Here is a 138346-nt window from a genome sequence, read left to right as displayed (position 1 = left end):
GAATAAGTTTACTTTAAGGATAAAATGTAAGCTTTTCAAAACCTAGTTTTTCGAAAGATATTAGAAGTTTTCAAAATCGCTTCAATTCTTTTAATAGAAATCGAATTGGAATTAAAACCAGCAAATATCTGATTAGACTCAAATATCAAGCAATACACTTTTCGATTAATAAAACTTTTATTCAAATATCTAATTAATATCGAAAAAGCTATTTTAGTATATCAATATACTAATCAAGAAGTAATTAATACTTTTCAAAGAAAGTTATACAAACTAATTCAACTTGATAGAATTAGGGAATCAATTGATAAAAAATTTGATTTATTCTCTTTCAAAAAGATTATTCATTTTCATTTCTCTTTATAGAAAAAGGAAATCCCTTTTAAAGTTAATATTAATTAGGCTTTAAAAGAAAATGTAGTAATACTCCATAATATTATTCTTAAATATAGAGATCAAAATATTATTTATATTTATATAGATACTTCTTTTATTAAAAAGGGAATAGATATTGATATAGGGATAGTATTAATATAATCGAATGATCAGATTTCATATTAAGAATAAGTCAATATTGGAAGTAATCAATTAGTTTATAATAAAGAGCTATATGGAATTACTTAAGCTATCAAATATATTAGCTCAATTGTTAGTAATAAAAAGAAGTTCAAGGTTTATTCAGATAATCAAGCAGGTCTTCTTCAATTGAAAATACTCTTAAATTACTTAGAGCAAGTATATCAAATTCGAGCAATCAAGGTAGTCGAAGTTATTATAATTAAAGGATCTGAAATATCCTTGAATTAAATATCAGGACACATATCAATTAAAAGGAACGAGCTAGCAGATAAACTAGCAAAAGAGGCTACTACAATACAATCCATCTCGAATAAAACCAGTTTTGGATTGCTAGGAATGATAATCAAAGAATTTTCTCTCGATCAATAAAGTTCAATTCTCAATCAATATAAACTCAGATCCAATCAATTAGTATTAACTTATTCAAAACTATTTCTATGGAAAATCAGATCGAAAATTAAGCTACCAATTGGAACCAGTCGAAATACTGCTAGTATACTCTTTCAATTGAAATTAGGTTATGGATATATCAAATTATATCTATATCAATTCAATCACTCCAATAATAAATGTATATACAATAATATTGAGATACTACAACACCTCCTGATTAGTTATTCTATATATAAAACAGAAAGAAAAGAAATATTCCAGAATATACCATTATCGAAAATCACTATACAATTCCTATTGTATACCAAAATAGATATCGAATTAGCTATCAAATTTATCAATATTACCAAAATCACTATAAAGGCATAGCATCTAGTAAGGACTTTTGAATAAGAAGTAATAGAGGAAGGAGTAGTAGTGGAAGAGAAGAGAGAAGAAAAAAATGAAAAAAAAGCAATTAAGGAAATAAGAGGAGAGCTTGACCTCCTTATAATTTCTTGATCATCAGAATTTTCTTATTATATGCAATACATATAATGAATGGGCATTGTTCCCTAGTATTTATTTTTATTTCCCTAATAAAATCATAACTAATATTATAAATCAAAAAGTTACCTATTGGGCCCATCGGGTCTAGCCGTCCTATATAGTCTTAGACTGAAGGTGGACGTAAATTCAATCAATCAATCAATCAATCAATGTATGCAGAGCTCGAATTCGCAGAACTCCAAAATACCAATTGCTCAAACACGCCGATATCAAGAATGCGCCTGACGCGTTCCGCGATGATATCTTCGCTTATGAGATGCTTCCCCTTTGTGGAATCGATTGCGAAAATGCTTTGATGATGATGATGATGATGATGATGATGGAAGAGTATTTCGGAAAGACACCTATAATTTCATCGGATAGGTTACTAATCCTTTTGCAGTCAATGTTGATAAATAGCCTTCTGTTGTGATGATGTAACTCTGGGTGAGGTGAAATGCCTGTGGCCTGTAGGGGGCAGGACATTACTGATCAACATGCAAGCCAATTGCTATCTTTTGTGCAGGGAAAATGAATCAGAGAAATAATACATAATCTCACCCACTTCACATACTCTTCAGAAAGTGAGCTGCAGCATTCATGATGGAGATGAAGATCCCGCTGGACCCAAAAATTCTACCTTTACAGCCTCTGAGAATCACATGAAATGGAGAGTTCATCATGGAAAATTATTAAACATTACAGTTGAATAACATATACAAAGACAAAGAATCTATTCAAAGCTTCTTCAACAATATAAAATAAATATTCTATAGTCGAGTTTTTGTAGTGTTTCAATCCCTGGAGTTGTGCGTAGATATTAGGTAGTAAAGACATCAGAAAGATTGTACAATTACATCGAAAGGAACTACTAGTGTTTATTTTAAAGCTACAGTAGTTCCTAGTAGGATCTTAGAGATTTCTTGGCAGAGATTAAACAATTTGTATATTCTACTAGTCTCTGCAAATAATGATGCCATAACATGGATATCATTATTCCTGTATCATCCAAGCTGTCTCTTGCATTCTCTTTCGATCTTCTATCTACATGGAAAGACTGAGCAAAAAAAGAAATCTCCACAAGACCATTCATCCCGCCAATATCAATTTCCTTTCTCCGAATTCTAATCCGAGTCGGTATCCCTTGTATAACAAACCTCCTCGTCGCTATCGCTACCAGTCGAGTTTTCGTCAGAACAATGGCTACCAATCAATTCCGCGTACCAATCCGAATCCATCTCCACTATACCTTGACGACATGCTCTCACATAGTACTCAAACATGGTCCACCCCCTAAGGAGACGAAATTCAAGAGCACAAGAAATCTGAGAAATATCATTGATTGATTGATTGATTTAATTAACGTCCTTTTCTCAGTCCAAGACTATTTAGGACGGCTAGGCTTTAAGAACCTAACAACTGCTAGTGGATATCTACAGTAGATATATTCAATTTGGGGGAATAAAAACGAATGCTAGAATACTATACCCGATCTCTATTCGGAGTGCAAATAGAGATTAAATAGTCTTCATCCTCTGAAACACTTCCTTCCTCACTCTTCCCCTACCCCTAATCCAATTAAAGCATCCCAATATCCAATTTCTCTTTTTAAAATCCTAAATCCAATTTGCTATCCCTCCCTTTCTATAAAAGGCAAGAGTTATCCCCTCCCGAGTTGCCTCCAATATAGCAAAGGGTCCTCTTGCTAGTGAGATAGCAGAAGAAGGCACCACTCTTCTCTGTCTTTATCTCTTTTAAACTAGCCCCTTGTATATCTTCATAAGCTTGATATCCTCCAGCTCTTATTAGATGTGTATAGTCGAAACTGTTGAAAATAGTGGGGCAGGGCCGAATCCTAAGCTCTATTGCCCACACACAAATCAATTCGGAAAATTCGAAAATTCGAAAATTAAAAGAAAAACGTTGTATTGTATCGATGCCCAGAGCATGGTATTAATTTGAAGGCGATGGCATTCTCTGTATTGTGTCGTCGTAGTATTCGAGTGGCTGAAAGCCAAAGGGTATAAAAAAGGGTTGTAGTACAAGTAAAGCGGTGGCAAGCTCTATATCGAAAAGACTCTTCTAAAAGAAGAGACCTACTACGTATCATATTTCTGTATTTGAAATAGTAATCGATAATAGATATTGAATCTAACCAGAGCTTCCATAACCTTCGTATCCGTGTCTAAAGCTGGTATTCAACTCTTCGTAGGTATTGCTGTCGTAAAATCGTAATATAATCCTTCGCTATATCTCTGAACCTCTCTCCTTCCAATTCTTCCAATTCCATCTGCGACTCAATCTTAGCTCTGCAGACTCTCAAGAGAGAGCTGGAGGTTCGTAGGATGCACCGCGTACAGGTGTTGAGTCTTCGCATCCCAGAGAAATATCATATTCGCGTAGCCAGAATACAACATCAGTTCTACATAAGTCGAATTCGTCGTTGAGAGTTTCGATTATTTCAGAGAGATCTCGCTCGACTCTTATGAGACCGGAATTGTCGTTATCTGGTTCGGGGAAGCAGATATTGAATACGATTCCTCGGGTAATAGGGGCGTACTGGGAAATATGGTATTTGACATCGGAATGCTCGTAGTCGTAGTTGATTATTAAAGTACCATGATGGTATGAAAGCTCAGAGTGCCAAGTAACACCTGAAGCCATTTGGGCGTTTTTGGATCGTTTCCTTGATGTTGAATTTTTTTGGTGTTATTGATATGAAGGTGCGCTTTTGCTGATGAGATGCAAGTTGATAATACGAGAATTTTATTGCGAATGACCTGAGGTTATATATCTTCCAAAAATGTGTGTCAAGCTATGGAAAGATTAAGACTATTAAAGATGCTAATGAGATGGTCGTAGAATGAGCCCTCGAAGGGTGTCTTTGTTCCCAAGAAACTCACTTACAGCTTGAATCATCGAAGAAACCAGTTCGTTGTTTTCTTGCGATACTACTTGACATAGATATGTCTAGACAAGTCTCAAAATTCGAGTCTCCACAATCGTATGAAACTTCACCTAACAATGACAATTATGACTTCGAAATATCTCACAGTTGACAACAAGACAAAGAAATGGTACGCTGAAAGTTTCGTGGCATCTAGATTTTATAGCTCGAAGGAAAATATGGGGCTGTTTGAGAAAGATTCGCAGAAATTAAGATCTGAAGGTATAGCTTTTGTAAACATGATTGAATTGACTATAACTAGCTGATATATTCCCCCATCATCCTCAAGAAGAACCTTCATCTACTTACCAGAAAAATAACTGTGAACAAATCCTATATCATTCAAACGTTCTAGCATCATTGAAGTTTTCGAGTCGAGTGTAAAGTGGTGAATCCGGGCCGATAGAAACATAACTTCCATGTCTACCACGTTTGTATCTCAAGCTCCACTGCTGGCAACGACTACGCAGATCCAAAAACGGAGAAACACAGGTAACTTGGCGGAAGTCATCGGTATCGAGGCTCAAACTAACTTCTAGGGACCTCAACCGACGGAAGTCTTTAAGAACTCGAACAATATCTGCAACACGTTGTAGATTCTCTTCCTGATTAATGGGGCCATAATCAACGGTATATCTGATTCCGAAAGTTGGAACGTTGCAGCGAAATCTGTTCTCTGCTTCGGGGAATTGGATTTTGACGATAACTTTTTCGGTGAAGGCGGCATATTGAGTTAATGTATACTCCAACGTCTCCCCTTCAATTTCTGTGTGACCGAGGCTATAATCGTAGTTGATTGTTAAAGATCTGTTATTGCGACTGTAACTGAGTTCGCGGTGGCGTGGAATGTCATTGAGTACAGTAGCCATTTTTGGCTGAACTCTTGTCAGATGATGGAAGATGGATATGTGTGCGTGAGGCGTGATAGTGATACTATGTTAGTGTACTCGGGGAAATTGTAGATCTTAAGTATTTTCCAACGTAGCAAGCTTTCTAGGCCCGGACATCATAAAGAAAATGTCAAAAGCGAACCACAAGAGCATGCTCTCGAATCATGAAACTGAATTCATTATTGATTCGAGACAGGTGTAGACTACGAGTCGAATGTGTAAAAACCTTTCGAGAACACCCTGCCAGAGAAGAGACTTGTTGTCGGAATGTCTTAGACCTCAACAAAGAACAGAAATCCAATATGAATTAAATGAGTGCTCCTCGAAAGGTTGCCATTGTCTTCCGCAAATTATAATTCATCAATCTGTTGAAAGGTAATGTTCTATACTCTGTTAGACAATGCGACAAACGTATACTTTACTTCCATACAAAATACTCGTGGCAGCTAATACATGTACAATGATGCCTTGTCACAGGTGAAGCCCTTTGTGAGCTCTGATAACCAAGTATTCAAAAATTTGATAAATGGCCACATGTCTCATCTTATCATTGAAACAACCTGTCTCATAAGATTTCAGACATACCAATCATTTCTCGATAACATCGAACCTCCCTAATCTCCATAGAATAGCGAAGTAATCTTCCTCCGTATCACGATGCCAAAACGCAAGAACAAACTCAATCGAGCCGATCGCTTAAGACGGGATACTGCATATATCGAACCACATAAGGGCTTGGAAATTGTAGAAGGATCTTTCCTAGTCATAACGATCAACAACGATTGGCAAGTGCATACTCAGCGCAGAGGTAATAAGCCCTTCTTAGTACGACTCCCCGAATATCTACGATATACCAGGAGAATCCGTATCGAGATTTTATGCCGGGATCCGGACGACAGACGAGCCCGTGATGATACCGCTCGAAAGACCGAATTATTGACCAATATAAGGGAATTATTGAATAGATCTAACAAGATCGATAAGTTAGTGATAATCTTTCACATGAGGAAGGAGGATAAATTTGACCAATACGTTCCTCAGCTCCAGGCTTTTTTTCCTCTCTACAATCTGAATTTTACGGAATGGACGCTCCACTCACTGCCAATGGAGAAGGGGACCAAACACAATCGAAGTGAAGCACAATTCCAAACTGGAAAGAGAGATTACCACTCATCCATGGTTGCGTTTCAAGGATGGAAGGCTTTTATCCATCAAAATCGACCACACCAAGAAGTGCAGACTACGCAAGGAAATCAAGTATGTGGATGAGCGCGAGGAATTGAAGGAATCATTTTTCAACATTCTCCCTCTCTTGTTGAGCCAAGCAGCCGAAATCCGTATCAAAATCACACCATTGAAGCGCAAATACTTGTTGGCACGCATGCTTAATGATCGCAAGAGGTTGATTGACAAAATGGTTCTACTCATCAATAGATATCGAAAATTCAAGAAGGTCGAGGTTTTCTTCCGGGCTGATGAACGTAGATCTGACTACCTAAATTTTGCAATTCGTTTCCTTGGCTTGAAGCCGGCTTGGGGACTGTTTGTCGGTCTTGATAAGGAGAATCTAGAAGAAATCCCATTTGGCTTGCTTGTTGAGCGCAGAATTCAGGACCTTCGTGAACACTCCAATTTCGGCACTTCACCAGAGCTTAACCGGCTCACAGATCTTTGCGGCGAGATGATCATGGCTGTCATCCACGAGCTATCTCCCGCCTCTGCTAATTCTCTGCGTGCTTGCAGTAGATTACTGGAAAGCATAATTGATCCACCAGAGCTTTGAGATTCCCTTCCTGTTATTGTGCAGGTGAATTCTAAGGGTATTCTTGCAGTTTCCAGCCGGGAAAAAAATCACTAATTACTCACATCTGCTTCCATTCTTTCGTTGGGCGTAGGATTTTAGTTAGTATATCTAGTTCCGAATGCAAATATGAATTAGATTTCTTCAATCGAGTGACATCAAAAGTTTGTCGCACTTGCAGTGATTCCTCCCTTTCAAAACAGACGCAAGACTGTGTACCCCTACATCGGGTGTTGCACATTGGGTTTCGAATGCAATTCCTAGTAGACCGAAGCCGTCAGATTACTATATCAGCTATTCAATTTATCCGGTGAGCTCCTGGCTGGTAAGCCTTAGTAGTTTATTCAACTGATATAAATAGGAACAAGGGGCACATACTAAATATTCCGGAAACATACCAGTAAATTTCGCTTAATCGATCAAATGGTAAATTCACAACAGCTGAAAAATAGATAAAAAATCGAAACTCTATATACACTAAGAACTATACGAAATAGAATATATATTGAAGAAAATGTAGATGTAAAATTTGGTTGAATAAACCAAGTCAGGAGTTTAAGTGTACCGCAAATGAATTTTAGGACAATCATATGACTTTCAAAAAAAACCCCCAGTTGGATGTTATGAAGTAGCACTAGCTATACTCAAACTTTGAGTTCACATCTTGACAGAGGGAAGTTCTTGACAGCTACTGTAATTTTTTCAATTTATACGAGAAACTGCGCTGTGTTATAGAGAATACATGTATTCAAGTACCCCTTCATACTCCCCTGTGACTGCTAGCTATACACCAAAAATGAGGCCAATAACAAAGTGATCTACACAGTATCAATCCCTATCTTCTAACACCTACTCCGAGTCCGAGGCCATCCATATTTCACCCTCATCGCTATCGCTGGGATAATAGTTACTGTAATTCGGCGCGCCATATATAGGTCCTAGCTCTTCAAGCCAGTCCGAATCTATATCAACTGTATCTGTCCACTCACCTTCGACAAAGTAAGTCAATTCGCATCCTCTGAGACCAAGTCTTCGAAAGGCAAGAGCACTCGAAAGTTGATTTACATCGAGTCTGTGTAAGAAGAACGTTACATCGAATTGAGACACGTTTGTGAATTCGTTGTTGATAACCTTGACAATATCCTCGATTTCTCCTGTGACCCTTGGAAGATCAGAGTCGTTGCAGTTCGGGGTTGGGAATTTGATTTTGAAGTGTATTGTTCGGACGCTCGAGGCATATTGTGAAAGGTTACACACAGCTGTGGAATTTCTATAGTCGAAGTTGATTGTAAGCTTTCCATTGTTATCGTATTGAAGTTCCGAACGACGCATTGTATTCTAGGTTCTCTTTCTTTGTTGGAAAGGGTACGATTCTAGTTCGAGGGTGAAGTTTATTGCTGTAAGAGTTCAAAGGGAGTTTGTAAAGTGCTATATATCTTTATTTGTTGAATCAATAGAAGCATCAAGACTACTGGAGTGCTATTCGGGAAGCATGAAGTTTCAGATTTTTGATGTTTTGAAACATTGCCTGAAAGTCTTTGTACCGCGACGAGCCATTGTGGGAATCTTACAAACATTTCTGGGTGATTGAAGAGTTTGAAAGATCAACTAAGAGAACTATGTCTTGGGCTTTGCTCAACTACCTATCTGCATATACTATGTTGAAAGATTTTGAATCTGATTCCATGATGGTGATTGTGCAACTATATTCCATTTCCATCCATCACTAAATGGAAAGACATTCAAGCAAGATACCACAACTTCTTGAATTCAAAAGCTAGAAATGATGGATAGAGTTGTATAGAAAGTTCTCCCAATCTGGAACTAGAAACCCATTACTGGGAAACTCAGCCGACTGGACTGGAACGATCTATTAGGTGGTAGTACTCTCGATATACCCGACACGTCTATTGTTGCTATAATGGTGCTATAATGCTTTATGAAATAATTTCTTACTTGGTGTTTTAAGAGATTCCGAAACACCACCTCCTTTTCTATATCGCCATTTACTCCGGAAAGAGACTCATCGATAGACTTGAGATATTTTTGATTTGGGAAATTTGCAAGTGAAAAAGCTCTCGCAATTGGGAAAATACCATAATGCCACAACGCAGAGACATTGCTCAAATACCAGAGCATGAGAATTTGGCAATTTCGGGCGGAGACACCCTCGTCATAACCATCGACTATGAAGAACGAGCTAGAGAGCAAACTGAAGGAACGGGTTTCACATCTCTGCTTGAGCACCGCCCCGGATTCTTGGGATGCGTGAGAAAAATACAGATCAAGATAAACTGCCGGCTTGCTTATACCCAGGAGTCCATGGGCGTACAAATCGCTCGAACGAAATAGACTATGGAGAGGACACTGAACACGCAACCCAGCTCTTGACAAAGATGAGAGGTATCTTCGATGGATTCAATATTGAAGAGCTAGACGTTGAGTTCCAATTGCCTTGGTATAATCATCGTTAACTTCATGCTGTGATTCCACTTTTTGACCTAAAATTCACGAAATGGACGCTACATTACATCTCGGGAGTGAATACCAATGGTCAATCTATAGAAGTAAAGCAAAACGGCAATAACGTCTTTGAACATGACTGGTTGTACCTTGACGAGGACAACACGTTTACTATTATACTCAACAGTCATCCGAGTCCTGGAGCCATCGAAAGAGAGAGAAGATTCATCAAATTGCTCCCACTGTATGTGAGATATGCAGAGCATATCGTCATACACATTCTACCAAACGCCGGGGAGCGAGCATTGAGAGATAGTGGGTACACAGATTTTAAACGGCTTGCTAGGAACGTGGTTAGGACAATCGATGAATTTTATGGTGTTGGTAGTGTCAAGATATGTGCCAGAAACCTTCAATCTACGTATCGTTACTTCAGTCGTGCGGCTTGCTTCTACGACTTCAAATCCACCGAATGGAAGTTTTCCGGAATTTCGAAATCTCTTGAGAGGCAAATCAAATACCTCTATGACAATGGGTTTTGCCACATGAATAAGTGGACTATTACTGAAGAGTGTGTGCTATGATTTATCGGGGCTTGGAAGTATTGCACTGGCAACTATGAGTGGTGCGGTGGGAATAAGCACTCGTAGGAAGGTCGAAGGAAGGTAGAGAGAGAGGTTATTATGAAGGTAGAATCAAAGGAGAGAAGTGGAACTTGTGTTTTCCGAAGAGGTGGTTTTAATGAATATTTTAAACACACGCCATTAAAAACTCGCTTGAGTCGGAAAATCACTAAAATCACACCACATGGATGATTAAAGAAACCTTGAACTTCACATGTCAAAACGCTGGATCAAAAACATGGCACGTGAGACAAAAGCAATTGCCATTCCAGTACGATAGAGCTTCTTCCCATCCCAGCACATGTGAGAGATTGCTTGCCTTTTCACTAATCAGTGCGTGACCTCCAGTTAACCTTACAATGTTTAAATGTATGTCAGACAATCTTCAGTTCTGGTTTCGGCTGAGAGTTCTGAGTTCTGAGACCAACCTTGTAAAAGCATGTGAGTGTGAAATCGCCGTTAACGTCCATGATTGGTTGAATTCCTACCGAGGTATCCTCAATATTACTATCCATCGACATCCAACCCCAATGTGCATTCTTCTTTCCTCCTTCTCATATAACATCTTTTCTATCCCAATACTTCTCATTGCATAGAACAAACTTTTGATCACATATTACATTAATATATTGCCAAAATGTCAGCTGGTAAGTATCCATCGCTAGTGAAGGACTGCAAACAAAGCTGACAGTGTACATAGCACAAAAACGTCTTGGGCAAGTTTCCGGCCATTTGGCTGGATCACAAAGCACTATTGCACCCACAGAGGGTGATAGTGGCCGCGCGAAGCTCTTGGAGAAGCATCCAGATGATGTAAGAATAACTAATGTTTCAAACGATGTCCCTCGACCAATTGCTAACATTTTCTATTCTAGATTGTCGTAACAGCTTGTCTGCGAACCGCATTTACAAAGGGTGGCAAAGGAGGCTTCAAAGATACAGCAGCAGCAGATTTACTTGTTGGCGCATTTAAATCTCTCATTGAACGTTCGAAAATCGACCCGGGGCTCGTTGAAGACATCGCTGTTGGATCGGTGCTTCCTCCTGGAGGTGGAGCTACTGAATTCCGAGCCGCCGCTTTGGCTGCAGGATTTCCTGTATCTGCAGCAGTCAAGAGTTTGAATAGACAATGTTCATCTGGTTTACAAGCATGTGTGGATATAGCAAATGCCATCAAGTCCGGCATGATTGATATTGGTGTTGGTGCAGGTGTCGAAAGCATGAGTTTGCAATATGGGTATGGGCCTCTTCTCTACTTCTGTGCAGATTTAAAAGCTAACGTTAAATTCGCAGACCTGGCGCAGTAACAGAATTCTCTGAACTCCTCGAGTCCCACCCAGAATCTGCGAACTGCAAAGTGCCTATGGGCGTTCTTTCCGAGAACATGGCCAAAGACAAGGGAATTCCACGTTCTCTACAAGACGCATTTGCAGCTTCATCATACCAAAAGGCACTCAAAGCTCAACAAGAGGGTCTCTTTGATGAGGAGATTGCTCCTCTGACTGTCAAATGGGAAGACCCAAAAACTGGCGAAACAAAGGACATCACTGTTTCCAAAGATGATGGTGTTCGACCAGGTATTACCGCTGAGAGCTTAGGCAAAATCAAGCCTGCTTTTGCCAAGGACGGTAGTATTCATGCCGGAAATGCTTCTCAAATTTCAGATGGAGCTGCCGCAGTTCTTTTGATGAAGCGTTCCACAGCCGAGAAACTCGGTCAAACTATTCTTGGTAAATACGTTGCCGCATCTGTTGCGGGTGTAGCTCCTTTACTTATGGGTATCGGTCCTTGGGCTGCTATTCCAAAGGTATTCGAAAAGACCGGCATCAATAAGGATGATGTGGATATTTTCGAGATCAATGAAGCATTCGCAAGTCAATGTCTTTGGTGCGCAAATGAGTTAGGACTCGACCAGAAGAAGATCAATCCAAAGGGTGGTGCAATTGCTTTCGGACATCCTCTCGGGTGTACCGGAGCTAGACAAGTCAGCACATTATTATACGAGTTGAGAAGAACGAATCAAAAAGTTGGCGTAACTAGTATGTGTGTGGGTACTGGTATGGGTATGGCTGCTGTTTGGGTCGCTGAGTAAAGGTTTGAGCGGTATATTTAGGATATTGGGATTTAGGGCAAGTAACAGTCTCGCGGAAAGATTACGGCGCATGGTTGTACGAATATAGCAGTGTGGCATTGGAAATCTAATGCATAGAATCGAATTTTTACAAAATTGAACTTCAATCCAGACTGGTTAGAGATCACACCTCGGTAATCAGTCTAGGGACTTGTTTTGCTGTATATCCCACAATTGTTGACCTTAAGCGATTTGAGAAAACGCCAAGTTGGCTATCACTATCGATCTCAGTAATTCCTTGCTTATTTGCTACTGTCTGACATTTTGCTTGATCTTTTGAACCGGAATGGCTGTATCTCGTATCCACAAAAATAGATGAAGACTTTTAGCCGGGTTGAGAGAAGAGACCTAAATTTTTACAGGTTAATAGATCGCTTAATGCCGTAATAAATTTCTGTCATTGGGTTGTATCAAGATAGTGTTTGGTTTGTTGTGTTAGCCGCTATATCGTTCTGGTGTGAGCGTGCATCAGGCACTGGAGTCTTTCATCTTCTCATGAGGATTCAGAGGCTCCAATTATCCACCGAGTGAATAATTTCCATCTCTACGTATTTCGACAGCCAAAAAATTCAGTTCATGTGTAGCCTCTATATCATCAAGCTCTGTTCTCAGGATGCAACTTTAAAGCACTTCATTCACAATGGATCCGAACTCATCATCATACTTCGAATCGATGTCCTCTTGTCGTGTGGTAATGTTTTACTTCAACTGATCTTCTGGGCTAGCGAGATACGGTAAATAAGATATCAGCGAACACACATTCACGCGCAAACCTCGTGTACGGTTACTATGGATCAATAGTCTTGAGGCAAGTCTACGGTGTTTGTTCTGTGTCTGTGGTATATTGGTCTTGATATAAGGAGCTCTCTGTTGAAGCTCGCTCCATTCATTTAGCATCTAATTTCTTGTACATTCTCATCTACATACTCATCTCAACAATCATCATCCAAGTCAATTTTCAAAGTAGTTATCATCAGAGAACCCAAAATACAAGAAGAAATACTATCCGTCGCCCATTTATAGAAGACGCCATGGACATCAAACCGTTAACTACTGGTATTGGATATCTAAGATCAATTTTCGGGACACCGACAAACAGTCAACTCAAAATAGAATTTCGAAACAGAAAAATTGAGAGAAATCCACTTGCGGCTTTCATCGCTATATTCATCTTCTCCCTCATCATGATCACAACACTCCTCTACCAACTACAGACCTATCTACTCAACCCCAAGCCCCTCCAACCAAAACCCACTCCACCCAACACCCAAAACTCCACTCCCAACGAGCTCATAAACCCAAACCTTCTCGCCCCCCACCAGCATCTTGAACCCGCTCAAGCAAACCAGCAAGAAGTTATAAATTACTTCAATCCCCGTTTCCAAGGCATCCCGGATCTCCAGCAACTGAGAGCACAAGTTCGGGAGAACATGGATGCGATTTTCGCGGGTGCGGTGGTGCCCTGGCCGGATATTATGGAGAGGGGGTTTGGGTATACGACGATGGCGGAGATTGATCGGGAGGTGGAGTTGCAGAGACGGGGAGGGGGAGGTGCGGCGCAGGATGGGATTGCGATTGTGAATGCGAATGCGAAGTTCCCTCGTGATAAAGGTGATAAAGGTGATACGCCGGAGTGGATGTTAGCGCTCTTTGAACATGGAAATGGAAATAGAAATAGAAATGCAGATGCAGATGCATCTACTCCCGGAAAGAAAGAAGAGCAATCCACATGTCCAATCTGTACAGACGAGCTACCTCCTAAAGTAGCGATTGCAAGACCGTGTAAACATCGCTTTTGCACCACGTGTTTAGAGGATTGGATGACGCATTTGAGGGGGACGGAGGGGGGAAAGGGAAAGGGAAAAGGAAAGGGGCAGAAGATTAGATGTCCGGTTTGTACAATGAAGATTAGGAGGGTAGGGAGGGGTGGGGGGTTGATGGATCGGGTTAACCAGGCTTTGAGGAGGGGTTAGGGAGAAAGTTGGGAGTTGGGAGTTGGGGGTTGGGGGTGAGTTTGGAGGGATAGTTGATTTTTGAGGGATAGTGGGGGATGGAGCAAGGACTGAAGGATAGAATGGAGGTTGACTCTCGAGGAAGACTGAGGATCTGTGTAGTCGAACATACATTTACAAGTAACTAAATTGAATAATAACATTTGTACTTCCAGACTGTCACATACATGCTACCTATTATTCCATAGGTATTATTCCATATCTTACCTACCTATAGAGATAATAATCATTCCTCTTCACTACAAACTATCGATGCTTGATTCGAGATACAAGCGACTTTCATTATATTCAGTACAGAATTGTATATATATATAATAACACCATCTGTCATCTCTGCGAATATTCACATTTTGACGAGAAAGTTATGCTATTGGTATGTAGGTATGTGTGTTCTTCGTGAAATGTTCTTTGTGAAAAGAAATGAAAGTACAATTATTCCATAATATTATGATTCGTTTCGTTTCGTTTCGTTTGATTCTATCCGGGAATCATGACTGTCAGTCAGTACTCAGTCTCGTTTTGAATGAATGCCGACCTCAATTTTAGACAAATTCTTTACTTGAATTTATAGTTATTCAGCATTTTTAAAATTGAATATTAAAAGAAATAATATGAGTTTTCTTTTTATTGTTTTTTTAATAGAATCAAAAGCTATTAATGTATTATATTTCAAGATTTCAGATCTTCAAATATAATATTAAAAAAATAATGATCAAAAAGAAATTAGATTTAAAAATAATATTTTAGGCCTTAATTTTAAAAAATTAAAACCTGAAAATTAACGAGTTTTGTTTTTATATTATTGATCTTTTGATTTCTTAAATAATTTGAAATTCAAATAAAATGATCTTATTTTTGAAAGGATATATATAAAATTTAATTAAATATCTAATTATCTGTCAAATTTTATATCTTCACTTTTTCTATTTAAATTAATATAGAATTTTGAAATAGGTGATTTTTAATAGTTTTTGGTGTAATATACATCAGCTAAATTGAGGTCGGCATTCATTCAAAACGAGACCGAGTACACTTCATTATATTTCGATTGAAGATTCCTATAGCCGTTTTCCTAGGTAACTTCTTTATTAGTAATTGATAACGTGGTTTATCAGCATGTGCACCATATCAGCATATACACCACTTTTACCTCAATTACCCACATTATATTAATATAAAATAACAATAACGCTATAAAATAGAATCAAATTATATACAATCTAAAGATCAATTAATGCTGGATCCAATTGACAAGTTCGTGTATTATGTGAAACACTACCGCATTTACTATATCGTTATATAATAGATTGCCTTCTTATTGAAGAACTATTATTTGTGTACTTATTGCATTGTATTTGATCATTTACATTCTCTTGCTTCAATATATTATATTCATTTCCTACTAAAAGGGCTTCTCCTTTTTGTATTAAAGCCTTTTGAGCTTTGTAATGTTTATTAAATACTTTATTCGCTTTATGAAGATTATAAATCTTAGTAGTTAAAAGTGTATTCGTGTGAGCTAGGAGCTCTATATCCTTAGCCAAAGCTGTAACCATTTCAAATATAGATGTAAGGGAACTGCTTAGATGTTTTGCAATACGACTTTTGACTAAAGTAGATTGAGAAAAAGCTTTAGTAGGATTATGAGGTATTTGAGATTGCCATATTCCAGGATCGATTGAGGTTGATCTATTTGATGGAATCCTTATTCGAATATCCAGTTTTGAAAGTATAGCTTCCGGATCAAATAGGATAAGCCCAGCTTTATAGAACCTAGCTTTCCTATTTGATATAGATATTGCTTCAGTATATATAATTTTGAAAGCTTGAAAGAACTCGATTTTAGTAATATGGGTGATATGTGTCTTGATAAAATTCTCGATCTATTAACTGTATAAACACTTTAAAGAATTAAAACAATCGATATCAAGTAGTTGAGTTAAATGCAAAGAATAAGATAATAAACCAAGTAGTATAATATTGTTTTCCTTATAGTATTTCTGAAAAGCTATAGATTAATGATTTTTATATCTATCAAGCACTAGTATACAATATCTACCTACTTTCTTATCTATAGTATGCTTATCAAAATACTTAATCCATTCAAGACTGGTTTCATTATCTATTCATTCATTGGAAATAGGTTTTATAACCCAATCGTATAGTAAACCGCTTTCAGTATATCAGTTTGAGAAGTGATATTCGCTTTTAACTAGTAGAAACGGAGGTATATTGTGACCCTCTCCATTTATATAAATAATCGCTATAGTTCATTCTCGATTATCAGATTGTATAGCTTTACTTCTACCATATCAATCAGCTCTAGTAATTACTATATGCAATGATATTTGTCCCATCATAAAGCCGGTTTCATTAAAGTTATAGAAATCGCAATCGAGAATGCCATATTTGGCTCGTATATTCGCTATTAACCGAAATCACTTTTTAATAAACTCTGAATCTTTACAGAGAGCTCTTTGGAAATCATAAACACAAATAAAACACATCTTTAAATCCAAATGTCGTTATACAAATCGATTCGCCCAAAGCTTTCCAACTTTCTTATTACCCCTCGATTCCAGAATACTATTTGCCATATCTTTCACATCACTTATTCTAGAACTAAATCCTCTATCATCCATATCAAATATATATTGAATAATAATCTCCTCTTCCAAAATAATCAAATTATAACTTTTTGATCGGAATTCTATACAAGGGGTCAAACTATTCATTCTACGAATGAGTATTGTATATGATATATTATATAGCTTAGCAGCCTTCCGAATACTCAGTTTTTTGTTTCTTTGAATAGCTTCAATAGCTAAAAGTATTTGTGCTTCTTTACTATTCGATTACATAATGAATTATTGATAAATCGCGTGTTGAAGTGGAAAGATAATAATTGAGGTAAAAGTAGTGCACATGCTGATATGGTGCACATGCTGATAAACCACGTTAAATGGAAATTGATTACATATCTATCTATCAAATCCATAAATACATCCATAAATACATACATATACACCCCATTTCTCGCCAACCATCTCCATTTCTACAACTAACCAACCATAATACCATCATCACAATCTCAAAAATTCCAGACCACCACAAACGACATCGCGAACTCTATATAGATACCTAAGTATTCACTCGAAAGCTTGCTTCATCGAATAATGGATATAGAGATGGAAAACTCATATTCTCTCATTGAGAATCCATGAGAGATCTCGGGAGGGAGGGGTATTCCTACTCATACCTATCTAGATACCTATCCTATACAATGAATACCCGGACATGAATAGAATATTTCTATTGAATGATATTTTGCAGAAAGAAAGAATACTAAGAATACTGATTGGTGAATCATTAACCTCAAGTGATATGGGAGAATCTTTGAAGTGAATCTATTTCAAGTTAGCTAGTTTAGATTGGGTATAACTGTGTAACTGTATGTATATCTATCTATCTTTTAAGCAAATCTTTTCGAGTTCTTCTTGGAGTTCGAAGTTGTAAGAAGATAGTGGATGCTGGTCGTATTCGTAGAGCACTTCAAAGGTAAGAGGAGCTCGATTCAGAGGTTTGTATTTATTGTTGCTGCAACGTCGATTATTCAGACGTTTTCATTATTCGACATCACGACTATTGATCTTGACAAAAGAGAACCATCAACTCAAGATGAATAATCAACGACAGGAAAACGATAGCACTCCACCCGCTGCCTCTCCCGAGAACCAGATCATCCGTCAACGCCGCGAGAATCGTCTAGCAGCCGGACGAGGAGATCCTCTCCCCTTCCCAAATATACCATACCCCCTCGAACAAGAAGAAGAAGAATACGAGAATCCCCCCAACAGCCCACCTCAACCAGCCAATCTCCTCCCCATCCCCATCGGACCCATCACCCGCCAAAATCTCCGTACCTTTCCCCACACCTTCGATCTCCTCATGCACTACGATCAAGCACCACATCTGCCCCTTCCCGCACTACAATTCCGGAATCGCATAGTATCCTTCTTCAACGGGGTTGAAGTTCCCTGGCCCATGCACAACGAACTCCCTCCAGGTCTCCTCCCTCATCTCTTCCCTGATTTGGAACTTTTCGCATTACGAGAAATACAAGCAACAATCCGCCATGCGATTCTCCAGCGTGGGATTCGTCAGCGATCGAGAGCTATTCCCCGGGCTAATGCTCCAAACACACCATCGTGGATTCTCGGGCTCTTTCCCGATGAGCCGCCGCTGGGACAGCGCGATGCGAATGGGGTGCCGGTTTGTCCTATTTGTATGCAGGAGTTACCGACGCGGGTTTTGATTGTGAGACCGTGTGGACATCGGTTCTGTCCGGAGTGTTTGGAGGAGTGGATTCCGTATGCGAATTCGATGAATCCGCCGGCGAAATGTCCAGTTTGTTTTGTGGAGATTGGAAGGATTGGGAATAATGGGGAGGTGGGACATAGGGTGGGAGAGTTTTTGGGGTGGAATTTTGAGGGGGAGGGGGCGTGATTTTTTTTGAGTGGGAGAATTGGATGTGTGATTGGGATTGAGGGAGCTGATCGAGTAGGATTGAGGATAACAGAGATTTGGATATCGATTTGGGAAGATGCTGGATAGGGTGAGGGTTTGAGAAGGAGATAGCACCCTAAGTACGTACTTTCGAATCAGAAGACCAAACTCGTGACATGCTATACCATTTAATCATTGAGTATCCGGCGGTAGTTCTTCCCTAACTCTCTTCACACCCCGTCTATTGGTCGTCGCAACCCCCACAAAACCCACCACCCAATCTCTCACCCGCTTAACCTTCGCCATCTGTACATCTATCTCCTTCCTCTCCAGATCTCTCTTTCCATAGCATCCTCCCACATCACTCCTATCAATTTTCTCCCTATACATCAACCAAGCCTTCGTCATATCCTTCCTCAAACTCTGACCATGAACTTTCCCTCTAAAGCTCCCCAACGCTACATTTTTCATCAACACGATATCCTGAACCCTCAGATTTTCTAATACTTCTTTGACTTCTTCTTTCCCCTTTCCTGACAACCAGAAGTTGATCGAAAATCCACTTTTCGTTTCATCACCAACTAATATCTCAACAAGCGATACATTGCCTCCTTGTCTCGTAGATATTGCTCTCGGTTCTGAAATTGAAATAATCCCTACGATCAGATTAACCGTCATAGTTTGCGGGACTATTGAAGATAGATGTTGTGCATGTGGCATATCCTTTAGATTTGTCAAGTAACCTGCCACCGGCACTTGTGGATTTTCCCCAGATTGTGGGAATAGAGATTGAGAATCATATCCGGATGTAGAATAAGCCGTAGAATCAAAATCCGAGGAGGTGATTTGAGACGAGGGGATATCGTGGATAGCATAGGAATGTTCGTAGAATTGAGAGAGTACCCCATCTACCTCTTGATCATCATAATTTTCATCATCAATAGAAATGTACGAATCCAAATTAGACAGTGATTGTGAATATCCCTGGGACTGCGAGAGAAAAGTTGTAGCGGAGAAGAAATCTAAAGCATGACCACCATACAACGGTTGGAAAGCATGATCTTGAGATGCTCCCGTGGTGAGATGTTTTCGTTCAAGAGGAAGTTCACGCCATTCTGGGTTTTGAGCAATGGAGAATTCCAAGACGCTCGTATTGTTATTCCGTGGTGCGGAGTTCGGGCATGAATGAGGGAGATGGAGGAATTGGATGAAGGGATCGGTGAAGTCACTCTGAAGTTTTGATTCGTCCCAGCTAAGTGAGTGATATGTAGGTGCTCCTGTGAGAAATATAATTTTGGGCGGCATGATTAGATTAGATGGTGGTGTGGCCAATCATGTGAAATGGATATTGCGGATTTATTCAATTGCGTCGGTGGAAGTTCGGGACCGAAGGAGTTTACGTTGAAGAATTGTGGTGCGCTTGCTGATTAGATACAGGTCCTCGAGACGGATATAAGCAAAACACCGACGGTGAATTGAAGCCTCAAATGGGTGGCATGTCAGACAATTTATATAAGAATGAGAAATAAACGTATTGAAACCTTTCTTTCTCTTCCTTCCATCTTCCATCTTCCGCAATCCTAATATCGAGTATTAGATCTCAAATCGATACAATTTCTACGGCCATAGTTCTTGTTCGGAGGCTCTTTCACGCATACATACCATAATCCATCAGATAAAAACCAAAGCGGATCTGATAAGAGATTCCATTCCACGTTGCTCGGGCACTACTAGGTATTCCGTACATTCATCGGAATATGACGATTAGCTGGCAACCAATTATCGTCCAGCATTGTTAGTATTGGACCCCACCAAAATGTCGAGCATTGGAAATAAAACCAGCCATGATGCCACGAGAGTTGCGACTAATCCCCCGCGCAAGAAGGTCAAAAATATGACTTCCACTTTCAAATCCCTCTTAAATTCTGCCAAGCAAACTATATCGGGTCAATCCACACCAATTCCTGGAACGCCCTCGGAAAATACTCCCATCGAGAAAATATTCCCAAAAGTTGACCCGGCTGTGGATGGAGATGACTGTGATCATGATTGCGAATCGTGTCATGTAAAATATCCAAAAGGCTTCAAGATAGATGAGGATGATGAGCTATATGGTCATGTCAAAGGATGGAGTACACATATTCTAGTTGCGACGGGAAAATCAGATTGGGTGAGAGATGTCGCAGATGAGAAGGGAAGTGTAATGCAAGCAATCGACCATGGTTCTGTTAAACCAAGCAATGGGGTTAGTTGTCTTCCTCCTACCAAAAGCCCTATATCGTTGTATTTTGAAACATGCTGACGATCCATCGTAGAAGCTTATGCTCTCCGCGTCCAACATACCCACACCATCACATTCGACAGATTATTCACAGCCTACAACTGTACTTCTATTGCCTGCATTCGTCGTAATTGACAACGTTACTCCACAATCGGTGCCAACTCTGATTACAGAGTTCATTGACAAAGCCCCTACCAATATGACACCTCTTGGGCCCATTTCGATACCCCAGTCCCTCCCCGATCCTCTTCCGTCCGCAGAACAACTCACATCACGTCCGTCACCCCATCGAGCACTTGTCCTTCTCTGTTCGCAGAAGACTCGAGATGCAAGATGTGGACAAAGTGCGCCATTACTGAAGAAGGAATTTGAGAGGCATTTGAGACCGCTGGGACTTTTTCGCGATTTAGGTGACGATAGACCAGGAGGAGTTGGTATATACTTTATATCTCACGTTGGAGGACACAAATATAGTGCAAACGTCATGATCTACCGGAGATCTGACGCGTTTGGGTTGGACGGTGTTGAAAGAGCCAACACGGATGGGGATGTAATGCCATCGAAAGTGGTACCTGGAGAAGATGAGGATAAGGGTGCTGCTCAATGTATGTGGCTAGCAAGAGTGAAACCTGAAGATTGTGAAGGGATTGTAAAATTTACCATTTTGCAAGGCAAACTAATCAAGCCGGAAAGTCAATTAAGAGGTGGGTTCGATCGGCAAAAGGGACTCTTCAGTTGGTAGGATTCGGTAGATGAATGCAGTATCTTAGAGGAGAGGTTTCATTTTGTTTGGGTAATGAAGCATTTATAGAGGTTGTTTTGGGGCATTTAGATGAGAAATAAGGATTTAAGCATATACCTAATCATCATAGAGTTAGTTAAATGATAGGAAAGCAGCAGCACCAGTGAGAGGTTTTATTAATCCTTCACACAAACGAAATAGATGGAAAATTGAGTTTTCTTTCGACAAAGTTCCGAGGGACCCATTGATTTATTGAAATTATTGACTATTTATCTCTTGAAATGATTGATTGTCAAATTCTTGGTACAGATTGAGTAAGGTAAGATAGATGCTAGGTATGGATGGTATGATAGACAGTCATGAGAAGCAAGGATGATGATTGGATGAGAAGAAGGGGAAGAAGGAGAAGAAAAGTAAGAAGAAGAAGAAATAGGTAGGGAGGGAGGGAGGTAATAATGTATGTAATATGATACTTAACTTATTCACGACTTCTTTTGATCATCGATGTAATTTGGTAATAACCTTGGAAATTATGAGCTTGGTAGCTTGGTATTATGTAGTACGGTGTAGATGTTTAGTTAGTAGGTACTAGGTAGGTAGTTGTAGTTGTACTTGTACTTGTACTTACTTGTACTTGTAGTCACAATACCGGTAGTAACTCCGTCGACCTATCTATTAGCTACCACCACCACACCTACCTACTAGGTCCTTAGCTACCCGTGGACCTACTCGTTATTTACTTTCCTTACCAATCTACCCACCTATCTAAGGTAAGCATGCATAATGCACAATGCATATATATAAAAATATATGCATGTAAATACATATAAATACACATAAATACTCCACCCAAGTAAGGTACATATACCATAAATACACTCAAATACACCCAAATTCCCCCAAATTCACACCACATGAATACGCGACTTCCTTTTTCATGTTGCCCATAGCAACTAATTAAACTAATTCCCCCCAAAACAGGTCTAAACAAATCAATTAGAATGATTTGACGGATGGGGTTTGATCACAAGAGCCATCTATCCATTCATTCATCCCAATTCCATTTCATTACATTAAATCCATTGATTTCATTTCATTCAAAATCCTCTCACACTTGTTAAAAACATTACCGCCGTACTCTTACCCGTCTACCCTTTACTTATTATCTGCACTTCACTTCACTTCACTCACACCTGACTTTACTTTTATTATTTGATTGAATTGCCATGACTTAGCTTGTGCTTGCAGTAAATCATAACATCCATACCATCCATACCAGAAGTTTCGTTTTCCATTGTCGCATACCTATGGTAGTAGATATCTTGAAAACAACCCGGTTTTAATTACACAGCTACTCGAGTATAATAATACCTACCTACCTCCTCCATAGCTACCTAGTAGCTTTCATCATGGCTACCAGTTTTCCTTACCCAGAATCAGTACATTCCAAACGCCCCAAGACTGCTTCGGTATTGAAAGCATTTATGCATAAGCGCACAACTTCTGACGGATCGACTCTTTCACCCGCGACTTCACCAAATGACGTTTTTGTAGCCTCTCCAGCCTTCGAAGATATGCCATCGCCGTCGGATTATACCCATCATCGCGCTCTCGCGGATATACAACGTAACCAGCAAACCTCTTCAATCATTTCGCCTTACACAACCTCGCAACAAGAGGGCCTTCGACCTAAAACGGGTTATGCGGGTAAAGGATTGCACAAGAAGACAATGAGTGTCTTGTCACTCAAGTCATTGGCAGGCCCGGCAAAGGAGCCTACCAAGGGAACATCAATTCGGGACAAGCCTTCTACGAAACCCAAAAAGACGAAATCCTCGACAAGTCTTGTTGGACTCCTCACTCGCCCAAGGTCCTCGAAGAACCTCAAGTTAGATGTAGAGCTGGCACAGCGCGATTCGAAGGATAAGGAGAACCAGACTCCGGTGGTCTCATCGCCTGTTCCAGAATCCGCGACTCGTGCTTCGCGACCCCCAATATATTCGCAATTCTCGAGTGACATGTTCACAAAACAACCCTTGGGAGGTAAATTCTTAGAGGATCAAATCGACCTTCATACCCCCGAGAAACATTCGCCAACTAAACAACGAAGCTTTTACAATGGACAAAGCTCACAGCCGAGTCTTGCAAGCCGGGAAGGTGTATCGATACGGCCGCATTCCACATATTTACCCAGCAGTTTCAGTATCCAAGACATTCATAGAAACATTAGTGGGGAAAGCAAAAACAGATGCAGTGTTGACATTCCAAGGCGACAAGTCTCGACGGAAAAGAAACCGAGTTTGGATTATCGAACTTCAATGGATTTGAGACCAAGACCAAGCTTCCAACGATCTAGCACCGAAACATCAGTTGCATCAATCAAAACATCAAGTAGTACTCGAGGCTCTCGAGTCATGGCAGCAGTTTCCAACTTTACAGCAAAGGCAAGAGGCGATAGTGGAGTATATGTTCCAGTACAGACACCGACCTCTGCGACATTTGGGCCCGACAGACCTCTCAATGATCGAGATATCGACACCGAATTCGAGGCTATGTTGGATAGGCGGAACATCCCAGAACATCAACGTGGAAAGATGAGGAATCTTGCCAAATCCATGAAGAAAGATTTTATAAAACAAGATTGGGCCGAAACCGCTGCCGCGAGAAATGTTAGGCCAGTCAGTCATGGGAGTGACACAAGTGGTGAAAATGCAAAGGTCGAGGAAGCACCAGAGGTGAAGAAGAAGAAGAGACCAAGAAGTCGGACCTTTACACTCTCGAGGTCCACCAGTAAGGAACGACCAGCCGAAAAAGATAAAAAGGCAGAGGGTGTTGTGGGAAACAGGAAATCTGCAGAGTCTCTGAATGGTGGAAGTAAATCACTTACTTCTGCTGGCGCACAAGTAGCACAGAATTTAATTGCCAAGGCCAAGGGTCAGACACCAGATGATTTCGTCTCATACTTGAGGAAGGTCCAGAAACCAGAATCGGTGGAAGTAGGAAGGTTACATAAGCTCAGGCTATTATTACGAAATGAAACAGTAGCCTGGACTGACAATTTCGTTCGTCAAGGCGGCATGGAAGAGATAGTGGGACTACTACATAGAACTATGGAAGTTGAGTGGAGGTTTGTTACACTAATTCAATTGTTGAGAGCATAGTGGCTGACATACACACAGGGAGGAGCATGAAGATGCTTTACTGCATGAAGTTTTGCTTTGCTTGAAAGCACTATCAACCACGGCTTTAGCACTTCAACATCTTAACATTATTCAGAAGACTCTTTTCCCCGCACTTCTTCATATGCTTTTTGACGAGGAGAAAAAGGGGCCAGCGGAATTCACCACTCGAAACATTGTCACTTCACTTTTATTTACTTACCTCAAATCCGCTACCCTTAGCGAACGCGCAACCAGAGCTCGATTCCTCCTCTCCTATCTCCGCGACCCTGAACCAAGTGAATCACAACGTCCTGTTGACTTCGTACTTGATATGCGTCGACAGCGCCCTTATCGCGTTTGGTGTAAAGAAGTTAGTAATGTTACTAAAGAGGTCTTTTGGATCTTCCTCCACAATCTCAATGTCATTCCTCGCCCAGATTCCCGCCATTCTCCAGAACGACACAATGATACCCCACCTGATCTACCATATATGATCAAGCACTTCCCACAAGAACTTCCTCCAGTTCCAGCCGCACCATATGTTGGAGGTGTTGAATGGGATGCAACAAATTATCTTGCTTCTCACCTCGACATTGTTAATGGCTGCATTGCATCTCTACCCACTCTCGAAGAACGTAATCAAGTTCGCGAAGAATTAAGAGTCTCCGGGTGGGAAAAGTGCATGGGCTCTACTTTACGTCTATGTAAAGAGAAATTCTATGGTGGCGTACATGCGGGCTTAAGATGTTGGGTCGCGGCTGCAATTGAAGATGGTTGGGAGACTAAGGATGTGAGATGTGGTCCCAGTCCTGATAACAAAAGTCCAGTGCGAAAAAATATCACCCCAAAGAAAGTGGCTGGTGCGGGTGTGGAAAACGCTCCTCCTAAGATTGATATGAAGTTGAGTTTCGCACAGAGCAGAGTTGATAATGGCGGAGATGCTTGGCTTTGAGTTTGATGATATATGGAGAAAGGGAAAAGGGAATGTAAGAAGTAAGACTCAGTGGTTCATATTTCTACGATAATGAGACCATCAGGAGAGCAAAGAAGAAGTAATTGTGAGGGATAGTGTTCACATTAGTCAGTCTATTTGATATGGTTGTATGGGCTTGGTTTAATTGGTCGGTAGGGGTTAGGATTTGCTGGATGAACAGGGTCGGTGTGATGGAGTAATTATTGATTGTTCTGGATATCTTGTGATTGAAGCATAACGTTTTGTGGGAGGCATCTGTAAAGTGCGTGGAGGATATGAGAGGAGGGAAGGAGAAGGGAAGGAGAAGGGAAGGAGAAGGGAAGGAGAAGGGAAGGAGAAGGGAAGGAGAAGGGAAGGAGAAGGGAAGGAGAAGGGAAGGAGAAGGGAAGGAGAAGGGAAGGAGAAGGGAAGGAGAAGGGAAGGAGAAGGGAAGGAGAAGGGAAGGAGAAGAAGAAAGAGAAACGAAAGAGAGAACAGAGAAGAAATCAAGAAAGGAAGAAGACAGGGACGTGATTGATGATGACTTTATGATAAATGATTCAATGGTAGTTTTTTTGTTATTGCGTTTTTTGTATTTTTCTTTCTGTAAACTCTTTTTTTTTTGGCTTAGTTAGCATACTTACTTACTACCGTTCTTGGACTCACTTTTCTGGTCTACTTACTTGTTGATTGCTGCTGCTGCTACTGCTAATAGACGGCTCTTATAAACAACCTCCTAGTTCCTCGTCGGGGAAAGCGGTTGTCCCTCTTCTAAAAAAATTTTCCATCATTTGAAAATAGATTCTATGGATTGTTGAATTCAATAAGATTATACGATAGCTACCTATTCAATAATATCAAAATTCATAATTGTATTTTCAGAATTGAATATAATAGGTATATATTAATAAAAAAAAATAAGGGGATAGAGAAAATTGTTTTTTTGATTTTTTTTTTTGATTAGAAATTAGGAGGCTGTTTGTAGGTAAGAAAGAGCCCTGGAGTTGAGTTTTACTGCTGCTGCTGCTGCTGCTGCTGCTACTGCGCGGATATGTTTTGGGTTTTGGGTTTTGGGTTTTGGGTTTTGGGTTTTAAACGCTTTGTTTGGATGATGATTTTGGATGATGATTTTGGATGATGATTTTGGATGATGATTTTGGATGATGATTTTGGATGATGATTTTGGATGATGATTTTGGTTGTAAGTGAGTGAGTGAGTGAGTGAGTGAGTAAGTGAGTAAGTGAGTGGGTGGGTAGGATTGAAAAGGATTGAAGAGGTAGGTGCGTACTTTTCTGTGTAGTGTAGATATTATTGATAATATGTATTTGTATTTATATCTTCTTCACTTTATCACTTCACCACTTCATCACTTCAATACTTCATCACTTCAATACTTCATCACTTCACCACTTCATTAATTATCAAATCTCCAACTCTCCAACTCTCCAACCTCTCCAACTCTCCAAATACTAGATCTATACATTACAATACATTACATACAATCTTAACATCATACAAGTAACCATAAAAAATCTCACCAAACTCAAGAAGATCCTCAACCTTAAGAAAGATTGGAGTTGGAGGGCGAGTAGGGAGGTAGATAGATCGGTTGTACTTATATCTGGTAGTAAGTTTGCTGATGGAATGGAATCGAATAGATCGGTGTGGGAAGAGACTAGATGGGATCATGTAGAGTCTATCTAATGGATGATGAAGCGAACATAGAGATAGTATTGTGAAATTCAATGTTTGAAAAGTATGGGATATGGGATAGAATAAGACAGGATGGGTGTTTGAATAATTATACACATTCGAATCAGTTCATCTCACTCAATATCAGTTGCGCATGTATCGTTCGCCTTAGATGAAATTTATTTATTCATCTAAATTCGCTCTGGGGGTCTCATCCCTTCGCTAAGTCACTCGATAAAATCGTGTGTTTTACGCTGCTCGACACAGCGGTGCGCTTTCATATCATATGAAAATGACGCTCGCATTCGTATTGTACAGTATGCTCATTGAGCCTGCGCCGGATCTATTACAACCTCTCTAGGATTCCGCTCTCCATAATCCGAAAGAACCAGGGCAATTCTTCCACATCTTAATCGTACCATCTTCACTACCTGTAGCATACAATTTTCCGTCGGGAGAAAAGCTGATACTCCAGATCGGTCCATGATGACCTTTGTGAACATCTAAAATTGTTAGTAAGATTGTGCTTGATTGGTAGAAACGAAACATACCAAGTTCTTGATCAGAATCGAAATCATAGACCTTCGCCCATGTATCCTTAATTCCACCAGTAATATATTTCCTCTGAAGTGGATGAATGGCTACACTAGCAACCTCATAATTCAAGACAACCTTCTTGATAAGAGTGTTTGCAGCTGGTCCACCATAGAAATATAAAGTTTTTCCTGCAGCAATTGACAGAATAGGTAATCCTTCACCAATATCTCCTGGTCCAGATGCAATGTTGCTAAATTCGCATGAACCAATATCGCCATCAACTTTTTGTTCTTGGACAACAGACTGCGAGCGTAAATCCCACCATCTTATCACTTTATCATCCGCTGCCGTCACTATGATATTTGGATCCCGAGTCCAAACAACGGCCTTGATTGTTCCTTTGTGAACACCCGGTCCAATCTCGAAGCCATCATCTTGGGAAATGTTTGTAGTGTCGCTTCCATTACCATTAGAGCTTGCACCATTTGCACCCGTAGAATTGAGTTTCGTGAGGTCAAAAATAAAAAGTTTCTTGTCAGTTCCTCCCGTCGCAAGAGTGGTACCGGAATCCGGAGGGAATGCGACAGCTCGAACGACATGCTGATGCTGGATAGTATAAAGGGTTTCTCCGGTATATGTATCCCAAACTTTTCTATGCAATTATTAGAGATGGTCACCCAATGGAGCGAGGGACGTACGCAGTGAAATCTGCGGAAGCAGTCGCAGCATATTTAGCATCCGGAGAAAGTTTAGCTTGATAAACTGCGCCTTTGTGTCCAAAGAAAGTACCAATCCTAAATTCATCAATCAACATCGTCCGGGAACAGAAGCTCGAGCGGTAACATACCAATCGCCGTTGATACCACTTCTTAACATAGGGTTGTTGTCTGGCAAATTGAATTAGACATTTCCATATTCGAAACAATTCGGACAATCCGATCTGCCATACCTTTACATGCTGATATCATGTAATACTCATCATCCTTTCCGTCCACAAATCCACAGAAGCTGATGTGCGTGACAGGTCTTGAGTGACCATGGCATGTCAAAGGAACGTATTGCTTAGTGTTCTCTGGCCCCGCCATCGTTGTATGTTTGAATTGAAGTATGAAATGTTTGATTTTGGATCAAAAATTGGAAGCTGTATTGTATGTTATGATCGTTTTGAAGGGAAAGAAGATCGATTCTTGTAGTCGCGGGTTGATGTATACTTTGCGGCGAAGGAGTGGGAGTGACCGCACTATGATGATGGTAGACTGCTCTAATATATGTAGAAGAGAGAGTGTGTGTTATTCAAGAAGATTCGTTAAACGTCGTTAAATTCGTAAGATATTGATTAAGAGGTAGAATGGATGGATGAAGCTGCCTTGAATGGAATTGAGATAGCTGGAGATGCTTGACAACTTCCTCAATGTGAAAAGGAAAGGGGAAAGAAGCAAAAAGAACTCCGTTCGGGGATATTATGATTTTGTTTCATTGAGGTCAAGAATTAAGCTACCAATGGATTACCTTGATTGCACTAATATCTTAGGCTCTATCTTGAAACAAGACGGAGGCAGTTAATCCGATTCCGAATGACTAATCAAGAGAGACAATCCGCTTTGGGGAAGGGGGAGTAGGAAATGCAGTTATTGGATATTGATGTGAGTATGAATAAGTGAAGTTATACGTTCACCAGTAGGTGATTATTGATATAATTGGCTGGTGTTGTATAGTGACTGACTTGAGTGATGAATGAACCAACTACTACTATGTATGTAGGCAAGTCTTACAGGGTTTATTAGTTGTTCATGCGCCATACAGTAATAGTAGCTCAGTAGCTCTCTACCAATGCTATTACCCGTGTGCCCATATAGCCCATACCCATATATTGCTTAGGTACCTACCTACTATAGAGGGGCAACTTTAAGGAAGCTTATAGTCAAACATGGAACTGTAACTATAATCTACTTCCATTATTCCCCAAAACATAACACCAACCTTTCATACTCTCTCACCCTCTCACCCTCTCACTCTCTCTCTTTATAATCCCGTCAATTTCTGGAAAACTAAATCCATAATTGCAATAAAGTCAACATGGCAGAATACAAATTATCTGCATCGTTGGCTGGTCACGAAGACGATGTAAGTTGATGATACCATACTCCACTCTCCAACAAGGTCAACCTGGATGTTGGTGACGACAACATATACTAATAACATGTTGTTCAAACATAGGTTCGAGCTGTAGCTTTCCCATCTGCGAAAGCTGTAGTTTCAGCTTCTAGAGATGGAACAGTCCGATTATGGAAACAACTCTCAGATAATCCGCCAATATTCGATGTCACCATTTCCTCTCATGCAACAGCTTTCGTAAATACAGTCGCATATTTACCGCCGAGCTCTCAATTTCCAGACGGTTTAGTTATCTCAGGTGGAAAGGATACAGTTATTGAAGTTCGACAACCTTCGAAAGGCCCAGAAGAAAATGCGGAAGCGCTACTTATAGGACACAGTCATAACATATGTGCTTTGGATGTCGATCCAGCGGGACGATTTATAATCAGTGGAAGTTGGGATGCGGAAGCAAGAATATGGCCATTAGGAAAATGGGAATGTGAATCGGTTCTCCGAGGACATGAGGGTAGCGTCTGGGCCGTTCTTGCCATAGATTCGGAAACTGTCATCACTGCTTGTGCGGATAAGCTCATTAGAGTATTTAACACCAGTGGCAAATTACTGCGGACTATTCGAGGTAGTGCAGATGTTGTTCGAGCTCTTTGCAGGTTACCCAAAGGTCATCCATCCGGGGCAGATTTTGCATCTGCAGGTAACGATGGCGTAATCAGATTATGGACTCTCTCTGGCAAGCAGGTGGCAGAACTACATGGGCATGAGAACTTCATTTATTCTATTGCCTCTACACCTTCCGGAGAAATTATCAGTTCTGGTGAAGATCGAACTTTGAGAATATGGAAAGACAGTCAATGTATTCAAACAATTACACATCCCGCGATTTCGGTCTGGGGTGTAGCGGTTTGTGGAGAAAATGGAGACATTGTTTCGGGTGCAAGTGATAGAGTGGTGCGAGTCTTCACGAAAAATTCGGAGCGTTTCGCAGATGCAGAGACAACAACATTATTTGAAGACTCAGTCAAGGAATCATCTATACCTCAACAATCGTTACCTGAAGTTAATAAAGAGAAGCTTCCTGGACCAGAATTCCTTACACAAAAGAGTGGCACTAAGGAAGGACAAGTTCAAATGATCCGTGAATTAAATGGAGCTGTTACTGCACATACTTGGTCCAGTGGTAAGTCATTTCTAATGGTTAATGTTGGGCATTGAGCTGATTATTATCTAGCACAGGGTCAGTGGATAAATGTAGGCACTGTTGTTGATGCTGTTGGAAGCAGTGGAAAGAAAGTCGAATACCTCGGAAAGGAGTATGATTTTGTCTTTGATGTTGATATTGAGGATGGCAAACCTCCCCTCAAACTTCCTTACAACTTATCTCAGAACCCATATGAAGCTGCTACAAAATTCATTGCAAATAATGAACTCCCAGTAACCTACTTGGAGCAAGTAGCCAATTTTATCACAACCAATACTCAAGGAGCTACGATTGGCCAAACTCAAGAAAGTTCTGGACCGGATGCATGGGGTAGCGATCAAAGATACCGACCAGGCGAGGGAGAGTCCTCGGCCCCTACAAATATTCCACCACCACCCAAGGTTCTCCCACAAAAAGAGTATCTCTCGATTATCGTGGCTTCAGTACCAAAGATGCAAAAGAAGATTGAAGAAGTCAACAAAGCATTAATTAATGATGGTCAAAAGGGTGTATCCCTCAATCCTGAAGAACTCGAAGTTCTTCAAACTCTCCGAAAACATCTCGAGTCTACCGGCGCCACAAATACTTCTCAATCTGTTAATGGAGGCCTTGATTTAGCAATTAAGCTCTCAACTCAATGGCCCTACAAAGACCGACTCGCTGGACTCGATCTTCTCCGTCTCCTAGCCATTGCACCTGAAACCGCAACTTTCCGTAGCAACGGTGGCTCGTCCATTATTGATGTCTTTTCACAAGCTGCTCTGGAATCTTCACCTCCTTCTGAAAATCACGTCATGATGGCCGTTCGTGGTTTTGCTAATCTTTTCGATTCCACCGAAGGTCGTCAATTAGCCACTGACAATTTTGACAAAGTCCATGTCTTGATCAAGACAGCTATTCAAACCTCTACCAATCGAAATTTATTGGTAGCTGCTACGACTGTTTATATCAACTACGCCGTTCTGTTTGCAGAAACAGACCCAGATTTCGAACAAGTTCTTGCAGTTTTAGATACAGTTACGAGTATCTTGAAGACACAAGTTGATAGCGAGGTGATTTATAGAGGATTAGTTGCCCTAGGTACGCTATTGACTGTGGGAGATGAGATTAGAGAGGCTGGGAAAGATGTTTATGGCGTTTTGACCGCGGTGGATGGCTGTGTTAAGAAGGCTGCTGATCCACGGGTGAAGAATGTTGGGAAGGAGATTAGAGAGTTACTTGCGTAGTGGATAGATGGGGATAGATTGGATGGGAGAAGGAGTAGAATTGTGCAGGAACGAAAGTAATGAATATATGAACGAAATGAAATACAGAATTTTAACGCATAGCTGGGGGACGATTTTTAGTTTCTTCTTTTAAGCTGAATAGCTTTTAGCATGTCGATTACACACAGCGCTTGCGCTTAGATTTTATGGTATGAATGCATATTCTTTAATGCGGAGTGAAGGACATGATTGTACTGTATTGATTGTAATTTTAATAATTGTGTTGAGATGAGAATTGAAACTCGAAACCTCGAAACTCGAAAAAAAACTCGAGAATTAAAATGAAAATTAAGGAAAAAATCATTCCTCCTTCCTTCCTCCTTCCTCCTTACTCCAGGAACATACATAATCTTCGCCATAAAAACGCCTGACTGATAGCCTCATCCATACATCGTAGCTCCGTATTGGGGTACTTGCGTACTATACTTCGATTCCCGGTTCCTATCCATGGATCCAATGGTTGAGATTTCGTTTTTTCCATCTCCGTTTCCGCTTTCTCGACTTGTGGGTGCGCGTGCTCGTTTGATTTGATGTGTTGCCTGCCTGCCCGTGGTATCATGTCCTATCCTATCCTATCCTGTCATATCTACAATCCTGCTTTTCTTTTCGTGGGGTTTCATCTGATTGATTATCTTTTTCTTTTTCTTTTCATCTCTTTCGTTTGGAATTCCATGGGAATTTCAAAATCTTCCTCTATCTCCCTTTTCCCATCTCCCATATCCCATTTCCCCTCTCCCATCTCACAAGAACCCCCACATCGCAACACCCAACACGCTCGCGAGACTGGCAGCCCAGAGCGAGCGGGAAGGAGAAGCAGCTGTGGAAGCGGATGTGGAAGCGGATGTGGAGGAGGTTCCTGGGGCCGAGGCATCGTTGATGGTGTAGACGTTTGCGAAGGAGATGTCGGAGGTGTTGAAACAGTTGGAGCTGTTTACTTCGGCGACGTCTTCGGGGAGCGCGAAGGTTATGTCGACGCACTGGGGTGGGGGTGTTAGGGGTATGTTTTTGGGGGGTTTGGGTTTGGGTTTGGGTTTGGGTTTGGGTTTGGGTTTGGGTTTGGGTTTGGGTTTGGGTTTGGGTTTGGGTTTGGGTTTGGGTTTGGGTTTGGGTTTGGGTTTGGGTTTGGGTTTGGGTTTGGGTTTGGGTTTGGGTTTGGGTTTGGGTTTGGGTTTGGGTTTGGGTTTTTGGGGAGGGGAGGGGTGGAGTGATGGGAAGTGGGGAGGGTGATGAGGGTGGTTATGAGGGAATGATACTTTGAAATTTGAGGTGTGAGAAAAAAAAATATCAAACATACAGAATACAAAGCAGCCCCATGAACCGCCGTCTCCACAACCTGAATCGTCGCATTATCTCCTACATTGACTGTTGTATTCGCGGGCAAGGGCACCTGTGGCAAACAAAAGGTTCCTGGATAGGGATTTTTGCTCGGGCCGATGATTTGCATGACGGAGGTCATGGGGAAAGACATGTTGGGGGGACCATTGTCGGGACCATCGGTGCCGAATCCGAGATTAAAGTAGAAGAAAGCGGTCGCGTGGCCTTGGAACCAGCCGGGTTGGACGGCGATGGCGCCGCCGTGGATGGGCCAGAGAGTGCGGTTGGTGGTGGTGCGCATGCCGCCGCCTGGAGAGTGTTAGGGGGTGAGCTTGATAGGGAGAGATGGGAGGGAGGGAGGATTGGGAGAGAGGATTTGGAGAGAGGATTTGGAGGGGATCGGAGGTAAGATGGAGATGGATATGGATATGCATATGGATATGCATATGTGAAAGCTTGGAAAGCTTGGAAAGTAAAGTAACCATTTCAAATCCAATTCTCCAGAGACACCTCCTCGCACCCCGGATTCCAAACTCATATCCCAAAAGTCCAATACATGAAGTAAAAGTCTACTCACAAGGATACATCCACTGCATTCCATAAGGAAACGTCTCATTCGTAATCAAATTATCACCTCTCCATCCCGGATATGTAATCACCGTGTGTGCCTGCACCAAAACACTCGTCGTGATCGCCAAAAGTGTTAATATACTCGTCGTAAACATTGTGATATTGGTGGTCTTTTAAAGAGAAAGGGTATATGTAAAACCGGCTCGAATGATAAAATTTGAAGATGTTATGAAGAAATCGAATGGGTTCGTGGTATATATGTTCTCCGGATATGATTTTGTGGTTGATATTTAAGCTTGGGAGGGAGGTATGCAGGTAGGTAGGTATTCAATTCAAGTATCAAACATCAAACTCGTTTTCCTTCTTCGATCTGTATGAATGCGATTCAAGTAATTATCAAAACATCACTAGATGGATGAGAGATATTTTTCCAAGGAATTTGAGAAATGTAAATCGTGCGTCAAGAGATTTCGAAGGTGTTAATATGAGGCAGAGCAAAAAAATAATCATCACCCGGACGGACCACACTTTGGACCCTCGAGGAGTATTTGAATAATCACAGTCCGCATTGTCTAATTCGCGCTGACAATGCTTGACGAGCAGATTCGATGCTAGGTGCATATGCCGAATTACCATGGGCGTTTATGGTGCATGGCCAATGAGATGGGAGAAGGAGGTGAGAGAAGAGGGAGGGTATGCATGGGAGACATGGGAGAGAAAAAGAGTTATACTTTGTTTGGGATAGTGAGGATGGAAGTCTTCAATATTGAGAGTGATGGGTGATATTGATTTGTCGATGGGATGTATGCAGATGTGGGAAGAATGGACCGTTGTGGTGTGGTGCATTGGCCATTGATTGGATGTGGGGTGATGAGATGGATGGGCGAAATGGGTTGTGTGAGTGAAAAACAGGGGGATTCCGGCTAATAGATGACTTGATGTAAGCGCCCGGATAGAATTGAGGGTTTGGGGAATGCAGATTGGTTGGAGGGTTTGTGGAACTACCGATGATCATTGATTATTAGATCGGGTATACAGAGTAGAGTGAGTAGCTTTTGGTATGGATGATTGAAAGACCGAATAGAAAGACTTCATTTGGAAGGCGAATGGATCTGGAATCTGGACTCTCGACTCCGGAAGGAATATCGTGCATATGGGAAGCAGGTACAAGACATGCTCGAGAGATGTTGATAAGAGAGGTTTGCCGGTACGGAGAATTTAACAGATATCAAAGAGACAACAGGAGATGATCGAATAATCGAATAATCAAACAATCGAGGATATGTATTCCAATGCTTGTCTGCTGTGCTGATAACCCACCCAATAACAAATTCTACCAAACTCAACCACCCCTCACTGTCCCGGAGTCCCCAGACCAAAAAACAGATCACACACTACTCTCGCAATCACAGTTACATCAAACGCATCGAACCTACAGTCACACAACAAATGGTAACTGACAGGAAGAACTGATCCGAATATAGAAATTGATGGTACGCAGGCAGTATAATAAACAATTCATTTGAAATAAATTATGAATCTCCCACAAAGATAATCATGATTAATCCCTCGTCTCTGTTTCTGCTCTTGCATTGCAGTACCTAGTTTCTCTTCCTCTTTTCCTCCCTTCAAATCATCTCCAAAATTTCAATGCACTTGCACTGCCATAGCCAAGAGAAGGCTGCATCACCATCTCTTATTTATGGAATCCTGTGTTGATCTACCGAGTCTACTCTCTCTCGATTCAAGATTTCGAAGATAGACACAGAATACGTATACCAATTCTGCAAGGGTCAAACATCTATTCCATCCACGTCTTGCAAATCAGCATCCAGCATCTTGTATCCCCTTTCGTTGCATGGAGCTCCGGTAAGGTGTGACATGCTAGTGAGATAGATGTAAACGTCGTGCTCCCATACCACGATGATGTCAAAATCCGGACTTACCCCATGAATATCGTGACTCTAGACGTTCTCATGTCTTATGGTATCACATCGGTGAGAGGAAGCGTGGAAAGAAGCTGAAGTTGGGAAAGATATACTTAGGTAGTCTCTAGTATGGACTGTCTATCATTGGATCATTGGAATGGAATGACGACTTTCATCCTCGGCTTCTCACGTTAATTACTACCTAGGGACCCCAAGAACAAACTCACTCAAATGTGAACGGACCCCAACAGATATGAAAAATCATGGGGGCAGCAGCGGCTTGATTGAGTCTGTGATATCGCTTTCAAAAAAGGCGGTGCAATTTATTAATCTAATCTGCCATATTTTTGATTGTACGATTACTTGCCTATGATCTGCCCCTCCATTTGATACCCGGTAGACTCATATCACATCGTAGATAATCCCATTATCTAAAAATAAACCCTGCAACACATTTTTCCCCTCCAAAATTATCTATCTTCAAAATTCCCCTCCCCAATCCACATTCCGTAATTATTTTGTAGCAGCTGAAGACGTACGCATACTCTCCGCAGTCATCCAGCCAAGATTTCCAATTCTCAAACACAGAGCCCAACCAGCGATTCAAACCCAAAAGTATTTCTTCCCGTGGCTGACTGTATTGTACCACGAGTCAACAGATAACCCCCGGCGTTTGCGTTTCTTCAAACTTGCACGTTTGCGCAGCGGGTTACACTTGGTAATACCCGACGGGCTGAAGCTTACCTACCTGATTGCTTGATACGGGGTTTCTGCGAGATTGCTTACGTTGGGTTTGCGGTTCTTGGGGCGAGAGAGACGGGTAGGATAGGATAGGATCGGAACAGACAAACCCGCGATGCCGCATACGAATCGCAAAAAGAAGAGTGGAGCGAGGGAAACCGGAGAAGAGACGGAGAAGACGAAGAAGATTGCGCAGTCGACTAAGAGGAAACAGATAGAGGATGGAGAGGGCTGGACCCATGTTGTGGGTGGAGGGAAGAAGACGGGAGCTGCAGAGACCTGGACGCATGCGGGCGATTTTGTGAAAGATGGGGTTGCGTATATTGAGCGCACGATGGAGGAGATGCAGGCAGATTTGGAAAGTTATAGGAAGCAGTGGGAGAGTAGTGAGGCAGCTGGTCAGTTGAAGAAGATTTTACATGGGCGGGGTAAGGTGAATAGTGTGGTTTGTTTGGGATTGGGAAGTTTGCAGAGTGCGAGGAGAGAGGGGAGGAGGAGTAGTCATACTCAATTGGCCGCTTTGATGATGATTATCGAGGAGTTTGGTGAGTTGTGTTGGGAGTCGCAGGTGGGAGATACTAGGACTAATAACATCTTAGGTGGTATGGTGAGGATAAGATACAATGTATATTTCAAGACCCTCAAAATACCGAAGGCGACAAGGAGTTCTTCACATCTTTGGGTGCAAAAGTAGTGGATGATCCTTTGGCATTTGATTATATCAAAGAGGATACTCTTGTGTATGCTATACATTGCTATGGACCAGTTTATAAAACTATCAGTCAAGGACCTCGGCCTGCAATTCTCATAGGAACAGATGTGGATAACTTTTCAAATCTGTGGTTGTAAGTTATATGGCATATATTTATTGGCAGATGTTGACATTTCGCAGATCCAAAACGGAAACCCTCGAACAACATCTAGATGATATGATCAAAGATTGCGAGATCATAAATTTCCCACAACTTCGACATGATTTCTCGGATACAAAGATATACTGGCGGAATAAACCAACTGTTTGAAAGGGGGTGTAACCGAAGTCGAACTCTCACTAGCAACATACTTCAGATATGCCAGATTGTTCAGAGTATACCATCAATTCAGATTAGACTCTACGATCTCAATTGATCTCACTAGACTTCACCACCGTACCAAACGCATCCGCCAACTCCGCCAAAACCGTCTTGACCAACTCCTCCGCCTTCACGCCCGGAATATCTCGATCTCCAATCGCATCCTCCACAAACAAAACCTCATATCCCTTCTCGGCCGCCTGTCTCGCCGTCGTACTCACACACACATGCGCCATGTATCCCGTCAACACCAGCTTCGATTTTCCCGTCTCCTGGATGTACGCGTCCAAATCCGTTCCGGTAAAGGATCCAGGATGTTGCTTCACAATCACTTTCTCATCCTTCTGCGGCGTTAGCTCCTCGAATTCCTGAGCAAGCTCAGTGTCGGGTGTGAAGACGGGAGCGCCCGCGGGTACTTGGTGGACGATGTGGACGAGGGAGCCATGGGCCGCGCGGTATTTTTCGAGGAGGGAGGAGATGACTTTGCGGGAAGAGGTTACTTGGGAGACTTTGAGATGGCCTTGGGCGTATCTGTGGGGGGAGTGGAGTGGAGTGGTTAGTAGATTTTTGTGGGTGGGGGAGAGGAAGATGGATGGATATTTCAAATATGAAAGAAGAGAAATGGAATAGATGAAAAATTGAAATTGAAATCAAATACATACTCATTCTGCGCATCAATAATGATTAATACACTATCCTGCACGGAAGCAGTAGATGGTGAAACTCCAATCAGTTCGCGGAATGCTTTGGCTTGGGTGGTCATGATGAATATTATGTATGTATGTATGTATTTATGTATGTAGATGTTTGCGGGGTGTATGATGTGATGTGATATGATGTGTGATGTTGAGGAATACCTAGGTAGATAGATATCGTAGATGTAGATTTTCTTCTTTGGATGCGGGGAGGAGGGGAGGAAAGGAGGGGTTCGTTCGATTGCTTGAATTGATTTTTATGGAGTGGAGTGGAGTGGGGTGGGGGTGAGAGGAACTTGGAAGAGATGGAGAGGATTATGAATGGAGAGATGGAATGGAAGAGATGGAATGGAGAGGGTTGGATTATGAATGGATGATTTGGGTTTGGGTGATTTCTATTGGGATTGGGATTGGGATTGGGATTGGGATTGGGATTGAGGTGAGGCAGGTATTTGAAATGGAATGGAATGATGGATTTGTAGATTGATGAGGTGATTACCTACCTACCTAGTGGGTATATATCACGTTCTGTCTTGTTATATCATATGAGGTACATAGGTATCAATCGGTAGGGAGGCGATGATGATTGATTGATATTACTAGGTATATAAGTAGTAAGGTATGGTACTAGATGGATGGATACCGGTAGATGGATAGCTGGGTATGTTATGTGAAATGTAAAATATAAAGTGTGTTTACATTATGGGATTGGTTCCCCTCATTTCTACGATATGATATTGGTATGTAGCGAGGTAGGGTAGGGGAGGTATCTGGTTTAGGTGGGTGTGGTGTTGTATTTGCGGGGTATGTGGATGGATGGATGGATGAATGGATGGTTAGTGGGTGGTAGTAAGTAATAGGTAGTAGATAGTAGATAATAGATAGTAAGTAGTAGGTAGTAAGTATATACTAAGTAGTAGGTAGTAGGTAATAGGTAATAGATAATAGGTAGTAGATAGTAAATGAATAAATGGTTTTTGTATATCTTTATTTATTTGGATGTATTGATATATGTGAATAGGTAGTGAGAGTATATACTGAGTATGGATAGTAGGGGGAGAAGGAGAAGGAGGAGAAGGAGGGAAAAATCTATAGTAGGTAATAGTAGTAGATAGTAGATAGTAAATAGGTAATAAGTAGTAGGTAATAAGTAATAGGTAATAAATAGTAGGTAATAAGTAGTAGATAATAAGTAATATTATTATAGTAGATAGTAGGTAGTAAATAGTAGATAATCGATTGAGTGATATCTATTAGATACCTATCGGATCTTCGCTTACTTTCATTACTTAGAAAGTAGAGTGACTGAGTGGGTATAAAGAACGGGAATAATAAGTACCTAGTACGTATGAAGAATGAGAGAAGGAAGTGAGTAAAGTAGAATACCTATCTCGAGTATTAATCCCACAGTTCTGAATACATATTTGGAGTCTGGATTAGAAAAGTTGAAGGGAAGAATAGATTGATGAATCGATGGGTGGCTTTTCTTTTTTTGTCTATAGGAGAGGAGATGTTAGCTAGGTAGGTAGATAGATATCTATCTCTCCAAGTTGTATCTATCTATCTACCACGTGCTACTTTGATATGGTATGGAGATCCATAAATATGTACCTATGCATTTGACATATGCATGTTTGACTTTGTACCAGCACCCAGATCGCGATTTCTCAAATGTCAATGTGTATATGTGTATTTATATGTTTAGATATAGAATGAAGATAGATTTACATATATATATATAATAATTATACTCACCATTATCTCACAATATAACAAAACACCGAATATAACTCACCTCTCTCACGCCTCTGAAACAAATGTCATCATTTTTAATTTATTTTCTTGCGAGGGATAAGGAAATACGGAGTAGGCGAAGTAGGTCAAACCAAGGTTTTTCTTCTTTTTCTTTCACCTGCTTGCTTGCTTGCTTTTGATGTCCATGGGGATTGGCTGGTTCTGTTCGGCGGGATCCACTACCTAGGTATGTATCTACGGAGTACAAAGTAGTAATTAGTGTGCAATGGGATTGTGAGACTGGACTGGGTACTCATATTGTAACTTGTGTATACTACGATGTATACCCCTGATGCTGAGAGTGGCTGGGTGACTTGCTTTCGAGCTTGTTTTTGTGGTGGGTATGGATTGTGTGGTTGGGGCGTGGTAGAGCTCTTTGGGGGAGATTGTGAAAGTATGTCGATTGATGAGTTTAGTTGTTTGGGGGTGTGAAGAGAGTGAGAAGGATGTGGATGTGGATGGTGAGAATCTTTTATTTTGTTGGATAGATGGATGGGTTTATATGTATCGTCTTTCGGTGGCTGTATTAAATCTGTGGATAGATTTGAATATGTATTCAGGAATACAGTACCTAGATATCCATCTACCTACATCCGGATTTGTTCCTCGCTAGTGTCTACATGGTAGTTGTAGTCTGGTATCTAAAAATGTAACTATTAGTGAGTACCTAGATAGTGTGCTTGGATAGTAATGGAATGGATCTCTCAGTCAACCAACCAAAGAAGGTTAATCCATCACCAGTAGATAGATAGACATACCATACAGGCTCAGCGTTGATGGGGGCGGAAGGATTGGAGGATGTGAACAAAGACTTGCAAGGCTAGTTGAAGAAGTTCCCTGTTATACTTTGCATTTAGCTATCTTTCAAAAGGTACCGAGTACTCAGATACTCCACTCTAGCTTCGTCTTTTTCTTCTTTTACTTTGCACTGCACTGTGCACTGTGCAGAGAAGTTGAGTTACTAGCCTCGTACAGTACACACACGCGGCTTCTAGCCAATTGTGGGAGAGATGTGAGAGGACGTGGAAAAGTTGGGTCTGGAGGTTGGAGGTTGGAGGTTGGAGGTTGGCAGGAACTTGGTGGGAAGGAAAGAGGGAGGGAAGCTCGGGAAGCTCGTGTTGGTGGGTGGTTTTATTTTTTTAAGTTGAAGGGGTGGAGACACGGATGTTATTGGAGGAGAGGAAGTATGATTATGATGCGGGAAAGATGGTTGGGGATGTGATGTGATATGATATACTCTGTATTGTGGTGAAAGTTATATAAAATACAGCCTCATGATTTTGGGGGCGTGGATTGTTTATTTTTGTTTTATTTTGTTTCTGTTCCTGTTCCTGTTCTGTTCCTGTTTTGGATTTTGTTCTTTTCGTAGTTGGCTTTTCTATTGGGAAGTGGGAAAGTAGGTATTATTATTGCACCGTCGAAGAAGGTATTGATTGATTTGACTGAGGATTGGAATTTTCAAACTTCACAATTCTTCCTCTCTCTCTCTCTCTCCCTCTCTCGCCCTCGCCATCCCTCTCAGAACAAACGGCAATTCATAACTTTCAAATTCTCGTATTATGATCATTATTATCCATCCCCATCCCATCCCATCCATCGTATCGCCCTCCATTCTCGACAAATAAGCTTTCCGCCATCCTTGCTTTGCGCTTTCACATTTGATCGATAAGAATCGAAGCAATACATCAAAACACCTCTTAGTACCATTATACCATTCTTAGTTCAATCCACCATCACCACCAGAAAACTCAAGTCGTCCCACATAATAAATCAAACCTCCCAAATACCATTGCCAGAATCCGACCCAGAGCCAGTGCAAAATCCTATTCGACCCGTCGACCACTGCCCCCCTCCCCTCCCTTTCCCCAAAAAAAACAAGTGGGATTCCTCTCAATCTACGAGTGCCTACTATTAGTTGGAATAGAGTAAAAGATCGTCCGAAACGAAAAACGAGCTACAATTCGGTTTCAAGATACTCTCATCTTCCCAGTCTCTCCTCTTCTCCTCTTCTTTCTTTCTTTCCTCATAATGTCACGATATTCTTTCGAAGATATTCATCTTAATCCTCAAGATTCCTCTTCACTCGTATCTCCACCAACATCTCCACCAAGATATCCTTTACCACCACCACCTCAATCGCAACCGCGTAATCCTTTCAACTTCGCCTCACCACCAAATTCATTGCAAGCTCAAGAATCACATAACCAACAGATTGGAATGTCAAATTCTGCTTCATTGTTACATTCACGAGAAAACTATGGGGAAGTGGAACCTGTGAGTCCGATAATAGATAGTCCACCAATTCCTCCACCACATCGGTCGTCACAATCGAGTCAGGAATCTAGAATACGCAATCAAAACAATAACACAAACGTTACGTCGGGTCCAGGTAATTTTAGTGATCAAGCTGCGGGTGGTAGAAACGGCGTTACTATGAGTGTCGCAAATTCAAATGCCAGGGAAGGTGGTGTGGAAGCCACAAGACATGCCCCGGGATATGATCCAACACAACCTTCATACCAAGAGTCTCCATTCCAACGCCCGTTTCCACGACAAGATGCATCAACATCATCTCTGACTCCTTTAAATGCGGCTGCGTTCCCAACCGGAATGTCAACTCCTTCTTCACGTTCGACTATTTCTGGTCGAAATCCTCCTTTAGATCCTTACACGGATTCTCCTTACCCATATAATCGATATTCAAGGGCAATTGACCCGGAACTGGTTGAATTTGACCCGAGTACAATTGCAGACGACGGAGACGACGGTTTGGGATATAGACGCGTTAATAGATCTTCTGTCTTGAGTTTGAATAAAATGTCAGATAGCGGATCACGAACACCTCCGGGTGGAAAAGCTATAGCGGCTGGCGGTGTTGTGGGAGCCTTGGGTGGTCTTGTTGGAAAGAAGAATACGAATGCGAATGGGGAAAATATACAATACAATGATGTTACAAATGCACAAAACGGATATACTGGGACGGATACTTATGATCTTAGTGTGGAAAAAAACGAATGGTTGAAGAAACCACCGGGGGGTAACAAAAAGATGAGACTATGGATTGCTTTACTGGTTGGATTTTTAATTTTAGCGGCAGTGATTGGAGGAGCTGTCGGTGGTACACTGGCGGGCAATGCGAAAGGGGGATCGGATTCAGGAGTCTCCCAAAATGGAGTCACCAACGGACAATCTGCATCGTCAGATACTTCCAAAAATGGCGATCTTAACAAGGATTCAGCAGAGATTAAGAAGTTGTTGAACAATCCTGACCTGCACAAGGTTTTCCCCGGAATCGATTACACACCAATGTATACACAATACCCAGCTTGCTTGACATACCCAGCAAGTCAGAACAACATTACAAGAGATGTGGCTGTGCTTTCGCAACTCAGCAACACCCTTCGTCTCTATGGTACTGATTGTAATCAAACGGAGATGGTGTTACATGCTATTGATCGATTAGGATTGAATGGTACCGTTAAAGTTTGGTTGGGTGTTTGGCAGGATTCAAATACTACTACTAATACTCGTCAGCTCGAGCAACTCTACAAGATCTTTGATGAACATGGATCAGCATCTTTTGTTGGTGTTATTGTTGGTAATGAGGTTCTCTATAGAAAAGATATGACTGCCTCCGAGCTCACATCTATCATCCAAGATGTCAAATCTAATATGACAACTCGTGGTATCGATCTCCCAATCGCCTCTTCGGATCTTGGAGACAACTGGACCGCAGAGCTCGCTAATGCAGTCGATTTTGTAATGGCTAATATTCATCCCTTCTTCGCTGGGGTTACGGCTGAGGAAAGTGCTGGTTGGACATGGGACTTTTGGCAAAACCATGATGTGGCCTTCAAGACTAATGCATCTCAAAATATTATCTCGGAAACTGGATGGCCTACACAAGGTGGTACTGATTGTGGTGCTGCTACTACTTGTGCTCAAGGTAGTGTGGCAGGAATCACGGAACTGAACACTTTTATGGAGAACTGGGTCTGCGATGCAATCACAAATGGAACGAATTACTTTTGGTTCGAAGCATTTGATGAACCTTGGAAGATTCAATACAATTCAGGAGATCAAAATTGGGAAGATCATTGGGGTATTATGGATGTTAACAGAGTGTTAAAGGATGGAGTGAAAATTCCTGATTGTGGAGGAAAGACAGTTTCGTGATGAATGTGTGCGTGTCTGCATGCGTAGATTGAATTTTCTTTGTGGTTAATGATGGGAATTCAGTGGAATTTGATGGGCTTATTGAAAAGAAAGCGAATTGCAGGAAGAATATCGTATGCAATGCTATTGAATGGCGAACATTTTGGTGGAGTAATCTCTTTTTTGAACCTTTTTGGCAAAGTGGAATTTCAATACTACAAGGCGTTTTCGGAAGGGGGAGAGGGATATTTTTTGGCATTTCAGATGGGATGAGTTGAATTGAAATGAACTTATCCGGATATTTTTTGCAATGAAATGGGATCGGTTGGAACGGAATGGAATAGGATCGTGGGGGATATTGTACATAGATAATGAACTTTTTCTACTTTATATGAGGGATGGATTGGCATTCATTGGGTTTGGGGATTGGATGGATGAGGGGGGATGAAGAGAGGTGGATACAGATATGGATATGATGTATGAAGAATATAATAAGATACGTCTTTATCTGTTTTATCTATATTGGATTTGAGGTGTGAGGTGTGAGGTGGTGAGTTGAGTTGAGTTGAGTTGAGCGGAGCTGTGATGATTGCTTCGTATGTGATTTCGAGTCTTGATTGATAATACTATTGTTCATTAGGGTATTTGTTCCTGCTTTTGATTCTGTAGCTTGATAGGCTAGTATATCTCGATGACGGGATAACCGGTGGGTGGTTCGAAGATGTAAGGAGAGACCTTTGAGAGAGAGAGAGAGAGAATCTGGGGGTTTGGGAAGAATGATTTGATGCTTGTGATGGTGTGGTGTTGAGATTTATGGGTGGGTAGTGGATGTTGTGTGTAGTGGATGGATGTTGTGTGGATGTAGTGGATGTTGTGTGGTCGGTAGAGTGGCTGGATGAAAGAAAGTACTTTGGGGATGAGGATTAGAGGGTTTGGAGAAGGGGGGAGGGAGAAGGGGGGAGGGAGAAGGGGGGAGGGAGAGGAGGGAGAGGAGGGGGAAGGGGGAAGAATAAAAGGTAGATGGTGGGGAGAGGAGGGAGAGGAGGGAGAGGAGGGAGAGGAGGGAGAGGAGGGAGAGGAGGGAGAGAGGGAGGAGGAGGGAGAGGAGAGCAGTGGAAATGGAGAGGTCAGAGGAGTGGAAATGGTGGTTTGAGGGAGTATGGGGAATAAGAAATTAGGGGTTGAAAAGGGAGGAGAGGAGATAGAATCTAAGGAAAGGATATGAGGAAGTAAACTATATATATGGATTATATCATCGTATTATATCATCTCAGCTTATTAATCTCAGCTTATTTATCTCGTTTTAACTTGTTTTACTGGGGTTGTTGGTATATATGGTATAAATGGTATATATGGTATATATGGTATATATGGTATATATGGTATATATGGTATATATGGTATATATGGTATATAATGTTGTATTATATTAGTATTCTAGGTGAGCTTGTTGAGGGTTTTGGGGGGGGTTTGTGATTGGGTTTGTGATGGGTTTGTGATTGGGTTTGTGATTGGGTTTGTGATTGGGTTTGTGATTGGGTTTGTGATTGGGTTTGTGATTGGGTTTTGTGATTGGGTTTGTGATTGGGTTTGTGATTGTGATTTGGGGGAGGGGGTTGAGATTTGAGATTTGAGATTTGGGGGAGGAGTTCAGATTTGGGCGGGGAGTATGATGTGGAGATGGAGGGGTGGGTTTTGTTGTGTGGCTTTGGGAATGGCTTTGGGGATGGGGATGGGGATGGGGATGGGAATGGGAAATAGTGTGATTGGTAGGGTGGTTAGTTTGGTTAGATAGGATACAGATTGTGGATGGGATATTCGGTTGTGGTAGGGTGGTTGGAGTTTGCTTGCTTGATGCGATTTAGGTTTGATTAGGTGACTTGGGAAGGCTGGGCTGGGCGGGGAGGGGGGAGTGAAAATTGGAGAGGAGGTTGGATATTATATATTATATGGAGGGAATGATGGGTGGGAAAGATTGGGGGGGGGGGAGGTGTGTGAATTCGGGAGGGAAGAGGAGGAGAAGGGGGGAGGATGGAGGATGGATGGATGGAGATGTGTGTTTATAGTAAGTAGGTAGGTAGATATATTTGTATGTTTTTTATTTATAAATCCTGTGTTTGGTTTGCGAAATATGGGGGAAGTTGTAGGATGGGAGTAGATGGGAGATGGGATAGGGATATGGGCTATGGGGGGATTATGGGATTATAGGCTACGGATATAAGTATGACTGTATTATTGTATATAATTCATCGTACATCACAAGACGTATGGATATTGCGTGATTATTTGAGGGGGTCTGGTTATATACTCATTATAGGATAGTAACGAGCCATTGCAAAGTAGATGGTAGTGTAAATTGGTATAACTGACGTTGAATAATATGCACTACCAAACAGAGAAGAAAGAAGAAAAAATCATTTTTACACAGCTGTGAAATATTTCGAGATGTTTGAATAAGCGTTGTCTATCAAATACTCACAATGATAAATAACACTTAACAAAGCACAATAGATTCAAAGTCCTCGGAAGTCGGATAGGGTATGATGATTAGACCGTTCAATTCTCATTACATATATTAATCAGATATTATATTTACAAACTTCCCCATGTGCTCTCTCCTCTTCAATCAAAATTTAAAAATTATATACTAGAATTTTCACAAGCCACACTCGATGATTCTCTACATGTAACTAGCATCGTAGTAAAACTCGCTAGTGTAGGATGTACCCAAGACGGTGGTGATGTCGATGGGCGCTGTCAATTGGGAGCTGAAGTTTGCGCGGGGGCCTTCTTCGAGAACGCTTCCGGGTCCGAAGTTGTTGTATCTGTGGGGATGGTTAGTTGAGGGTGCAGGATTTGATATTTGGGTTTGGATAGGATCACTCACTCTCCCAAAGTAACTCCATCGGTGTTTGGAGTCGAGGTGCTCCACTGTTGCCATCCGGCCGCTTTGATGTTATCACCCAAGAAACTGTTCTGGAAAACAACACGTGCGTGATCTCTCCATGGTCGTCCGAGGTAGTTGTTGTATGGAGTGAGATTGTTGTTGAGATTGGCAATGTTGGAGTTGTTGATCACATACCAGGAATCAACAGCGTCGCTGGTGCGACCGGAGGCGGTAATGGCTCCATTGGCAATGGTGCGGATATCGTTCTTTTCAAACCAGGCGAGAGCTTTCTCGCCAAAGATGAAATCGATGGCTCCGACGATCAAGCACTTGGCGTAGAGCTGGTAACCGGCCTCGGCGAGAACGGTGTCTTGGTACCCCCAGAATTGGGTTGCGTAGTAACCGACGTTGGAGGCGTAGGAGGAGAGAGCAAGATTCTGTCCATTGGAGTTAATGTGACCGAATGTGTTCTTGATGACCATGTTGTACACCTTGGTGTTGGTGTTGTGGGCACGGAACGTGGCGGTTAAATCATCTGAGGTGGTGTTGATGAGGGCGAGGTTGTAGGTGAGCGTTGCTTCATTGTAGTAGTACTCGCGGGCATCGTTGGTATAACCTTGGATGGTAAGGTTGGATGCGATTTGTGGGAGATACACTTGCTCGAAGTAGATACCAGGAGCTACGAAAATGTATTGAGCTTCGGTTGTGGTGGCGGATAGTGCATTAACACCCGCTTGGAATGTGGTGTAGGAGCCGGCAATTGTACCAGTTTGGTCAATGACAATTGCACCGGCTGGAGCAACAGTTCGGTTGAATGCAACAGCGCGGTTTACTAAAGCAGGGCTGGCAGAGACGCTTCCGAGCAAAGAAGCTGCAAAGGAGAGGAGGGCAAAGGAACGCATGATTGGAAAGTTCTTTGAGGGAGGCCTGACTTCAATATGCGTTGATTCAAGGTTGGAGAATGGCGACTGAAGTGATTAGCCTTCTCAGGGCGTCAATGTATTTATATTTTTACAAAGAGACCAAAATCGCCATCTGCGCCAAGAGGAATTGAATGACATTTGCCCCGGAAAAACACCCCTGCATCTCGCAAGATGATTGGTGCATGAAAGTCGGATAACCCCCCCTCTCAACGGAAAAATCTCCACTATGTTTATAGTAGCGCAATGGACGCCGTTGATAACCTGCGGAATAGATTGATTAAAATGAGCAGCCAAGCAGTGACCAGCCCGAACCGACTGCGCCTCCGAGATTAGAGGATGAAATTGAAAGCCCATACCTCTCTCCAGGCACTCTCGTCGGAAATATTCCTCTGCATTGCATGTCGAAATAATTGCCATGGCGGGGAGAAAATTGTACAACAAGTGATGGATGATAAAATTCCGATATTTTTCCGGTCCAACGCTCAGTAGTGTGAAGATTTGTATAGGTTACCAGTTTGTCGGTACTTGCCCAAGTGCTTACATTGACCCTACTAAGGGTCGTATGCTCGTCGTCGCTATTGCTATGAGCGCCGCGCAAGCTTTTGCCACAAAGAGCAAACGATTAGAAATTTCAGGAAAGTAAGGACATGCTAAATTTCCGAAAACGCGGCGGATATCTAGATGCTCAATCGGCCCACTGTCTAAGGGTTAAAGGCTTGTACATTTCCCTACATATACCTTTCGATTCCCGAGACGTTTCAAATTACCTGCTCGTCGTCGATACTGGAATGTAAGTCAGCCTACAATTGCAAATTGTTATTGAGGTTCAGAAACAAACAAAGAGTCCAAAGTCAACGGAGCTTTCGGGTTGCACGGGCATTTCCACAGTAGCCGACATCCAGAAAGGTGGGCATGATCCATATATTTGAGTTGATCGCTAATCTCTTCATAAGCTATTTCATGTATGCTTCTCGTTCTGTCAAAAAAATAGATTGAAAAGCTTCGACGAAAAGCAGGTACATGATCAAAATGATCCTATTGTCATGCAGGTGGTGGCGTTTTGGGATAGATCCTAGCCAGGGGTATTTTGACGGTAGGTTCAACTGTAAACTCAACGTAAAAGTATCGTTGCTTGGTCTTTCATAGAGTGAAGATATAGTTTGTGCCAATCAGCTGGAAATCTTAATATGCTTTCTTGGTATGCGAGGTACGAGGTTGATGAGATGTGATTATATGATCATCCATCCAAATACAATACCTTGCTGGGCCAATCCTACAAAACAGGAACAAAACGTGTGTAGGTAGTTGAAGTAGCTCTCCTCTGCTACTTGTTCAAACTCGGTAGATAAAGGGGAAGACGAAGGAAATGCAAGGCGGTTACCACGGGTATATGAGCCGGGTATAGTATTTTACCTATGTAAATTATATTATCGGATGATTGCATTCGGTCAAATATCAGATATTAAAGATCAGTTTCATAGGAAAGTGTTCTCGGATGTTCCCGTGCCCCACCGGAAAAAGTACGGCGGTGAGATGATAAGCTCAAACGTCTTCTTATTATAGACGCACCTTGTACGCAGATTGCGAATACGCAGAGGTTCTAAATCCACACCTCGTGGAATGCTAATTAGGATTACTTATTCTCCAAGACATTCAATATATACCGAGATTGTCTCCTCTGATTGCAAACATCTCAACATCTCATTTCAAGGTCTATCACTTGGATATAACATGCTGAAGAACCAGATACATACAGCTATGCATCTTCCAGATATTATGCACTATTTGCTCTGTTCGTTGAAGTCTTCCAAAGAAACTTGAGTTCTATGGCACTGCAATACGTGTACCTCTCAAAGAAACCCGTCTTTTTCTCTAATTGGAGGAAAGGGAGTGAATTGGTCCTTCAGTTGGTTTAGAATCCTCTTGCACATTGTTTATTGGAAATGTCGATCTTGAAAGTTGTGACCCAGTAGCATTTAGCCTTCTTGGAATTTTATGCGCAATGACAACTTCTTCTTGGCGTTGCGGGGTCTACCTAGAATCAGATCACATAGTATGTGAGAAAGTGGTGAAATGGAAGCTCTCTCCCTTCTAGTGGCATCCTAGAAAAGCTATTTTAGTTACCATTCGGCTCATGCTCCTCGTGTTTGGCGGCTTCTAGATTCTTCTTTTGGATCATCACGAGGAGTGTGTTGGGTATTTACTAGGTATCAGCGTTCACGCCATCAATGCAAAATCGGGAGACAGGTGAACAAGAACTCTCATTCGTTACCTATATGATGGCTGTGCCAGTTACTTTTTTCAAGGGTCTAGGAATCAATAAAGCAGATCAGTGGTCCCACCCCCCTTTCAATTAAGCTTTGCTTTATAATATCTCAACGGAGGCTTGGAGCATACTCTTCCTCGCCATGAAGAAAGCACACTATGTTTCTTTTCCGGACTGAGATTTTACACCTTTGTGCGGAAATCTTAATCTCTTCGGTTTCTCACAAAGGCGGTAACTGATAATCCGAAGACTGCTGAGGTCGATACCGGTCGTCGAGATCAGATTTCATGAAGATTTTTGCAGCGGGCCCAAAACCAAACTCAAATTGACCAGTTGGGGCCAAAGATTCCCGGCGGATGAAAGCCCGCAAACAATTCGCACACCAAGTACCTACACAGTTGAGCCTGAAGTACAACAGGGGAAGGTAACTGCCACAACCTCCGCATAACGAAGGATTCTCCCTCGGAGCTTGCAAGAAGTCGATGGAGGAACCAAGGTCGGAAACCATCATTGGAGTAGTCACCTTCCCTTCACCTGACAAACGTGGTCTGATCTGCTGCAAAGCTGTGGAATTATTGGTGCGAAGATAATGCTCTAGGAGCTTGCCGTCGTTCATGTCGATGAATTCTGATGAGGTCATCCAGGCACGTGGAGGGTTTCGATTTTGGAATACTGGTTCCTTGTCGTGGCCAGAATCTTCCTTTTCAGGCATCTTGGGTTTGTTGTTGGTTGAGTTGCTGATGGAATCATTGATAGGTGCCACACTCTTGGAATTTCGGCGCAGGAAAAAAGCTTTATATGTAAGATCGATGAACAGATCTGAGTAGTCAGTTTGTGATATAATAAATGAGGTGAGAATTTCATTTACCTTGACCTAAACAAAGGGCAGACAAGTGGATAGTGATCTTTAGTTCTGTTCCTGTCGTTCCTATTAATGTCGCCGCTCAAGATATTTTAGATTTAGATCTCGTTGAAGTCGCAGTAAGTGAGCAAGAACTCGACCATCGACGTTGTCTGGGAATTGAACTGTAGCCAAGTAAACAACGAGGAGATAGGCAATTGTGATGGAGACAATGTCCTTCACAAGAGCCACGAAAGTGATATAAAGCCGTAAAAGTTGATGGGCAAGTCGAGAATCTCTTCGGATATCTAGAGTCCTATTGAGGATCTGTTATTTCTTGTTATATGTTTCGAACCCACAATTTACAAATAAGAGAAGTCAATGCCTGGATTTAAAAACAAGAAGCTCAAAGGTCAGGTTTTCATGTTGTGAAAGTGAAGAGGGTTGCACATCTTTCACGATTGCAATCGGTTTGCATTGTCAGATAGTAAATATGTTTATGCCCTCGGCCATAGCTTCAGATTAAACTGAGCTATATATCATGTCAATGTGGTACTCGCAACGTCAATTTGCACTCGAATGCTAATTCCCCTGCATCCAGAATAAAATGCGTCCTCTTTCTGTAGCTCTTCTATCCGACCTTCAGAACCCCCATCTCTCCATGCTCCTCGATCAATGCAAGCTACAACTCAACCCACCAGCCGTAAGCACCGTTAGTCACATCAGTCGCGTTTGCTGTACGGCTTGAATCCGCATCTGCATCATCCAATCTTTCTCGTGCTCTTGCAACCTGCTCACTAATATTTCCCGCAGGTCCCACCCTATTCAATGTTCTTCTAAACTCATCAAACGCGTTCGCACCACCCATTGTGCTCGACGCTCTTGGTGTTGAATCAGCAACATTCGCAACTGCACCTCCAAGCAATCTACTCAATCTTCCCTGAGCTCCCGCAACCACAGCTGGAACGTTGTTTCTTTGATATTCTATAATATTTCCATCCCGGTCGACGATTCTGTTAATGGGACCTCGGCAGAAGGGACAGTTTACTGGTCGGGCATTGGGTCTTTGTCGTTGGGTTTGGATCCAGGTCTGGATACATACAAGACAGAATTCGTGGTTGCATGGGTGCACAAGGACGGCATTGGGAGGAGGGGGAAGGGAGAGAGACAGATGGAACATTCGTTTTGTGCCGACGGTGGTTGATGCCTCGGGATCTTGTGGTGAGTTGACGTCGGGAGTTGTTTGTGTTTGCTCACTGTTGTGAGTAGAAACGGGAGTGGATTCCCGAAATTGAGAGTTGTGGCTCTCACACGCGGGCGATAGATTTCTCTTCTCTGATTGTAGACTCGACCGGTATCCGGCGCATCTCTGGCTGTTACAAGCGGGAAAGGCCTAGATCTTCTTGGAACATAGACTGAGCTGGGATCTGAGGTATTGGGATGGTTTCTGGCTGCTACAGCCGGCAAAGGATCATATAGTGTCGGAGTATAATCTCGATCAGGATCCCTCCCGTTACTGTCCCTCATGCGTCGTACACGTGAACCGTAATTAGCACCAACCGTAGGACGTGAACCAGAGGTTGTCTCATCGAGATTGTCCGGGAACCGTACACGCGAGGTATGACGTCCTATCAATTTGAAAAATTGAGACGTAAGGCTCAACTCGATCAATGGGACGCTGAGTTCGGTAAACAATTCTGTCCCTAGGATTTGTATAGCTGAGGCGTTCTGATCCATATCCGTCGACCGTCGAGGTACTTGTTGTTTCATTTGTAGATGGCCTGTTACGCGCTCTAGGGACGATTAAAGACGGCGGGTATTCATCTGCAATGCGAGTTGCGGAAGTGTATATTGTGGAACTTCTCACAGTGCTCGATAGCTCATGGATTGTTAGCGCAGCTCTTTCGCTGGTTGATGTAGACGCTGTCAACGGGCGACTATTCTCTGGAACATCGCCAGGAAGTCTTTCTGGGTTGGAAGCCATTTGTTCGGAGGTTCGACAATACACTGTAGTAGACCACACAAAGGGTTGTAATAAGATTTTAAATCGTTAATAAAAGAACTTTAAATTTGCGGACGATATGGAAACCAGTAGATTATTTGAGTTGATTACACTAATAATTTAAATTATAATGTGTGGGAGACGTTGTTTGTTATTCAATGTTTTGGACGAAAGAAGAGGTTCTTAAATGTTGCTTGATGTGATTTCATGGTACGACAGTATTGGACTCGACATGTCATTTGCCGCATCAATGTATACGGTTTATTCACGACAACTGGATCGCGAAGTTATTAGTATACCTACTGCATTTTAGTTGAGAACAGCATCAGATTAGCAAAATTGTCAGCCTATTATTACGCACTGGTTCAAGAAAGAGCGGGAATTCACTATGCTGAGCTCTCCAAAGAAAGCGGCTTAGCTAGTCCATCCAAGTCTTGGAAGTTAAAATCCGGATTTTATGATTCAGTTCATGGTTTAGAAACGAGCTTTTTGCTGCTGTGAGGTGTAGGAGGAACGAAAATGTCTGCATTCACGTATGGTATATTCTTTCTTTTGGTTTCGGCATGGACGCGCTGGATTTGAATCTAATTTTTTGGTGAGTTTCAACATTCAAATTTCCTTGTAACACCCCACGTTAATGTCGACCATCGATTGTCAGATGTGACCCCTTCTTCTTTCTTGATGTATATGTATGAATAGATATAAACTTGAGATCGAGTGTCTTCTCGATCTCTCAGACCTCAAGAGAATTCGAGTTCTAAATTGGAACATTTATATATTGCCTTAAAACAAAGAAACTAGACGTTTCTTCCCCATTTTGATCGCTAGGTACACTCGCTTTATGTACATTGAATCAACATAAAAATATTTTCTAATGATTTGGCATACATCAATTGGCTTTTAGTTAGTAGAGTAGCAAATGGAAATTAGAAGATTAGAATGGAAAATCACCTTCCTTGTTTGATAGTAAGGAATCTGTCCAAACTGAAGCATTCGAGGTATCGATTTAGTACTGAGAATTAAATAGAGAGGACATGCATACCAATAACGATCTTCCCAAAGATTGTAAACGAATGGATTAATGTCCAGTGCAAACACGAACGGCATATCCTTCGAATTAAAACTGTATTACATACTATCAAATAGCGAATATCTTCCAGTATCATACAAGATCACAAACCCAACAGAACAAGACCTCTCCACTTTAGAGCAACCACAACGAAAAAATACAAGCACCAAACCGTGAACCGGTAATAGAATGAAATTGCCCATTCATTCTCATTCCAGAAGCACCACTAATTGTAACCTTCGCCGGCGGTTAGAGTAGCCGTTGACGAACTAATCGATCTCGAAGTCACAGAACTAGTTGTTGTAGAAGGTGTGCCAAAAACGCTACAGAAAGCTGGCCCAGTCCCTCGCAAAAAATTTGTATCCATGCTGACTTCAGTGTGAGGATCAGTGGTTGTTCAGTCTGTACAGGCGAGCTTGATGAAATTTGCGTAGAAAGTGTTGCAGCAGCAGGAGTTGGGAATGAGAGGGCGACAGAGAGTTTTTTGAAGCTGGATGAAGCGGCTGCGGAGTTGGTTTCGTAGACTGAGATTGTAGTTGTGGTTGTCATCTGGGTTGAGCGGGTAGATGTGCTTAGGTCTGCATTGGTGGTGTAGTAGTAATAGTAGTAGCTCCAGTAATACCTGAGTGTTCGTTAGTCGGGATGTATGCTGATATGGATCGGGATTTGAACTAACCATGTAATTGTGTAATGATAATACTCATACACTGTTATTGGTGTCAAAGTAATAGATGGCTCTGGAAGTTTTCTAATTGGCAATGGAATGCCGGTAGAAGCGGTGGTGGCACCAGGTGTACTGATAGTTACACTACCAGAAGTATGTCCAGAATATGTTAAATACGTGCAACATTTGATGCTACCCCTTACATTCACACGGATATTTCCAGCAGTGCAATAGCTTCCATCCGAACAGCATTTACCTCCATCCGGGTAGCAATAAAGATAAGTGAAGCAGTTCCATCCAGTGTAGGCAATAGTATACTACAGTGAAACTGTGGCGCGTATTAGCATATTGATATTGCAGCTAGTACGTATAGAAAGGAGGTTATACCACTCTCGTACATATTCATATGCCTAAAGAATACTAGCAATATACTGAAATACTGGAATCCAATATAAATATACATTCCTATCCTAATTAGGTAATAAAACTCCATTCCTTATTTCAAATTGAATGGGAATCCCTTATTTCTAGCCTAATTTGGATAGGAATGTATTATTTATATTGGATTCCAGTATTTCAGTATATTGCTAATAGTATTGAATAACTAAATGATATTGAATACTTTCAGTGGTATTGAATTCTATACCACATACGTACGTATTTCGAAAAAATTCGATACGCACCACTAAACTAACCCGTATACGAAATACGGGAAATACTATTGCCTACACTGGTTCCATCCAACTTCGCGTGTGAAACCTTGACAACAACTCTCTCCAGGTTTGACGCAGAAGCTACTTCCACAGCAGTTTTCGTCTCTTGGACAACAGCCTAGGTTGTCTTGGTATTTGTTATAATTTCCTTAAAACAAGGTTGAAGATAGCTTACTGGGGCATAGACCATATCCAGGGTCTTCACAGGTAAGCACTCTTGACTTATTCATGACTTCAGCAAAGAACGCCCGTCAAAAGGTGCCAATGCTATACCATTGTTTGTAAAAGAATTAAACTTCGAGGAAATTAAAACATCGAATGCTGGCGTTTGATTACCTAAAACAGCGGTATAGAAGATCAGAGAAAGAAAAAAATGCTTGAGGTGTGAAAACATGGCGAGGATTCAAATTCTTACAAAACAAACTGATCTCGTCTTATCTTGAACAAAATGAACTTGGCCCACCACATTATTATGGCCTTTATATTACGGCCCTCAATAAGATTCCTACTCATCGCTGTTGACACAGTTATCCGAGCTCTGCAGAAAATGGCTTACCAGGATTGCTGGGAGGCTGAAGTCCGATATAGCATAACTGCATACCTCGACAGCAAACTTGCTGTAGTGCATGAGCGTCCTATCTCCTCTTACACTCCAAAGCACTTTTCTTTATTATCCAGAATACCCAGAGAAGCTCCTCCAGTATCGTATTAGCTCTTCCTCACTTGTCAATAAAGAATATCAATACCATTACTTGTCAATTGACGTTATTGCTCTTGGCCACTTGATCTGGCAACGTTACAGGTCATCGATATCAAAACCTACCTGAAAATATTGCGCACCTCCCCAGAGCTCTTAGATGATATATACATACCATGGAGCAAATTCACCCCGATATAATCTTTCATGTGTCAGAAAATCTACCACCGCCAAGAAACGGGCTGAGTTTCCACAATCTAGACAGCAAAAATTACTTTCAACTGATCGGTTTCATGAGGCTCAACCCTAATCTCTCAATTCAAGCCACTACGCAGAACGGAAATTTTTGACCATAAAATGATTATCGATACGTGCAGGAACGTGGGGAGCCCAGATGGACCACGTGCATCGTGGCATGTGAGAACTGGAGAAGCTTCACATGTTGGCAAGAAGTAGGCAGAGTTTAAATACTCCATTAGTCTTACCTAGCTTAGCGACCTGGCAGATGTAAGAAACTGTGTAATGGAAATCTACAACGACTTCACTAAAGATCGTTGTCGTGTGAATCGCTGTGAACCTTTTCTGGAAAAGGAGGGTTGAATGCAGATTAAACAAACTATGCTCAATCTTCTATCGAAACAGGTACTATGATAGAGAGATTCCTAAAGACCTGGTCTCCATACCACCTGGTCATCGCATCATCTACCGGGAGGTAGTTGTTGAAGGTACAAACAAAATCTCCGCATGAGTCAGCAACCCCACCCTGTACCGTCCTACATATCAACTTCACCTCCTCCCTGCAATGTGATATCTCAAGGAAAAATGCCTCAGCCCACCACAGACATACAGATTTACGAAGTGGATGATAAGTCTACCGACGATGTAATTATTCGTGAGAATGCAAATCGGGAGAATTCTGATAAAAGTCTAGAGCTTTCCGAAAAGCCAAAGAGCACCCAGACAACTATCAGCGATTCGAGTACTATTCCAAATCAAACCATTCCGCCAATAACCCATTTCACGGAACCTACAACCACATATTGGCAAACCATTCTCCCATCCAACCACATCCCGCAAAATCCGCCCTATAAATATGGGTTCCCAGCCAAGCTACCCGACTCCCGTTTCCTAGTTCTCCCAATCAGGCCGTTGAAAGATAATCCCAAGCATGCGGTTGCCTCACTTCTGGTTAACCAAGCTTCCATGGAAGTAGTAGATATACTTTCCGATTTTCTTGCCGATCTCGTGCGTCGTTTTGAGCCGGATGTTATTATTGGGCTTCCCACTTTGGGTCTTAGTCTGGCTCCGCTTGTGGCTAGGAATTTGGGTTTAAGTATGTCTGTCACCTGTCAAGAATACTACTTGAGAAAATGAATCAAGGATAGAGTTAACGGTTGTTAGAAAGATATATACCCCTAGGCTACTCCCGCAAATTTTGGTACGATGATGCTCTCTCCGCTTCGGTATCATCCATTACATCCCCCGAACTGGGGTTGAAGAAAGTATATCTGGATCCGCATCAATTACCTCTGGTTCTAGGAAAACGATGTGTTATTATTGATGATGCAGTGAGTTCTGGTGCAACACTGAAGACGACCTGGGATTTGTTGGAGAAGATAGGTTGTGATATTGTGGCTTGTGGGGTGGTGATGAAACAAGGAAATAAATGGGAACAGAAAATTGGGCAGGAGAGAGTAGATAAATTGGTTTACGTGTTGGAAAGTCCTCTTTTGGAGGCCGTTGATGAGGGATGGGCATTCAGATCTTGAGATTCGTGCTTAGAGAGGGGATTGCCAATCGATCATTGTTTTTCCGATTCTCGAATTTGGTCAATCAACCTTTCGCTTTGATTTTACATGAGTAGAACTCAGACAATCTTAAGGTCGAGTATCTTCCTGATCTTTCAGACCCAAAGACCCTCAACATCTAGATTGGAACTTAGATTCAGAATTGCCAGATTTTGTATGGCAAACTCTCCGACAATTGGAGAGGAAGATTACAACTTGATCTTGACAAGTTGGCCCAATGAATAGCACCATTCTTGCCCTTCGTTCAAGCATTCTGATGATTCAACGATCTTCATACCGTTTTTTCTTGAGTACTGATAGTCATTTCTTTTTTATTATCATTCTATGTATTAATCTCTTCTCTTTCAAAAGAATATACAAATCATGTACAAAATTTGTACTGTACTCAAATATCATAACGAACGTAATGGTGTTAGGTCTTTCATTTTTCCAGACATGTTCATCCATGTCCAACCCAAACACCGCCCCCAGAATACATTCCCTACCTGGGTGTATACATTCGATCCTTACCCTCCAATACGAGCCATACCCAAGAAAGAAACCGAAGATTATAATGCATTTCATATCTCATCTCATTTAAATTCATATCTCGAAAACTTTTCTTAACTTATCTCAACTTTCCTCTTGATATTAGATCATTTCAGATCCAAATCTAGCAAGTAGTGATGAAAAGACCGATCGGGGATGGGTTGTAATCCTCAAACCACCACAAATCAGTGTCGCTTCCACCAGCATTCATCTCGTAACTGATAGCCTGTCCAGCTGGACAAGCGAAAGTGTCAACAACAGTCCAGGAACCAGGTGTGATGGTCTTGCTACCGAAATCAGTTGCAGTGCTTCCGATAGAATTATAGGTAGAGCTGGTGGTAACAGTGGTGCTCAATTGCTTGAAATCAATGGTTCCGGAACCGGAGAAGGTATATGAGGAAGTCTCGAGCATATCTTGAGTGGGGAAGAGGAAAACGAGGGAGCAAGTCTTGGAAGCGTATGAAGCTAGAATGTCAAAGTTGAAGAGAGAAGAGACAGTGCTGTTGACGACTCCATCGTAAGAGGTACCGTATGCCTTATCTGGGGATGCAGATGAGACGGGAATGATTAGGTTGGGAGAAGAGTAGGTGCCGTCAAGGTTAGTAGGGCAAGAGTTGGAAGCTGAAGCTGTGGACGAGGCCTTGGATGTGGCCGAAGAGACAACTGAGCTTGCTTGAGAGATAATGGAGGAGACTATTGAACTAGCAGACGAAGCCTTTGGTGTGGAAACGGCGCTTGTAGTGGCTTGAGCCTGGGAAGTGGCTGGGGCGCTAGAAGCTTTGATAGACTCGGTGGCGGTGACCTGTTTCGTGGAAACAGCAGTCATGCTCTGCACTTGAGTAACGGTAACTGTAGAAGGAGCGGCAGATTGAACTTGGGTGAGAGTAACTGTTGAAGGCGCAGCACATGTTTGTTGTTGAGTTTGAGTAACCACAACAGTTTGAGCTGGTGCAGTCTGCTGTTGAGTTTGAGTCTCTTCAATAGTTTGACCGGGCGCAGTCGAAGTGACATAAATAGTCTTAGCAGATGGGGTTTGGGTGACAACAACGGTTTGAGCTACAGTAACGGTTGAGGCAGCACATGTCTGTTGCTGAGTCGTGGTAGCAGTAATGACCGAAGCCTTTGAAGATTCTGAGACTGAAGCAGACAATGAGGCCTTTGTTGATGAAACTAAGGTAGAGGACGAAGCTTGTTGGGATGCGGATGTGCCCAATTTTGCTGATGAAGAGGACGAAGATGGAGCGAAACATCCACTAGCAGTCAATCCAATCTGTACACACTTATCCTGACCAGCAACAGGAGCAGTATAGATGTTGTAATCGTTGTCAGAAGATGGGCATGCATAAAAGACCGATGATCCAGAGTGAGAGTATGTGCCATCTGCGCCGATAGCAAAACCACCTGTGGCGCTCATACCAGTATCGCATTGGTATTGGTCAGCCTCTGATGTTAAATAACATGGTCGGCCTTTGGAATCAGTGGTTTCACTGTTGTTGATTGTGAAGGTTGCAGTGGGGTGATTGCCAAGGACACGGAGTTGTCCATCGTCCAATTGACCAACGATACTGGATTGACCTCCTGATGAAGTGAGGGTATATGAGCAAGTGTCCCGTTTGATAGAAGCAGCTGAAACGCCAACGGCGAGAGCGAGTGATGCTGATGCGGAATACTTCATGATTAACGAGTGGAATTTATTGTATTATTAAGTTAATTTTGTAGTTATAAGGTTGAAGATGTTGGCTTGGAAATTTTTGAGAGGAAGCAACTGCTGTCTATATACTTTCTCGTCGGCATTTTCCCAAGCTACTAATTTTCGAGAAAAAGCGATGACGCGGATTTGGTTTGTAACGACTTTTGTGTACATGAGAAGTCTACAAGAAATGGCTCACTGAAAGAACCGAATCAATGCAAATCGAACATCGATTCCTTGTGGAAACCAGTATTCTCATGAGCTAAAATGTTGATCAATATGCAGCTCATCGAGTGACATTTGTCCGAGAAAGATGATTTTCACAACAATGCAATGCACTTTACTTGGTTTGACATGATCTACGAGTCTATCATCGTAACCTCAACACCCCACAAAATGCACCCCTCGGCTGGGACCCATAGTATGGGATGAACAATTTGTTGATTGAACAATGTCTTCATAGACCATCCATGAGTGATCCATAAATAACCAGGAACGAACGGGCAAATTGCGGACAGCGGCATGAGATGTTCAGGAACGTAATCAAAAGATCGGTTAAGCATGCACTAGCCAGATTTTCACCTCAAGTGGACCATGACGAAACCGTTCTTCCGGTTACCGCGTTGTGCAAAGGGGTAAGCTTCACAAACCGAAATTAGGAGAAGATGGGATTGTTATCCATATCGAAACATGTGGTAACTTTTTGAAGGCGGGGTATTCTTCTTATCGTGATATAGCCTTGTGCAAAGTATCTCCGTCTCAAAAACCCATAGCTTTGGGGTTTCAATATACATGAAACAAATATATCATCAGTCAAGAAGATGTGGATAAGATGTCAAAGTTTGTAATATGGAGAGGGTGTTGAGGAGGATCATGTCGTCATAAAAAGTTTGCACATGGCTTACTGACAGGACCGAGAGATTTTTGTGCATCGAATGTTGAAAGTAAATCTGGATCCTGGTTTTCGCGAGAGATAAAGTCAGGTCGCGAAGATGCTATTTTTACATATTGACATTTGTAATATTTGGGACGCCAGCACTATTCAGCACTCCAATTTAGCCTCTCCCGGGCCTCTGTGCTAAGCTAGTGACTGGGAAGTGGACAGTCCCATGATTTCACGTGATGATGCGTACGTTTTTGTCTGGAAACACGAAAAAGTACTACCTATACGAATGAACGAGGCTGGTGTGCTTCGTGGATAATGGTTCCGGTGTCAAAGATGATTCGTGCGATTGGAAGTGTGGAGATATGACCCCGGTGAGTCTGGGCTCTTGAAAAGTCCGCTTTGAAAAAACGTTATAGTCTGGCTTAAGTCTTGATGTCTCTTGAAGAAGATCTCACCTCACTGCTGGCTGTATATATACATTTTGCTCTTTGGTGGTGTTGGAAGTCGTCATCAAAATTTTGAAATGGTGTCTTGCAAAACGATCCAAACGAGCGTTGTTTGAGGCAACCAATGAGTAGAGAATTGAAGGTGGTAAATTCTTCACCAAAGGACCTTTGGGAATTAGCAATCTCTATTACTTGAGCTGAGGTGTTTGCAAGATCAAGAAAGCTTTCGTACGCACTCCATTGACGTTTGCAATGCTTCTAGGCAATTGAAGAATTGGCTTCAGTCGTAATTAAGCGCGCGTCTTCAGGTGCGACTTTTTTAATTTCTTCCAGGACGAAGAGAAGTTGATGAACTTCCATAGGTGATAAGAGAAGTGGAAGCAATAAGATTCTTTTTCCCCTCAGGATATTGAAATCATTCTATGGGATGGATTGAAAAGTTTTGATGTTCGGGAAAATATTGCTTACATAATCTCTGAGTCAACCCATCTTCGGATAAGTGCCAGCTGATATCCGAAAATTCGGCACAAAGTCCGGGTGTGGTGATGAATTCGAGAAAGGAGCCGAGCCGGCCATGGTACTGCATTGATGTCGCAAGAATTCATTTGGCGATTGAGCATCGAGATTTACGGATAAGGAATTTCTTCCAGAACTTTTCATTGCAGCGAAATGACCTCCCGTTCAAACTTGAATACTAATTCTCTTGTCATGAGTATCAGTATCAAGGAACATTATCACCATTGCGGACATTGAATACGTGTAAAGTGTGAGCAAGTTGACAGAAGTTGGAGTAAAAAATAAGGTACTGGAAAAGAAACCAATTTTCAAGATTTTCATATTCCCCTGCGCCTTCCCTAGCACCATGAACCTTTACGAGAAAACCTCTTGCTTTCTTTGACGAGGCTCTCGTCCAATCTCTAGATATTTCCACGGGAATCTCGGTCTGCAAATGAGGTTACATTTTGAGGCACAGAAATCATTTTGTGAAATACTAACAACTTCTCAAAGAGCCGAAGTTTTCTACCTGCTGAAGGTGTCTTGCAAGGAATAATATGCTTGATTTTTAATACATGTTCTTCGCAAATGAGACGTCAAGTGGTGCATTGATCATCATTCTCCCTCCATCAGATACAAGAATAATGTGAAAGGTATAGAGAGAAAGGTAAGAAATCAATGCAGCGGTGTTTAGCAGGGAGTCGAGCTCAAGGAGATCTCATCACTTGCAAAAACTATCTAAACAGATATGAGATTGTTAGTTACCAGTCCGCATGCATCACTTCAACTACCGCATCCGCCTGCCAAATTCAAGCCTCTGGTACCTATAAACTTGAGTAAATAAAGGTCCTAAGAGATGAAGTTGCATTTAGCATGTCCACATCTCCTTTTTGTGGCCAATTCAAGGCGGAAATGAGATTTCTAGTATTTTTACTGAATGATAGAGTTGTGGCCTGCTCCAATTTTAAAAATTGATAAGTTTGATATGTGCCAAATCTCTTTCAGAACAAACTCATCAGTTATACTTGGCAAGTTGCCATTGAATGACTGGTAGTGATACTGAAGCTTTGAACTGCCATGTTATTTCGACTCTAGGTGTCTGGTTGTAAAACAGTTTTGTATTGTTTGTCATTGAAAGAGCCAGTTAAAAAAGCGAATATGATGATCGAAATACATGACTCAATCTATAAAGCACGTAGTAGTCTACCAGGGATAGTAGTAACCTATGAATTGTAATTCTTTCTCATGTTTCACATGTTTGGGCTGAGCCTCGAAGGTCATATTACTTGGAATTTTATTATAATGTGTTTTATTACAAGGTCCTGACTACTACGAACCACTGTTTTAGTATTCAGAGATTCTCATATCTCTTTATATTCTGTCAAAACTTTCGATGACTAACCATAGACTAAAAATGTTATCATAGATTGTACAGATGCATTGCCAAAATAGTGCTACTCAGATGGTATGTCTAGAGCTCAACCAGTATAGAGTATTCAGACAAATCAGTCGTCACTTTGCGTATCATCAAAAGAGAGGGTTTTCAGGGAGATTGAATGAGAATTATGATCAGTGAAAACACTGGTATCAATAGTAGAAGAGCAGAACTTGTATTCAGTGGTGGATTATCTCAAGTTCTGTTAAAAAGTAGTCAAATGCGAACACCACAAAGCAGATGTTTTGGAGAGCCAGAAAAGTCCCTTCATAGCTCCGCCATTTACTGTTATATTATAGAATTTTCAAAGTTTACCTAGGTATGCCATACAAAGCTGCTAGTGGATAGCCACAGGTACACCATTGCTGTTGAAAAAAGAAGCAGAAAGAGAGTCCATGTCGTTTTCCAAGTTGGGTAAAGCAAGAAAGATATCACCTGCTTTGTAGTCGTTGATGTACAGGTGCTGAGTTTGTCTGCAAGTAAAGAAAAAAAAAAACGTCATTACCGTACCACCCAAGGCTAGCTAGCTGTAGGGTAAGGAACTACTGTTGTGTTTGATGATCGAATGCCACATCAATATTACTCATTAAATCATGAGAGTCATTGACCAATACAAACAATCCAATTGAATTAGAACAGTATGAGCCCAGTCATTGAAATACATCATGATCATACACCATGTTTGACAGTATTGACACTGAAAATTGACTGATGGCTAGAAGAAGAAGAAAACGAGAACTAATCTGGCAGTCCAAAGAAACTACTAGAGTTTGAGATAAATAGAAGTTCATGTGCATATAACTACTAGGTAGGCAGGTTGATGAACATTGAAAATAAGAAAGAAAATAGATGATGGAAACCCATAGTGATACTTTGGAAGCAAATTCAAACTCGAAACCAATCAATATAATTTAATATGTGATTAACTTCTAACTTCTATATACCAATTAAGACAAGAGAATGAGAATGAGAATGTCATACTCAACAATGAATGTAAATTATATATATCACGTTATTCACTTCTGTCAAATGGAATGAGAATGAGGGGATGGAGTCCGAGCGGTAGCCTAAACTTAATTTATGTATTAAATTGGCCTAATTTATCCGAGCTACAGTAGCTTTAGGCAATCTCGAGTCTCTCAACTTCCTTATAATCTTCCATCCTCACAATCACAGATCAATTTTACAACAACCTTTTCAACAATCTCTCTGATCAAGGACATTCTTATCCAGATCAAGACATCCAGAAAAATCCAACTGAAACGAATTACTCAAAATTCTTTAAAAAACCGATCACTTTTCACAATGGCATTTGACTACCAGTCGGGCAAGGTCTTTGGACTCAATTTCAAGGATCATGATGCAAGAAAGATGCGCCATGTCTTAAAACATTACCAAAAACTCCCAGAAAACCAGGGTGATAGACTTGCCCTTTTTCTTCGTCTCCAGACTTTTGAAACAAGTCTTGATGAAGAAGTTTCTGTAAAAGTCAAGGAATGGTTCGAAAATGGTGGTGATCTTCCATCAACTCATCCCGTGACTGCACCTGCGGAAGATTCCAGCGGAGAAGATGGAGAAGACGAAGAGGACGAAGATGAAGAAGAGGGCTCTGATGATGAGTCAAGTTCCGATTCTGGTGTTTCCGCCAACTCTGGTTACGAGTTGCTGTGGGAAGATAGAGAAGAAGCCTTGAGACGCAACCCCGGAATGGATCTTTTTGACCTTTTCCCTCAACGTAAGTTATATACCCTCTAATATTACCATACCTTTTGTATTTACACCTGCTTGAAAATTGTATTGAACTTATTATCTAGATCCTGACAATCCCGAACGCGACAACTACATCTTCGGCGCCGAACCTGATAATGGTGAATTCGGAATGGAGCCCAACAGCACGGATGACGAAGAAAACTCGGAAAGTGAGGAGGAGAGTGAAGATAAGACAGAGAGTGAAGACGAAGATGATGACGAAGACGATGACGAAGACGAAGACGATGAAGACGATGAAGAAAACGTAGAAGACGAAGAAGAAGAGACCAAAGAGGAACCAGAAAGTGGCGAAGCACATGATCGTTCCCAAAAGCAACCTGATAAAGTGGAATGTGTTATTTGTGCTGAGGATGTCCTGATAGTAAACACCTGGTCTGATGTCACAGGTGACTGTCATCACCGAGATACTTTAATTTGCAAGGAATGTCTCGATCTATCGATCACCACAGATATAGAGTATGGACTCTTGAATGGTATCAAGTGCCCTCTTTGTACAGCTGTCCTCACTGATCACGATGTTCGTCGCAAAGCATCTCCGGGCGTACTTGAACGGTCGGTGAATCTCATTGATTCTTTGTGTTCATTGCTAATTGTCAAACAGTTACTTCTACTTGAGAGAAAAGCTTCCAGACCCGATACCTTTGTGATGTGCTTAGGCCCCAAGTGCGGTGGAGGTCAAATACATGAAGGCCCGGAGCCATTGATGATTTGCGACCATTGTAAATTCAAGACTTGTGTCAAACACCAGTTACCATGGCACGAAGGACAGTCATGCGACGAATTTGATGTCGACGACTCACAAATTGAACGTTTGGAGCAAGAAGAGGCTACAGCTAAGCTGCTGGCAAAGGATTCTAGGATTTGCCCAAAATGCAAAGAGTGTGTTGTGAGAAGCGATGGCTGTGACCATATGCAATGTATGTATAGATACATCTCTTCATACAGACTCATTACTAACAATTAATACTTAGGTCGCTGTGGGAACTCCTGGTGCTACCTTTGCGGTGTCGACTGGGAAAATATCCTTAGACTCGGCGACGCAGCACATGGCAGAAACTGTCCCAACCACCCCGATTCGTACAAGCTCACTCGGGGCCAGAACTTAGCCAATGAGACAGCCCTCACCAATCTGGTACATGGCAGACCTGTCAACGAGGCTCAAACTCGAGCCAAGTACGCCAAACAAGCTGCGAGAAGAGAGACAATGAGACCATTGGCATTGGCTGCTGCTGAGCAGAGGACGAAAGAACAGGCTTTGGCAAAGTCAGACTCCGAGTAAGTATTCCCTCAGATCGCACTTTCATTCCATATCCCCTTCACTCCATTTTTTGGTTCTCTGGAACGTCTATGGTTTCGAGTGAACCTCGCATCCTTTTATTGTTTCCAATTACTAATTTTTCTGAAGCTCCAGTAAATCCGGACCACCCAAGAAGAAGACCAAATTGGTCAGCGCTTGGGAGGAAAAATGATTGTACAACAGAACGAACAGTACAGTACATTGGAGTAAGAATTTGAATTTTGGCAGAAATCATTGGCATTGGTGGATACTTAGGATGAAACAATTTGATGCGACGGCGTTTGTATAACTCTCCGCGCATAGGATAGGCGACGGGATACATATATCAGGAAGTTTTGTGATTCTCATTGGTGGTTGTTTTACCAGGATAGATTACAGTTATGGCGTTGTCCAATCAGCAATACTGTGAAAATAATATTGAGCAGATTAGTAATGATCTTTTCTCTCAGTTATCTAGACACTGTGCATACTTTTGGTGACTTCAAGTGACTATGCGTAACTAGGTATCTATCTATAATTTGGCCTTCCTTTTGAAGCATGGGGTACTTAATCTTCAAACTCCAAATTTTAAAATCCCACATTTTTCTCTTGGGTGCCATATATTCAATCATCGTGTTGAAGTAGTAAATGTCGATGATATAGTGTGGTATTTTGGACATCGAAATGTTGATCTAAGCATTGTTTTCACGGTGAGTCTCAGTTCCTAATCGGACTTGCACACAATGTCCAGGTGAACTTTGATCTATAGTACAGACCTAGGTAGGTTCTTCGGCTTCACGTGATTGCTCCAAAATAAATCATTGATATCGTCTCTAGGTATTCTTTGGTATATACGCGATACGCTATACGTAATTTTCTGGGCATCCTCGAGGTAATTATGGGATTTCTGCAGTGACAACTTGGAGTATTGGGCGGGGATGGTTTATGTTCTATTTTTGTCTTTATTTTGAGTGTTAGGGGGGTTGTGGGTTCGTTTGGGTCATTTTGTTTGAGGTTGAGGTTGATGTTTATAGTTGTTGAGGTTGGGTTTGTGTAGATGGGATACTCGAGTGGGTGTTGATGGGTATTTGAATGGTGATTGTTATTATTATTGTTATTAAATTCTAAGTAGGTATTAACTATCGAATTATATCCGCTGATGTTATACATTAATGATTACTTGGTATCTGTAAAATTATATCAATATCTCTTTCCTCCTGTTACTTGTTCACGAACAAATCCATTTCTATGTCTTGGCTATGACATAGCGACATCCACCCATCTACTCTTCCGACAATCCTGCCCAGCGAAATTCTTTGAAAGAAATCTTCGGCGGATTCCAGCCAATTTTGTCAGACTCTTTACTGAGCCAGGAAAACCACCACATGAGCAGAATATTCCTATCAAAAGTGCTGGGCCGATCTGAATCCGCAAGAACGTAATACTCAATGTACGTTGCGTTGCGAGAAACGCAATGCGGAAGTACGTATATGTACTCCAGATTTCGCAGTTTACCGATGAACAGAGTTGAGTGATTAGGGGGGTCTAGCTGAATGTGGCCCTTGTAAAGAGTCAATAACATTTCGAGATCCTGGATGTTTATCGCTAAACGTTTCACGCATCCAGAAGGATATATATTGATGTTCTGGTAGTTCTCCAAAACTTGTTCAGAGAACAACAGGATGTCTTTTTCGGGACGGAAGTAGAATTGGTCTATCATGAGTTGGTCTCGAGCGTGCCATCCGCATCCACGGGTGATAGTCAGGTATTCGAAGTCTCCTTCCTGAAATTTCCACTTTCCGCCAGCGTGGAGGAAGGCGTCGATGCGATCGCTGCGTCGTCTGGTTTTGGGTGATAGTAATCTGCTGTGGATATCGACTCGTATGAAACGTGACTTGCTTTGAAGCGCGGCTTGGTACATGATCTCACATTTGATTTCTCGAGGAAAACGATCATATAGTGGAAATTGTGGTATGGAAGGCTCCCGTGGGAGTTTGCTTGGAGAGTTTGAGACGGTTGTAATGGATGTTTGTATGTTTGAGAAATCGAAAGTTCTTGATCGTGTTTCCGAAGCTTCGGGAGTGTGTGTTGGAGGTGGTGGGGGAGTGAAGCTCACGGTCTCGAGATCAAAGTACGATGATTGAGACATGGGTGCTAGCGGGATGTGCTCGGTTTCAAAAGTAAGAGATGTGTCAAGTATGAGAGTAACTTTGTTGCTTTTGATTATCAGATCCATGGTTGTCTGGCTTGAAGTGAAGAGTGTGTGAAATTACTTTTTTTGGAAGTGAGAAATGTTTTGGGTGAAAAATATTCAAAATGAAGAATGACAGCTCCAGAATTCTAAGTAGTACTAAGGTAACGGATTAGTAGCAGAAAAAAAAAGGTTTGTTTCTAGCTTCCATGCTAAAAGGATTAGTTGTGGAGGAAATTCATTGAATTTTGACATGTAAGTTACGCCAAGTAAAACCGTCAATATCTAGAGAAGAGAAAGAGGCTAAAACGATCCACCTTGTGCACTCGATATCATTCTGGGAAGAAAATTTTGGGGCGATCATCGTTCAATGATTATAACTAGGCAATTTAAAAGGTAACAGTCTTGTATTGAAGCAAGAACTTGTATGGTGGGTGCATAAATTTGTCCTAGTCCTAAAAACGGTTTTCTCTAAAACGGTGACACCCAGTAGATCCTGAGTAAACTACTACTAGTCTTCCTCCAAAAGAGGGCTAAAATGGCGCCCATGTGACTTAACCTCAACTCAAATTAATTTTACTTGACTTCATTGACACATTGATCATCAACCACCAAAGTTCATTTGTACGCAACGATTTTGACGTTGTTATTTTGCTTTGAAGTACTCTCTATATTCTATCATTCTATCTCTGGACATGTCTATTCTTCCTTTGCTATGTAACACTATCATATGACAGAATTTGTGACCACTAAGGCAGATGCTTACGTATACTTCTTTATGAACAATTCATTCCTCTACCATGACCTTCGCTTTGACTGTTGAATCGCCTAATTCTAAATACTGGGTCTTCTTTTCTTCGTCAGTTCGCACGTGTTCAAAAGAACTAAGCAGCTCGTCACCAATTGGAGTGCGTTTTTAGCCAGACTTCTTGACCTTGGGAGCCGTCTCGACCCATTCTGGTGTTCGAATAAACTTTCTTTTGTTCGTGATAAGATCTCGAAGGGCTCTAGATAGTGTGGTCTTTTCGGAAGCCTCGAGATACGCTTGGTCAAGGTGATCCCAGACCTTATCAAGCAACTCCTCAGCCTGTCGCATTCTGTGATTCGTCGCCGCATTTCGACGTTGCTCTGCAGGGTAGTAAAAGCAGTTGGGCGATTCGATAAGTTTTGTAAGCTCGTCCACGGCTTGGTTCTCCAGGTTTTCAAAAACATCCATCGTGCGTTCCCATTTGGAGGCCGTAATGGCTTTTATGGTGCCATCATCGGCCTTAAGTTTTTGATTTACTGCTGATGCCCAGGGTTGATAAAGATATAAATCTCGACTTATCGAAGCAACAATGCCAATGTCCGCTAAAATTGACGACCCCAAAGTCGTGATTCGGTCCTTTTCAGTTTGATTTGCAAGCAGATAACGCTCGAGCTGATCAACTAGATCCGGTAGCGAGCAATAGAGAATGGCCTCGTTCTGAGATAATTCATATAGTATGAAGAAGAGCTTATCCTGCGCTCCGGCTTTTATATCCCCTCGTATGGTAACAGAATAATCAAGCAGTATATCTTTAACGAGGCTGTCTTGGAAGGCTTTTGAGAACAAAATCTCTCGCCTTAAGTTATCCATTCTCAAGTATTCACTAGCCCGGTCTAGATTTTCCCAAAAGCACACGAATACGCTTTCATACTCAGATGGAGGCTGCCTGTCAGAAGCGATCTCTGCCGAATACTTTCTTTCAAGATTTCGCCAGTGCCGAAAATCATCCCGCAGATTGTTCCAAATGAGCAAGGAAACACATGCGTATTCGAGGATGTTGAATACTTCAAATCCTTTCGAATCTTCTTCGCTGGAATGACAATGACGTTCGCCTGCGGCATCAAGCATCTCAGCGAAATAGCTAGGATCTTCCCTTAGGGACCATAGGTGGTCTTCTGCTGCGGCACGTCTCGTTTCAAGGAGATCTTCTATTCTTTGAAAGTCGATTTGACTCGGTGGTCTGTAAAGAGACTCGGTTACAGAAAAGACAGTACTCAGCCGTTGAGAATAGGATGGAGAGATGTGTTCCGGTTCAGGGACGATATTAAAATTATGATTGTCGTCCAGAAGCGTTGGAATGTCATGAAGTATTGCTGAGCAACACTTCACGAGGAATTGATACGTGAAAACCTGTGCTCTCAATATCACGATTGCTTTTCCTGGAGGGAACCCTAGGCCAGACGCATAAGCCTCATGTGATCTTTCCTCTGATTCGAGAAACTCAATGTATTTTCCCGAATCTGGATTTTTGAAGATGACAGCGCGTTTCCATGGCTTCAATCCATCATAGATCTTGGGTTCTGGAATCTCCCACATATTTAACCCGAAGTGCATAGCGTAGAAATCTGCATGTACAAATAGATGCGGGGAATATCGACCTCTCGAGCTCAAAAAAAGAGGCAGGAACATGCCTTGTGTGAGGTCCTCTAAATTGATATATGGTGTCTCCATGGATCTCTGGTACCCATTCGAGTTGAGGGGTGCGTCAGTCCAGCGAGCTCGCAGATTATCAAATTCCGGAGCATGCTCCTTTGGAATCTTCGGATATACTTCTTGCAGAAGTTGAGCACGTTTGACCTTGGATTTTTTTGGGCCAGCGCTTGCGTATGACCGGTTCATATGCGCCCATGATTCTTCCAAGGAGACCCCAATTCTTTGTGAGCTCTTCTGCGGCTATGACAGCCGCGGCAATTTCGTCTTCTTTGAGCGTTATGGGCCGTTGCATGTCAATTTTTGAGAACTTTCTCGACATTCTTGTGGCGTATGGTTCTTTATATGGATCTCTGGTGTTACCATGCCTCATGTTGTAGCATACAGGCTTGTAGATCTCCATTATGATTTCGGATTATATTCGTTATTTGGAATGAGGAGTTGGATATTAGAGATCAGAATCCGTTTTGGTTCCAGAAAACTTGGAATTGACGTGTAACAATCGACTATTCGGGACTCAAATAGCAATTAGGCAAATGAAGTGACTGTGCTTTTGAGGATGTGTTAGATTACTATCATCGAAAAGGGGAGTTGAGCTCTAAAACCTTGAATGACGTCTAATTTCGACAGGGCTGAGCTTGATATTCAAGTCTAAGATCAACAATGTGCAAGTGGTTGAGAATGTGTAAGTAGTTGAGGATTGGCGAATATTCAGTAACACAGTAAGTGACAGGTAGTTGTCTAAGCCTTGAGATAATAAGTTTTTGAAATGAAGTAAATATCGTAAGAAATATAAAAGAATGACCAGTAGAAACAAATTTGTTCAAAATATAGTATATAAAGAACACGATTAATCTCACCAAGCAACAGCTTGTAGACTAGATCCAGGAAAGTATAATATCAAATTAGATAAACAAAAAAAGCTGTATTGATTCTTCTTCGTCTGAGTCATTTCGAATTCGGCTAGTCTCGGAAGTTAGATAAATTATCTTGTAGTGGAAACAGGTATTTGGTGAACCTTTTGAGTGAATCATTGTGCAAATAGTGGATCTCCTCAACCACTGAAAAATTGATTGTAAGCATGATGTTTGATGATTGGTTGCGAAGGGGTAATTGTAAATGGTTCTTTTGAGATGATAATATATGAATGGAAATATATAAGTAGGAAACATAATACATGAAAAGGAGGAGAGTATGTGATTGAAGGAACTTAACATGACTTTCTTTTATATAACTTGGTTGGTTTGGAGAGCATGAATGAATTCTTCTAAAAGAAAGGGTTGGTGTGTGTTAGGGTTATGAAGGTTACTTTAGATTGCCCAGGTGAGTATCCTATTGCTAGATTTCAGGTGTAGTATATGTATACAGAGCTTTGTGGAAGAAAAGAAAGTTTTTCCACTGCTCAGGTGCGATCATAGATGATTATAATGATGTATTGCGAGGAAAAGGGACAATTAGTTAGTAGAAATGAAGTCTATTTGCGACCAGAGAGCGGCCTGTTTGTGCAATGCTACTGAGTCAAATATAATGGGCTGTAAAGTTCTTATTGTAATAAATCACTGTGTAAACCTACAAAACATCACCTATGAGAATTTCACCTTGAATGCTGTGGAAGACAAATATGCAACTATCAAAAAGCAAGCAGTGGTCCTTGATGACTCCCACTGAACAAACCAATTTCATAAATCTCTTTTTTTTGAGACTATCTAATTTTCGAATAGTAGAACCTTGTGGGTACCCCCTAGGTATAGACATATTATCAATTTTTTTTTGGCAAAGAAAAGGTTTTTTGGTAGTTAAAATCCTCCTGCCCCAGCAGTAACTCCAACTCCAACTCAAATCACAACCCACACTCCCAAGCAATATCCATCCATAGAAGCAACAGCGACTATGGCTTCAAAAGCCCATACTCCTTTCCAGTAAAACGATTGCAAGATAACTCCTGCTCACCCCGACCCAGCACCCCATATCGCATATCGCGTATCGCATTTAGAACAGGTAGTACTCTTATGGACCTCTTACAGCTGGTGCAAGCTCTGTTAAATCTCTTCCGCCCCAGCCAATATCACGGCAAGTTAATAGCGCAATCAACCTAATGATTCCATGAAAGTAGCCAAAGAGGATTTCTGCTGGTACAGCCCACCACATCTCATGTTTATTGCGCATGTAATAATTCCATGGCTTAATCGTACGACTAAAAATTATTGCCCAAAAAAGATATGCACCAGCGTGATTATTCTCGGTGTAGAAGTCGGATTTGAAGAGTGTGAAGAACAAGAGAGAATCATAGATGATAGAGATGTTCAACAGTCCGGAGACAAACATGGCGTAGCTAGTCCAGGGGCAAAATTTCCAACATGTTCCATCGATGAGGACGGTTTTGAGATGGGAGCGCCAGATTGATCGGGACCAGCGGAGAAGCTGTTGGTAGAATTTGGGCCAGCCTCCCGATGTGCCTAGAGTTGTTTCAATGAGAGCTTCTGGTCTGTTGTGAAATACGGTCTTGTAGCCATGATTGATCATGTATCTTGTGTTGAAATTATCATCGTCGCAGTTGACTGGGCCGGCTCCCAAGAAAGTTTCAGAAAGGAATTTACTTCTGTAATCGACTGTTTGCACGATATCTGTTCGGAGTAAACATATTCTTCCAGAGACAACCCATAATCCACCGTCAATGTTGTAGGTAGAAGTGAGCTCATAATTGTGGCGCTCAAGGTAGATGCAAGCGAAGAAATTGCGGAGAGAATCAGACCAGTTGTTTCCAGGCTCGCGGATGACACGCTTGCAGGTTCCGACAATACCTACAGCTGGGTCTTCAAATTCTGCGAGAACACTCTGGAGAAAAGTAGGAGGCCAGAAGACATGATCATCGACATAAGCAATGAGTCCAGTTTTAACCTGAAGGGAAGCTTGGACGCATTGAACACGTTTGCTTGGCTGGTGAACAGCAATAACCTCAATCTTTCGTCCAGGAAGGCGTTTCTCTCTCATTATTCTCTCGATGACTCTGCGGGCTTGTATGAGCTTTTCGGTTCCGACTGTCGAGATTATGATTTTAGCTGGGTGATTTTCGAGGACTGAATCGATAGTTTTGACAAACTCGTTGGCGAAATTACCAACGCTTGCTATAATTACCGTAACATCGCTTGGTACAACAGAGGGGTGGAGCGGCGGAAGTTTGTAGCTAGAGAGAAAGTTGTAGGAGAATAAATGGACGACTACCTTCAAGAACTTGAAGACAAAAAGGAAGACGAAAGCTGCTGACCAGGGTCTTGCTACGAAGAATTCGTGGAGAGTACCGAAGAATTCGCGCGAGGCTTCAGAGCTGCTCGAAATTAGCAGTACTGCAGAATAAATAGGAGCCCAGCAGAGAAAATTATGGAGCGCTTCCACTCCCCGCCCCAGTTTGGTATTTGGCAGAGAGACTAATATAGAGAAAAGGCCTCCAATAAATGTGGTGGCACCGAAGCTTGCGAGTGTCGGATTAAGCGCGAGCTCAAGAAGCTTTTGAACAATTCTAGGAATCGATAATAAAATCTGACCAGGTACAATTATAAAGGAGGCGACTGACTGGGGTATCGAATATGCGAGGAAAGGGATCGATGAAATGACGAGAAATGGTGTTTTAAAGACGAAGGTAATAAAATCAAACAGAGTTCCTATAATAGATCTTCTCGAGAGGTTACCCAATCCTTGGTCAATGACCTGAATGGCTCCTCCTAGTTTCCCATTTTCTTGACCTTCTGTAACAGTTTCAAAAACTGTTGCAGCTGCATCTTGCATCTCTTCCAGAATGGGGTTTGACATGGTAAAGGATTTATCAAACGTCTAGTTTGTAGTTGGCGGCTTGTGTCAGTAAAGCCAAGCTTCTGAATTGATCAACTGTAAATGAATTTCCAATAGATGGTTGTAAAGCTGGCGGATTGCTTCGAGTCTCTGAGGAGAATGCAAATTGAGTATAAGATTCTCAAGGAACCTTAGGAAAGAAGAAAGGAACAAGGTGGGACATCCCACACATCCAAATCTCCTTGTGGGAGCCATGGCAACAAGCTGGATGAATACAGAGCTCAACAAAAGACTCGAATAAATTTTTGGAGCCCCACTAGGATGTAGAAATTTCTCCTTGAGTACCTTGTGAGTCTTCTTTATTGAGATCAGAAGTTCGGATGAAAACATAACTGGCCTTTCATGTGAGATTCGCGTATTGACTTGTTCTTTGTAATTGTCTTTGCCCCCAAAACTGTTGAGACACGGCATATTCAGCCTTATCAATCGCATATCTACACGAACTGTCGATCTAGGAAGATTTTTCTTCTCTTCCCGATGAGTAAACAAAAAGGGTCTGACCCCCAATTGACATATTATCAAGTCAAATGATCAAATTATAGAAGGTGGGCCAGGTTGTAACAACAACAAAGACTGTAACAATCCTTAAGGAACAAAGACAAACATCGTGAGCCATATTTTCAGACAAGAAAACCGTGGCAGTAATAATCAATACTAGGGACATACATATCAATACCAGGAACATACATCCAATGTCAGAGGTATAAGATGAATGTACCTAGACATACACATCTTAACATCTAATGTACAAGTGAAAGGTGCACAACGTTTTCCTTGTTGATAGTTCACTTCCCAAACATCTTTTTAGCTTAATGACTACTAGGAGAGAATTGCCATTATATTTGCATGTTGTAAATCTTAATTGTTTGATACTTTTTTCCACCTATCTATCTAACAAACCCAGCGTAAATAGACACAAGTTAGGCAGTGTCATTTGAAATCAGCAACATAATGAATATACATATAAAGGGTTAATGCAATGGCTCTAGGCTTATATAAATGACTGGAATTGAACAGGAAATGTAATAAATCGAAGATTATCTGTACCTCCATCTCCTCAAGTACAGAAATCTTGAAGGAGGTTGAGATATGGTTGGTACTAGTACTAGTGTGATCCATCCCCGCATTTTGAGCACAGACGGCAATTAAATCTCCGAGCTGCCACAGTAACCTGTTGTGCACGGTCCATGTTTAGACCTTCCCTCGGCTCCCTCCTCGGATCAGGCACCACAGTCAGTGTACTTTTCTACAAACTCTTCAACAGCATATTGTCTAGCTCAGTAAGTCTTGTTTCTTTCCACATACCTACACACCATAACATTGAGAACAGATAAGCTTTTTGGAAATTTGTTCGCCTGTTCATCTTAATTGACCTACCAATCCTCTTCCTTGGTATTCGTTAGATTGGATACTCTTATCTTGAGCTGGCCTTGATACGCCACCTTCATATTCCATCCAAAGACTTGAGTCTCAATATTCGATCCAAGAATCTCTCATAAAACAGGAACGTAGGTTTGCCAGTTTAATATACATGTGGCCCGAGAATATAGAGCTCCAAAACTCTGAGCACATAACATATAGTGACATAAGCTACAACAAACTTTCGCTACCAACAGAGAACTGTACTCTTGGTAGTATGAATATCTTTAGGGCAGAGTAAACTCAAGCAATAATCAGAGAACTAATATCATTACAGAATGCCTTGTACCTGCTGTTCCCGAGATCAAGCTCCATCCGAACAAAAATATGAGCCTTTCATCTCGAGTCAAGAATTAGGGGAAAAATGTCCGCTCGACAGCAAGACTACCAAGTCTTTTAAGCTCCCTATGGTTCGCCCCAAGAGTGCAATCAACATTAGCCTCCTTATTAAGATGCCTATGGAGATCTTCCAGCGCACTCTCAAGTATCTTGACATTGAAACTCTGGTTAATGTTCGCCGTTGTTCTCAATATTGCAGACTGGCAGTTGAAACTAACCTGGAATGGCAAGAAATTTCTGAAAATGCTCCAGAGGCATTGCGCGCCATTTTAAGTACTGGAGTGGGATCCAATGTACTTCTGCTCCAGTTGCATTATGCCTTAACAACCCCTGAATGCGAATTCTGCGTAGAAGACTTTGAGCCCCGTACGCAGTAAGTACCGAAATCTCTTCAATGGTACCGAGACGTGCTAATTAAGTTAAAGTTTGGATGATGAAAAAGTCATGGGTGCTTTTTTATCACTCTTTGAAGGCAAGCGAGCTTGCGCTTATTGTCTCCGGAATGATATCTCTCTTAGAACCATTCCATATATCGACTTCATCCGACTCCAGCGTCCCAACTCTGCAATCAAAATTTGGCCCGAGGTGCAAAATCCACCAAAGTTGCGAACGCTTCCAGGTACCTACGGCTACAATAGGTACAAGAGCTCTCAACGTCTGCTTCTTGTTCCCCTGGGTGACGTCGAATACGTCGATGGAATGTCCATGAGCAACAACGAAAGACAATTATTGCTGCGCTCACGACACGAAGTCATCATCCCTAAGCATCCATTCGCTGATCGCCCAGTATTGAGCAGACAACTCGCCCCACACGATACCTACGTGGGATTCGAACGAGAGGATGAGATAGCCCGTCGTTACATGACTGCTATTCCATTTCCTTACTTTGGAAAGACTCATACCCACCCCAACACTAAAAAGCGTGTGAATTTTCATGGTTGCATCGAATGTCATCTCCAAGAGAGATACCACGAGAGACAATTCTTGGTATCTTTCAATCAGGGTGATGCCGACGCAGTAGTCATGACATGCGCGGAAAACTTATACAAACGACAGACGAGACAATGGCTCAATGATGCATATGCGGAGAAGATACATGCGAGAGATTTTCACGAGCGCATCGAAGGAGAAGAAGTAGAATGGAGAAAGCGAAGACAGGTGCCAATCTTAATCTTCTCAGAACCGGATAATTCAGAAGAATTCCGAATGTGGGAACCTCCTGAAACCTACCCGCAAGGTATATGTTATCAAAGCTGACTGTATGAATAGGTATGACTATGACTATCCGCTTTTTCTATGAGATAATAGCAGCATTGGGAGTGGATAATTTGAAGTAGTCGGTACACAGGGAACACTTAGAAAGGAGCCTCACAAGCTGCGAAGATACATCGTCATCGCCTTCAAACAAATTTGAGGGTTAGTTTTGGCCATGGATCAGGGGCTAGGAAAATATCAAGGCTTTTTCGGGAAAAATTCCTATTCTCTAGCGGATTTTGAGACCTTGCCTACAAATGCATATCTTCCGTGAGAAATTTATACACCCCATAATCATCCGCGGACCACCATGGGATTCTTATCCAACCCTACAAAAATACCCACAATCCAATAATAACCTAAATCCAATCTTACAACCAAATTTCTGTTACACAGAACAGAACCTCGTACCTATGTAAATTGACCCAAAACGTGCATTTCAATTCCATCCAAAACCCACAGCCTACCTTCTGACATTAAACCCCTAAGTTTTTAAGGCCAAGTTACTTCTAAGTGCGGTTTGAAAGAATAAATTTAAAGTGTTACGCGATTTGAATGATCCTCTTCCAATAATAAACGCGGATTGGTATCTCTGTTTCTTCACATACCCACCTTCCCCCCCGGAATAATCACTTACTCCATCACCTATCTCCCACACCCCAAAAGATTGAAGAAAGCATTTATTAAGCTCTCCTTTCCCTTGAAGATCTTTAAATCCCAACTCTTCTCTTGAACATCCCTTCCAAATATCACATCTATAGCACAAACTCAAACCCAAACTCACATTCCCACGACCATGATAAAGCCTCTTTGGGAGTTCTCAAGAAACCAAAATTTCCATTTATAACACGCACAAGTCTACATAGGTATTATTCCAGCCCATTCCATCCCATACATTCCGGGAAATAAAGATATTATACACCCCTAACACGAAAAACATACAATTCATACACAAATCTGTGCTCCATTCCTTTCACTGTCCTCTTCCGTTCCTGCTTCACTACTCCTGCTATTCCCATCACAAACGCCCGAGAATAAATTTCTACTTCATTCTGCGCGAAGTTTTCCTACATCACATTATCATCCACCGTACCATAAGAAATTACAAGAACCCCTTGCTCATGCTATCCTGCCTACTCAAACTACTCTTTCGTTTAGGGATGTCAATCCCTGCATCTTCGGAGCCAAATTCACTACTCGGTCTCCAAGTACCACTCGCACTTATTCTCCCACCCGGACCTTTCTGCATTCTCAATGCCTTCCAGCCTTCCAATTCGCGCTCTAACCTCAAAGCCTTTTCTCTTTCTTCCCTTAGTTCACGTTCTGCTCTACGAGCTGAAAGTTGATTGGTCGAATCACTTGATTGAAGCTCGTCGATTGTCTTGAGAAGTTTTTCGACCTTATCTCTCGAGCGGGCGATATCTTCTTGAAGTTGCGTGTTGGCCTTTTCTTTGCGTTCAATTTGCTGTTGAAGATCTTTGACTGTGCGATCGACATTTCTTACGGAACGTTGCGACTTGTTGCGTTCGGATTCTTGCTCGTCAAGTTGGGCTTCGAGCTAATTTATGTTAGACTAGTGACAAGTTTTTGGGAAGGAAATTCTCACCTCTTGGACACGACCGTGAAGGAACCTCACGTCTTGGCTGGCACTTGAATAGCCTTTAGTTTCCAAATCCAGTAGTCGGACCTGAGTTTCTTTGAGTGACTTTTCTAGCGCAGCCTTCTCCTTGTTCAACTGTGCTGTCATTTCTCTCTCGGCAACAATGTCTTTCTGTATTTCAGATGCAAGTGCTTCAGATCGTCTCATCTTGCCGATGGCTGCAGCTGCAATATCTTCTTGTTGTGCTAAGTTAGATTTAAGTTCCAAGATCTCGCGATCCATTCCAGCAGCATTTCGTAGCGCAGGGCTATCGCTTCGTGCAAGATCGTCGAGACCAGCTTTAGCTTCCTCTAGACGAGCTTGTAAGCCGCGCTTCTCGCGTTGAAGAATGTCTCTTTCGGCAGCTGCATCGTCCACGTCTGTTCTGAGACTCCGCACTTGTGCTAATAGTGATACAATTTTGCCTTGAGCTTCATTGTGAGCGTTGACGGCTTCGTCGCGTGATGTATTGAGATCTGAAAGAGTGGCCTCCAGGCGAGCCTTTTCTTTAGACCACGTTGAACTGTTCATAACTTCATCGTCCCACTTCGTTCGAAGCTGATCCAATTCTTCCCGAAGCCTTGTGTTCTCTGTTTGTTTGAATAGCTTCTCCTCACGAGCAATGTCCAATTCATTCGTGAGAGTGGCAAACTCAGCTTGGTATTTCTTTCTAGTCTGTTCCATACTAGATTCTTTGTCTTCAATCTCCATGGCACGTTGGCTTCGGTAATCTTCAAGCTCATGTTGTAATCGCTTCCTTGCTTGTACTGCAGCATCGAGATCAGAGGAAAGATCCTCGAGCTTCTCTTCATAGTGTTGGTTCTGTTTTTGAAGATCTTCAATGGCTTCGTCCATTTGCTTCCGTTCTGACATGATTTCGGCACATGTATCCTCTGCTTCTTTTGCTTGAGATCTGGCAAATTGTTCGGCCCTAGAAGCCTTCAATACAGCAATTTCAGCCTGCTCAAGTTTGCTAAAGTACTCATCTGCTCTACTCTTATAGAGACCGAGACTAGAACTAACATCAGCCAATTTTGAGGATTCAGCATCCAAACGGATCTGAAGATCGGCAAACTCTTGCAAAAGTTGATTTCGACTGGCGGCATCCTGATCCCTTTGCAAAGTCATGTCCTCAAGATCAGACTTGGCATCTCGGAGATCAACCTCCAAGACTGCTCGGGTGTGTTTCAACATCTCAAAATTTTTCTTCGTATCGTTGAGGTCTACTAATGCATCTTTGTGAGCGTACATTAGAATTCGTCTGTTTTCTTCTTGATTGTTGATGAGCTCAAAGAGCTCCTCGTGAGATTTCGCTTGAATATCGCGGAATGACAATTCTCCCGTTTGAATACTCTGTTCAAGAGCGGAAACTTTCTTTGCAGAATCATCAAGCATTTCATGAAGTCGAGTGTTGGCTTGCTCAAGCTTGTGCACACGGCGTACTGACGGACTATCCTCAAAGATATCTCGTCCTGGAACAAAACGCTCAAGCTGGCTCTGTAGATGACGATTCTCCATTTGTGATAGCTGCAATTGATTTTGTAATTCTTCCACGTCAGCTTTCAAATCCATGCGATTGTTGAAACTTAACATATCGGCAGTACGATCAGAGCGTCCAGAATCTTGCCCAACGTCACCTGAGCTTGGAAAGCGGGGATTAGGTGGGGTCGCGCCTGACAGAGGTCTGCCATTGAGTTTGTTTCTAAGATGTGTCGGGGATGAATTTCGAGTTTCCTCATTGCCATCAATCTCCTCAAGTTTCGACCTACCGGGCGTGTGCCACTCGGAATGGTCACCAAACTCGTCTTCATATCGTTTTCGCAGTTCAAGTACTTGTGCTTCAGCATTCGACCGACCAGCAGCTTGAACTCTGAGATTTTGCCGAAGTTCCTCGACTTTTTGAGTGAGTTGAGAAATAAGGTTTGGGTTTTCAGATGTGCTCTTATCGAAACTACCATCGAGTTGTACAACCGGCGGTGCAGGCATCTCTGGGTCCACAATTTTCATCAGCTCAATGATATCTTTATCTCGGGTATCAATCAAAGATTGGAGTTGTCGATTTTTAGACTGAGCCTGAGAGTGCAACTGTCGTTCATCCTCCAATTTGCGGTTTGCCTCTGCTAGCTGGGTTGTCATAGTTGAAGAGGTCTTCTCCGCGTTTCTACTACTCAAATGTTCACGTTCAACCTCACGCGTTAGATCCTCAAGATTAAGCTCCAGCTTTTCTTTTTGCTTTTGAAGGGATGCCAGTTGAATTTGTACATCACCCAGCTGTTTATTGAGCTTCTTATTCTGCTCGTCGACCTTAGCTTTCTCTCTCTGGGCTGCTATTAGCTGACCTCTCGATGATTCACTTGCCCTAGAGCTCGTGCGGGCAATCTCGAGACCTTTTTGTTGAAGCTTATTGAGTAAAGCACGATTGTCGTTTTCAGACGCATTTAATCGACTTCGGACTGTGTTCAGTTCGCGTTCAAGTCGCTCCTTTTCTTGATCGACCTTCAGACCAAAATCTCCAGACTCTATCATGACCTTATTAAGATCTTCCACTTGCTGATTCAGGCGGCTGCACTCAGTCTCAAAATACTTTGCTCGATTCTGTTCCGCTTCAAGATCTTTCTTCAAACTAGCTTCGCGCTCGCGGGCTAGGCGTGATGCGTTGCGGTCTCCAACTACTTCAGCTTGTATCCTAGCCTCTTCGGCTGCAATCTTCGCCTCTCTTAGCTTTCTGATTTCGTTTCGCGCTTCGTTGCGTTCCTTTTCAGCAGAAACTCTGTTCTCCATTGCTCTTCTAAGAGTGTCCTGTTGGACGTATAATTCCTTTTCGATAATGATTTTAGCCTCATTTAGTTCTTGAAACTTCTCACTAAGCTCTCGGAATTTATGCTCTGCGAGGAGTTGGACATCGTCTCGAGATTGTCGTTCTTTGCTAAGGTCTTTTTGCACTTCTGATAATTGCTGTTTCAAGGTCGAGATCTGTTCTTCTAGCCTCTTTCGATTTTGTTCAGCGTGAGCATCTTCTGTCAGTCTAGCATCAAGAAGTTTTTTCGCGTCGGCAGCTTCCTTTTGTAGATTGGCTTGCTGGGATTTCATTGCGAACATCTCGGCCTGTACTTCCTTTAACCTGTTGGCAATATTTTCTTTTTCCGTCGAAAGTGATCGCTTCTGCTCGTCAAAACTTTTCTTCTCGGCCTCATATTTACGGTTATCAGACCGAAGGATAGCCAACTCGCTTTCCTTGCGCCTGACGAGATCTTCATACCCTGTCGATGTAGCAGATAAATCAGAAAGTTGCTTCTGTACTTTGCGGTTTTCGCTGGCTAAGTTGCTTTCCCTTAATTTAGAAGCTTGAAGGTCTTTCGCCGCTGCAGCCAACTTGACTTCCGAATCTTGATCGTTTCTGATCAGCTTCGCCTCAAGGTCCTGAACCTTTCTCTCCTTAATACTCAGTTGACTTTGCAGTAGCTGGACGTCCTGAGAAAGCTGCGCTTCTTGTGCGCTTCGATCCGCTTGCTTCTTGGCGAGATCCTTCAATTGATTGTCTAAATCAGCCAGCTGTTCAGCAAGGTTTCGCTTTTCGCTCTCCAGCTTAGCTATTATGTGACCTGCTTGCTCCAACTGAGATCGATATTCATCGGATTGATGTTCCGCTCGCTTTTTGGCCTCTAGCAAATCATCCAGTTGATCCTCAAGCTTTTCCTGATCTTCAATAGCACCAGCCAACTTATCGCTCAACTCCGTCTCACGGAGCTGCAGACGCTTAAATATCTCTTCCTTGTCTAGGGCTAACGCTCGTTCGCTTTCTAAGGTTTGTTGGATCTTTAACATCTCAGTGTGAGTATTTCGTCGTTCCTCGTCTAGTCTTTGGCGTTCTGACGCCTCTTGGTCCATTTTCTCGTTAAGCTGCTTTATCATCTCATCTCTCTTCTTGACTTCTCCTGACGTTCTCGAAGCTCCCAATAACGGCTTCATCTTGACTAAGAGGCGCCACCAAGGGTTCTCACAGAGGTCGATGTAAACTTGGAAATTTCGCTGTATGATCCGTGTTGCCTCTGCTCTATACAGTCGCTTATTGGCAATACGTCGTTGGGTAAAACCGCGTGCCAGGGATTGGAACCGTGTCATAATCTCGCGGATCAAGGCATCACGTTGTTCTTCAAGCTCTGCCAACACACCGGCACGAAAGAAGACTTTGGTGATTCCAACACGGAACAATGACTTGTCCAATTGAAGTTTATCTAACATCATACTAGCTGCTGTCTGGCCATCAAGGTACCCTTTGGGAATGTTCCTGCACAAAACTTCATATCTTTGTCGGAACTCTGAAAAATGAAGTCTGTTTGGAAAACCAGTGCGTGCAATCCTGATACCCTCCAAGACACCGTTGCAGCGCAATTGGTCGAGCACAAGTGGTGCACTGAGTTGCTTAGGTTTTTTCTTGTGGTTGGGTATGATACACCTCACAAAATGAGGATGTGTCGAATGCAGCTGGGCCATTAAGCTAGATAGCTGTTCTTTATGTCTTTGAGCGACGGTGCGAAAAAGGCCTTTCTTGACCCTGCTTCGGATGGCACCAGAGTCATCGCCTGCTTCAGAGCAATCACTGAAGAGATTTGCAACATGTGCATCGCTGGATGCAGCCAACAATCTTGTAATGTTATCATTCATTGGATCCTTGTTCTTCTCCAACCATCCTTCGGTAGAATATTCAACTTCGGCGGCATAGTGAGTGAGCATAAATCCTTGCCCAAGCCTAGAGGCACGATACTTGGGAGTTTTGCGATCCCAAAGAGAATGAAGCTTTTCCGTAAATGACTTGTCCGTGGCTTTTGGCATCACACAATCTTCATCGAGACACGAGAAAATACCAATGGGGTTGGGCAACTCAATCAGATCAATCGTAGGCTGGAGATCATGTCCAAAATCGATAAACTTCCACTCGATTTTCTCACGGGCGTATTCTTCTTGTTCAAGGACAAACATATGGTGGTTGAAAAATTGCTGGAGCTTCTCGTTCGTGTAGTTGATGCACAGTTGCTCAAAACTATTTTCTTCGAATATTTCGAATCCAGCAATATCAAGTACTCCGATAAAGTGAGAGTCATCGAGACCCATACCAGTCCTATCCAATTGGCGATTGATTCGGGTTACAAGATCACCAAAACCCCTCTCGTAGATACCCTTTGCCAACGAGTCTATTGCGAGTAGAACTTGTTCTGGCGTCTGCACCTTCTCGACCCATTCCCGTCCAGCTTTTACTCGAGGATGTAACAACCCTTTCAAAAAATGGCTCGAGCGGAATTCCAAGTAGCTTACACACTTTGTCAGCCTGTGCGCGGGCATCCGGAGCTAATCTAGCTTGATCGGCCGATCTACTCTCCTTCACGACAGTTATATTGCCCAGGTGGAGAACAGCAGCAACTGTTCGTAAGATAGATATTTGGTCGTTCTCGGAGAAGCCCATAACATCGAATGCCTCGACCAAAGTGTTCCACTCATCTCTGTCAGAGACACCAACAATGGTGTCATGACCATCCCGTGTATAAGCGAAATCCTCTACGTCTAATCCTTCGATGAGGAATTCGTTTTTCAATGTGCGATCAGCTCCCTTCAAAAGCTGATAGAAAACGTGATAATTCCGCTCATGAGCATTCAGCCTTACCACTCTTGATTTCTCAAAGAGATACCAATCTATGAAAGCACCGGCTATACTGCCATTGCGCGTAAACTCGATCCTGATGAATTTTCCGAAGCGGGAAGAATTATGATTCCTGACTGTCTGCGCATTCCCAAAGGCTTCCAGGATTGGGTTTGCCCGAAGAATCTGCTGCGAGAGGGTTGAATGTTGTACCTTGTTTTTTCACTGGTGATTCCGAGTTTGCAACTGCCGCCAGGTATTGAATGACTTTTTTGGTATTTTCCGTCTTTCCGGCTCCAGACTCTCCAGTTACAAGAATAGTTTGGTTTTCTCCTTCTTCAACTAGGTTTCTGAAAGCCTCATCTGCCGTTGCAAATATGTGTGGTTTACTCTCTTCCCGACCTCGTCCCTTGTATAAATTAATGTACTCATTCGTGTATATAGGTAATGAGCAATATGGATTAATAGTAACCAGGAACAAGCCTGAATAGGTGTAAATGAGATCAGCTTGGTATCTCATATGAAGATTATGGACGACTGATGCTTCATTGAGATGCGTAAGCTCTGCCATGTCATTTGCTTTGTCGAATTCGCAGGGTTTACTTTGTCAACAGTTTCAGGATCGACCTCTCGTTGCTAAATACCCAGTCAGACATTATACCGGAAGAGAAAACACATTCGTGAACTCACACTTCCATCGTCACATTGGACCAGTATATGATGATTTTCCAACTCCTCTACTACCCATCCTTTGACGATGCAGTTTGAGGATCTTTTAACCAAACATATCTCTTTCCGGAGAAATCATTCTCTCCTTCCATTGCCATCACAGTTTCTGCGCCGAGTCGCATCTCTTCCGAATTGATGAACGAAGGCGCAAATGTGTTTGAAGAGGGAGCAGTCGACTTAGAATTGGAGCGAAATCTTAGTGAAACATTATTATTATTGGGGGGCACGATATCTCCCAGCGAGGAGTAGGATTGGTGTCGATTGTGTGTTTGATGGCTTTGTGCCGGTGATGAGAAAGGAGCTGACGCAAATATTGCACTTTTCGGCCTGCCTTTGGGAACACCTGGTTCCGGGGATATAGTCCCTGACCTAGCAAAAGGATTGTTGCGCTTTATCTGAAAATTGGATGCCATCGTGGAGTAGGCGTTGTTGGGTTTCAATTGATTGAAGCAAGGCTATGTTCCTTAAGAAGTAAACAAAGTCCATCCATCCATGGGAAGATTTCAAACTGTCGCAAAGCAAAAATAGGGGAGAAAAGTTCATGCAACCTCTTCAATCATTACATGTGAAATCAGTAAAGATGGTAGCAAATAAAAAGATTCATTCTTCTGTTTCGCCTCTTTTAACTCTTGAATTGGATCGAGATTCTTGTCAACGTCAGTGTTTAAAGTCAATATTGACGACGCGAAGTAGGATTATTAAGTGGCGGTACAAAGTTTAATTTGGCTTTACTAGGTAGTTTGAATGGTAGAGTTTCCCCTGGCAACGCCGGTTGATCCAGTGCCGCTTCAGTCGTAGAATCATATCGATAAGAGAATTGACGGTTTGTCGTAGGGCAGCCACCGTGAGCCTTGCTGCGATCACCTCGTGACATTTACTCTAGTATGACACTGTCTTTGTCTAGTGACACTCTCACTCACTCTCATCAATATCGAGCGGGATTTACCGGCGCTAAGCAACTTTGAATCTTCGACTGGCGTTTGCTTTTGGTGCGATCGTACTAATAAGTTTCTTTTTCCCATTACCATCTGCACCTCCACCTCCACCTCCAACAAGCTTTCAGACAGATTCTACCCGGGTCTTCTTCATAGCCAGGTTTATCAAAATCGAGTCAACAAAATAAGTGAAGAAAGTGATAGTCTCACTTGCATTTTTCATTGTTCAATTTTGACAATCCTTTCTTCTGGCTCGTCGCGGCACCCTTTTCTCTGCGACTTCTGCATCTGTAATTACTTTCTCCCTTGATTTGATTGCGCTGCGCCAATGATTCTCGACCGTTGAATTAAACGCGTCTTCGAGGTAATTTTGCAATATCAGTCAGAACTAATCACAGTTAAAGTTTTGAATTATTTCAGTAAAGCTAGGTACTGCTTTGTACTTGCCGACCATGTCGGATTATCCATACTATGGCGCGGCCTATGGCAATCGCGACCAGTCGAACAACCCACCTTACCCAACCTATGCAAATCAGTCCGCATATTATCCACAAGATGATGGCCGATCAGGGCAGCACACGATGACTCAAGGATATGATAATGCAATGGCGTATGGCTATAATCAACAACAACTTCCCAACTACAGCGCGCCCGCTATGCAGAATAATTTACCCCCAGTCCCAGCGTTCCAGGGCTGGAACCAAGAAAACTCATCTATGCCCCAATACAATGCAGCGCCGCAAGGCATGCATTCTTATGCTGGGTACAACCATCAAAATTATGCTCAAAATTCGCACTACTATGCGCCAGTGGCTGCCCCGCAGCCAGCATATCATTCACAAACACCCGCGTATGGTAACGTTGAAAATCGCGAAATGAGCGAAGGAGAGTATGATGATACTTCTGCCCGCATGCACTCAGCAGCCCCAAATGCTTCGATTGGCGCACCGGGCTCGAGCCACTATCGCGGGAATGATAGCAATGGCTATCTTGATACTGCCCATCGCGCTGTCTATCCAACAGGCCAAGATCCTGCTCCTCAGCAGCCGCCACCGACTCTTCGCAATGGTAAGCAATCTCGATGTCTCATAAATTTGTTTATTAACGTCTCCCTGCAGCAGCCGATTACTATAATCAACGTCAACCTTCGGCCTCGTACTCCCCTTTCGTAGCCCAAAGTGAGCCAGTGTTTGACCAAAGCAAGAATTCTCAGATTAAGGATACAGGCGCAGGTAAGGGAGCATTGAACACAAAGAGGGGCGGTGGACAGAAAAAATCAAAGCCACAATCACCGGTAGGAGAGCCTAATAACACTGCATCCAAATCTGGCCAGGAAAATATTCCCTCTTTCACAAAAGGTCAGGTATCAGAGACTGTTGCAAGCTCTCGCCCTTCTGAAGTTGATGCACATAACGATACCGTTACTTTCAAAACTGTCGCTGAAGCTCGCAAAAAAGCTGAAGGCGCTATCCTGAATCTTTGGTCGTATGATGTTCGATTCCCAGCCTATCTTGAAGAAGGGGTTGATGAAAAACTTGTCGGAGAATTGTTTGATGAGCTTAGATTGTCGAAAACTGCAACGAAAACCATCAATGCAACCTCTGCCCAAAGTCCCTCCACCAGTGTTTCTTCTGCGCCTACGTCCGGCCTACCTGCCACTAGTGGACATCCGAATGGTCAGGTTTCAGCCCAAAATTCTACAGATAGATCTAAACAAGCTATAACTAATGGAGCAGGCACTGCTACTCCTGCAACTGCGCAACCGAAGAGTGCAGCCGCCGTTGAAAAAGAAAAAACAATGCAGGCGAAGATGGACGCTCTCAGGAAATCGAGAGCTGAGCGAGCACAGAAGAATGCGGCGAAGTCTGTCACAACTACCGCTACTAGTCTTCCAAGTCCGATTGCTCAAGCTAAACCAACCATAATTCCTGAATTGCCTACATCGGTTCCAAATTCTACTTCCTCTGCTGGCAAAGTCGTTGAAAAAAACAAGGTTGGTACTACAGATTCAAGTAGCTCAACTTCAATTCCAGCTTTGACTGTCACAACACAATTTCCCCAATCGAACGCACCACCTCCAAATATTCAACAGACCTCTCAAAAGATTCCGGGTTTGTTCTTAGCTTCTGCCCCACCCGCCCCATCATCTGTCCCACAAACTATCATGCCAACCCCGGTTCTCAATGGGCAACGCAAACGCCCAGTAGCTGCTGACTTTGACGGACCTTCGACATCCACAATACCACTCAAGCGACCATTTGGTCAAAGTCGTGTGGAACCAAAACCATTTGTCATTTGTGTCAGCGAGGATGAAGACGAGTCTGATGAAGATGTCGAAATGGAATTGGAATCTCAGGCTGATGCAGATTCGCCTGTTCAACCCCCTCGCAAGCTACCCGAACAAAAGGCATTGCCGACAGCATCTTCTTTTCTTCCACCAAAACCATTTACCCCACCTCCTGCATCGTCGACGAGCACCCCACCAAATTTACAAAGTTCTATTAAGCCACATCCTGAGGATCTTCGACGCAAGGAAAGCGAAATTGAGCAGTTGAAGAGAAAAATTGCTGAAGCTGAAATGAGGAAGGCAAACAAGAGAACCAGCAGCGGTGCACAAACTCCCATTAATAACGTCGCAGCTAGTACGAGCAACATAGGCCTTGTAGCTAATAAGCCAAATTCTTCAATCGAAATGCAGAAGGCAACCAATATTTCTAAGGATAAAACACAGTCTAATGCGGCTCAAGCTGCCGAGCTTCAAAAAGCCGCCGACATCCGAAAAGAAGAGGCCGAACTCAAACGACTCCGACGTGAAAGAATTGCGAGCGCCATCCCCCGTGTGGACGCTGAAGCTTTACAAAACCAAGCGAGACTTGAGGAACTTCGTGCCGAAACTGCCAGAATCGAAGCGGCGGTGCAAAAGAACCTCCAGGACAAACAAAAGCTGGTTGAGGAAATGGAAAGACTAGGCCAGGAAACCGATCAACAATTGAAGGAGCAAAAAGAAAAGTTGGACAGTCTCACACGTGAAGAGACAAAAGACAATCCAGGTAGGTGCAAAATTACTATTATCAGACTGCCCATAATAATAGAGGCTCACATTCCCACAGCTGAACCACCTCTAGCTTCTGCTCAGCCAGACTGTGAGCCAGAACCACAAAGTCTCGCAGAATCCGAGCCAAAATCTGCATCAGTTCCCATGGAGCTAGATGACCAAATCGATGATGCTCGCGATGAACTGCAGCAGCAGCAACAACAGCAACAACAGCAACAGCTACAGCCTGAGCAATCTCATACTACTGATGCCACTGCTGCCTCCCCAATTTCTATACCTCCGACCCAACTTGATAGTGTCAGCGATATGGCGCATAACACAACCGAAGACCATTCTTTTGAGGTCAAAGAAGCATCCGAAACCAACCAAGATCTTGAGGCTGCGCTTCAAGAAGCCGTGCGCGCGGATGCAGACTCTGCTGTTCCCAGTGACCTCGAAATGGAAGACAGCAATGCGCCTCCTACGCAAGTTAATGACGTAACTGCCACACCCGATGAAGAGAAAGCAGCCTCCGATTATTCGCCAGTCCTTGAGCGTTCTCAGCCACTTGCAACTTCATCAACCCCTAACATTCCTGACGTGGTAGATGCCTCGGAGATCGCTGATGTAGACTCGGATAACTATGAGCCCCCAGAGGCTACTCCTGCTGCTGATGAGACTTCGTCGGTGGCGTCATCTCCATTTAGCCCCGCTCCGCCAGATTCAGTTATTGATGCAGCAGAAGATGATGAATTGCCAGAGTTGTCAAACGGTAACTCAATCGATCTTGAAGTTATCTCTAATGGCGTAGAACAAAGTCTGCCGGCAGAAGATGGTAGTATCCCTCAACTAACAGAAGTAAAAGTCTTCTCCATTCTTGGTGGCAATTCCCAGGCTGACCCGAGCCCAGAAACCCCTTTCTAGCGGCCCTAATAGCTCAAGCTTTTTCACACCATATGAAAGCCCTTTGAGAATGTTTCATGCATTTCGGTTTCATCCAGAATATAAGCAACAAATTACGGGTGGGCTGAAGTCTATCACTTATACTAACAAGATTGATGCGAAGAAAGAACTGTGTCGATACGAATTGATGGGAGGAATATGCAATGACAATACTTGCGATTTTCAGCATTTTAGAGAAATGGGACTGCCTGGTGCGTCGGTAGTTCCAGCCAGCATGCTCTGAGCTCACCCTTGAGTATCCCTTTCGTCCCCTTTGCTAACTTTTATCCTAACAGATGATGCCGTTCTTGCGAAATTGGGATCCCCGGACGAGTTCGAAGGAGAACAACGAGATAGGTTTATTGAAGGTTTGAAATCACTACTCTCGGGCCTGCGAGCAAGAAAAATTAAAGACTTTGATGCCATTGCCTCGGAGATTGTTGCACATCGTGCCAAATTCTTGGGCGATTCATCAAAGGTACTCAGCCTCGAAGGCACGACACTTTAGACGACTTACCTACAGCGGCCTGGACCCTGAACTTGTAATTCTCTCAGCCCATTCCCCCCATCACATACTGTTGCCAGAGACCTGGTCAGGCTTGGTATTGATGCTAAATAATCTTTCCTTTTTGGTGTGAAGGCCGAAGATGGCCTATTCTCACTTTGTTGGACCATTTATTTTCAAAATCTTCTTTTTTCAGACCTGAAATATCAATGGACAACGACTTTGCATGGATGGAGTTGCATGGAAAAGCTGGTGTTTTTGTGGCATGTCTACGATACCCCGTCTGATGAAAAAAGGAGACCTGGGGGAGTGCATCCAGTGGGTGCAACCAGTGTGTATTCTGGAATAAAATTCCTTTAACACTGAATGATAAAAATCTGCGAAGTTTATCCTGCGTATTAGCTAGTCATTCATAGCATAATAGACTAATTTATTTTACTTTTCAATCAACCTGATTCCACTTTGCTGTTGGCTTCGGGATATCATGGCATCCCGAGGTCTGTGAAGTTGCTTGTTCAGTCTGACTACCTAATTAATCTCGACAGGATGGGATGTCTTGTTGAGTTTTTGTCAAAACACGTGACCACGCGAAAGAGATGAAATGCAATACCCCAGATACTAGAAGAACCCCACCCACCATAATGATCATCGCACACAACTACTGAAAGCGGCAATTCCGATACCAAATAATCACGACATCTCAGCCAGAACTTCATCATTGCGCTAAGTAGCAGTGAGCACCAAACTTTTTTCCATGCACCTAAAATGACAGGCCAAACTATAGAAATCAGCTTCCCGATATGATTGTCTGGGCCATGGCTTTCGTTTTATTGGCTTTGGGAACGAAAAAGACGATAAGGTTGGAGAGCCTATGAGTCAACAGGGGATTGAGGATCATGATGTAACATGTAGCTACGAGTATTTCGCAGTGGCTCGAAGTTGGGTGATTGCGTGCTACATCATTTGATATTATACATAGCGATCCCCTTGCAACTGGAACGGCTGTAAACCTCGGTTTATTATCTTGATAAGATATAAAAAAGATGGAAGTTATCCTGGTGATTGTGATGTGATGTGATTTGATCCATTTTCATGCAATCTTGATACTACTTGATTTTTTACATAAGACGAGGATGAAGATATAAGTAAGTATATTGACGTACCCCCATTCTCTATTGCTTTCGAAGGGTTTCTGTTTCTTTTTCATTCCTCGACGTCGAAGCGTTTTTTGTGCACATTGGACATACAATTGATCCATTGCAATTTTCATAATGTCGCACACGGCGCCACAACAGGCGCTGGATAATGAGAAACCCGCGGTGGAAACGGAAGGCATTGATGGGATTGGCAGAAATGAAAAAAGGAATGGAAATGAGAGCGAGGTTTCCGATGAATCGTTTGCGAATCCAACGGGGATAAATGAGAAGGCACTAGTCAGAAAGCTGGATTGGAAACTATTACCTGCGCTTACATTGCTTTATTTGTTGAGTTTTTTGGATAGGAGTAACAGTATGTTTTACTCCGTTTTCTCTTCTTTAATCTCCTCTCTTTCTTCGGAATCAGTGTGGAAGTGGGTTCAATTGAAGGTTGCGAATTGATGATTAGAACGATACTGACCAAAATCCAAACACACAGTCGGAAATGCGAAACTTGATGGATTAGCTACGAGTTTAAACATCACCGGGAACCAATATCTATTGACACTGACAATCTATTTCATCGGATACGTTCTCTTCGAAGTACCTTGCAACATCATACTTAAACGCACAACACCCAAAATATGGCTTCCAACACTCATGCTTCTATGGGGAATCGTCGCAACCTTGATGGGGGTTTCTACAAACTATGCGGGGTTTCTAGCTGCAAGATTTTTCTTGGGTGTTACAGAAAGCGGATTGTTTCCTGGTGTGGTATTTTATTTATCAATGTGGTATAAGAGGACGGAAACACATTATCGAGTTGCATTGTTCTTTTCTGCAGCTTCGTTGGCTGGTGCTTTTGGTGGAATCTTGGCTTATGGCATTGGGTTCATGGATGGAGTGGGAGGATTGAAGGGGTGGAGATGGATTTTTATTATTGTGAGTTTTCTAGAACTAAGTGTTGAATTAGATTGTGCTAACCAACGAACAGGAAGGGCTTCTGACTGTCGTTGTCTCTCTCTTAGCTTACTTTTTCATCCACAATTACCCCTCAACCGCACCATTCCTCACGGAACCAGAACGCTCTTTTATCCATGCGCGTCTCAAGTCTTCCACCGATGCAACCAATACTGAACCCTTTACTTGGGCCAACGTCCGCGCCGCTTTTGGAGATTACAAATGCTGGCTCTACAGTCTCGGTTTCCACACGATGTCTCTACCCCTCTACACCCTTTCTCTTTTTTTCCCTACCATCATCTCAGCCCTTGGCTACAAAGCGGCTACCGCACAACTTCTAACTGTCCCCCCTTACGCATTCGCCACAGTACTTACAGTGATCATCGCCATCCTTGCAGAAAAAACTCATAAACGCGCTCCTTTCATTCTCTTCTCCTCCTCATTTGCAATCATCGGCTATATTATCCTTCTTGCAACCCCACACAACAAACCCGGCATTTCCTATCTCGGAACCTTTTTTGCAGCCGGTGGAATTTACCCCAGTACCGCTATCGTGCTTTCCTGGCCCGCGGCAAACGTAAGCGGACAAACTAAACGGGCCACAGCGACTGCGATGACGATTACTATTGGAAATTTGGGGGCAGTTTTAGGAACGCAATTATATAGGCCGGCGACGAGTCCTAGATGGTTTTTAGGTCATGGATTTGCATTGGGGTATTTGGTCGCGAATTTGTTAGTTGTGGGGACGTTATGGATTTGTTTGGAAAATGAAAACAGAGAGAAAAAGAGGAGAGAAGAGAGTGGGGAGGTAGGAGATGAGGTTTTGAAAAATGATGAGGATGTTAGGTGGATTTTTCAGACTTGAGGACCTAATGATAGATTTGAGATGTCTACAATGGATACAACTGCCTGAGAGAAAGAGTCAATCCTCACGGCATATCCCGATTACTGGTATTTACAATATGGGCTGTGTAAGAATCAGAGTCACTTGGAAATGTAGAGATTTGGAGATGGCCAGAGAAATTGTTTAGGTCAAAAGAAAACTAGGGATCAGACAACACACACTTCGTCATCCTTTCCAGTGTTATGGAAACCCAGGCTTAGATTCACGAAAGATTAGGACGCTTGAAGTTGGACTATTGTTGCTGCATAGATCTCGGATGTGGATGCTTTGTGTCCCGAGCCGGAGGAATACCATGCCGATTCTGTCTGAGAATTTTGGTAATTTTGGTATTGATATTCAAGTATACAGCTCTGTAGAGGCGGTTTGATGTTCACCCGATCGCAACTTGCTTGGGTCTACCGGCCATTCGTATCACCGACGCCGACAACGAACGATATATTTAACTTTCGGGATCTCTTGATTATTGCACTATTGAGCTTAGCATCTAAAGATCAAATTCTTATCAAGTTGTCAATAACACACTTGCTTTTTGCTTACTATTTTCATTCGCTGTAACCTTTCAATAATTAGACTTGAAGCTTCAAAAGTCGTCAAACCTGAATCACCTCGATTGATTCAAATTTTCTAAGTAGAGTGACTGACTGAAGTTTTCGATAATGTCATTTATACACCTTATATAATACACTATTTCACTCGCTTGGAATCTATTCCAGGGGCTATTTCTAAATGCCGTCGTTGCCAGCCTCGGTAAATTTCCTAATTGTGGGGTAATCGCACGGTTTGTTCTACATTTTGGAGTATTATCCTCCTCGACACGCTTGAAATTCCTTGCACAACCACAAAAATCAGTTTTCTGGGTTGCACTGGGTATTCTGAAGTTCAGAGATCTGAATGTCGTGGAAAAGGGGGAGTAAGTCATCTAAGTTGGACTGAATATCAAATTAGTGCTCTAGATATATGCAAGGGGTTGAAAGTATCCCACTACTTGAACTGCAGGGCGGACCAAAGGGTTTACGCACCCTGGTAAGTCTCTTGGATTTTTTCTTGATTAGATCAAAGATGCATGGTAGTCCGTGGAACATGTAGCCCCGTGAGCTATCTGTACAAGAAAAGTTAGGGTTAGAAAGGCCAAGAAGCTGGCACACTGGGCTTGTACTGAACGGAACACGGAATAATTTCCAAAGACAACTATCATTCTGATATAAGTTGATATGATCATCTTTTCAAAACTCCCCCTTTCATTTCTCTTCATCAATCTTCAAACGCTTCCACAAAGCGAAGTACACGTCACTTTTCAACATGACTACCGCTCCTGATTCTAACAATGATTTTAAATTTGCTAGACGGGGTCTGATACGAGCGATAGAAGATCGTCACATCTATTCAGATCCTAATCCAAATGATGAGCAGCAAAACATTGTCTGGGACACTAAAGCATATGATTTCCTTGCGGGAGAATGCCCCGATACAGCCAAAGCAGCACTTTGGAGGCAAGGACAGTTGTGCAATGCAACAGCAGGCCTTTATCTTGTCACTGAAGGTGTCTATCAGATTCGTGGACTTGATCTCGCCAATATGTCTATTGTGAGAATCCCGGGCACAAATGGTATCATCATAATCGACTGCTTGACCTCTGTTGAGACTGCCCGCAAAGCTATTGAGCTTTACCAGCAATGGCATGTAGAGAAAAATGGCCAAGAAGCAGAAATTAAGGCCCTCTTCTACACCCATTGTGATGTAGATCATTTTGGTGGAGCGGCTGCTATCGTTCTTAAGGCGAAGGAACAAGGTCAGACTATTCGGATTTTCGGTCCTCAGGGCTTCCTCGAGCATGCTGTTAGTGAGAATGTGTACGCCGGAGCAGCAATATCTCGTCGATCAATCTATTTGTACGGTATGAAATTATCTAAATCTCCCGCTGGACAAATTGGCTGTGGACTTGGACAGTGCACATCTACCGGGAAAATCTCACTCGTGGCACCAATTCACTACATCACCCAGAATGGCGATCTTGTAGATGGTATCGAAGGCCTACAGATCATATGCCAATTGACTCCAGGAACGGAAGCTCCAGCCGAAGTAAACTATTATCTTCCCGACTATAAGGCGTTGTGTGCGGCGGAAAATGCCACGCATACTCTACACAATATTCAGACTCTCCGAGGAGCTCCAGTGCGCGATGCCCGACTTTGGTCGCGATACCTGGATGAGTCGATTACTCTATTTGGCAATAAGACAGATGTGGTATTTGCTGGTCACCATTGGCCAACCTGGAATGACAATGAAAATTTAGTCCTACAATTTTTATCAGAGCAACGTGATTACTACGCCTATCTTCATAATGAATCGCTTCGACAGATCAATGATGGACAAACCCCTTTGGAGATTGCAGAGAACATTCAGATGCCTCCCAACTTGAGTGCGAAGACGCATCTTCAAGGCCATTATGGTTCAATAAGCCACAATGTAAAAGGTGTATATGACAAATACATGGGTTGGTTCAATGGGAATCCAGCTTATCTCTGGCCACTCCAACCCACAGACGAGGCAGCCGAGTTTGTCAAATATATGGGTGGAAATCAAGCCGTTCTTGACATGGCCAACGAATATATCATGAATAAAAATCTTCGATTCGCAGCTACGCTTTTGGATAAACTCGTGTTCAAAACTCAAGGTTCGGCTGAAAAAGATAGTGATATTGCGAAGCAAGCAATGTTAACCCTAGATTCTGTATACAATACTCTTAGATGGGGCTCAGAAAATGCCACCTGGCGTAATTTCTATTTGACGGGCGCTCGTGAATTGCAGTTTGGGCCTCAGAAAGTAGATCTTTCCATGTCACCTGAAGCATTGCTGACATTGAGTTTCGACGAGCTATTCGACACAATCGCTATCAAAATTGAAGGACCCGCCGCTTTCACGAAACCAGAGGTGTATTTAATGAAAGAAATTACCATCGATTTCATGGTTTCCGGTATCCAGCTAAATAATAAGCCGAGCGCTGGTTGGCACTTGAGATTGAGCAATGCTGCCATGACGGGCCATGCCATTCCATACGTAGCTTCTTCGGAGAAGCCAAATCCGGGGAGTGATTTGACTATTTGGTTAGATCATGTGAATCTTGCAAGATTAATTGGAGCCACGGCTCTGGGGAGAAGTCCAGTTATCGTGAATAATCCATATATCGCCCTCACTACTGCTGGAGACGTAGATGCGTTGACTAAGATCACAGCCTTGATCAGATTACCGAGTGCTGATTTCAATATTGTTACGCCTTGAGTATCGACTGTTCTTCCGGCTTCTTCAACACTTGCCAATACAAGGTTGCTATTTTTCGACTATGATGGAAATGTGGAAGGAGAGAGAAACGGTCTATGTAATGAATTTGTGAAATAATGACGAGGATATTGAAGTGGGCTATCACCAAGAGAGATAGCTAGTTCACGAAGTTTTCTTGATATAAGTCCTGATTTATCTTTGTATCTGTTCCTGCGTGTGAGATTTACTGATAAAATCTCCACGAAAATAATCTGGACTTCAAGCATCGGGACGGACTCGTCTAGTTATCTCTCCTCGCTAATCCCCTGTTGCAACATCGACATCAAGCAGATAGAAAATTCCAGCGTCCTCCTATACAGTTAGATTTTTTAAAGAAGGCATTCAAATCAACACCATCCGAAACCCCTACAAGTGACCAACTTCCCGGTCCTATAGAAACATCGTCTATCTCCACATTCATCTCGTTAGTATTCTTAAGTCCGTGAACGCCAACGACCGCTTTAGCGTTGGAAGCTTGCGTCACTTTACCAATTTTAATCCGGCGGGAAGCAACTTCTACTAGTGCTGTTTTCCATGATTTCTCGAAAGTATCCATAATTTCTTCTGGAGACGGCTGCGGTAAAGATTGTGATGCTTCATTAGTTGTTGAATCAGACATAGCCTGGCTTACTTCTCCACCTGACAAGTGTGATAAGACTTGACTTTCATCTTCATCTGATATAGACACTTCTTCAATTGTAACTCTTTGTAACTGATACTCAAGGTTGTCAATGCGATCTCTAGCAACAAGACCCGCTTGGTTTATCCTTTTGTTGGTATCGTCTAGTCTTTCGATAACTGATTCAGTTTTATCAGTTTGTCGTAAAGCGACCGAGCTGGAATTCACAGAATTAGGTTGCAGTCAATACAGACAAGCTAGAGATATCAATGTTCTTTGCTTACAGTGTAGCCATTTGCAGTGCAATTGTGAACGTCCCTTTGCAAGCCACCAATTGTCTGTTGAACTCCAGAAGCTCCTTCTCAGCCAGAAATCCAACCCTGAATCTATCTCTCCAATCCATTTTATTGTTCGAGGGGTGTCTTATCCACTTGACCAATTTTTTTTTCGAAATGCCGTACATATCCTGTTGCAATTTTTAGCTGCGGCCTTGAAATTGTCATTGTCAATCTCGCTCGGAACTCCTTGGGCTTGGTCGCTTCTTCTCGCAGTGACATCTAGGGATGAAAGTACACCGACAACAGAATTGAGATCATCGACAACAGGCTTGATGGTCTCCCCCGCATTTTTTACAGCACTGAAATCATCGTGCAGGAGCCTGGCACTATGGAAAGCAGCAACGATAATACCAACAACTGCGCTTCCAGTAGCAAGGACGTCTGCCATTGTTTGACACTTGATAATTTAAGAGATTTTCAATGCAAATTGAATAAATGGAATGAATTGTGAATGCGCATGATGTACAAGTAATATTCAGATAGCGGCTGAGATAGCTGTATACAGGGGTTTTGCGGAATCGCCACTGCAGCCTATCGCACATGATTTAGGCTGGCAGCATGGCGTTCTGAGCTATATTTAGAAACTCCAGAGCCTCGATCATAGGATAAAGTCTATGTTTAATCCCAAAGACACATTTGACAGAATTTGCTAGAGACTCACGTAAATAGACGTCGACGTCGCCATGGACTCTCATGGGGTATTGCCGAATGGACTCATGAATTATGGACAAACCAGATCCCACGAGCGACATAACATCACACAAGATATAAGCCACATCAAGGCTGAGGCAGGCTCCCGACTCTTCGTCGGAACGAACATAACATATGAAGGAGCAGGTAACTATCCCCGAGCTCAAATATTGATATGTCCAGAATTGCTGACGTTCGATTGCCAGCGCCGAAGAAAGATGAGATCTTAAACTGGCTCGATCCAGAAAATCTAAGAATCTCTCAATACAAAGAGCATACTAGGCATAGGGAAGACCGAGCAGACGACACCGGAGAAGATTTTCTTAACGGAGATTTCAAACAATGGGTGTCCTCAAACAAGAAATTTCTATGGTTGAGAGGAGAAGGTGCGTCCACCCGATTTTGTAAACAAATCCTAGATATTCAAAGTTCATCTCAGTCATTCGATCCGGTTCTGATCATTGAAGAGGATACGAAGTACTGATTATAATAAATAGTTGGGTCCGGAAAAACTATGATATGGTGATTACTTACATTTGATATCTCAAAGCAGGAGAAAATACTAACGACTGTAGCTCGCATCTCATTGAAAATATTCCGAACATCTTAAGGATTACTTCTCCAGAAGTCACTTCCAACAGTAGTCATTTAGTCGCCTTTTATTACTGCTCATTCAGCGACAATTCTACCTTCGATGTTAGCAATTTTCAAAGATCAATAATCGCACAACTTTGCGACAAGTATGGTCTTCTGCCTGAATTGAAAGAGCTATATGAGAAGTGTAAGCCGTATCCGCCTTCGACAGTCCAGCTAACAGCATTGATTCTGTCAATTATTAGCTCACTCCAAGGCTCCTCGGCCACATTCACAAACTCAGAACAAACTGAAGCCTGTCGGAGTATTACTTTGGTCATTGATGGATTGGATGAGGTCCCCCCTGGGAAACAACGGGATGATTATCTTCGGGTGATTGAGAAGTTGTCATCGATCCAAAATCCGAACTTTAGAATTGTGATCGTGAGCCGCGAGGAAGGTGATTTAAAAGCATCCTTCCCAAAAAATTACGGATGGAGATGGCTCATACGAGGCACTGCACACGTAACTCTTGACATTAAACAATTTGTTCAGGCACGAATCTCCAATCATAGGAGACTTAACTCTCAATCTACAGAGATCAAGACTCTGATTTCTCGAAGACTTAGTCAAGGCTCTGAGGGAATGTAAGATTTCGTTCGTCGGTGCTATTCTCCTATAACTGTATTAACAGGCACAGGTTTCGACTTGCGGCACTTCAGATGAAGGAACTCGAGTATCTTACTCGGAACTTGAGAGTGATCAAAAGGGCAGACCTTGAAAATATCTTTCTTTCATTGCCTAGAGACCTGGATACCTTTTACGATTTGATAATAAGTCGTATACCAAAGAGCTTGTTATCAGAACTCGAGACGGTGTTGAAATGGCTCATCTTTGCAGCTCGGCCACTATTTGTTGAGGAAATCGTGGAAGTCTGCACGATTCGACTGCCTTTAAACCAACCACCTGATGTCGGAAGTCGCCGTCATGCTCTAGATATTGTGGAGAACCTTCTAGGCCTGGTAAAATTGGAGCCAGCGCTAGCAGATGATGTGGAGGTTGTGCCTCGAGGAGTTCATATACTTAGCATTGCTCACTTCTCGGTCCAAGAATATCTGTGCCCAACTCACGATATCAATCGCCCCCCTGGACTAATTCGCTTCACGGATATATACAAGGAGCATCGAACAATAGCACAAGCCTGTCTCGCTTATCTCCTCCATTGCTCCAAGAACAAAGATGGCCGCACAGCTGCTTTTTGTCTACGAGAGTATTGTTGGTATTCTTGGTCCAAGCATATCACCATAATCACAAACTCTCGTGATGTAAAAGCGCGGACTACGCTGGATTCTTTACGATTACACAATAGCATCATGATCCCCATTCTTTATATGCGATCCCCAGAGATTGTATCTATAGAGGCTGCGCGCTTGAGAAGCTTTGCGGCGACATTCACTCCAGAATTGTACACAGAACTTCTGGCTACCATTCAAGATTTAGAGTTCCCATTTGACGACACTACTGGATCGGGGAGGGAAAGAGATTTCCATGAAACGCATTACAAGACCATTCCAGGACATTTTCCGGGTGTTACTAGGCTTGTAATTTTGTATCCATCCAAATATCCAGACTCGCCTATCAGGCTTAGTATATGTATTGATTCGCTTGATACCAATCTAGATTATACTGCTTTATCATATATATGGGGTTCACCTTACCATGAGGCGAGAGGATACGTCAACGGGTTTTCTATGGGTTTGACCCCTAATCAGCACTCTGCTTTAGTGCATTTGAGACAAAAAACTGAGCCGCGCATACTCTGGATAGATCAAATCTGTATCAACCAGAGAAATATCGAGGAGAAGATCTACCAGACAGCTTTGATGGGGCGAATCTATAGCCAGGCGCAAGAAGTCATAGCGTGGCTTGGGGAATCGGAAAAAGATTCTGAAAGTATAGCCAGCGAAGCTAAAGCTATGAGCTTGCTGAAAATGGAAACTTCATTTGACAGTGACCTAAATTCTTATAGGGATACTTGGGGGCCAGTAGATGCATTGTTCAGTCGAAACATATGGTCGAGAATATGGGTGATAAGAGAACTTGTTGTTGCGGCAAAATTGACAGTGATGTGTGGCCAATACGCTTCGTCATTTGACAATTGGCATGACTTGCGAGAGTTGCGTCGCGAAAAGCTAAGCTTAGAACGCCGACTACCTCGTCTCGTGTCATACGAGAATTTTAAAGCAGACGAAGCCGCGTGGGATGCCGTAATCGCCCTTCAAACCCTTCGAGGTCGGTATAGAAAAAATGATAGGATGGAACTCGAACTTGCGACCTTACTTTTTTTCTCTAGAAGGTATATTTCATCCGACTATCGAGATAAACTATATGCGCTCTTAGGTTTACTGGGCGATAAAGAGCGATCAGATCTTCTCTTGCAGCAGGATTATAGTCTTTCTCCAGCGGAGATGGGCAAAAAACTAACAGTTTATGTTTTAAAAAAGTATCGAAATCTCACTGTACTCGAGAGTGCCTTTTCAGCCGATAATTCTGAGAATCTGTCATCATGGACCCTAGATTTATATGCGCTTCGTCGACCAATCGCCCTTGAGTCTAGTGATGCCATACAGCAAAGCACACTGCAGGACCCACACGATGCATCACAAGCATATAATGCTGGAGGCAAGTATATTCTGGACGACCACCCATTTACGTTCTCTAGCGACCTCAGGATTTTGAAAGTATGGGGTGTTGTCATAGACTCCGTCATAGATTGCGACCTAGGACTGTGGCTTTCTGAAAATATATATTGGGAAAGCTCGAGGGGAAAAACTGTAGCATTTAATTGCCGACGATTCGTTAATTGTCTTGGCCCGGGGAGTGTTAGAAATGGTGATCTACTGGTCGTGTTATTTGGCAGCACTGTGCCTTTTTTGCTTCGGGAAATCCAAGTTGATTGTGTAGAAGCTGAACCTGGACCACCAGGAGAAAGGTACAAGCTTGTTGGAGATTGGTGAGATTTGTCCTTTTTGATCCAAAGACAGAAAAATTAACATTTAATGTTAGTTACGCTGAAGGTATCATGGAGGGTGAAATTCTGGAAGCATATCAAGCCGGTGACAACGAGGGGCAGGAGTTCTGGCTTGAGTAGATTAAGTATGGATGCACGCAAAACATTTCGACAATGGCAAGCGCAAGCTGGATGTTTAGAAGTGATATATACATGAGACTTTCGCACTAAATAAGAAAATGAATAAGAAAGTCAAGATTGTTAGGAGTGGAAGATATATGTTGTTGATGAGGTTAAAGAGAAATCTATGGCAACATGATGGAGGAATTGGTCAGAGGGTACGCTAGAGAGGCTAGCAAACTAGCGTAATTTGCACGTGCTCCTTACAAAAATATAACACTCCAGTTGGCACTTGAGAAGGAGTTGAATGGTGAAGGCTAGCTGGCAAAATAATGTTGGGACTACCAGAGTTTGAACGGGTGATCTCCCATTTGATTGGTCTGGGAGACTTCGGAAGAGTTGGACGAAAATAGTCAGTATGCACACGTTGAATGTCTACTAATGCAATACATGAAGTCGGTGGAATGTCGATTAGTTGTAATATCAGCAAGGTGAAACTGGGAGCTGGGATGATCGGGGTAGGGAGATTTCGTTGAAATGCGGATGTTCAGTTGAAGCGGACAGTACCTATCTGCATGTACTCGGATGTGGAAAGAAGAGTCAACAAATGTTTTGGAAAGCAGATCACCAGTTTCATTGCATTATGGAGACTTCGGATATTAAATGAGAATGTTATTGTATTTTTCTTTATTGGACTTAAACATCCCTCAGGATATCAAAGCCAATGCGCTGATACACAATTTAAGGAGTTCTTGATCAGAATATCCCACGAAACGAATATTGTCTATCCCGTAAGTCCAGACCATCTTCACCATATTGTGTACCATACTCCTACCCATGGATCAATTACCTTTCTTAGGTTCCCATGTCATACGATCATACTGGCACATTGTTTGGTCCCCTTCTCCCCAAAACTTGTTACCACCTGCAATACTAAGATCATCACTGATTTTCCAACTAGATTATCGATACGTTAGTCCCGAATCGTGAATATAGGGATCAAAGAGCTTACCTGTCACTGCACCACGAAGAGTCAGTTGTTCGAGAAGTGATGATAACATTCTCCCAGACAATTGGTCCAACATCCCAAACAGCGCCAGCACTTGGACGGAAGTAAAGTCTGACCTGTGGTATTAAGTTAGTAGCTGGTCATCTGAAGAAAACAGGATCTAATCAAACTTACAACGTTCAACTTTCCAGCAGTGGGAACCTCTTGTGCTGTTTACAAATTAGTACTGCTAGCAAACCTTTCAAGGACACTTACGAATATTTACTACGTCAATCTTTGTTCTTGTCTTCTGACCGGCGTTGATGCTTTGGGAACCAGGTACGATAGTGACATTGTTGATAGTAGCATGAGTTCCAGTGTTGTACTCAAAAGTATTGTAAATCTTATCGCCTGGCAAAATGTTGTTGTCTGTGGCAATACCACCATTGCCACTATGAAGCTACCAGTTAGCTTCCTAATGTCATTTGCAATGTCAGAAATACATACTGCATCATATCCACTTCCCATTTACCGGGGTTATGATCGCTGAGACGATTCTCATGAGCATAACTGTGAGTTTGATTGGTGCAACCTGCTCCGATTTTGTGTATGCCGACTTTAGAGAATGGAGGGACAGTGAGTGTGGCCTCAAACTAGGTTTGTTAGCTAGCTCAAATGATAAATGAGCTAGGTTTTAGCTTACCTTTGTGATATCAACATCAGCATGAGGACCAATTGTAAATTCGTAGCCTTGGACATTAACCAAAACGTTGATGAGAATGAAGCACAAGGCGACGAAGAATTTGACTTGGAAAGCCATTGCTGTTGTTTTAAGATAGAATGAATTGTGTGTTTGGAGTCTTTGAATGTTTGTTTGAAATCTTCGAATGTTTGTGTATTGTAAAGAGTTGATTTAAGTTATTCTAGACTGAGAAGAAGGGCGACTTTAAAGGAAAGGAGGAAGAATACAAATGCAAAGTTCCTCGCTAAAGGCGCGCTAGTAGTGTTCACTTGTTGCTTGTATTGCAGTTACATAAGTGGTATGACCGTTTAGGTGAATAACAGGTTGTAGCCAGTCAAAGTTCTATGTGAATTTAGTACCATCACCAGTAGCCATATTCTCTGCCTACACATATCTAACAGTTTCCAATCCAAGCTCGGTTTCAAATCACATTACAGGTATGATGACAACCATTGTGATGGAAATTTTTGAAATTGTGGGTCAAAACGCATTCAATAATTTCTAATGGAGTAGATCTGACAAAGAACTCTCAAAAAATGCCCTTAATTGATCTTTTATTTTTGAGGTGATCTCAAACCAGTGAATCAAATTCAAGCACAGTGATTTGAAGGAATGGAGCAACAATACAAATGTTCAACTATGTAACTAGTACGGTAGGCTTTAATCGGCTACTTCCGGATTATCAAGTTGGAAATACCTAGGTAGCATTATCAGCGCCTAGTTCTGTAGGGAGAAGTTGAGTATGAAGGACATATTTGAAATGCATGCGATGTCGCGGATAGTCACTTAAATGAGCGAGCTATAGACCGCTGGCTCAAACGTTACAATATTTCATAGTCTAACTCGCCACTGGGATATTAGACCAGAATTCATATTGCAATTGACATACTTATACATTAATTGAGTTGGGTATATGCTAAATATAATGCTCTTTTATCTCAATATTCGACCATCAAAACCTTCTTCAAAGATCCCATTTCCTTTTCCCAAGCTTCAACCTTTCTTTGACTCGCCGCTAATTTGTCCAATATATATTGGATACGAGGACCAACCTCATGAGGCTGCTTAGGTAAAGTACCGAGCATGACTAATTCATTCTCATACTTATCAATACTCTTCGTTTCAATCTTAGTTAGCTCGGTAAGAACTGCCAAATCAAGTCTGCTTCGTAAAACACGATCTTCGCTTAACATCTTGAAGGCAGCTTGATATACTGGCTTCCCAGCTTTGATACTTTGTGGACGACCTTTGAAGGTCTTGATCGTGATCAATTCCGCTGCGGAGAGTGCTTCGAGAACATTTTCTCCGTTCGATGCCGATGATGTAAGGGATGATTTAAATGTATCAGAGAGTAAGACCTGGTTATATCGTAGAGTATCGTTCTCAGCAAGAGAGTTGACCAGGTACCATGCTTGTTCGACTGACCATTTCCGATCTCCCTTCTCAGCAGATAATAGATACATTTTCATGATCTCTGAAGCGCTTTGCTCGACAATCTCAGCCACGGCGCGTTTCGGAGTTTGTCCAGTTTTCAATCGACGTGCCAAGAATTCTAGATCGGTCAATCGGCCACCTAGGACTTCGATGCACTCATCCAGTTCTGAAAGATCTTCTCGACGTTGAGATTCCGAAAGCTTCTCCGTCTTGTCTTTAGGGTTTTCTGGATCGTTTTCTAAATGACTGATGACGAATTTCTTGGCTACTTGAGGTGTGATATCACCAAGCGCTATCTGCCTGAAAACTCGATCTGGAAGCGCTTTACTCAAGGACTTAGAGTAAGAGATATCGTTTGTTAAGAAAATGACATGAGCAATATTAGAAGTAGTGAGACCAGCTGCCCATTCCGAGATCTTGTCGTAAACGATGCTACTGTCTTCATTCTTGTGTAGAAAATTGTCAATGACGACCACAGGCCTGTGCTCTGGATGTGCTTCAAGCCAATCATCGTCAGCCAAATTAGCGTCCTTGTCATCTTTCTTTCGGTTTTGTAAAGCCACCTGTTTTAGAGCAGTTGCAGTGTTTTGCCAAATTTTGGCAAGCTGTGAGTCCAAGGTTTCTGAAAATCCAGATTTAACGCCAATTGTACCCTGTGCAGCCAAATCGATCAAACTGCTGAAACTGTTCATCCAGGAGAAGACCGGACGATATCCAACGGTGGCAGCAGCTGCCGCAATGGTGGCCGAGTCGCCCCTTGCTTCCTGAATAGGTTTGCAATCTATAAGTAAGGTATTTGGTCGACCTTTAAGCGCTTGATCAATGATTAGCTCTTTCTTGCCTGATCCTCTTGGACCTTGTACAACGATAAAAGTATCGGCAGTCTCCATAAGCCAAGTTTGTAAATCTTCAATAGCTTGCTTTCTATCATCCCAAATGGCACTAAGGCTTGCTTCTTCTGCTTTGTGCACACGGAAAGAGAAAACGTCCTTTGCTTGACTTGCGAACCATGCATAGATCTTATTGTCCTTCAGACTGAAAGCATGATCGATATGTGCCTTGATGAAAAAGGTTCGAATTGGATCAAAGACCGCGACGGTTACAGTAGCAAGAATTGCGGCTACAGCTGGAATAACGACACGTGGGTGACTGGTAAGCCATTCTCTTACATGATGGGCTTGCATCTTAGCCTCAAATGACAGTCGAAGTATGGTGCCAGACTTTCCACCACCCAGTTCCTCAGTGACTTTTAAGCCATGTAAGCAATTTCTAGCCATGATCGAGTGCCTTATATTAGCAAAATCAAGCATAGCAAACTTTGGTAGAACTTTGGAATCCGAAGGCTGCGAAGAGATCTCTGCAATTTTTCCATATTTCCGGAACAAGCTGTAAATAACCTCTTGTGAAAGTTCGGCTACTTCGCCGCCAGGGGTAGAAGGCACAAATTCAACACGGATTCGAGTGCTTGGGAATCTGTACAAATCCTCGAGCCAAGGTTTTCCACGTACAAGTTTTGCCCGCATTTGTCGAAAGGGGTTGAACCAAGGCTTGATTGGCTTCTCCTTCAGATATCCTGAGATAAGCCCTTCTATCTCCTGAGCCGTTATGCTGCGATCGTGTGAGAACTTGATGAATGCGCCCCCCTCTTTAAGTCGAGGTAGAATCTCGGTTACTTTTAAGGGGACGCTGGAGGGTATCGCACGCTCCACTAAGCTCAGAGGATCGTATTTGGAAAATACTTTATTATTGAACCGATAAAGAATGTCTGGTAGAGCAGAATCCATTCTTCCATACCAAGATATTCGAAGAAGCCATCCGAGCTTTATTGGAAAAATGTCTTTGGAAAAGTACATCAGCAAGCTGTTTTGAACTTATGAACCCATCAAGAAGTATGAGAACTCACTATCCAAGAATAGGATACCCTCATTAGTTCCAGCAGTAATATGCCCACTTTCATTCTCCCCAATCTGCGTACTCTCTCTCCTCACACCTTTTATGCCCTTCGATCTATCATACTTCAGTCCTTTCAGGCCGACTCTAGCAAAATTCCCGGCATTGCCAAAAGCACGCGTTTGAGGCATAGGAGGGCGCGGGGTACGTAACGCCGGCACGCTCGTAGGGTTGAACAAGATGCGCCTGTTCATAGTTGCGCCTACCTCTGAAAGTATACCTTCATGATTTGTCGTACCATTTATTTAGGGACAGAACTCGAAAGAAAGAAACGAAATTCCCTCGAGCGTTAGTTGGAAGAAGGCTCAAACCAAGCCAAACAAAAGACGGGAAGCAGTGTCGCCATACCTCGAAAAGAACTGACAGCCTTGTCACGTGAAAATCGGTAGGAATTTCCCCGCGTGTTTGAATTTTGTTTTCAAGATCCACAAGCTTCAGCCTCGTAGTCCTCAAAAGACAAATTTCCAACGACAACAACCTACAGAATGGGCTGGTTTTCATCTTCTGCTCCCTCTGCGGAGAAATCAGCTTCCTCAAATTCAAACGATCCAGTCTCATCTCCCCAATCTTCCACCCCCAAACCGCAAACGAAAACTCTCTCTCGCGATGAAATTGCAGAACAAGAACTGAATTCCTTTCTCCAGGAATTGGAGGCCGACACCCATCCTTCTAGTACAAAATATAACCGCGTACCCCGGATACCTCCACCAGAGCCTTCCCATTCTCAACCCTCTACTCAAGCCCCTCCTCAAAGTGATTCTTCGGAACCGCTCTCTATCCAACTCCTTCCCACAACCATGTCCTGTCGCACAGCCTTCGATGCAGCATTCTATTGCCAGTCTTTCGGCGGCCAGTTCAATAATTTATATCGATATGGCTCTGCACGAGATTGTAGTGAGTCATGGTCTGACTTCTGGTTTTGTATGAAAACGAGAACATATGCCGATAATGAGAAGGCTAAACTGATTAAGGCACGATGGATTGAGAAGGAGAAGAAAAAATATGGAGATCCGAGTGATAAAAATAGGGAGTTGGGGAAGAGCAGTGAGGATGTCTGGAAGGGAAGAGAGCAGAGATTAGAATGGGGAGAAGCATTTTGTGTGGAAGAACCCAAATGGACAGGAAGTGATGATGAATGGAGGAGGATGGAGAAAGAACATAGAGAGGCACAAAAAAGTGATCTGTGAAATGAGCTCAACATACAAGTATTGCATTATTTGGATCAGACATATGTAATGTCTTCATGTATAACAGGATGGGAATTAATTCGGAAAGAAAGCTTATGGTTTTTATGAAGGCGTTGAATGTTTTAAATAGTGAGTCACAAACTATCTTAATGTTCTAGTAGTACCTAGATAACTGTCCATATAACCTCCGAATTCCTGGAATAGCCGTGGACAGCTGCGCCAATCCTTTATCGAACCTAGCCAATCCCCCTGTGTCGCCTTATTCTTTCCAATCTTCGAACCAGAGTAATATATACAATCGTGTGCCCCGTGATAATCATGCCTAAAATGCGCCTTGCCCAAGCCAAAGTATTCCCCCTTCTGCACCTAACTCAAACTCCTTGATTAGGTCAAATGCGAATTTACCCATAATATTACACTTGTATAATACACCTCCTACATGCCTGGTTGTCTTCCCATACCCATACCATTTTGCATCTGCATACCTGGAGGGAAACCTTGCTGCCCGCCTGCTTGCATCTTCGCTTTAAAGTTTTGGAGTACTATGTTCTGGGCTTGCATTTGTAATTTCTTCTTCAGAAGGTCTGATAGGCCTTGAGGATGTGCGCCAGATGCCATCTCTCTACTGTAAAGTTGCTTATATACAGCGGCCATCTGCTGATGTGTTTGCATCGGGTTGGCGTGCATATATTGTTGTGCCATGGCGGTCTGTGGATTCATTGGTTGCTGCTGTTGGGGGTGTTGTTGTTGCTGCTGCTGTTGCTGCATTTGTAATTGTTGTTGTTGTTGCTGCTGTTGTTGCATTTGCTGCTGTAATGCCATGCCCTGCATATTTTGCATGTTCATATTATTTCCCATGAATTGTTGATTCATGTTCATATTCTGAGGCATACCAGCTTGTCGCATAGCAGCTAATTGGTTTTGATAACCTTGAGCTAATTGATGGTTTGGGTTATTAGCATTCGCTTGCATCTGCATTTGCCTCATTTGTTGGTGCTGCATTATTTGATGAGGAGTCAATTGCTGTCCATTAGGCATTACTCTCATATTTTGAGCTTGCATCTGCTGCTGTTGTTGAGCTCGTAACGCCATCAAATATTGTTGCGTTTCGACGGGCGACATGCTATTTATACCTTGAACATGCATTTGAGCCGAGTTCATTCCAATCTGGCCCATTCCAGGTGCTTGGGCCATCACGCCTTGCAGTGGGCTCCCTTGGCTCATCCTTGGTGTGAGTCCTCGGTTCAAAGGAGTGGATTGCATGTTAGGAGTCGCATTATGCATACGAGGTGTTCCTGCATGGCTTTGCTGGCTTCTTTGAGCCACCATGCCATGAGCTGCAATGGGTGCAGGATGATTTTGGTGAACAACAGAACCTGGACGAGGAGGGCTGCCACCCATGCTCGACGTAGAGTGTTGCATTGGGTTATTGCCAATACCGTTATTGACTGTCGGCGATGCCTGGCTGTGCGGAGTTCCATTCCGAACGATTGGTGAAGACATTTGGGCCTGGGTACCTTGATGAGGGTGGAACCGTTGCGCCTGCATACCATTTGAAACAATTCCATTGGGTTGAGATGGATGTGCATGGGGGCCTTGTGTTTGAGGAGGCATACCCTGCAAAGCCTGCGGATGCTGCTGCTGCTGTTGCTGTTGAGCTACGGCACGTCGTTGAGCTTCTTGTTGCTGTGCCTGTTGTCTTGCCAAAAGTTGACGTCTTTCTATCTCCTTTTGTCGAGCTTCAGCTAACTCCTGTTTCCTTTGAATCTCTTCCTCTACCTTAGACTTTCGCTGGGCCTCTGCTTCTGCTGCCTTCTTCAAGGCTTTCTTGTCTTCGATATCCTTTCTGATATTGGTGAGAGCATTAAATTTCTCAAAGCGGGCTTCGAATCCACCACCAGCCTGGCCAGCACCATCAGCAACATTGATACCTCCGGCGCCCCGGGCAACAGTTGCAAAACGTTGTTCGTCCAAAATGAGCATATAGCGTTGTTCATCTGCGGCAAGCGCTTCATCAGCAGCCATTTCTGCGACTGTTCTTTTACGGGACTTGGGCTGAGGAGGCTTCTCTAAGTGCATAGGGTGAGCTAATGATTCTAATAGTCGTGAACATTCTGTTGCGCTGTTTGCAGGCTCAAGAGCCAAGGGAGCTGTAGTGGCTAGGATAATCTGAGCTTCTGCTGCGTATATGTTGCCGCAATTAAACTCAGATTTAGCCATTTTCAATCTTTTCGCGGCTGGTGGCATATTTAAGCCGGGAGTTGGTGGGACAGTTCCAAGTGGTGTAGGTGGTTGCGCTAATGTAGCTGATGCACTTCCTTCGGAACGTTCTTGGCGCTTGTCCATATCTGGTGTATGAGGTGCAGTAGAATTACGAGCAATTTCGACATAGGTACTAATTGGTGTTGGAAAGAGCACGCACGTTGTCACTTTGAGTTTTGCTGGTGCAGGGACTGTTTTATTTTTCTGGGAATCGTTCGAGGTGCCCGGCGCAGGCATATTCTCCTTATCTTGCTGAGCAGATGTCCTTGATTTCGTGGGGCCATCGTTACTTTGTTCTTTTGACGATCTACTTTTTTCTAGGTCGGGTCTAGGGTACGACGCATATGGGGACGGTGTAATATAACTACTGAGAGTATGAATCGAAACGCCTTCCTTGCTTCCCTCCTTCGGTTGAGATGCGGGTTGTTGGGGGGCAACAGATTTGTGATCGAGGATCTGGACAATCATGCAACCTTCGTAGAAAGCTACTTCGTTCAGTATAAAATAATCCACCAACTCATGAGGTATGGTTTTCTGTCTGAGGTGATCCAGGAGTACTCTCATTGGAGAAGTATAAGAAAAACTGTTTTGTTGTTGATCGAATCGGAAGTGCGTCGCGTAAAGGTGGATGATCAGGGAGGGGGGGCTTTTGCGGTATTTATGAAGAATGTAGTGCTCAGTTTTTGACTAGGAGGTTTTAGTATATGTATGAGCCACTGAATGTAAGAAGAGGTTTACCATATGGTTGTGATTGCGCAACTTGTTGTATAACGAATTCCTCTGCAACACTGCCAGATCTCATACCTGCACTATTATTCTTGATTCCTCGACCAAGTGTGTGCCCCGAGCGATTTCGATTCGCAGATCGAGCTCCCGACGAGTTTCCAGCGCCATTTGTTGTAGTTGAGTTTTGGAAATTTTTGGAGCCGGATGGTAGTCTTCCAGCGGACATTGATGGGGACGGAGACGAAGTCGATGATTGGATGCCGTTTGTTTGAATAGACATAGGCCGTTTGACTTTGTTAGTCGCCTGAGCGACCGATGCCGCAGGCGCCATAGTTGATGTTGCAACCTCAGCAAGATGTACTTTTGCTAAATTATTCAACTTGTCGCAATGGTCACTGTACTCTGCGCGATATCGATGATTCGTTAATCTTTTTCATCTAATACAATCGACAGTTTTTCTCGAGCAATTTGATGTAGTCAGAGACGCGACTCTCTTCTATGTTTCCAATTATGAAGATATGAAAGGAAAATTATCGCGATTCTATGATGCAATGTGATATCGAATTTGATGATTTCCTCGAGGGGAAGTTGGGGTGAGGTGTGGAGACCAGAGCCGCTAGAGTCCCAAGCGTGTGAATAAGGTTATGTCACCTGATCAAGAGTACCCCCACCGCCTTTTCATGCCACATTCACGTTCTTTGTTCAATGAAAACTCAACAGAGCACATTCGAATCCTAATATCATGGATCGTCACTATTACCCAAATCAACATTCATCATCCTACACCAAGTTTCGAGTGCAGCGAGTTAAAAGGCAATTGGCGTCATGTTATCATACTACATACTACAATACGTTGGATGTAACTATAGTTGTCCCTTTGTAGGTTCCTGTCAGGTAATATTAAGTCGATATTTCTTTGAGCTGAAAAGTATTCTTCTACATTTCCACCATTTGTCTGGTGCTTCACATATGATGCAAGTCGGATTCTGATCTTTTGCAATTCAACAAACCCTCGCAATCGTCTAAATTTTGGATCAACTGAACGCCTGAAAGCATCACACTCCAATTTCGAGCACAATACCGTATGAGTTAAACAGATCATCTACCGCACAACTGATCTACAGCAAAGAAGAGAATTATGAAATTAACCTAAGCATGGTCCCGAGTGCACAACTTCTTTTGGAAATTGTTATTGGAGGACATATTTCGGGTTACCTTCGCGCTGAGTTCATGATCTGCGAACATCGCTTGACAGGCAGGATGGAATTATGTTTCGTTGAGAAGCTCTAGTAGTGCAGCTTACCAGAATATGTGAACATTGAGATGTATTTTTTGTGCTAAATCAAGCTCTCTCGAGTAAGTAAGGATTCGAGAATGGGTCGTCTCATATCCTTGCACTACTGCAGTTGTCAGACATGGAGAAACTTTACCACGAAGGAATCATTCATCATCATAGACGTCAGTCCAATTTAGGCATAATCTTCACTATTCGCCTCTCTTGAAGAATCCGGGGTAAGTCATGAGATCTGTTCCCTAGTAAATGTCAAGGTTGTACGACTTTATCCACGTTTCCTGTGATATTAGCCAGAATTGCCAAAGTGCGGCTTCAAGCCTCTGGTCCCTGGATGCCGAATGAGACCCATTTTAACGGACATCAAATGGTTAGTGAACTGAATAACCTTTTTGACTCTTCTACTTTTGTTTTCCTCCGAAGAAGATTTTTTCATATTAAAAGTTTAATAGTTTAATGCATAACTCAATTTAAGTTGAGCGAATTCTATAATTGTATAGTCTATTGCTTTTTGGTCATTGTAATTTATTATGCTAAGATATTATGTGATGTTCAACCACTTAAGTGAATGGAATAGATGTTAAATGGGTCAGTCAGTCTTCAAGGAATTATCCGGGGGTTCTATTTTTAATTTTAGTGTTATCTTTTTTTATATTATGATTTCTTGATCATTATTGTACTTTGTATAATTACAAATCGCCTAATTTCAGATGTTCATTAGCAAAAAAAGTGGGTAGAGCATCTTGGCTGTCAAGCAGCCACAAACAACCCTAGATATACTTCGTAAATCAGGGAGCGAGGGAGCTTATTCAAAGGTCCTTAGGCACCGAAGCTGTACCACAATAGAATCTTTGTCCTCGTGCAGATAGCTGTATATTGCGATTCTCTTAGGCTTGGTCAATCTGCTGAGCGCAGGGTCTACCTGGGCAACATCCCCTATTATTCCGCTCAATGTTTCCACGAGTGAGCGCATGTACCATGATACTTGTAATGGATTCTATATAAATATGAGCCTTGCTCGCTCTCCGTTCCCTTCATTCAACATTCAACGCACTTCTAACTCTCTTACCTTTCACTCCTATCACCATGAAGTTCACCCAGTCCTTGGTTTCTTTAGTCTTGGCAACAGTTGCTGTTGCCTCTCCTACTCCTACTCCTACTCTTGAGAAGCGAGCTACAACAATCTGTGGCCAATGGGATACCGTTGCAACTGGCACTTATACCGTCTTCCAAAATCTCTGGAATATAACCGGTTTTACTGGTTCTCAATGCTCAACTGTCACTTCAGACACGAGCAATTCTCTTGTCTGGTCCACTAGTTGGTCATGGGCAGGAGGGTCTTCCCAAGTCAAGTCTTATGCAAATGTAGGGCTTAATATGGCAGCTAAGCAGGTTTCTGCTATCTCGACCATCCCAACTACTTGGAAATGGAGGTTAGTTACTTCATATCTGTTCAATGAACCTAGCTGATCATAAACCCTTCTAGCTATACTGGCACTAACATCGTGGCTGACGTTTCCTACGATTTGTTCTCCTCAACTACTGGTACTGGCAGCGCGAACTATGAGATCATGATCTGGCTTAGTGCTCTTGTGAGTTTTCCATTACCATTTCATTTTCTCTTACTTTGATTTGGTTGCGGAAACTAACGACTTTTAGGGTGGTGCAGGACCAATTTCAGCTACCGGGTCACCCGTTGCAACCCCAACAATCGCTGGAGTGTCATGGAAACTCTACTCTGGACTCAACGGTGCAACCAGAGTCTATTCCTTCGTCGCTTCCAGCACAGTCAATAGCTTCTCTGGTGACTTGAAGACATTCCTTACATACTTGACCTCCAGCCAAGGATACCCAGCCAGCCAATATCTCACGACGATTCAAGCTGGTACCGAACCATTCACTGGTAAGTTCACCCCCTAACTCATCTGATTCGGGGACAAACTAACGTAAAATAGGAAGCAATGCTGTCTTCAAGACGACTGCCTACTCGGTATCGCTTAAATAAATCCTTGGATGAGGATATAAGACATGCGAATATTTCCAGAAAACAGAATAGTGCCTTAAAGGAATTGCATCTAAATGGATGCGAAGGAACTTTGTACATAATTTCCCCTTCAACGAATGTTTTTAGATCTTTTGGACACTGTATACATATAAAATATTCTATGCACTGACTACATCATAACGTAACTTAAAGATTCTTTTTCTCACTCTCCGACAGGTGAAACGTTTCAAAATGCTCAACGAGACATTAGGATATAAATATTGATAAGAGCTGTCACTTGTAGCTAGTTCATGGGCTGGTGAATCCATTAGCTATGGATAGATATAAACTTATGTCAAAACAACGGGTATGATAATTATAACTCATTCTTTTTTTGGTAACAACATGATGGCAAATAATTTGTCTTTAAACATAACACAACTTACGCGGTAGATTTCAGAGATTCGATGTTCATGAACACTTTGAAACATGGGCTTCTGAAAATCATAGTTGGATATGGACGTTGACCAGATTCGATGCCGTTCTTTGAATTAGACAATGGTTCGGAAGTTCGATTGCTCGTTGATAGAGTAAATGCCATTGCATCTGGCACTGGGCAATGATTGTATAGGGTTTTAGGACGCCATACAACTTGTACATCTTGAAGCATCAGTTCATGCCAAAATATTGAACGAATAATATTGGCAAAGATATCGAACCCGTTCTAGATTCTAGATGGCATGATATCGCAATTTGTGTCTCAGATACGACAGGATTTGATCTGATCGTTCAAACCAACCTTTAAAGTTTATATATTAAGATTGAGGTTAATGCAACATCGAGTTCTTCTTATCAAAATTTAATTAATTAAGCTTCATTTTTTATCGAACTCTATATTATTGTTTCCGGCTCGGGTGATTCGGATAACCTTGACATAGCAAAGTCCATACGAGAGACGGGATCGGGATTCGGGAAGCCGAGAGAGAAAAGTCCGATATTCAGACACTAGTCTATTTTTAGTAAAGTCTCCCCTCGCGTAATTCTGTCGCCCGCACTTTGGATAATTTTCATTTTCAACATCTCTTTTTTGAAACTTCGAACCACGACAATTTCCATTCCGCCCAAAGAACTTCATCGACAAACCCTTCGAACATATTACCAAATACCGCAAAAATGGGTGGTGTCACTGTTCGCGATGTTGACGTAAGTATACACAATTCTGCAAGCTGTGAAATTGGAGAGGAATGAACTTGAGAACTCGATTTGCGACAGCGAATTGAAATTCCAATCATTTACATCAACCCATTTGATCAATCTTGAAAACTTCGCAAACTACCTTCTCTCGTCGATAAATGAGCAGGTGTGAGGGGGTCGAAAGATCTCCGCTGACGGAATTATGCTGATTCGACGGGTTAATTCAGGCTCAAAAGTTCATTGATGCATATGCTGCTTTCTTGAAGAGACAAGGAAAGCTCCCAATTCCAGGTACGTACTAATTTATGCATCTCCATCCTTGGTTTCCACATTTGCGCAGACATGCGCTCGATATTTACAAATTGCTAACGAAGATACTTTCTTCTGCAGGTTGGGTTGATACCGTCAAGACCAGCGCATCCAACGAGCTCCCACCTCAATCTATTGACTGGTACTACGTTCGTGCTGCTGCCAACGCCCGTCACATCTACCTCCGCAAAACCGTCGGTGTTGGCCGTCTCACCAAGGTCCACGGTTCAACCAAGAACCGTGGTTCCAGACCATCCCACCACGTTAACGCCTCCGGATCTGTCGACCGTCACGTTTTGCAATCCCTCGAGAAGATCGGTGTTTTGGAGCAAGATGAGGAGAAGGGAGGTCGTCGTATCACTCAATCCGGACAACGTGATTTGGACCGTATCGCACAAACCACCGTTGAGGCCGATGAGGAAGAAGATGACGAGTAAATTATTTACATCATGGTCTGGGAATGGGAAATCTTTACGGGGTTTGGGCTATATGGTGTATCACATATAAATAAAAGCTCGTCCTAAAGCACTTTGCTTTTCATTATACCCCATTTGTTATTACGGTTAACGTGGACGTGAAAGAAGTATCATTTTGAATCTCATCAATCCAAGCTTTGAACCTGTGCCTTTCCTTAACTTTCGCTCCATTGGTATTGAAAATGCCTACAAAGTTTTGTAAATTCATCAGTCTTTGACTTGTTGAAAGCGATTTTCCGCAGTTGGCATCGGGTAGTCTCATGTCACATCAATAGGTACTTTGATTGTATTGTATGCCCTGTACTTCCCAGCTCATATCCCGTAGTTCGTATCCCCATCTCTGTGCGACTCTTAATGGATTTCTTTAATGGAGAGAAATCCATAAATATGACAATGTTCAAACTCTTGACCGATAGACTCGATAGACTCGATATTTGTGACGTTTCAATATCATAGGATCTCAAACATTCTAATAACTTGCAGGTCGAAACTTTAAAACGATTTAAGACAATCACTTGATAGAATATCAAAGCACTGATGGATTTATCTGAATCGACGGACTTAATAATGAGGATATCATGTCGACTTCAAATATATAATTCTCGGTTTGAGATGTTAAACAGTTAGGTTCAAAATGCATAAGGATTGCCCCGCAATTGATTCTGGAGAATGTTTGAATCAAGTACGGGTTTTGGTTGCAATATGAAGAGCTCACCTGGGCAATACATGAGTTAACATTGTGAGTGCCATGACATGGCTCTCGAGATTCCTTTGGAGCAATGAATCTATACAGAGTACCTACAAGCAGATGGGGAGTTTTGTGCTCTTTAAATATTCTAGTTTGCATTTATGACGTACCTTGTTTTAGAACCTAACTTTTCATTCTTTCTCTCTTGCTTTTCCTCCTCTTTTATATCTTTCTCCCTTTATCTTCTCTCAATCAATGAAAAATGAAGCCGTAACTCTCCATTTTTTACTCAGCATTAGAACAGCAAATCATACTTTACTCTCGGATAGTGATATCAATGAAATAGGTTGCTACATATAAACCTAATATTGAAGAAATAAAAACTTACAGCAAAACCTCGGTATGATGATTTTCTCAGACTCTAAAACATTAAGTTAGAGCCATGCATCCCTTTTGAACGCGATTAGATGCTAACATTCAAATTCAATGCTACTGTCTGAGTTGCTATCGAATCAATTCCCATATTCCTAGGAATCAATTAAAGCCTTTCTTGCTATCCCTGGGAATGAAACCACATTCTCGATGCATCATTACTTGTACACATCACATGTCAGACGCGTGCCAATCCATGTCAAACGCTACACCTGAAATCCAAATGATGATCTTAGATTCTCGTCATTCCTGCCATTTTTGGAAGGTCTTGATATCACAATGCACTTGCTAGGCTCTCGCATTGATTAATGTAGCACTGCATCAAGGATACGAACGTGGTTGTTGAGAACCCCGCGTTGAAAACAAGTATTTGAGCTTTATAACAGTGGCATGTCTTCACCCGTTTACCAACAGTTTTATGAACGCCTACCTTATCATTTGTCGTTGTTCTTCAATATGAAACCTAAGAAATACTTGGAAGCTTCTATTGCCCTCTTACTGTCATCTCCTGCAATAGCTCAATGGAGCACCATCAATACAACATTAACTTCGAGTACATTTGACCTGCTCCAGTATGTCAACCAACTCATCGGCACTGACAATGGTGGAAATGTTTTTGCCGGTGCTACTCTTCCATATGGAATGGCTAAAGCGGTTGCCGATGTTAATGGTCAAAACACCGCTGGATTCTCAACGGATGGCAGCAATGTGACTGGATTCTCACATATGCACGATTCTGGCACAGGAGGAAATCCTTCCCTGGGCAACTTCCCCTTATTTCCATCGTACTGTCCCGATAACGGGGTTGACAATTGCAAATTCTTAATCACAGATCGAGCTACGCCATATGTGTTGAATTCTGTGGTGGCCACGCCGGGATATTTTGGATTAAATCTAACAAATGGCATTCATGCAGAGATGACTGTTTCAGAGCATGCTGCTCTTTATCACTTCAATTTTCCTGTAGAGAAGTCTTCGAATGGGACGGCTTTAAGCCCGCTCATTCTTATGGATCTGACGGATTTGAGTGCCAGTAGACAGAACGCAACCATTAGCGTGGCTGACGATGGGCGTATCAAAGCGAACGGGACTTTCATTCCAAGTTTCGGTGGTGGTTCATACATGTCATACGTTTGCGTTGATTTTTCCGGGGCAAATATCCTGGACACTGGAATATGGGTCAACAATAGAGCAGGAACACAACCAAAGGAATTATTCGTCACGAGAGGCATAAATCTTTTCTACATTCAAGCTGGAGGGTTTGTTCGCTTTCAAGCATCAACTGATAGAACTATTAGCGCTAGAGTGGGCGTTAGTCTCATTAGCTCGGACAAAGCTTGTCAGAATGCAGAAAATGAAATTCCTGATTGGGACTTTGCTAGGCTCAAGAAGACGGCTGAGAAGGTATGGAGGAAGAAACTGAGTGTTGTGACCATAGAGCCTGGCAACGGTAGTGATACTTCACTATTAACCAACTTCTATAGTGCAATTTATAGGACTATGATGTCCCCGCAAAATTATACGGGGGAGAATCCCTTATGGGAAAGTAGCGAACCATACTTTGATTCTTTCTACTGGTAAAGACTTTAGGTTATTTGGGTTGAGTAAGAAGTACTAATGTTTTCACAGTATATGGGATGCATTCAGATCTCAGCTCCCATTTCTCACTATCATCGATCCATCTGCTCTATCAGAAATGATCCATAGTCTCCTCGATACCTTCCAGAACGTTGGGTGGCTTCCAGATTGTCGTATGAGTCTCTGTAAAGGGTTTACTCAAGGTGGTTCAAATGCCGACAATGTTATCTCCGATGCATACGTAAAGAATCTCACAGGCATAGATTGGGAACTAGCTTACGAAGCTGTGGTAAACGATGCAGAAAACGAGCCACTAGAGTGGTCCAACGAAGGCCGTGGTGGTCTCATGTCATGGAAAGCTCTAAGCTACATACCCTACCTGGATTATGATTACTTAGGTTTCGGCACGAACTCGAGAAGTATTTCTAGGACGTTAGAGTATTCGTATAACGATTTCTGTATCTCTACCCTTGGGAGAGGTTTAGGGAAACCCGAATATACTAAATATTTGCATCGCGCGACAAATTGGCAAAATCTGTGGAAAGAAGATCAAACTTCGTCTATTAACGGTATAGACACAGGATTTACAGGATTCTTTCAGCCGAAATATTTGAACGGGACGTGGGGGTACCAGGATCCGATACTTTGTAGTCCTTTGGATTCCTTCTGCAGTTTAACAAGTAATCCACAGGAGACTTTTGAAGATAGTATTTGGGAGTATCAATTGTGTGCATTTTCTCTCTTGGTGTCGTATTCTTTACTGACAATTGACTAGTTTTGTACCGCATGATATCGCGACTCTGATTGATCTGATTGGTGGACCAGAGAACTTCATCGCTCGTCTCGATTATTTGCATACAAGCGGTCTAACGGACATCGGAAATGAACCTTCGTTCTTGACAGTGTTTCTTTACCACGTTCGTCTCCCCCTTCTATCAGTTACATGCGCCGCTAACCCCTTGCTAGTACGCCGGTCGTCCTGCTCTCTCAGCATCCCGTGCCCATATGTACATACCCGCCTATTTTAATACGTCAACCACTGGATTACCTGGTAACGATGATACCGGCGCCATGGCTTCCTTTGCCGCATTTTCAATGATGGGATTGTTTCCCAATCCAGGACAGAATGTCTATCTAATCATCCCGCCCTTTTTCGAATCTCTGAGTTTCACAAATGAAAATGGAAAGAAGAGTACGATCAAGAACATTGGATGGGATGGAGGTGTGAGGAATGTTTTTGTACAGAGTGCGAAAGTGGACGGAGTGGTTTGGAATAAGAGTTGGATGTGAGTTGTGCCCCAATCGTGTGGGACTTGGAAAGTAATGCTGATTTGACGTAACACAGTGGACATGAATTCTTCACGGAGGGACAGACGTTGGAATTGTTTCTAGGCGATACGGAAAGTGATTGGGGGACTAAAGAGGAGGATTTGCCTCCTAGTATGAAAGTTGGTCATATGAAGCTCTGATCGAAGGACTTGGCGCAGATTTAAATCGTGTCGATATTTTAACTTTTTAACCTGTTCAAAGTCTACTTGATATCTTAAGAGAATTCATGATCTCAAGTTTCAAAGCAACTAGAGATAATAAACTCTCTGATCGTCTAGGACAGTCCTGAGATCTACACAAACAATTCCCGTCTATGAATGGTCGCCCCGATAGTTTCTTGGTTAATTCTGTTCCATTAGTTTGATCTTCGAAAATGCTTTATTAAAAACATCAAACGTAGACTATGATGTTTGGAGCCCTTTCATGTAAGCTTGAATGATTAGTAAGGTACATACCTAGTACATATAAGCCATATGTGCGGTAAAGGTTGTATTCATTCCTTCTGATCTCTTCGTTTGAAGTAGGAATGCTGAATTACTGTAACGAAGTCTCACGTGGCTAACAAGTTCTCAATACTAGGAGCATTTTTGAGAGCCGGACAAGAGCCGAACAAGAGCCGGATACAGACGTGCAACAAAACTTTTCGGTTGTCATCTTACTGTACTAAAGGATATGCCACACACGTGATTTGTATATGGGACCTACCTCGGGAGCTCAAGATGCATTTGGCCAGCTGTCGACTATCTTCTCCAACGGCTCAACAACACTTGCATACACAGCTTGTGTAAAACTTAGATTATCCCAATCAGCCTTTCCATCAAAGATAAAAAACCTGCAATATTTGATAACATGTCCCGATGCTGGTTCTTCCTCATATACCGCGTCGGCCCATTCTAGAGCGGTGAGATGGTTTGTGCTTGCATGCTCTTTTCCATCGACGAGGAAATCTTGCCGGATCGATTGCTCCTCGATGCGTTGCCCGAAACATAGCTCGAGTAGTACGATGTCGAGATCGTTGAGTGATTTTTTGATGGTGGCGGTGGAACTTTTAAGGTTTGGGATTTGTCCTGGTGGTGTGTACTGGTATTTTGTGGAGAGGAAGGAGTGGGAGAAATGTGGCTGATCGATTAGAACTTTGTGCTTATTCCAATCGCATGGAAAGAGGATATGGCGCTTTTGCAGATTGCCAGTAAGCCAAGGAGCATTCTGAAGCTGTAATAATGGAGAAGCTAGTATGTATGCAACTTTATATCGTTCATAGCGGTTGAGGGGAGAGAATTTATCGGGCTTGGAAAGAATAGTTTCAAGGCTAACGAATTTATCTCGATAGAAGGCCCGGGATGTAACATTATCATCACTATCTCGAAATTCATGGCGCTCTAAATGATCAGCCGGTAGGTATCCTAAGTAAGAATTATAGGTGATATCAAAATTGTAGACAGTTTCGCATAGGTTATGTATCTCAATTTCATTCAGCACGGTGGAAGATGCCTGGATGGATGACGACGGTGAGTCTGAGGAACCAGATTTCTTTACTTGGGACGCTCGTGTGTTAGAAGTAGAGTTAGGCTTCGACTCAATATTTCGATGCAGCTTTTGGCGAACATTTTCTGCTACTGAAAGTTGCTGAGGGCTGGCAGGTAGAATACTATCGAGTATGCTGCGGGCTTTTCTGGTGGTTTAACTTTTCGACACTTAGAAAATGTGCGAGAAAGTTGTTCATCGGATGGGCAGAGAGCTGTCTTTGATATTTCTGGATATTCGAATGATGGATTGAATATTATGGAGGAGTCCGCACTTGTACGGCTCTGTAGCTGAATCGAAACCTCATGAGCTGATATACATTCACAACTCCACCCGTCTTTGATGGCCTTGTGCAAACTTTGAGTGTGTTTTTTGATGTGCGAGAAAAAAATTGCCTCTGCTAAATCGTCTTTTCTCGATCCTATAGTCTCCAACTTATCCAACGAGGTTAGCTTTCGATTGCATTCCTCTAGCGCGACGGAAGCCTTTGGGCCTCTTTTTGAAAAGCTATGCTGGACCCGTTTAACCTGGTATTCAAACCCGCTTAGTCTTTCTTCTTGCCAGTCAATCTATAGCCATTGTTAGCGTAAGCCCCAAAAAGTTTTCCAATAATACAGATTGAAGTACAAAAACGAAGAGCATTCATGTACTGTGAGTCATAAGCAGGGTGTAAGGAAAGTACATCATCTTACCCTTCCATCTTTGGACGCTAACAGGTTATTCACCTCTATCAAGAGTAAATCTACTGTCTTGATCAAGCTTTTGAAGCCTTCGTAAGACTCCAGGCTTACCAAGACGCAAATGGAAGATCGCAATGAGCTCTTCGCGGTGCCAACCCTCGTAACTTCTGTCCTCAAGAAAAAGGTGGACCTCATCCCTAGGGACGTCCACGGAGAGTAGAAACCGGCGAAGTAGTTCGTTGAACAATTGCTCTTCAACATCGATAGCATCAATGAATTGCAGGAAACATATACGGAATTGCCTCCATATTGTCACACGCTTGAAAGTTTCATCAAAAGACTCCACAGCTATGATTAGAATAGGGAACCCGCCTAGAACAATTCCCGCAATCTCAAATCCAGACATGTCGATGTTCTTGTTGGATAGTTTCTCGAAATGTGCAAAATCTTCTAGACAACAAAGTTCTGAGACAAGAAAGAGGTCTTAAATTTTCGATAATCAAAGAAATGAGATCAAACAATTGGATTTCTTGAAGCTGTGACAGGATAGCTTTAGGGTATTGAATAAATACATTCACATAATGTTTAATTATTAGCTCCTAGTAGTTCTATTGTTCGTAATAGAGAAGAAAATGAAGGAATGTAAGGTTTAAAGAAGAAAGTGTTCTGGTTTATATCTCAATTTCAAATCTGAGCAATTAGGACAAACTCGTTCAGTCTGAGCTTAGTTTGATTCAAACAAATTCAGGCAAATTCAAACATATTCAAACATATTGAAACAAATAACCAACATGTTTTATTGATGTTCCAAGATTGTTATAGATATTATCATTATCACAAAGATAGCCTAACTATTCCAAAGCAAACTTCCCCTCTTATAAAACAATTCCTGAATATATAATTGAGTGAATTGTTAGAATAGGAATTGTTATACCAGAAATATAGATTAAAAATGGCTTAGCGTGTTTCGAGGTCACAAGTTTATACAATAGGTATGTTGTACTTAAAGCCTTTTGAAATCCCCAACAATACAACTTTCTCACATTCTGGAATCATATCACAACATTTCATCATAAAGACTTTAACAGGAAAAAGAAAAACCATGTCATCGCAGAGAACTGATGAGAAGAGTGTAATGCAAGCTCCGTTGCTTGACAAAAATGAAGAAATCTGTTTTCGTTGTATGGATTGCAAGACACGTTATGAATGCGTCATCCAAGCACTTCTAGATCTTAACCTTTCCGACGCCAATAGTCAAGGATATGACCGCGACTCATACCTACTCCTTATTCAGGGTACATTCACACGGTTTGAGGCATGGGCTTCCAGTATTTCGACCTTTCAAGATGTTGTGTTGAGGAAGAAACTCGAGTTTAGCCTCAACGATGGTGCAGATATAAAACAGATGGTTATGAGAACCCTGGGAAATCTCCAAACGTCGCTCTATGAAGGTACGTAAGCCTGTTGCTAATATGAATCTGGCTAATGACCTCCAGCCTGGTTGATCATCGCCCAAAAGAAAGTGAATGAGTCATGGACCATACAAGAATATAGCGACTCTGACGATGAAGGAACCACCATAGAGGCTGAAAAAACCTCGGAACTACAAGAACTGTCAAAAGCAATGGAAAATTCAAACAAAATATTGTTCAAGGTTTCTAACCTTGTTCAAATAATCTCGAGTACAGACGACTATCTCAAGGCAGCGACCCTATATCAATCCGAGTTCGATCCCAATGTTGATATTTGTCTCGTAAAAGAACAATACGGATCTGCCAGTGGCGTTGATGATTGGTTAATTACCCGTCTTGGAAAGTCATTGACAAGACGACGTCGATATCTCAAATATATTGAAAATTACCCTAAGGAATCAATAAGGAATTGCGACAATATTGCAGTCGCCGAAGAAGAACCTGTTACAGCTGCTCTAACAAAGGACTCAATTTCGATTGACAAATCTACACTGACACGAAAGGATGAATCAGAGTCAGGTGACTCACAGGGATCGCAAAGTTCTGATGAGGCCACATCTGTTGGAGAATGTGCGGACAAGCTGAATGTTCCATCACATCCATTCATGGAATTTGAGAATTTTCCCATCCAGTTTAGTGTTCCATTCCAATGCCCATATTGTCGCACGGAGCAGGTACCTAAGGATCGTGCTGCATGGAAGTATATACGCCCATCTCCCACTGTTATTTGATGCCATGATTGCTTACATGAACATAGGGAACATGTATTCAGAGATCTTAGACCCTACATCTGTAAGTTCAAAGAATGCGAATTGAAGATGTTCTGTAGTTTAGATGGATGGTTTTCGCATGAGCTCTGCAACCACCGTAGAGAGTGGGTGTGCGAAATGTGTCAGCATACTCCATTCTCATCTTCACCAGCCTACGAAGATCATTTAAGATCAGAGCATCAGATCAATGACAAGGGATCGCAACTCAGAGCGTTGGTGTTACAAGGTGAGGAACCAGTGGATGATGTTTCCGCTACGGCGTGTCCGTTCTGCGACAACTGGGAAAAGAACATCGCCGAAGCAACAAAGGACAAGTACATGAGACTCATGACATTCAAAGAACATCTAGGAAAGCATATGGAGCAGTTGGCATTACTCTCCTTGCCCATAAAAGAGGGGAAAATGTAATACGGTGGCTCAAGTGAAGGGGAGCCTCATGAATACGCATGAAGCTTACTGTAAGCCCTGACCGATCTTCCATCGATGGCCTTACCTACGCCAAATCCTACGATTCTCGTAGACAGTAAGATATCCGCGATCACCATGCACCGAAAGTTCTGCTGGACTGTTGAAATGCCAGGATTGCATGATTCTCAGAAATAGGACAGTCTCAGTTAAATATCAATACATAAAATTGCATATTACTTCAATTTTCTGGAAAAGTATACTTCTACTATAGTGCATACATAATGCTAGCTGTCCTTCATCCCAGAACTACTGCAAACTAGATGTTGAGAAATCTATCGAAGCTTAAGTTTTAGCATTGATACAGTAGCAAGTGTGAAATAAATCTTCAGCCCGGGTAATCCAGCAAATGACATCATGATGATATTCGTGCAGGAAGAAATGGAAAACAACTTAAAAGACTAGGATGCAAAAGCCGAAGCAGGCAACAAAACAGGCTGACAGTGGTCATTGGAAATCGCTTCACAAGAAATAATACTTGCCTGTGCGCTTTGCGACTACAAAGCTGACGTTCATGAGATTCTTTTATAGTGACCAGTGGACCGAGTCAAAGATATTGCGAAAGAGTGATTTTAAAGTAAATACTGACGGTCCGCACCAAGCCTCGGCCATATAGAGATTGCGGAAGACCTCGAGCCGACCATGCATGAGTGATTACTTGAGAACGATTCTGCTGAGAGCTTGTCCCCAGCACGGAAGAGATAGGAGCTTCCATGAGAATGATCAAAGTCGAACTTTACGATACTATACTCAGTGGCCCTGATCAGGATCTTTAATATTACAGAACGCACGAAAATACAGAATCGCAGCAAACAGAGTACCGTCAGCTTTGATACTCGAGTCATAACTGAAGAGAACTCATATTTGATATGAGCCCAATATGTCGATAGAGTAGCTATCGGGTCGGAAACATTATATTTGATTATCCGTGTAATCCCAAAACTCGCGACTGAAATGAATTATTGGATGTGAAAGGGTATCAACTACCGAATTCGATATAGTATCGTTTAGAGTGAAATGAGAACATTCTTCCATTGCATTTCTGCCACCAGAGGAAAATTGTGGCTGTTTATCTCGGTATTGGGAATATTTTTCACCTTCAGAGTCCCTCACTTCAATCCCTTTTCTCGTGTTTCCCATCTCGAGACTCCCAAATCAAACTTCCAGCAAGCACACCTGCACATAACCCTTCAAACACCGCGACTTTTCTCCACGGTCCAGCGTCAACCCAAAAGATTCCAACAGCAATCGTCCGTCCAACAACTGACAACCACATGGCAAGCTTGTCTCCTCTCTTAGCAGCGACAAGGTAGAGCGAGCTATTATGTATAGCTATGATCAGCGTAGCTCTAGAATTTCGAGATTCAAAATTAACTAAGAGGGCTTCGATTTCCTTACCCTATTGACATACATGACAGAGCTAAAACATGAATAGCGTGTTTCGAGTCCGTCAGCAGCATTTCGGCATTTTTCCTTGCGGCTGTAGAAGATAAAAGAGGGGCAGCTCCGTTCAGGAAATTGAAACAGCCCTGAACCGCAAAGATTATTGATGATAGAGGAGGCATTTCTGAAACTTTGATTTCTACAAATAAATCATTCGGGCAACATTGCGATTTATATATTCCTGGAGTGTGGCACAATGGTTTCCAAAGCGATAACTCGTGATCTTTCAGTGCAAATGATATAATACCCGTGGCGGGGAACACGCCGAGAATGACTGCGGGGTTTGGATCTCAAGCCAGAGATTGAAGATATGGTACGATGAATTGAATTTTATAGCCTATCGGGAGGCATGGTGGCTTATTGTTTTCCGTGGGTCGAATCCTTCCGTATTTTTGGCTGGTTAACTTCCTGAATCTAATAGATTCGAATCTGCCCGTACCATACCATTCTCACCTTGGAATTGCTGTGAAGAACCCTCGAACTCCGGAACTTTCCAATCTACCCAGTTCGTCTATTAAATCGTGTTTTTTGGCATAATGAATCCCAGATGAGATGTCATTAATTCAGCCATGTTGTTCCCCACATTTCCATTGTGACGATAAAGCTAGGCTGGAGGTGGCTTAGAGCCTAATAATCTCGGTTAGATAACCCCTGAAAGTGGGTTTACCTAAGGAAGCAAAAGTCGATAAATTCTTCATTCTCTATTGGATGATTCTTATCGTTTTATTTGGTAGATTTCATCAATTTGGCATGTCCAACTGTTGGCCTGCCCCCTTTATTACCCGTCAGCAGTGACGAGTGGAGGAAGATTTGGTTTTCAACAAAGCCAAGCCTGGTAGTTCTTGTGAATGCCGAACAATTGATACAACCTTCGTACAAAAAGAAGGCGACGTGATTACGATATACACCAGAAGAAGTTCGGAGTTGTTACCATCTGCAATTCTTTCCCGTTCGAAAATCACTTTCTGTACTCTCCTGTGTTTACTTCCCAAACCTCTCGCTCAAGTGTATGATTGGTTTTCAAGGAAATGTCTCCGAACCCTTCCACGGAAAATGAAATTATAGTGGCCAATGTGAGCGACTTAGCGATGCGCGAGGAAACCCAGCAAGTGGAAGATACGGGAATGTATGCCAAGTTTTCAAGTGTTGTCTTGATCTCAATTGTATTGTGCTTAGCAACTTTTTGCCAGAATCTATCCGTCGTCGGCGCTTTAAACACGAAACTCACACAAAAATTCGCGTAAAATTTTCACTCCAAATCTTTAAAATAAGAATATAATTTTCAATATGAATTATCTTAATAATCTATCAATACTTCAGAATATAGCTATAATGAAGACTTTTTCTGAAGCCTTTATTATATCAAATATTTATCCTATTATTGTTCTAGGTACGGGTACGGCTTTGCAATCTACCACGGCAAGCAATAGATTGATAGTGGCTACAACTGTATACACAAACAGTCGCATGTTTTTGATACTGAGGCGATTAGCGCATAACAAGGACTAAAACACCTTCTAAGTATTATTGATTATTTTTATCAGGAATAAATATAGTTATACATTGATAGCACCTCAGTAATCTAGGGAATACAAGGAAGCGCCACTACCTCTTTTCAATAAATATACCACAAATACTATCAAGCAATACAACACTACAATATTATAATCAAGTGGTCCCCTGGATATATTGAGATTAAGAACAACGAAGCAGCCGATCGCTTCGCTAATCAGGATATAGCTGGGCCGCTTGACCCTAACCCATCCTACCTCCCCATAATCAGTAGCTCCCACTCTATCCTACATACCAAATATCAGCATTCCGAAAACAAATAATAAAAGAAAAAAAGAGATCTAATCTTCAAAACATACAATACATGAAAACCAATATATAATATTTCAAAACCGGAAAGCCTCAAGCTTCCTCACAAAGTACTATACAAATTCATAACAATATAAACCGAATACAATAACTTTACAGCTTATCACATCAAATTCAATTATAAAAATAGTACGAATACTTATATATATAGGATTGAGAAAAGCCTATTATACTTCTTTTAATATTCAATCAATAATCAAACGCACAGCGATTAACCGCTTACACCAAATCGATTTTGATTCGAATAAGATGTGATAGTATATATCAACTGTATCCTACAAATACAATATAGCTTTACTAACCTTCTCACTAGATCCAGATTCTATACTAAGATATATTCAAATTATACGAAACTACACGAATTCCAATCTACTCCAATACCCTGAGAATAAGCTTTCCACCCCAATCAACCTAAGATTTGTATTAATTAGCTATAAGTACTCCGAGCGCTCTCCCAATCGATAGCAATCGACCTGATCATCTGCCAATACCCGGATAATATACAAAACAAGGTTTTCTAAAATAGGACTACAAACCCTTAGACAGAATAGCCGCAAAATCACTATAAACAATACTAAGCAGGGGAACATCAAAGACAATAAGCCTCTAATTAGGTAACATTATACTATTATAAGCGGCTGGAACACTAGTGGCCTGTAGGCCCGCTCCTTAGTATATTTAGAATACCCCTTGAGAGGTTAGATATTAAACGTTAATCACTATAAATAAATAAATAAATTGTTCTAGGTACCTTAATATTTTCAAGCTTTTCTTTATCTTCTGAAAACCCCTAATTCGAAATCTTTAGCCCTATTCTATTAATCAATTAACTAACTGTTTTTGAAAGAAGAATTAAAGAATTTAATTTATTTAGTAATTCTTTTATTATTCAAGATATAATTAATATTATTTATATATTCAATTAGAATAAGAAATATAGTTTTATAATATCCTTTAATAATTAGAATAAACAATCCAGAATACAAAATAAATCAATTATATTAAAGAAAGCAATCCTAAAAACAAAAAACCTTATATTATTAATATCCACTCTCATTCAATTATATAATAAACAATCTAAGCTTCTAGACTTTCTTGAAATCTTTAGAGAATATATCAAAAAGGGAAAGCTTATTATAATCTCCAATATTATTATATTTCAAATTATTTATTTCGAATCAGTTATATAGAAGATCGAATTATAAACTAAAATATTAGCCAAAAATCCAATCCCAATTATTACAATATTAATTAAATCTAATTATGTAATTATAACAAAAAAAGGAGAATGGAATTTAATTAATAAAAGAAAAGCTATTAAGTTTACTTCAATAAATAAGAAGATTGAAATTACTCAAAAACGCTTTATTCTAATCAAATTAGAAATTATAAATATTATCTCCTTTTCGCCTATATTAATATGAAACCAAATAAACAAAGTATTTCAGAAAATTGAAATTAAAGGCTCAGTTATAATAGCAGTAATTTTATTATTAAATATTAGAAGATTGGGTGGAAGAGGCCTCTATATTGACTATATAGTTACGCGTATAAGCATATTGATCTCTCCGTAGTATTATATGAGGGGATCAATATGCCTGTCTATGGTTCGTCTAATCTAGCCCGTTTAGGTAGCCGTATTACTAATCACTACACGTGCTTAGCACCGGTAACTTCTATTCCTTTTAACACTCCCCCATAGGAGTTACCACCTTTGATCTCCCTGATCTTCTATATCTCTACTGTCTCAATCCCAGTATGTTTTTGAACCTTTCGAATGCTATTCTCGCTAAGGGTTTAGTTATCCTATCTACTACTATATCCGATGTATTGATATAATTAATTATCATCTTTTCTTTTTCAGTAAGATTTTTGATGAAGTGGTAGTATATATCGATATACTTTGATTGTTTATATAAATACGGGTTTTTGATTAAAGCAATTGCTTTTTGGTTATTGTTTAATAGTTGAATAGTATCTCCGTATACAGATATATATTCAGTCTTTCCAAGATCTTTGAATATTTGAGCTAATCATTTTCTTTGCTTAGTGAACATCGCCATTGATATGTATTCGGATTCAGTATTTGATGTTGTTACTGAATTCTGTTTCTTATTAACCCACGATATTAATCTGTTATAGAATATAGTAATTCTTTTAGAAATATTTTTCTGATTATATTGATTACTTACCCAATCTGTGTCAGTAAAGACTTTTATAGTATCTACTGATAGGTTATATTCCTTTACGATTTAATATTGTACTCCCTCGGGCCTGTATTTGAGTTTCTGAGTAATCGTAGCTTTCAGATATTGCATTAAGTTCTTTACTTTTATTCCATGGCATTTCGCTGGCTTTGCTATATACTGTGACAATCGGTCTAATATGAAGGAGATATCTGGTCTTGTATATACCATTAGATAAATGAGATTACCTATAGCTTGTTGGTATTCAGTAATATCAATCAGTTCGTTATTTTCTATAGCAGGTTATAAATATAAGTAATTAATAGCAGGTATCTTCTTAATATAATACTGAGCATATGAGATTCCGAATTTTATAAGTATAGTTTTCAGATATTCTTCTTGATTTAATATAAGAAATCTATTTGTTCGATCTTTTATAACCCTAATATCTAGAATCTTACTAATCTCCTCTAGGTTCTTGGTATTGAAATATAATGAGAGTATTATAGAAAATCAATTAAATTGATCTTTTGAGGTTAAGAAAGCAATTATATTATTGATATACACTAATAGATTGAATTGGCAAGTAGTATATATATAGAGATATGGATTAGCAAGACTTTAGATAAAGCCTTAATTGATTAATTGAGATTTTAAAAGTTGATTTCAATTTCATTCAATTTGTTTAAAGCTATATAAGCTTCTTAATGCGTGTAAAATGCATCTATTTAATACTTTAAGTCCCTGAGGTAGTACAAAGTATATCTCTTTCTTAAAATGGGATTCTATAAAAGCATTTTTTATATCGAAATGTTAGTATTCTAAGTTTTCTTTTGTAATAATTATTAAGAACAAGTAAAGCATATCGAGTCATATTATAGAAACAAAGGTTTTATTATAGTCTTTTTTAAGAATTTGATTAAAACCTTTTATTATTAATTATACCTTGAATCTCTTAATCTTATTATCCTTTGTTTTTATTATGAATATTTATTTTATTGAAATAAGGTTTCTTTCTTTTGATAGAATATATTTTTTTTTAAATATTATTTATAATTAATAAATTAATCTCTTTTTCAATAGTTTATTTTCATTTTTTTTTATATTTAAGGTCCAAGACTACTTAATAATATATAATAAAAATAAGGATTCCTAAAATCTGTTCTGCAGGGAAGACTATATCCTTATCTATAGAGTTTCCTAAGATTACTTACAGGTTTTTGAATAGTTTTGTTTTAATACTTATATCAATTTTTAATATAAGTGGTATAAAGATTATAATATATTTAATAATATTTCTATCTAAATCTGCTATAAGTATTATTATTATTATTCTAATTAGTTTTTGGATATACTTATCTAATTTATTATTATTTCATTTATATTTTCAAAAAGAATATCTTTTAGAAATATTTATATTTATAGGTATAATTGGGATTTCAATTGAAAATTGAGTTATAGGTATAGTATTTGATATCTTTGTTTTTATTGTTTTTGGAGGTAATATTAGATCCTCAAATAAATTGATTTTGATAATATTCCCTTTATTATCTTTATTGAATTTCTGAATATTATTTATTTTAAATATATTAGGAATTATTATCTTTAGAATCATTGTCATTAATCTATTCTAATCTATCAGAGAATATAATGATCTGATTATATATATATTTGTTCTATATTATTCTCAATTATCACACATCAATATACTATATTATAACAAATCATACTAAAGGAATCTTACAATATTATGATATTATCAATGTGTAATCGTGAACAACCTATTACACCGCCGAGTGTATCGGGTTGCAATCTAATCATTCTAATAACAATAACAACGACAATCACATCGACAATTGAAGTGAATGGAAATAACAATACACGATTTATTTATAAAACAATAATCGATTAATTCTATAAGAAGAACAAAAAGCAATAAATAACTTTAAAGATTGTAAACGCGATTGATATATATATTAAAACCTTGAGCAAAACGGAATTGAGCTATACCGATACATTGAGGTCTATATACATCAATGGCATAATCAAGACTATAAGATAAGCTGGGCTTATATAGAGAATCTCTATATTAATCACAAAAGCAATTCTAGAGGGAATTGCTAAATCTTATATTGATGTGCTCAAGACTAGGGGGGTGCTTCAGGCACCAAAAGGCATCAAGGCGAGCACGTCCAAAACGATGGAGATGATATAGGAGTGCGAATGATAGGAGCGAAACAGTTGTATGATTTTTATAAAGATGGGAAGTGGGCAACAGATGATCGCCAATAACCCCTTCGAACTGTAACTGAAGATTATAAAAGCAGTTCCTGGATTAAGGTTTAAATTGATCCCCTCGTTTCATTGTAATAGGATGGGGTGGACTTTGGGATGTAAGACATTAAAGGAATACAAAAATCTCTTGCGAAATGAAAATCGCATACGGCTGATTATTGCATTTGGTGTAGATGATGCTCAAGTCGCGGAGACTTGGTATAATTATTGATTGATTGATTGATTTAATTAACGTCCACCTTCAGTCTATGACTATATAGGACGGCTAGACTATAGTGGTCTAGCAGGTAAATTTTAAAGTACAATAATTGGAATAGCGCACTTAGGGGAAGTGAAAACAAAGATTGGGGTCTTATACCCACTACTATACGTAGTCCATATAATAGGTTTTTGAAAGGAATAGTCTCCCTTTTCACTCTTCTCTCTCCTCTCTTCTTTCTTTCATCTCTTCTTCCTCCAATTCACGAATTACTCTCTCTCCCTCACTAATCGTCTCCTCCTCTTCTATTGTTTCGTTTTGGATATCGGCTCTAGCCAAATGCCAGGTCCGAATTGCGATTTTGATTGTATTGATGAACTTGATTGCTAGCTCAATCCCTATTATTGTATGTAATAGGAATTGATGGTTTCGATTGATAATGGGAAGGTCCTCAAAGATCTCTTTTCTTTCTTTTGAATATATTAGGCATCTAAAGAGAAGATGTGGAATTGTCTCAATAGCGTTGCAAATACACTTATTATTCGAAAGTTTGAAACAGTATAGATATGATTTGAGATACCCATAGCCTAATTTGAGTTGGAAGAATACACTAGCGATATTACGAATTGTGCCTTTCGGAAGTTTGATCTTATTTCCTAATTTCTATAAGTATAATTTGGAATAAGTATTATTGGATTATTCTGATCAACAGTTGTATTAATCAAGAGATTCTCTCCATTGATCTATATCGTATTCCTTAACAACCATCCCGAATAAACCAAAACTAGTATCGTTTATAAAGGGCTATATTGTTATAGCTTCCTTAACTAATTTATCCACTAGCTCATTTCCCTATATAGTTATATAGCCTGGAACCCAATTTAGTGAGATTTCAGCGCTTACAGCTCTAATTGCTTCAGCAGCTTTTATAGCTCGTATCTGATATGCCTATTCTGGATGATCTAAGGGAATCTTTAGACGATAGAGTCCAGCTTGATTGTTAGAATATATTTTATATTTTTGACCTCCATTTACTAATGTATTAATATATTCTATTGCCTTTATTACTCCATATAATTCTTTATTATATACCAATTGATTAGAACCAATATTGATATACTCGAAATGTAGAATCCGGTTATCTAATAGAATTGTAATAAAGCCTATTTCTATACCTATGCCTTTTTCAATCAAGAAGATATTTGTATATATATAAATTGTATCCTTATCTTTATATTTAAAAATAATATTGTGTAGTATGGCTGTATCCTCCTTCAAGGCTTTACTGATATTGACTCTATAGGGGGTATCCCTTTTTCAAGGTAGAAAGTGGAAATGAGAGATTTCTTTAAATGATAAATGATTTAGATCTTGTTATATTGATTCTCTTATTCTATCTAATTGAATTGGCTTATATTGTTTCCTTTTTAGAGTTTATATTACTTAATGATTATTATAATATTGGAGCAAAGCTTCCTTTTCCTTATTGATTAAATGATTAAATGAGATTTTGGCTAAACAAAAGGTGTATTTCCTAATATTTGAATCTAATCGGATAAGAGTGAGTTTGAAACCTGCTTCTACTTCCATTGATTGGATTAGGGCTGTTTTGAAAACTCCTAATATCTTTTGAAGAGCTAGGTTCTGAAGTGATTGAAAAGTGTTTTTGAAATTGGCTTGTTGTTTCCACCAGATTATTAAACCGTAATCTGCTATACTAGTTATACAAGCAATATAGAGCTGTCTCATAACTTTAGGACTAAGGCCTTTTTTTATATTTACAAGTTGTACCATACATTGAAAGGCTCCTTTTGCTTATACTACTCTAATATTAATATATTAATCAAATTTAAGATTCGAATCGAATTATATACCAAGCTATCTAACTAGAACTTATAGTTCTATAATTTCTTGATTGGATAGTATAATAGAGTATTAAATTGTTAGTTTCAATAAAGAAAAGTATATTAACTCTATTTTAACTAGATCGAATTGAATTGTATTTTTTGAGCTAAGTTTGTATAATTATTTTGTAGCTTTTTCTAATAAATTGATATTCTTTTTTCAAAAGGTAGAACTAGATATAAGTACAATATCATCAATATAGAATAAAAACTTAATCGAATTGTGTTGAAAGAGGTCTCGAATATATATTAAGAAAAGAATTAGCGAGATTGGGCTTCCTTAGAGTATTCCTGTGGATATTAGCTTGAAGGTTTCTGTTTGATTATTGAAGGACAGTTTTAATTATCTATATTGAAGAAATAAGGCTATCCAAGCAATAAGATTAATAGGCAATTGAAGTTTTTTATAGATCTTTAGGAATCGATTTTTTGATATATAATTGAATACTTCTTTTATATCTATAAATAGAATTAAGATCTTGAGTCCTTCTCGTTTATTGCTTTCGATTTTTGTATTCAAGAGAAGGGCTGTATTGATTACTGATTTCTTTTATCACCCTCCCATTTGATTATTATATAATAGATAAATGGTTTCCACAAGATACCCTAATCGTTAAACTAATATCCTTTCACTAATTTTGTTTAGACAATTGAGAAAAGCTATAACTCGATATGCTTTAGGTATTGAATAATCCGGTTTAGAAGCTTTCTTTAGAATCGCTCCAGTAGCTTGTTTCCAACATTGTGGATGATATCCGATATTAAGGAGTTTACTATATAAAATATAGACACACCACAACAAATTTCGAAGGAAACTTTTTCTTCGAAATACGACCCGTTCGCGATCGATTTAGATCATAGTTATTAAACCAAATTGATT

The 138346-nt window shown here is 41.6% G+C and overlaps 44 protein-coding genes across 44 annotated transcripts; 22 read left to right on the top strand and 22 right to left on the bottom strand.

Annotated features, from left to right (window-relative positions):
- Window positions 1-3819: 3819 nt before the first annotated feature.
- EAF02_009491 (uncharacterized protein) lies at window positions 3820-4164 on the bottom strand (the record flags this gene model as incomplete). Its single annotated transcript, XM_038905539.1, has 1 exon — window positions 3820-4164. One exon carries the CDS (start codon window positions 4162-4164, stop codon window positions 3820-3822), a length of 345 nt encoding a protein of 114 aa, XP_038754597.1.
- Window positions 4165-4785: 621 nt separating this feature from the next.
- Window positions 4786-5316, bottom strand: EAF02_009490 (uncharacterized protein; the record flags this gene model as incomplete). The annotated part of the gene is made up of 1 exon (XM_038905538.1): window positions 4786-5316. The coding sequence occupies one exon, from the start codon at window positions 5314-5316 to the stop codon at window positions 4786-4788; it is 531 nt and encodes a 176-aa protein (XP_038754596.1).
- A 678-nt stretch (window positions 5317-5994) lies between these two features.
- Window positions 5995-7120, top strand: EAF02_009489 (uncharacterized protein; the record flags this gene model as incomplete). The annotated part of the gene is made up of 2 exons (XM_038905537.1): window positions 5995-6320; window positions 6451-7120. 2 exons carry the CDS (start codon window positions 5995-5997, stop codon window positions 7118-7120), a joined length of 996 nt encoding a protein of 331 aa, XP_038754595.1.
- An 867-nt stretch (window positions 7121-7987) lies between these two features.
- Window positions 7988-8470, bottom strand: EAF02_009488 (uncharacterized protein; the record flags this gene model as incomplete). The annotated part of the gene is made up of 1 exon (XM_038905536.1): window positions 7988-8470. The coding sequence occupies one exon, from the start codon at window positions 8468-8470 to the stop codon at window positions 7988-7990; it is 483 nt and encodes a 160-aa protein (XP_038754594.1).
- Window positions 8471-9653: 1183 nt separating this feature from the next.
- On the top strand, window positions 9654-10185 carry EAF02_009487 (uncharacterized protein; the record flags this gene model as incomplete). The annotated part of the gene is made up of 2 exons (XM_038905535.1): window positions 9654-9678; window positions 9704-10185. The coding sequence occupies 2 exons, from the start codon at window positions 9654-9656 to the stop codon at window positions 10183-10185; spliced, it is 507 nt and encodes a 168-aa protein (XP_038754593.1).
- A 676-nt stretch (window positions 10186-10861) lies between these two features.
- On the top strand, window positions 10862-12316 carry EAF02_009486 (uncharacterized protein; the record flags this gene model as incomplete). The annotated part of the gene is made up of 4 exons (XM_038905534.1): window positions 10862-10871; window positions 10925-11037; window positions 11100-11461; window positions 11518-12316. 4 exons carry the CDS (start codon window positions 10862-10864, stop codon window positions 12314-12316), a joined length of 1284 nt encoding a protein of 427 aa, XP_038754592.1.
- Window positions 12317-13386: 1070 nt separating this feature from the next.
- EAF02_009485 (uncharacterized protein) lies at window positions 13387-14328 on the top strand (the record flags this gene model as incomplete). The annotated part of the gene is made up of 1 exon (XM_038905533.1): window positions 13387-14328. The coding sequence occupies one exon, from the start codon at window positions 13387-13389 to the stop codon at window positions 14326-14328; it is 942 nt and encodes a 313-aa protein (XP_038754591.1).
- Window positions 14329-18045: 3717 nt separating this feature from the next.
- EAF02_009484 (uncharacterized protein) lies at window positions 18046-18873 on the top strand (the record flags this gene model as incomplete). The annotated part of the gene is made up of 1 exon (XM_038905532.1): window positions 18046-18873. The coding sequence occupies one exon, from the start codon at window positions 18046-18048 to the stop codon at window positions 18871-18873; it is 828 nt and encodes a 275-aa protein (XP_038754590.1).
- A 192-nt stretch (window positions 18874-19065) lies between these two features.
- Window positions 19066-20178, bottom strand: EAF02_009483 (uncharacterized protein; the record flags this gene model as incomplete). The annotated part of the gene is made up of 1 exon (XM_038905531.1): window positions 19066-20178. The coding sequence occupies one exon, from the start codon at window positions 20176-20178 to the stop codon at window positions 19066-19068; it is 1113 nt and encodes a 370-aa protein (XP_038754589.1).
- A 511-nt stretch (window positions 20179-20689) lies between these two features.
- On the top strand, window positions 20690-21896 carry EAF02_009482 (uncharacterized protein; the record flags this gene model as incomplete). The annotated part of the gene is made up of 2 exons (XM_038905530.1): window positions 20690-21118; window positions 21189-21896. The coding sequence occupies 2 exons, from the start codon at window positions 20690-20692 to the stop codon at window positions 21894-21896; spliced, it is 1137 nt and encodes a 378-aa protein (XP_038754588.1).
- Window positions 21897-23305: 1409 nt separating this feature from the next.
- On the top strand, window positions 23306-26009 carry EAF02_009481 (uncharacterized protein; the record flags this gene model as incomplete). The annotated part of the gene is made up of 2 exons (XM_038905529.1): window positions 23306-25023; window positions 25076-26009. 2 exons carry the CDS (start codon window positions 23306-23308, stop codon window positions 26007-26009), a joined length of 2652 nt encoding a protein of 883 aa, XP_038754587.1.
- A 2050-nt stretch (window positions 26010-28059) lies between these two features.
- On the bottom strand, window positions 28060-29324 carry EAF02_009480 (uncharacterized protein; the record flags this gene model as incomplete). Its single annotated transcript, XM_038905528.1, has 5 exons — window positions 28060-28205; window positions 28254-28891; window positions 28938-29033; window positions 29087-29126; window positions 29189-29324. 5 exons carry the CDS (start codon window positions 29322-29324, stop codon window positions 28060-28062), a joined length of 1056 nt encoding a protein of 351 aa, XP_038754586.1.
- Window positions 29325-30315: 991 nt separating this feature from the next.
- On the top strand, window positions 30316-32778 carry EAF02_009479 (uncharacterized protein; the record flags this gene model as incomplete). The annotated part of the gene is made up of 3 exons (XM_038905527.1): window positions 30316-30363; window positions 30457-31531; window positions 31583-32778. 3 exons carry the CDS (start codon window positions 30316-30318, stop codon window positions 32776-32778), a joined length of 2319 nt encoding a protein of 772 aa, XP_038754585.1.
- Window positions 32779-33557: 779 nt separating this feature from the next.
- On the bottom strand, window positions 33558-34856 carry EAF02_009478 (uncharacterized protein; the record flags this gene model as incomplete). Its single annotated transcript, XM_038905526.1, has 3 exons — window positions 33558-33794; window positions 34112-34440; window positions 34709-34856. The coding sequence occupies 3 exons, from the start codon at window positions 34854-34856 to the stop codon at window positions 33558-33560; spliced, it is 714 nt and encodes a 237-aa protein (XP_038754584.1).
- A 2629-nt stretch (window positions 34857-37485) lies between these two features.
- EAF02_009477 (uncharacterized protein) lies at window positions 37486-38392 on the top strand (the record flags this gene model as incomplete). The annotated part of the gene is made up of 3 exons (XM_038905525.1): window positions 37486-37919; window positions 37970-38215; window positions 38263-38392. 3 exons carry the CDS (start codon window positions 37486-37488, stop codon window positions 38390-38392), a joined length of 810 nt encoding a protein of 269 aa, XP_038754583.1.
- A 98-nt stretch (window positions 38393-38490) lies between these two features.
- EAF02_009476 (uncharacterized protein) lies at window positions 38491-39206 on the bottom strand (the record flags this gene model as incomplete). The annotated part of the gene is made up of 2 exons (XM_038905524.1): window positions 38491-38974; window positions 39106-39206. 2 exons carry the CDS (start codon window positions 39204-39206, stop codon window positions 38491-38493), a joined length of 585 nt encoding a protein of 194 aa, XP_038754582.1.
- Window positions 39207-42960: 3754 nt separating this feature from the next.
- On the top strand, window positions 42961-45108 carry EAF02_009475 (uncharacterized protein; the record flags this gene model as incomplete). The annotated part of the gene is made up of 1 exon (XM_038905523.1): window positions 42961-45108. One exon carries the CDS (start codon window positions 42961-42963, stop codon window positions 45106-45108), a length of 2148 nt encoding a protein of 715 aa, XP_038754581.1.
- A 2659-nt stretch (window positions 45109-47767) lies between these two features.
- On the bottom strand, window positions 47768-48876 carry EAF02_009474 (uncharacterized protein; the record flags this gene model as incomplete). The annotated part of the gene is made up of 2 exons (XM_038905522.1): window positions 47768-47912; window positions 47975-48876. 2 exons carry the CDS (start codon window positions 48874-48876, stop codon window positions 47768-47770), a joined length of 1047 nt encoding a protein of 348 aa, XP_038754580.1.
- Window positions 48877-51383: 2507 nt separating this feature from the next.
- Window positions 51384-51875, bottom strand: EAF02_009473 (uncharacterized protein; the record flags this gene model as incomplete). The annotated part of the gene is made up of 1 exon (XM_038905521.1): window positions 51384-51875. The coding sequence occupies one exon, from the start codon at window positions 51873-51875 to the stop codon at window positions 51384-51386; it is 492 nt and encodes a 163-aa protein (XP_038754579.1).
- An 811-nt stretch (window positions 51876-52686) lies between these two features.
- Window positions 52687-53988, bottom strand: EAF02_009472 (uncharacterized protein; the record flags this gene model as incomplete). The annotated part of the gene is made up of 3 exons (XM_038905520.1): window positions 52687-53094; window positions 53262-53707; window positions 53763-53988. 3 exons carry the CDS (start codon window positions 53986-53988, stop codon window positions 52687-52689), a joined length of 1080 nt encoding a protein of 359 aa, XP_038754578.1.
- A 3983-nt stretch (window positions 53989-57971) lies between these two features.
- On the top strand, window positions 57972-58918 carry EAF02_009471 (uncharacterized protein; the record flags this gene model as incomplete). The annotated part of the gene is made up of 2 exons (XM_038905519.1): window positions 57972-58482; window positions 58551-58918. 2 exons carry the CDS (start codon window positions 57972-57974, stop codon window positions 58916-58918), a joined length of 879 nt encoding a protein of 292 aa, XP_038754577.1.
- Window positions 58919-59609: 691 nt separating this feature from the next.
- EAF02_009470 (uncharacterized protein) lies at window positions 59610-61160 on the bottom strand (the record flags this gene model as incomplete). The annotated part of the gene is made up of 1 exon (XM_038905518.1): window positions 59610-61160. One exon carries the CDS (start codon window positions 61158-61160, stop codon window positions 59610-59612), a length of 1551 nt encoding a protein of 516 aa, XP_038754576.1.
- A 1175-nt stretch (window positions 61161-62335) lies between these two features.
- On the bottom strand, window positions 62336-62748 carry EAF02_009469 (uncharacterized protein; the record flags this gene model as incomplete). Its single annotated transcript, XM_038905517.1, has 3 exons — window positions 62336-62458; window positions 62517-62673; window positions 62744-62748. The coding sequence occupies 3 exons, from the start codon at window positions 62746-62748 to the stop codon at window positions 62336-62338; spliced, it is 285 nt and encodes a 94-aa protein (XP_038754575.1).
- A 2994-nt stretch (window positions 62749-65742) lies between these two features.
- EAF02_009468 (uncharacterized protein) lies at window positions 65743-67676 on the top strand (the record flags this gene model as incomplete). The annotated part of the gene is made up of 5 exons (XM_038905516.1): window positions 65743-66172; window positions 66252-66763; window positions 66809-67124; window positions 67179-67482; window positions 67613-67676. 5 exons carry the CDS (start codon window positions 65743-65745, stop codon window positions 67674-67676), a joined length of 1626 nt encoding a protein of 541 aa, XP_038754574.1.
- Window positions 67677-68765: 1089 nt separating this feature from the next.
- On the bottom strand, window positions 68766-69719 carry EAF02_009467 (uncharacterized protein; the record flags this gene model as incomplete). The annotated part of the gene is made up of 1 exon (XM_038905515.1): window positions 68766-69719. One exon carries the CDS (start codon window positions 69717-69719, stop codon window positions 68766-68768), a length of 954 nt encoding a protein of 317 aa, XP_038754573.1.
- An 871-nt stretch (window positions 69720-70590) lies between these two features.
- Window positions 70591-72535, bottom strand: EAF02_009466 (uncharacterized protein; the record flags this gene model as incomplete). The annotated part of the gene is made up of 2 exons (XM_038905514.1): window positions 70591-72251; window positions 72280-72535. 2 exons carry the CDS (start codon window positions 72533-72535, stop codon window positions 70591-70593), a joined length of 1917 nt encoding a protein of 638 aa, XP_038754572.1.
- A 1604-nt stretch (window positions 72536-74139) lies between these two features.
- EAF02_009465 (uncharacterized protein) lies at window positions 74140-75939 on the bottom strand (the record flags this gene model as incomplete). Its single annotated transcript, XM_038905513.1, has 1 exon — window positions 74140-75939. The coding sequence occupies one exon, from the start codon at window positions 75937-75939 to the stop codon at window positions 74140-74142; it is 1800 nt and encodes a 599-aa protein (XP_038754571.1).
- Window positions 75940-77675: 1736 nt separating this feature from the next.
- On the top strand, window positions 77676-79036 carry EAF02_009464 (uncharacterized protein; the record flags this gene model as incomplete). The annotated part of the gene is made up of 3 exons (XM_038905512.1): window positions 77676-78109; window positions 78162-78944; window positions 79006-79036. 3 exons carry the CDS (start codon window positions 77676-77678, stop codon window positions 79034-79036), a joined length of 1248 nt encoding a protein of 415 aa, XP_038754570.1.
- Window positions 79037-80092: 1056 nt separating this feature from the next.
- EAF02_009463 (uncharacterized protein) lies at window positions 80093-86835 on the bottom strand (the record flags this gene model as incomplete). Its single annotated transcript, XM_038905511.1, has 4 exons — window positions 80093-80548; window positions 80597-85884; window positions 85943-86422; window positions 86478-86835. 4 exons carry the CDS (start codon window positions 86833-86835, stop codon window positions 80093-80095), a joined length of 6582 nt encoding a protein of 2193 aa, XP_038754569.1.
- Window positions 86836-88380: 1545 nt separating this feature from the next.
- EAF02_009462 (uncharacterized protein) lies at window positions 88381-92412 on the top strand (the record flags this gene model as incomplete). The annotated part of the gene is made up of 5 exons (XM_038905510.1): window positions 88381-88996; window positions 89047-90978; window positions 91039-91820; window positions 91873-92116; window positions 92201-92412. The coding sequence occupies 5 exons, from the start codon at window positions 88381-88383 to the stop codon at window positions 92410-92412; spliced, it is 3786 nt and encodes a 1261-aa protein (XP_038754568.1).
- Window positions 92413-93680: 1268 nt separating this feature from the next.
- On the top strand, window positions 93681-95370 carry EAF02_009461 (uncharacterized protein; the record flags this gene model as incomplete). Its single annotated transcript, XM_038905509.1, has 3 exons — window positions 93681-93918; window positions 94045-94487; window positions 94540-95370. The coding sequence occupies 3 exons, from the start codon at window positions 93681-93683 to the stop codon at window positions 95368-95370; spliced, it is 1512 nt and encodes a 503-aa protein (XP_038754567.1).
- A 1338-nt stretch (window positions 95371-96708) lies between these two features.
- EAF02_009460 (uncharacterized protein) lies at window positions 96709-98688 on the top strand (the record flags this gene model as incomplete). The annotated part of the gene is made up of 1 exon (XM_038905508.1): window positions 96709-98688. The coding sequence occupies one exon, from the start codon at window positions 96709-96711 to the stop codon at window positions 98686-98688; it is 1980 nt and encodes a 659-aa protein (XP_038754566.1).
- Window positions 97992-100107, bottom strand: EAF02_009459 (uncharacterized protein). The gene is made up of 2 exons (XM_038905507.1): window positions 99631-100107; window positions 97992-99563 (listed from the first exon to the last, which is right to left on the bottom strand). The coding sequence occupies exons 1-2, from the start codon at window positions 99807-99809 to the stop codon at window positions 99011-99013; spliced, it is 732 nt and encodes a 243-aa protein (XP_038754565.1). The 5' UTR covers window positions 99810-100107; the 3' UTR covers window positions 97992-99010.
- A 260-nt stretch (window positions 100108-100367) lies between these two features.
- Window positions 100368-104098, top strand: EAF02_009458 (uncharacterized protein; the record flags this gene model as incomplete). Its single annotated transcript, XM_038905506.1, has 6 exons — window positions 100368-100521; window positions 100581-100760; window positions 100872-100896; window positions 100950-101594; window positions 101648-103960; window positions 104014-104098. The coding sequence occupies 6 exons, from the start codon at window positions 100368-100370 to the stop codon at window positions 104096-104098; spliced, it is 3402 nt and encodes a 1133-aa protein (XP_038754564.1).
- Window positions 104099-104919: 821 nt separating this feature from the next.
- EAF02_009457 (uncharacterized protein) lies at window positions 104920-105885 on the bottom strand (the record flags this gene model as incomplete). Its single annotated transcript, XM_038905505.1, has 6 exons — window positions 104920-105034; window positions 105090-105202; window positions 105261-105295; window positions 105342-105517; window positions 105573-105718; window positions 105769-105885. 6 exons carry the CDS (start codon window positions 105883-105885, stop codon window positions 104920-104922), a joined length of 702 nt encoding a protein of 233 aa, XP_038754563.1.
- Window positions 105886-106745: 860 nt separating this feature from the next.
- Window positions 106746-109385, bottom strand: EAF02_009456 (uncharacterized protein; the record flags this gene model as incomplete). The annotated part of the gene is made up of 2 exons (XM_038905504.1): window positions 106746-109078; window positions 109145-109385. 2 exons carry the CDS (start codon window positions 109383-109385, stop codon window positions 106746-106748), a joined length of 2574 nt encoding a protein of 857 aa, XP_038754562.1.
- Window positions 109386-109633: 248 nt separating this feature from the next.
- EAF02_009454 (uncharacterized protein) lies at window positions 109634-113697 on the bottom strand (the record flags this gene model as incomplete). Its single annotated transcript, XM_038905502.1, has 2 exons — window positions 109634-113327; window positions 113413-113697. 2 exons carry the CDS (start codon window positions 113695-113697, stop codon window positions 110814-110816), a joined length of 2799 nt encoding a protein of 932 aa, XP_038754560.1. The 3' UTR covers window positions 109634-110813.
- EAF02_009455 (uncharacterized protein) lies at window positions 109677-110378 on the top strand (the record flags this gene model as incomplete). Its single annotated transcript, XM_038905503.1, has 1 exon — window positions 109677-110378. The coding sequence occupies one exon, from the start codon at window positions 109677-109679 to the stop codon at window positions 110376-110378; it is 702 nt and encodes a 233-aa protein (XP_038754561.1).
- Window positions 113698-115743: 2046 nt separating the features above from the next.
- On the top strand, window positions 115744-116662 carry EAF02_009453 (uncharacterized protein; the record flags this gene model as incomplete). The annotated part of the gene is made up of 4 exons (XM_038905501.1): window positions 115744-116090; window positions 116144-116249; window positions 116317-116560; window positions 116613-116662. 4 exons carry the CDS (start codon window positions 115744-115746, stop codon window positions 116660-116662), a joined length of 747 nt encoding a protein of 248 aa, XP_038754559.1.
- An 872-nt stretch (window positions 116663-117534) lies between these two features.
- On the top strand, window positions 117535-118851 carry EAF02_009452 (uncharacterized protein). Its single transcript, XM_038905500.1, has 3 exons — window positions 117535-117844; window positions 118063-118126; window positions 118226-118851. The coding sequence occupies exons 1-3, from the start codon at window positions 117815-117817 to the stop codon at window positions 118579-118581; spliced, it is 450 nt and encodes a 149-aa protein (XP_038754558.1). The 5' UTR covers window positions 117535-117814; the 3' UTR covers window positions 118582-118851.
- A 1279-nt stretch (window positions 118852-120130) lies between these two features.
- On the top strand, window positions 120131-123007 carry EAF02_009451 (uncharacterized protein; the record flags this gene model as incomplete). The annotated part of the gene is made up of 5 exons (XM_038905499.1): window positions 120131-121317; window positions 121370-122044; window positions 122094-122235; window positions 122285-122604; window positions 122664-123007. The coding sequence occupies 5 exons, from the start codon at window positions 120131-120133 to the stop codon at window positions 122785-122787; spliced, it is 2448 nt and encodes an 815-aa protein (XP_038754557.1). The 3' UTR covers window positions 122788-123007.
- Window positions 123008-123361: 354 nt separating this feature from the next.
- On the bottom strand, window positions 123362-125257 carry EAF02_009450 (uncharacterized protein; the record flags this gene model as incomplete). The annotated part of the gene is made up of 2 exons (XM_038905498.1): window positions 123362-124314; window positions 124897-125257. The coding sequence occupies 2 exons, from the start codon at window positions 125255-125257 to the stop codon at window positions 123362-123364; spliced, it is 1314 nt and encodes a 437-aa protein (XP_038754556.1).
- A 696-nt stretch (window positions 125258-125953) lies between these two features.
- Window positions 125954-127501, top strand: EAF02_009449 (uncharacterized protein; the record flags this gene model as incomplete). Its single annotated transcript, XM_038905497.1, has 3 exons — window positions 125954-126302; window positions 126348-127023; window positions 127081-127501. The coding sequence occupies 3 exons, from the start codon at window positions 125954-125956 to the stop codon at window positions 127499-127501; spliced, it is 1446 nt and encodes a 481-aa protein (XP_038754555.1).
- Window positions 127502-128672: 1171 nt separating this feature from the next.
- EAF02_009448 (uncharacterized protein) lies at window positions 128673-129123 on the bottom strand (the record flags this gene model as incomplete). The annotated part of the gene is made up of 2 exons (XM_038905496.1): window positions 128673-128877; window positions 128957-129123. The coding sequence occupies 2 exons, from the start codon at window positions 129121-129123 to the stop codon at window positions 128673-128675; spliced, it is 372 nt and encodes a 123-aa protein (XP_038754554.1).
- Window positions 129124-138346: the final 9223 nt, after the last annotated feature.

The sequence above is a fragment of the Botrytis sinoallii genome (assembly GCF_014898435.1).
Source record: "Botrytis sinoallii strain Bc 23 chromosome Unknown BSIN_020, whole genome shotgun sequence".
Taxonomy (NCBI): Eukaryota; Fungi; Ascomycota; class Leotiomycetes; order Helotiales; family Sclerotiniaceae; genus Botrytis; species Botrytis sinoallii.
This window is presented reverse-complemented; position numbering and strand designations above follow the sequence as displayed.

Bases quoted from the DNA above. Each gene is read 5' to 3' on its own strand.
- EAF02_009459 (XM_038905507.1), bottom strand. From the start codon at position 99,809: ATGTACGGCATTTCGAAAAAAAAATTGGTCAAGTGGATAAGACACCCC. The intron at 99,564-99,630 runs GTAAGCAAAGAA...TGTGAATTCCAG, and splicing joins GCACTGCAAATGGCTACACT to CTCGGTCGCTTTACGACAAA.
- EAF02_009452 (XM_038905500.1), top strand. From the start codon at position 117,815: ATGGGTGGTGTCACTGTTCGCGATGTTGAC. The intron at 117,845-118,062 runs GTAAGTATACAC...GGGTTAATTCAG, and splicing joins TCACTGTTCGCGATGTTGAC to GCTCAAAAGTTCATTGATGC. The intron at 118,127-118,225 runs GTACGTACTAAT...TTTCTTCTGCAG, and splicing joins AGGAAAGCTCCCAATTCCAG to GTTGGGTTGATACCGTCAAG.